We start from the raw sequence: 144,179 nt of genomic DNA on the forward strand, positions 1-144,179 counted from the left end.
ATTAAGCAAGTCACCAGGATCAGATGGGTATACGGCAGAGTGGTACAAAGAATTTAAAGATGAGTTAATTCCTGTTTTACTCCCCACACTGAACTGGGCTCTAAAAAAGGCACAAATGCCACCCAGTTGGAAGGAAGCAATAATCTCAGCTATACCGAAAGAAGGCAAGGATAAAATGGAATGCGGGTCATTTAGACCAATATCCGTTCTTAATGTAGATTATAGATTACTTACCTCCATCATGGCCAAACGATTAGAGGAGTTTCTACCCATACTGATACGTAACGATCAGACAGGTTTTATACGACAACGCCAGACAGAAGACAATATACGAAGGACACTTCACATTATGGATCATATACAAAAAAATAAAATCGAAGCAATAGTGATAAGCGTGGACGCTGAAAAAGCATTTGATTCAGTTAATTGGAATTTTCTTTACAGAGTTTTACATAGATTTGGTTTTCAAGACACAATTATTAAAACTATACAGACGCTATATGACAATCCTACTGCTAGGATTAAAATCAATGGATATTTATCAAATAGTCTTACCCTAGAAAGGGGCACAAGACAGGGTTGTGCATGGTCACCGCTAATCTTCGCATTATATCTGGAACCATTAGCTCAATACATCAGACAAAATGAAGATATCAGGGGAATTACTATTAAAGGGACAGAGCATAAATTGGCTTGTTATGCGGATGACATTTTGATCTATCTAGGACAACCAACATACTCTTTACCTAAATTGATGCAATTCTTTGAACAATATGGTCAATTATCAGGATACAAGATCAACATAGATAAAACCCAATTACTTTCATATTACTATAGCCCACCAAGAGAAATTGAAAGTAGATACCCCTGGGCATGGCACACAGAGTCTTTCAAATATTTGGGCATTATTATGCCAAAAGATTTGGCAAAATTATCAGAATGTAATTATCAACCTTTATATAAAAAATTTAAGGAAGATGTGGCAGGATGGAACCTGATCCCTTTTTTCAGTCTCAGTTCAAGGATTGAGTCTATTAAAATGAATATACTGCCCAGACTGTTATATCTCTTTCAGGCCCTACCAATAGAGATTAATCAAAGTCAATTCAATGAATGGAACAAGATGTTATCAAGGTACATTTGGCAGGGTAAAAGGCCTAGAGTTCATCTCAAAACTTTGCAATTAGCAAAGGAAATGGGGGTGTGTGGCCTACCTTCTCTTAGAGATTATTATTTTGCAGCACAGTTGAGAGCTGTGATATTTTGGTGCAACCCCTCATAAGACGCTCAATGGAAAAACATTGAGGAGCGGGTACTTTCCATCCCCATACAAGCAATTTTGGCTGATAACAACCTGCAAAGGTACATAAATACTATTGATAACCCATGGGTGAAATTGACTCTTAAAATATGGAAAACTACTATAAAGAATATAATCTAGAGGAAGATATTGCAATTCTTAAATGGTGTGCATATGACTCGGATTTTACACCAAATAAATTGGATGCTAGATTTAAGGACTGGACAGCTAAAGGAATAACAGTTCTTTGCAACATAATGAAAGAAGGAACACTGTTCAGTTTTGAAATGCTTAAAGAGAAACACTTATTAGAAAAACAAGATTTCTATCAGTATTTACAGATGCGACAATATGTTAATAAGATGCTTAAAAATGTAACCAAGGCAAGTACATGCTTGATAGAGCTATTTAGAAAGCATATAATTCAGATAATGGTAGTAGAATCATTTCAAGCATGTATAAGGGGTTGTCAAATCTTAAAAAACATTCAACTTCATACATTAAAACAAAATGGGAGAAGGAAGGAGGGATAATTATATCTGAGGAACAATGGACAATAATATGGAGGTATCAATGGAAGTGTACCAGTTCACAGAAATGGAGGGAGCTTGGATGGAAAAACTTGATAAGATATTTTATTACACCCTCTCAGAAATCCCATTATGATAGTAACCTCCCTGTTTGCTGGAGAAATTGTGGAAATCAAAATGCAAATCATTATTATATTTTTGGGACTGCCCTGTTATCAAAAACTATTGGAGGGGGATACACAATGCCCAACAAGACATCTTTAAATGTGAAATACCCTTAGAGTGTAAGACCATATATTTTGAATATATACCTCAAGAATGGTTGAAAGAGATAAACATTTAATGAATATACTGTTGGTGGCTGGTAAAAAGACTCTTACTAGGAAATGGTTATCACAGGAGAGCACAACTTTAAATACATGGATGGAAATTACAATGGACATTTACAAAATGGAGAAGATAACAGCATCTGTTAATCATAAGCTGGAACAATTTGATTCATACTGGGAAAAATGGTTTAACTACATAATGCTTCATAGGCCTGATTTTATTCTCACAAATCAATGAATATGTTGTAAAAAAAATCACTCCCTACTTGTACATAGTGTTTTCCTTTTGCTTGTTTTTTCTTTCCACTCTTTTCTATAAGTGTATAACTCAGATAAATACTATGTGGAGATTTGTGATATATATGATATATATGTACAATGTCTGAAATACATCTTATGGAAATGTTTGGTTTGATGATCAACTTCAATAAAAAATAAATTACAAAAAAAATAAATTGTACCTTTGAAACATGTGATATAGATTGGTTAAACACAATGTATAAAATTATTTTGACTGGACTGCCATTGTTAGATATATGACATAATTTATTTAAAAAAATCAGAAACAGAATCTGGTTTAATATGTTGAGAAATTTATTATCTTGCAACAGCAGTGCAATGAAATACTTGATAAATATAGAAAAAACTGAAATATAGTAAGTGTATTAAGTAGTTAAATTAAAATAAGTAGTGCAAAAACAGAAACCTAAAAAAATATAGTGAGGTAGTATTCACAGGTTCAATGTCCAATTAGAAATTGGTTGCTAGAGGGAAAGAAGCTGTTCCTGAATTGCTGAGTGTGTGCCTTCAGGCCTCTGTACCTCCTTACTGATGGTAACAGTGAGAAGAGGACATGCCCTGGCTGGTGGGAGTCTTTAATGATGACTGCCACCTTTCTGAGGCATTGCTCCTTGAAGATGTTTTGGATACTTCAGAGGCTGGTACACATGATGGAGCTGACTAATTTTACCACTCTCAGCAGCTTACTTTGACCCTGTGCAGTAGTACCCCCTCCCCCATACCAGACAGTGATGCAGTCAGAATGCTGCATGTGTATAAAAAATAGTATAGAACTTCTCTTGAAAGATTTAGTTCCAATTTTTATAAACAGTAAAGCCATTCTAATTGCCAATTGCACAAGGTTACTTTTTTAATACTCTTAGCTTTTCAGTTTCAAACATATTTTATTGAGTAACAATTTCAAAGAGCAGTGTACAGTATATACAAATAGTTCTCAATGAGAACAGTGTCTGCCAGGGTATCCCTCAAGTTCTGTGAATCCTGAAGTCTAAGAACATAAATAATTTTGACAATCCCTTATATTTCCAGATAATAAATATTCCTCAATGAACGATGGACTCAGATTTATTGGAGATTTCTCGTGGTAGAAATCAGAGATGACCAGCGTGATATTTACTGGTCAAGCAGAGGGTGCAGGAATGAAAATGACCATTATTATGTAACTACAGCGATCTGTTGGTCCTGATCAAAGATACCTTCCAAATATATGGAATATATTTATATGGTTATATGCTGTGAAAATGTTATTACTGCTACCTTGGATAGCAAAACACTGAGTAAGTGGGAGTTCTTTAGAAGGCTATATGAAAGAAATCAAACAATTAGAGACCCAAGAGACTGTAGATGTTGGAATTTGGAGCAAGGAAATACAAACTGCTGGAAGAAGTCGATGGGTTGAGCAGCTGTATGTGGGGGAGGGGGAAGGGATGGGCGATATTTCAGAATGAGACCCTGCATCAGGACTGAGAGTGGAGAGAGGAGATAGCCAGTATAAACAGGATAGGGGAAATGATAAGACAAGAGTGAGGAGATGGCTGAATAGTGAGGAGAAGAATAGACATGAAGAATAGTGGCCAGTTGAGGTCAGTAGGGGAAAGGTGGAATTGGGAGACATAGACAGATGGATGATGCATGGAGGTAGAAGTGAGGTGAGGGAGTTGGGGTGAAGGTGGAGAGTGATAAGCAGAAACACAAAAGTAATGAAGAAAATAATTGGAACCATTAAAGAAGTGAACAGCCAATGGGGAAGGAATGCAGTGGGTGAAGTGTGTGGATAGTAGCTGGATGCAACCAGAAGGGGGAAGGGAACAAATATAAGTACTGGAGTGCTGTGTAGGGTGGTGGGTATGGGAAAAGGAACACAAATATGAGTACTGGAGGTGGATTGGAAGGGAGGAGAGGGCAGAAAAACACAGGAGGTAAGGGTTACCTAAAATTGGAAAACTCAGTGTTCATACAATTGGGTTGTGGATTATGAGGAGTTGTTCTGGTTTGCTTTGAACCTTACCCTGAGAGTGGAGAAAGCTGAGGATGGATAGAAACTGTGAGAATGTGGAAGAAAATTGAAATGGCATAAAACTGGAAGCTCAAGACAGCCTTTACATTTCTATGTTTCTATTATGGACTGGGCACAGGCACTCAACAAACTGGCAGCTTCATCTGCACTTGGTCTTGCAGATATAGAAGAGGCAACGTCAAGAGCACTGATGCAGTAGACGAGGTTAGTGGAGGTGCGTGTGAATCTCTGCTTCATTTGGAAGGGGATGATCAGATCCTCAGATTGTGGTGAGCTAGGAGGTGCAGGACCAAATTTTAGAACATAAACATCAAACATTACAGCACAGTACAGGTCTTTTGGCCAATAGGGTGTACCGACATTTTAACCTACTCTAAGAACAATCTTACCCTTCTCTCCTATATAGCTCTCCATTTTTCTATAATCCATGCAGCTATCTAATGTGTCTGCCTCTACCACCACCACTGTCAGCGTCTTCCATGCACCCACCGATTTCTACGTGAAAAACATACCTCCCTCATCCCCTTGTACTTTTCTCCAACTACTTTAAAATCATGACCCTCCCCAGGAAAAAGTCACAGACTGTTCACTCGATCCATGTCTCTTATCATCTTATATCCCTCTATCAAGTCATCTCTCAACTTCCTTCTCTGCGAAGAGAAAATCCCTAACTCACTCAACCAGTCTTCATAAAACATGCTCTATGATCCAGGCAGAATCCTGGTAAATCCCCTCTGCAGCTTCTCTAAAGCTTCTTTTAATGAGGCTACCAGAACCAAACATAATATTCCAAGTTGGTCTAACCAGTTTTTTAGAGCTGCAACATTATTTCATGACTATTGAACACATTCCCCTCACTAATGAAGGTCAATAACCACATGTCTTCTTAACAACTCTTATCAATTTGTGTGGCAACTTTGGGGGATCCAGGGACATGGAGCCCAAGATTCATCTGTTCCTCCTCACTACTAACAATCCTGCCATTAACTCTGTACTCTGCCTTCAAATTCAAACTTCCAAAATGAATCACATCACACTTTTCCAGACTGAACTCCATCTGCCACTTCTCAGCCCTTCTGTGTCCTATCAACGCCTCATTGCAACCTACAACTTTCTACACTGTCCACAAACCTTTATGTCATCTGTGAACTTACCAACCCACCCTTCCACCTCCTTATCCAAGTCATTTATAAAAATCACAGAGATCTCAGAACAGATCCCTGCAGAACACCACCGGTCACCTCCAGGCAAAATACACTCCCTCTACAACCATTCTTTGCCTTCTAGGGCAAGCCATTTCCGAATCCACACAGCCAAGTTTCCCTGGATCCCATGCCTCCTGACTTTCTCAATGAGCCTACCATGGGAACCTCATCAAATGCCTTACTAAAAGTTGTGTGTGAAAAAGGCACAACAGTGCCTCTTTCACCTCAGACGGTTGAGGAAGTTTGGTATGGGCCGCCAAATTCTAAGAACTTTCTACAGAGGCACAATTGAGAGCATCCTGACTGGCTGCATCGCTGCCTGGTATGGGAAATGTACCGCCCTCAATCACAGGATTCTGCAGAGAGTGGTGCGGACGCATCTGCCCAACGCATCTGTAGTTGTGAACTTCTCATGATTCAGCACATTTACAAACACAGGTGTGTAAAAAGGGCCCAAAGGATCATTGGGGACCCGAGACACCCCAACCACAATCCATTCCAGCTGCTACCATCCAGAAAATGGTACCGCAGCATAATAGCCAGGACCAATAGGTACCAGGACAGCTCCTTCCACCAGGCCATCAGACTGATTAACTCACGCTGATTTGAGTGTATTCAGTGTTATATTGACTGTTCTATTTATTATAAATTACTATGATTGCACATTGCACATTTAGACGGAGATGAAACATAAAGAGTTCTGATATAAATCGGGGACTGTGGTCAGAGGAAGTATCGGATGGGGTGCTAAACTGAGCAACCCAGGTGCTGATAAATGCTTGAGCTATATCCGTGGCAGTCATCAATACAAAAGGAATGACCTCTGCTGAACTGGTTGTACGGTCCACCATGGTAAGGAGGTGCGTGAAACTGCAGGGGGGGGGCGGAAGAGGGTCAACAGGTTCACATTAACAAGGTCAAACCATCACTCAGGGACCTCAAAAGGTGTCAATGGCAGCTGTATATGACAGTTAACTTTTGCCTGCTGGCGCTCCACGCAGGCTGCAGTCCAATCACTCACCTCCTTCCTAAGGCCATGTCGCACAAACTTTGGTGCATCCATTTTCTGTGAGGCCTTCCAGCCCGAATCTGAGAGGCCATGTATGGAGTCAAGAACAGTCTGCCTCCAGTTTGCAGGCATGATGGGGTGAGAGCAATTGTTTGAGACATTGCATAAGAGAGAAATCCCAGTTTCCCTGAATTTGATGACAGCCTCTGCAGGCTCTTGACTGCTGTTCCACAAGCCTGGACCTCTGGGTCAGTAGCTTGGTCAGCCATCATGCCAGAATAGTCAATTCCTATGTGTATGGCGTCAATGGCTGGACATGAGAGGCAAACAGCCATGGCATTATTTTTCCCCTTGATATGTTATATATCAGTTGTAAACTGATATTTTGCCCATTGCATGCACAAGAGTGGAGTGGACTGAGTCGGAGTGGGACAGCTTTGGCTCAATCAGGCTTCAGCAAGAAATAGGCAGAGGCGAGGGTAAGTTCCGGTAAGTTCCTGTTTTCTTTTTTTTTTGTTCAGACTAGAGAATATGCCAGGCAGGATGTTGGAATGCTCCTCTTGCAGGATTTGGGAAGTCAGGGAGACCTACCTGCAAGAAGTGCATCCAGCTGCAGCTCCTAACAGACTGTGTTAGGGAACTTGAGCAGGAGCTGGATGACCTCCGGATCATTCAGGAGACTGAGCAGTTATAGATAGTAGCTTCCGGGAGGTAGTTACACCTAAGGAACAGGGCACAGGTAATTGGGTTACCGTCAGGTGAGAGAAGGGGAAAGGGCAGGTAGTGCAGGGTTCCCCTGTGGCTATTCCCCTCCAAAACAGGTATACTGATTTGGATACTGTTGGATTAGATGGCTTACCTGGGACAAGCTGTGGCAGCTGGATCTCTGGCACTGAATCTGGTTCTGCAGTGCAGAAGGGAGGGAGGAAGAAGAGGAGAGCAGTAGTGATAGGGGACTCCATAGTCAGGGGTACAGACAGGAGATTCTGTGGTCATGACAGAGACTCCCGGATGGTTTGTTGCCTCCCGGGTGCCAGGGTCAGGGATGTCTCTGATCGCGTGCACAGCATTCTGAAGTGGGAGGGTGATCAGCCAGATGTCGTGGTACACATCGGTACCAATGACATAGGTAGAAAGGGTCAGGAGGTCCTGAAGAGTGAGTACAGAGAGCTTGGTAGGAAGTTGAAAAACAGGACCTCGAGGGTAGTAATCTCCGGATTGCTGCCTGTGCCACGTGCCGGTGAGGGTAAGAGTAGGATGCTCTGGCAGATGAACACGTGGTTGAGAAACTGGTGTAGGGGGCAGGGTTTCAGATTTCTAGGTCATTGGGATCTCTTCTGGGGTAGGTGGGACCTGTACAAGAGAGACGGGTTGCACCTGAACTACAAGGGGACCAATATACTTGCAGGGAGGTTTGCTAGTGTTATTGGGGAGGGTTTAAAATAGATTTGCAGGGGGATGGGAACCAGACTGCTAGAGTAGATAGTAGAACGGGGGCAAAAATAAATGATGTTAGTTCATGCAAAGTCACAAATAATAAGGTTGTGTGTGGTGGTAATAATCTTCTGAGGTGTGTATATTTCAATGCAAGGAGTATTGTGGGAAAGGCAGAAGAGCTGAGAGCCTGGATTGACACGTGGAATTATGACATCATAGCCATTACTGAAACTTGACTACAGGAGGGGCAGGACTGGCAGCTTAATGTTCCAGAGTTCCGATGTTTCAGATGTGACAGAGACAGAGGGATGAAGGGTGGAGGGGGGGTGGCTTTGCTAGTCGGGGAAAATATTACAGCAGTGCTTCAGCAGGACAGATTAGAGGGCTTGTCTACTGAGGTCATATGGATGGAGCTGAGAAACAGGAAAGGTATGACCACATTTTGAGAAATTTTGAGAGTGCAGAGTTTGTATGTTCTGGTCAGGGTTAAAGGCAAAATGAATAAGAATAAGGAACCTTGGTTCTCAAGGGATGTTGGAACTCTGATAAAGAAGAAGAGAGAGATGTATAACATGTATAGGCAACAGGGAGGAAATAAGAAGCTTGAGGAGTATAAAAAGAGTAAGAAAATACTTAGGAAAGAAATCAAGAGGGCTAAAAGAAGACATGAGGTTGCTTTGGCAGTCAGGGTGAAGGATAATCCTAAGAGCTTCTACAGGTATGTTAAGAGCAAAAGGATAGTAAGGGATAAAATTGGTCCTCTTGAAGATCAGAGTGGTCGGCTATGTATGGAACCAAAAGAAATGGGAGAGATATTAAATGGATTTTTTGTATCTGTATTTACTAAGGAAACTGGAATGGAGTCTATGGATACAAGGCAAACAAGTAGGGAGGTCATGGAACTTATACAGATTAAAGAAGAGGAGGTGCTTGATGTTTTGAGGCAAATCAAAGTAGATAAATCCCCAGGACCTGACAGGGTATTCCCTCGGACCTTGAAGGAGACTAGTGTTGAAATTGCAGGGGACCTGGCAGAAATATTTAAAATGTCAATATCCACAGGTCAGGTGCCGGAGGATTGGAGGATAGCTCATGTAGTTCCGTTGTTTAAAAAAGGCTCAAAAAGTAAGCCGGGAAATTATAGGCTGGTAAATTTGACATCAGTAGTAGGTAAATTATCGGAAAGAATACCAAAAGATAGGATCTACAAGTATTTGGATAGACAGGGACTTATTAGAAAAAGTCAGCATGGCTTTGTGCATGGTAGGTCATGTTTAACCAATCTATTAGAGTTTTTCGAGGAAGTTACCAGGAAAGTGGGTGAAGGGAAGGCAGTGGATGTTGTATACATGGACTTCAGTAAGGCCTTTGACAAGGTCCCGCATAGGAGGCTAGTTAGGAAGATTCAGTCACTAGGTATACATGGAGAGGTAGTAAATTGGATTAGACATTGGCTCAATGGAAGAAGCCAGAGAGTGATAGTGGAGGATTGCTACTCTGAGTGGAGGCCTGTGACTAGTGGTGTGCCACAGGGATCAGTGCTGGGTCCATTGTTATTTGTCATCTATATCAGTGATCTGGATGATAATGTGGCAAATTGGATCAGCAAATTTGCTGATGATACAAAGATTGGAGGTGTAATGGACAGTGAGGAAGGTTTTCAAAGCTTGCAGAGGGATTTGGACCAGTTGGAGGAATGGGCTGAAAAATGGCAGATGGAGTTTAATGCAGACAAGTTTGAGGTATTGCACTTCAGAAGGTCAAACTAAGGTAGAACATACAAGGTAAATGGTAGGACACTGAGGAGTGCAGTAGAACAGAGGGATCTGGGAGTACAGATACAGAATTCCCTAAAAGTGGCTTCACAAGTAGATAGGGTTGTAAAGAAAGCTTTTGGTACATTGGCCTTTATAAATCAAAGTATTGAGTATAAGAGTTGGAATGTAATGGTGAGGTTGTATAAGACATTGGTGAGATCGAATTTGGAGTATTGTGTGCAGTTTTGGTCACCTAATTACAGGAAGGATATTAATAAGGTTGAAAGAGTGCAGAAAAGGTTTACAAGGATGTTGCCAGGACTTGAGAAACTGAGTTACAGAGAAAGGTTGAATAGGTTAGGACTTTATTCCCTGGAGCGTAGGAGAATGAGGGGTGATTTGATAGAGGTGTATAAAATTATGATGGGTATAGATAGAGTGAATGCAAGCAGGCTTTTTCCACTGAGGCCAGGGGAGAAAAAAACCAGAGGTCATGGGTTAAGGGTGAAGGGGGAAAAGTTTAAAGGAAACATTGGGGGGGCTTCTTCACGCACAGAGTGATGGGAGTATGGAATGAGCTGCCAGATGAAGTGGTGAATGCGGGCTCACTTTTGACATTTAAGAAAAACTTGGACAGGTATATGGATGAGAGTGGTTTGGAGGGATATGGCCCAGGTGCAGGTCAGTGGGACTAGACAGAAAAATAGTTTGGCACAGCCAAGAAGAGCCAAAAGGCCTGTTTCTGTGCTGTAATGTTCTATCGTTCTATGGTTAAGAGATTTGTGGTCAACGAATGCTGTGAAATGGCAACCCTCCAAAAGAAAATGAAAATGGCAGACAGCCAGATAGAGACCGAGAAGCTCATGGTCAAACGTGCTGTGCTTCCTTTCAGGAGGATAGAGGTGCCGGCTGAAGAAGGTGAGTGGCTGCCACACACCTCCCTCCAACCAATCAAATGGCCATGAAAGTCATTGGCTGACAATCCAAACTGGCATTTAACAGGATTATTAGTCAACTTGTGTGGGCTTAAGTGCTCAAAAAGTGTGTGAAGATGAGATACATGTAAAGATTTGGACACACTGGTAATAAATATGTCATCCAGGTGAACAAAAAGAAAACCTAAGTCTTTTAATACAGAGTCTATCAGGTGTTTGAAAGTCTGTGCTGCATTTCTTTAGCCCAAACAGCAGAAACTCAGAGGCCAAATGGGCTTATCAGAGCCATTTTGGGAAAGTCCTCCAAGCACACAGGCACCTAATGGTAGCCCCTAACTGTATAGACTTTGGAAAAAATTAACTTCCCAGCTAAACTTGCCGAAAAGTCTAGGATGTGTGGGACTGGGTAATCATCACATGGGAGGCAACCATCATTGAACTTAGAGACCAGATGGAAGCCCAAGGGCTATTCAGATGGCATAGAATGTCAAGTCTTTCCATGTTCCACTGAAAGGTATCTGGATTAAACTGTAGACGACCCTGGCAGCTGGAATCCATGGTGTTTACAGACCTCTGATATCCCGATGTGCTGGCACTGTCGAAGCAGCAAGGTGGTCGGCATTTCTTAGTGTTCATACCAAAGCGAGTGTGGAAAAAATACAAATCCAGTGTCATCTGCTGACCCAACTTCTTGAAATAGAGAAAGCAGCCAGAATGCTACACCATTGCCTGGCTGAGTATAGATCATCAGCCATTTTAGCAAGTTCCCTATAGTCCTTCACAGGTGCATTAGTGAGGGCTATGCAAACTTGATCAGGCATTTGCTGCAGGAAGAGTTCTTTAAAAATAAAACAAGGATGGAGTTTTCCCGGGAGATTCAGCTTGTTGTCCATTAGCTCCGATTGCTTAGCATTGCCGAGGCTGGAGAAGGGGAGCAACTGTTTGGTGTGCATAAATCCAATAGCCCAAAAGTCTGTAAAAGGTGATTTGTCAGCAATTGATATTAACGGTATTCAGGTGGATGTTCTAGTTGATGTGGTTTCCAGGCGATGATACCATAAAGTAGAATTTGGTGTTGTCAGCAATGATTTCTCTTAGCATGAACTGGGCCTTGATTTGTACAAACCAAATGATGGCACTTAGCTTCCAAAAACTCCAGCAGTTTCAAAGCAACTGCATTGGCTGAAATGTTCAATAACTCTTAGAGAAACGGGATGTTTTGCAAATAAAATGACATGAAGCTTTTTATGTTTAAGAAAAAAGCATACAACTCTTTTATTGAACTCCAAAAAACTGTACACAAAGCTCAGTAAAATCCCTTTCCGTAATTATGTCATCACGTCAAACCAGCCTCTTAGAGTGAAACCCCAAAACAATCTCGGTTGTTGTGAATTATGTACGTTTCTATCAACTACATTACCCTAGATGGCAGGTGAAGTTGAGTGAAGTTATCCCCTTTGATTTAAGAGCCTGATAGTTGAGGGGTAGTAACTGTTTCTGAATCTGGTGGTGTGAGTCCTGAGGCTCTTGTACTCTCTTCCTGATGGCAGCAGTGAGAAGACAGTAGTGGGGGGTCCCTGGTGATGGATGCTGCTTTCCTGCAACAGCATTTCATGTAGATGTGTTCAATGGTTAGGAGAGCTTTACCCGTGATGTACTGGGCTGTATCCACTACTTTTTGTAGGATTTTTCACTCAAGGGCATTGATGTTTCCTTACCAGGCTGTGATGCACCCAGTCAGTATACTCTCCACTACACATCTATGCAAGTTTGTCAAAGTTTTAGATCACATGCTGAATCTCTGCAAACTCCTAAGGAAGTAGAAGTGCTGCCATGCTTTCTTCATAATTGCACTTACGTGCTGGGCCCCGGACAGATTCTTTGAAAAAATAACACCTAGGAATATAAAGTTGTTAACCCTCTCCTCCTCTGACCTTGCAATGACAACTGGCTCATAGACCTCTGGTTTCCTTTTCCTGAAGTCTATAATCAGCTCCTTGGTCTTACTAACATTGAGTAAACATAGAAAATAGGTGCAGGGGCAGGCCATTCAGCCCTTCGAGCCTGCACCGACATTTAGTATGATCATGGCTGATCATCCAACTCAAAACCCTGTACCTGCTTTCTCTCTCCATACCCCCTGATCCCTTTAGTCACAAGGGCCAAATCTAACTTCCTCTTAAATATAGCCAATGAACTGGCATCAACTGTTTCCTGTGGCAGAGAATTCCACAGATTCACCACTCTCTGTGTGAAGAAGTTTTTCCTCATCTCGGTCCTAAAAGTCTTCCCCTTTATCCTTAAACTGTGACCCCTCGTTCTGGACTTCCCCAACATCGGAAACAATCTTCCTGCATCTAGCCTGTCCAATCCCTTTAGAATTTTATACGTTTCAATAAGATCCCCCCTCAATCTTCTAAATTCCAGTGAGTATAAGCCTAGTCGATCCAGTCTTTCTTCATATGAAAGTCCTGCCATCCCAGGAATCAATCTGGTGAACCTTCTCTGTACTCCCTCTATGGCAAGAATGTCTTTCCTCAGATTAGGGGACCAAAACTGCACACAATACTCTAGGTGCGGTCTCACCAAGGCCTTGTACAACTGCAATAGAACCTCCCTGCTCCTGTACTCAAATCATTTTGCTATGAATGCCAACATACCATTTGCCTTTTTCACCGCCTGCTGTACCTGCATGCCCACCTTCAATGACTGGTGTACAATGACACCCAGGTCTCGTTGCACCTCCCCTTTTCCTAATCGGCCACCATTCAGATAATAATCTGTCTTCTGGTTCTTGCAACCAAAGTGGATAACCTCACATTTATCCACATTAAATTGCATCTGCCATGAATTTGCCCACTCACCTAACCTATCCAAGTCACCCTGCATCCTCTTAGCATCCTCCTCACAGCTAACACTGCCGCCCAGCTTCATGTCATCTGCAAACCTGGAGATCCTGCATTTAATTCCATCATCTAAATCATTAATATATATTGTAAACAACTGGGGTCCCAGCACTGAGCCTTGCGGTACACCACTAGTCACTGCCTGCCATTCCAAAAAGGTCCCGTTTACTCCCACTCTTTGCTTCCTGTCTGCCAACCAATTCTCTATCCACATCAATACCATATCCCCAATACTGTGCGCTTTAAGTTTGCACACTAATCTCCTGTGTGGGACCTTGTCAAAAGCCTTTAGAAAATCTAAATATACCACATCCACTGGCTCTCCCCTATCCACTCTACTAGTTACATCTTCAAAAAATTCTATAAGATTCGTCAGACATGATTTTCCTTTCACAAATCCATGCTGACTTTGTCTGATGATTTCACCTCTTTCCAAATGTGCTGTTATCACATCTTTGATAACCGACTCCAGCATTTTCCCCACCACTGATGTCAGACTAACCGGTCTATAATTCCCCAGTTTCTCTCTCCCTCCTTTTTTAAAAAGTGGGGTTACATTAGCCACCCTCCAATCCTCAGGAACTAATCCAGAATCTAAGGAGTTTTGAAAAATTATCACTAATGCATCCACTATTTCTTGGGCTACTTCCTTAAGCACTCTGGGATGCAGACCATCTGGCCCTGGGGATTTATCTGCCTTTAATCCCTTCAATTTACCTAACACCACTTCCCTACTAACATGTATTTCCCTCAGTTCCTCCATCTCACTAAACCCTTGGTCCCTTACTATTTCCGGAAGATTATTTATGTCCTCCTTAGTGAAGACAGAATCAAAGTAGTTATTCAATTGGTCTGCCATGTCTTTGTTCCCTATGATCAATTCACCTGTTTCTGACTGTAAAGGACCTACATTTGTCTTGACCAAACATTTTCTTTACACGTATCTATAAAAGCTTTTACAGTCAGTTTTTATGTTCCCTGCCAGCTTTCTCTCATAATCTTTTTTCCCTTTCCTAATTAAGCCCTTTGTCTTCCTCTGCTGGTCTCTGAATTTCTCCCAGTCCTCAGGTGTGCCACTTTTTTTTGCTAATTTATATGTTTCTTTGGACTTGACACTATCCCTAATTTCCCTTGTCAGCCACGGGTGCACTACCTTCCCTGGTTTATTCTTTTGCCAAACTGGGATGAACAATTGTTGTAGTTCATCCATGCGATCTTTAAATGCTTGCCATTGCATATCTACCGTCAACCCTTTAAGTATCATTTGCCAGTCTATCTTAGCTAATTCACGTCTCATACCTTCAAAGTTACCCTTCTTTAAGTTCAGAACCTTTGTTTCTGAATTAACTATGTCACTCTCCATTTTAATGAAGAATTCCACCATATTATGGTCACCCTTACCCAAGGGGTCTCGCATGACAAGATTGCTAACTAACCCTTCCTCATTGCTCAATACCCAATCTAGAATGGCCTGCTCTCTAGTTGGTTCCTCGACATGTTGGTTCAGAAAACCATCCCGCATACATTCCAAGAAATCCTCTTCCTCAACACCCTTACCAATTTGGTTCACCCAATCTATATGTAAATTGAAGTCACCCATTATAACTACTGTTCCTTTTTTGCACGCATTTCTAATTTCCTGTTTAATGCCATCCCCAACCTCACTACTACTGTTAGGTGGCCTGTACACAACTCCCATCAGCATTTTCTGCCCCTTATGCAGTTCTACCCATATCGATTCCACATCCTCCAGGCTAATGTCCTTCCTTTCTATTGCGTTAATCTCCTCTCTAACCAGTAATGCTACCCCACCTCCTTTTCTTTCCTGTCTATCCCTCCTGAATATTGAATATCCCTGGATGTTGAGCTCCCATCCTTGGTCACCCTGGAGCCATGTCTCTGTGATCCCAACTCTATCATATTCATTAATAACTATCTGCACATTCAATTCATCCACCTTGTTACGAATGCTCCTCACATTGACACACAAAGCCTTCAGGCTTGTTTTTACAACACTCTTAGCCCTTATACAATTATTTTGAAAAGTGGCCCTTTTTGCTTTTTGCCCTGGATTTGCCTGCCTGCCACTTTTACTTTTCACCTTACTACTTTTTGCTTCTACCCTCATTTTACACCCCTCTGTCTCTCTGCACTTGTTCCCATCCCCCTGCCACATTAGTTTAAAGCCTCCTGAACAGCAGTAGCAAACGCTCCCCCTAGGACATTGGTTTCAGTCCAGCCCAGGTGCAGACCGTCCTGTTTATACCTGTCCCACCTCCCTCAGAACTGGTTCCAATGCCCCAGAAATTTGAATCCCTCCCCCTTGCACCATTTTTCAAGCCACGTATTCATCTGAAATATCCTCCTATTTCTACTCTGACTAGCATGTGGCACTGGTAATAATCCAGAGATTATTACCTTTGTGGTCCTACTTTTTAATTTATCTCCTAACTCCCTAAATTCACCTTGTAGGACCTCATCCCATTTTTTACCTATACCGTTGGTACCTATGTGCACCACGACCACTGGCTGTTCACCCTCCCATTCCAGAATGTCCTGCAGCCGCTCAGAGACATCCTTGACCCTTGCACCAGGGAGGCAACATACCATCCTGGAGTCTCTTTTGCGGCCGCAGAAACGCCTATCTATTCCCCTTACAATCAAATCCCCTATCGCTATAGCTCTCCCACTCCTTCTCCTTCCCTCCTGTGCTGCAGAGCCACCCATGGTGCAATGAACTCGGCTGCTGCTGCCTTCCCCTGATGAGACATCTCCCCCAACAGTATCCAAAACAGTATATCTGTTTAGGAGGGAGATGACCTTAGGGGACTCCTGCACTACCTGCCTACTGCTACGCTGTCTAGTGGCCACCCCTTCCCTTTCTGCCTGTGTAGCCTTTACCTGCGGTGTGGCCAACTCACTGAACGTGCTATTCACGACTTTCTCAGCATCGCGGATGCTCCAGTATGAATCCAATCGCAGCTCCAGATGCTCAATGCGGTCTGCCAGAAGCTGCAGTTGGACACACTTCCTGCACACATAGTCGTCAGGGACACTGGAAGTATCCCTGATTTCCCACATGCTGCAGGATGAACAAACCACAATCTCAGCTGCCATGACCTACCCAATACTTGCCTCAACTTTTGAAACTTTCTCCTTTGAAAGGAACTTACCCGGCCTTACCTCACTTGTAGTGAATCTCGTCCTCAGCTTCTTCTCGTCGAAGCCTCTCGAGTCAAAACCTCAAATCTCCACTCCTTCACTGGCCCACTCACTCACTGGCCACTTTCCACTAAGAGGTCGTTGTTATGACACAGGACAGCCAGATTTCAATTTCCTTCCTATCTGCTGATTCGTCACCACCTTTGAATCGGCCTCTGACAGTGGTGTCATCAGCAAACTTGAATATGGCATTGGAGCCACACAGTCATGTGTAAAGCAAGTAGAGTAGGGGACTAAGTACACTGCCTTGTGGTGAGCCTGTAATGGAGATCGTGGAGGAGATGTTGCCAAATATCATTGGAAAGGAAGAGGACGTAGTCAGAATAAAAAGATAGGAGAGGTGGAGGATCACAAGCTGGCAAGTAATGGGTGAGAGAAGGTGAGTCCAGGAGAGAGGGGATAGGGAGGTGAGGCCCAGTGAGAAGGGGTAGATAGGAGTGGCCAGGTGGGAAGGGGTAGGTAGATGAGACCAAGTGAGAGGGGGTAGGTAGGTGAGTGGGTTTTCTTCTGATTTCTTTTGAGTTTTCATCTGGTCACTCAGAATTCAGAAATGTGCAAGAGCAGACAGCGTTGTGGACAGCACAGGAGACAGTCGGTGAAGGATGGGATCTGGCCCTGTAACTCAATGAGCATATTCATTAATGAGTAACAGCAAGAGTTGTGCAATGTACTCACAGTCATTCCTTGAACAAAGTATAACTGCAGAGGGATTAGAGGAGCCCACTCAGCATCAGTAGCTTTTGCAATGATGCCTTCGTCCATGGTTGCTAGCTAAATGGAAGTACCAATGCAACAAAGGTGTGGATGCAGATATTGAACAAGGGCTTGCAAAATCTATGTGCCACATTAAGCTTGGGTCCACATCCCAATAGCCCAGGGGAGTTTCTGCATCTGCTTCTCACTCACTGCCTGCCATTCCTAGCCTCACACAAGTAGAAACCAGTCGGTGGAGGAAAGGGCAAACAGCTTTGAGTTCCTGGGCATCAACATTTCAGAGGATCTATCCTGGGTGCAACATATTGATGAAGTCAGGAAGGATACATGCTAGCGACTCCATTTCATGAACAGTTTGAGGAGATTTAATACTCTAGCAAATTTCCATAGATGACTATGGAGAGCATTCTAACTGGCTACATCACGGAGCTCCAATGCACAGGATCACAAGAGGCTACAGAGGGTTCATCTTCACCCTAGAGAACATCTTCAAGACACAATGGCTTAAGAAGGCAGCATCCATTATTAATGACCCTCACCATCCAGTACATGTCCTCTTGACCTCATTACCATCAGGAGTAGATACAGAAGCCTGAAAACCACACTTAATGTTTTAAGAAAATCTTCTTCCCCTCCACCATCAGATTTCTGAATAGTCCATGAACCCAGGAATATAACCTCGTTATTCATTTTTAGTACTATTTATTTATTTTAGCAAACTATGGTAATTTTAAGCCTTGCATTGTACTGCTGTCACAAAACAACAAATCTCACAACATTATGTCTGTGATAATAAACCCAATTCTGATGCTTGAACATTCTCCACACTGAAGCAGGTAGATCAGGCTGTAAAGTAGAGGGAATTACTGACCCCTTAATCCTTCAGGGACACTGACCAAAGCCATTTCACCCACTGCAGCTTGTCTCAACCTCAGCTGAAGCTACAAAAATTAAACATATAACAAAGAAAACACATACATGTTCCTGGCAGTCAGATCCAAACAGTCATAGAGACTTGCACTTTGTGAGATCAAATGTAAGGGAAAAGTATACATTTAATGGCAGGGTATTTTTCAGTATTAATACAGTATAAGACATTAATTCTCAATGCAAGTAGATGGAATGGTAAAGGTGGCATATGGAATGTGTGGCTTCATCACTGGGGCACAAACTATAAGAAACAGGAAGTTAAGTTGTAGTTACATAAAACCTTGGATGTGTGGACTTTTGGAAAAGGTTCTGAAGAAGATTACTGGACTGCTGCCTGGATAAGAGGGTATTAGTTATTAGGAGAGGTTGGACAAATTTGAATCATTTTCTCTGAAGTGCCAAAGGCTGAGGAGTAATTTTATAATAAAGTTTTTTAAATGATGAGATGTATAGATGGGGGTAGATTGAGTCATTTTCCCAGGGTACAAGTGTCAAATACTAAAGGACATAGATTTAAGGTGAGGATTAAAGGGAATATGCGGGGCAAGACTCTTCTTACACAGAGAGCGGTAGGTGCCTAGAATATGGTGCAGTGGTGGTAGCGGAGGCAGATATTATAGTGGCACTCAAGAGACTTTTAGATAGATACTATACATGCAGGGAATGGATTTATATGGAAAACACAAAGTGCACTGCAGATGCTGTGGTCAAATCAAGACGTACAGAAAAGCTGGATGAACTCAGTAGGTTGGGCAGCATCCGTTGAAAGGAGACCCGAAACGTTGACTGCTCCTTTCAACGGATTCTGCCCGACCTGCTGAGTTCATCCAGCTTTTTTGTACGTCTTGGATTTATATGGATCTTTGCAGGCAGAGAAATTAGTTTAATTTGACTTCATACTGACACAAACAAAGAGCATGTTGCTATGCTGTACTGTTCTATGGTCTCTGAAATACAGCACAGATACTTCAACCTACTGTCCATGCCAACCACCAACGACCCATTTATACTATTTTCATGTTAATCCCCTATTTTTGATTCTCTCATCACTTTCATCAGTTCTTCCCAGATTCTAGATCAAATTTAGTAAAGATTATTGACAAGAAACTGGTATTAATTTTATGAATCTTAAATGATGTATTTGAATTTGATTTTGAATTACAACATCAATTTCAGAGAGTGAGTCATAGAACAATAAATTCTCTTCAGTGAGTCCATGCCTACCATGGTGTCCACCAATCTAATCCCAATTCCCTGCATTCAGCACACATCATTCTAACCTCTGCCCTCAAAGTACCAATTTTGATGAATTGTATTAAAAGTGTCTGTCTTTTGGACCTATTTTTGTGCACAGCCCTTTGACTGTTTGTATGTTTGTGGAGTCAATATTGGAACAGGACACTGTACAATCCAACATGACTGCAAGATCTAAAACTGAACAGACACGGTCTTGTCAACATTCTCAGTCTCTGGGTCTGTGTCTTTATCTGCACCTTTCTGGCAGTCCATTTTAAGTATATATAATTAGGGTCTACTTCATAACAATGGAGTTATGTCACACCATGTGACTTCACAATGAAAACCATAACAACCCAGAGACAAGTGGAGTGGACAAAGCACAGCAAAGAGGTGCAAAATGCTTGTTTTTTTTTCTGAGCGAATCAAATTGTAAGTATTTGCACACAAGAGTGTTCATCAAACTTTCCAAATCTAGAAGATAACTGGAAAGAGAACTGGAAATCCATTGTAAAGGAACAGTGTTATTGAATGGAGGGAAAGAACAATCAGAGGGGAAAGAAACTGTCACCTGTCAGGAGGTTTCATTCTGATTGTGATAAAGTGAACAAGGTCAACTTTAACTGATGACCAGGCACTGAATGCTTCTGGTCAATAAGTGCCTTCAGATTGATCAGCAGTACATTTGAACCTAGGATGAAAATTATTGAAATATGTAAAACAGCTTGGGGTTAGAGTACTGAAAGGTAACATCAGTTAGCAAGAAGATACTAATGATTTATGCAATATCGAACTGAGCAACTTTGGTCTTCCGGTCTCAGGCTGTGAAAAGACATCTAAAATGTACAGTAGTGCAAAATCATTCTCAGTTGCCTTGTTGAAAATGGTTGAAGATGAAGATGAAAGTTGTCAGCAGAAAATATCAGACACTCTCCACACACTGGGGTGTCATCATCCAGAAACAGTATTAATCACCTGTCATGACTACCTATCATATGGGAGCATTCAGACAGCTCCACAGGGAGTTATAGTCTTGGAAACCATGACTAGGATTATCAAAGACACCCTTAACCAAATTAGCCAGACAGTAGCAGAGCAACTTATCTCTTTAGCTGTACAGTGGATGACAATGGCAGAAGCCAAAGCTGAGATCCAGGAAGTTGCAAGCGATCTCTTGTCTGCCATGAGCTTCAGGTTTATAAATGAAATTATCCAACTGATGATGGAGAATTTCAAACAGGGCTACCTTCCTCACATGTACAAGGTGAAGACACTGACCAAAATATCGACAGAAAATGTGTATGGGATAGTGCCCTTTCTCAAAGCTATCTTAACTACCATGATTCCAGTTCTTATTAAAATTAGAGAGGATGATCTGAAGTCTGTGTTTGCCTCAGCAATGGGTAGTTTCAGCAAGAGCATCCTAATCTACCTAGGAAATAGTGAAAAAGGTACAGACCCTATGATCACAAAAAAGTCTTTCTCTACCGAAATCAGCATCATCTACAGTTTGTTGTTCAATGTGTGGCTTGAGAAGGAGCCTTCCAGGTTCAACATCCCCACAGTCGAAGCCCTTGGCTATGTCAGCAATCTACTCCCCAAGGACAAAATACAGGAAGAGCTACCCAAGTTAATTCTAGGCATCTTGTCTCTCTATGAGAAACAGGTGGGGCATTTTTCCATCACAGTGTGCCTTTGTCAGCTATTGGAAATAGCGACAAAAATGAGGCATCCCAGGCTGAAACCACTGATGGACAATCTACTCAACAGTCTTCACCACCAGATCTGTCTATCAGGGTATCTTAATAACCAACTTGTCACAAAGAGCCACACTGCGGCCCTTGACTGTTTCACAATTCTAGCATCAATTTATACTGATTCAGTGGTTAACTTTCTCTTTGGGAAATTAGAAAACATTGATCAGCAAGTAAGAGCAGGAACACTTAACGTGTTGAGACACCTCATCTGCTCCCTTTCCTCAGAGCTGGAGGGACAGAAGACAAGGATCGTGGATGCAATTAAGCCAATCCTTCTGGAGAGGAGCACCAATATGGAGAAGAAGCAGGTTGTTCAAGTAATATCTGCCATGGCCCAACAAGCATACCTTGAGCCTGAGGGAGGTGAGATAATGGTGGAATTCCTTGTCAGGCAGTGCACTACACCCATTGATTCAAGGACCCCAATAGCCAGCCATCATACAGATCAGGCTACAGATGAAGATTTAGTTTCAATATGTGAAACAGTGATGTATATTATCACAGATATTGTGAAAATGGAACCTGTTCTCTGGCCATTCTTATTGGGATATGTCACCAAAACTCAGTATAGCAACTCTTTAACAACAATCTGCAATTGTATAACACAAATTGCAAAAAGGAAACTACAAACAAGCAGTGATAGGTTTGTACTAACTTATGAAGACAATGGCAATCTCCCGAAAGCACAGGCACTTTTGGCCCGACTCCTCCTTGCATCTTGTTGCCCGTATCAAGGAGGAGGCCGAGGAGCTGCTGCACTACGGCTGCTGCAAGTCCTGAGTTTCAGTATCCACCCAGCGATAATGCCAGAGTGGGAGGAGCAACTTCCATCATTAGCTGACTACTTACTGGAGCATTCAGAGGGATCTCTACCACAGCAGGAATGGGAAGAGAAACTGTTGTTATTTTTCTCTAGAACCCTGAATACCATTGACGATGAGGGATGGACGAGCATGCTGAGTGATGAAATGTGCAAACAAATTGACACTGAGCCCTGTTGCCCACAAGAGAAGGCTTTCTTCTATAAATCTCTTGGGACAGTACTTCATCAGGTGCCCAGTAAGAACATAAAGGAGGAGCTTCACCTAATGCTACAGAGTGTGCAGCACAGTGAGTGTATCGAAAGAGAGGGTGTGGCAATCGCCATTGGACTTTGTGCTATGACCCACTTTGATGATACCCTTGCTAGCCTGGAGGAGTTTGCACAATCCAGTAGATTGAAGAATGTGAGTAATTTCTTCAATATTCTTCGAGATAAGCCTGATGTGAATGGGGATAAAGTCAAGAGCACATTGGCTCTCTGCTATGGGAACATGGCACTCTACGCACCTCAGGAACTAGCTGTCTCCAGAATCGAGACCCACATTCTGCCAGCTGTGATAAGCCACTTCAATTCTTGTAGACAAGGTGTACAGCTTGAATCCAGAGATCTCACATTGAAGCTCAGCCTGATAAAAGCTGTGACTCTGATAGCTAGATCCCTACTTTCACATCACCAAATAACTCCCTTCAACTTCAGCAGGAAAGGGGAGCTCCTGAGACACATGCAGCAGCTCATTGAGGCTGAGCCACCAGACCTGCTACACACCCCTATTAGACAACTAGCAATGAAGGCCTGCGCATACCTTGTACAACTACACACTGAATCAAACCAAGCTGACACCTCACAGCTAATTCAAACCTGCTTGATGAGCACATTCAACTTGGTGCCTCCTGAGTTAAAGGGTAGTGATATGGATGATAGCATCAAGGAGCTTTCAATACTTTTTAACCAAACCATGACTGCTCTGCAAGAACTTCTTAAGCAAATTTTACTTCAGGACCTGACCTCTGAGGGTCTTCAGATGATATTCATACATCTGGAAGAGTGGATCATATCAAGGGAGAACTATAAAAGAGAGAGAGCAATGAGCACTGCATTAGAACTGCTGAAATATTACTTGCAAGCCTTCTATGTTAATAAGAGCACACCACTAAAAAACCTGGGGTCTCTGATTGGAGAACTGATGCCACGCTGTGCGGATCCATCGCTAGCCGTGGGGCAGATGGCCACAGACAGCTTGCACATCATCCTGACCATTCAGCTATTATATGAGAGCAGCAACCTAGATGAACATCATGAGGATCTTGAGCTTCTGAAAGCAGTCAAAAAACAATTAGTAAATCGCAACAATTCCATTTTGTTCCAAACATGTTGTCAGATCACAGAGGTCATCTCCAAGTGTTTGCCCCATGACCAGTTGGGCAACTTGCTCTTTACACTCTTTAAAAGATTGACTGACCAACACCTTAGTTGTTCCAGTGCAGCAGTCATCCTTATGAAAACCATTATGCAAAGACGTGGCAGTGAACTTTGGGACCAGATCTCAGAAATCATTGACTTCCTGAGGGCTTCACTACAGTGTGTTCTTTATGAGGCAGTGAAACTTTCAGTTCTACACAGCATTGCCATTCTTGCCTCACATAACCCAGCAAAAGTTGTGTCCTGTCTCCTCACCTACCTCACTCATATTACTTCAGACAAGTACATCAGAGATATTTGGAGCTCACTTGCCAAGGAGAGACAAAGTGCCATACTGACGATGACAGAACTATTGGAGACACTACACAAACAGCTGTGCTCTGGAGAAAAGAAGGCCTGTTCTACAAGAGAGAGCCCGACTCAACCATCTGTCCTTGAGTCCCTAGCACCCGTGTGTGCATTGTATGAGATGATAACCACACCAGAGTCTAAAGAAACTGTAATCAAGTTATTCCCCCAATTATTCAGTACCCTGCTTATCTACCACTGCTCCTTTGTCAATGTGCGCTTGCCCAAGATTTTTGTTCCCCATCACAATTCGAAGCAGAGAGAATTCACTGCTGAGCCTCAGACACCCAGTAGCCAAGATGTGTGTGTGAACTGTGTGAAGATGCTTATAAAGCTGCTGGATCAGTCGAACCACAAACAAGTGATCCATTTCATGGAGGAAGTTGGAGGCTGGGACCAGATGATGGACCTACGCAAGTTCCATAGGGGAGTTATGTTGCTGGCCAAAGCAATGATCCAATATGCTATCCCTAGCCTATCCGTGATTGTAGCACAGCTCTCAGTGTTCATCCTCACTGTTCAAGACTGTCAAAAAGTCACTGTGGCTGCCTTCTTTGGAGAACTTTTAAAGTCCCCACTAGCTTTACAAATGCAGTTCACGGACATCCTAATGAACAGATTACTTCGATGTTCGCTTCACACTTCTTCAGTTGTGCAATTTCTCTGTGTCCGAGGATTGGGCAACATTACATCCGGAGGTCCCAATGACATTGAGAAATATTCTCGCCCAGTGCTGTGTGCAATGACCACACTGATGATAAGTGGGGAAAATGATAATGAAGTCCTAATGTTTGAGGTGCTGTTTTGCCTGTCAAAGTACTTAGAGCAGTTGAGAGCAAGTACCATCAGACCCTTCATACTGAAAATCTTCACTGGGATCCAACCATTCTTTGAAGCTAAATGTGATAAAGTGCGAGCTGAAGCATTTTATGTGTTGGGGAAATTGGCCAAGTGTGCAAGTACAGATCCTAAATCCTACTTATGCCAGCAATTCAATTCAAACTTAGTTTGTTTGTTGTTACATCTGAATGTAAATAGCAAGGAGGTGCGCAGAGCTTGTAACTCTACCCTTCATCTGGTCATGCCTTTAATTGGTTCAGATGAGGCACTCTCAAAGATTGAGAAACTATTAGGCAAGCCTATCCTGGACTATACAGATTTCTTAAGGGACATTTCTAAGCAATTAATTAAGGATTTCCCTGATAGGATCCATTCATATGTGACAGACTGTACATCCTTCTTCAATAATTCAAAAGCACAGATCCGTGCAAATGCTGTGACTCTCTCAGCCTTCTTTTTCCAATCTTTGGAACCATGTTCCCGACCTGTCCAGAAAGCTAGTTGGTGGAAAAAGCACATACACAACAGCAGAGGTGGACCCTCTAACTGAGTCAACATAGATCTCCATCTCCCTTTGTTGCTTCTCTTGCTTCTGTCCTTTGCTTTTCACCTGATTATATCCTCAGCTTTTTGTCAGAGATTAATTGCTGCTTGCTTCAGAAAGATGTTTTGGAAATTCCTTTATTATAAATAAACTGAAATGTACTGTTCTAATTATTGTTTGATCTTCAAAATGTGCCTGTTAAGGTGTATTCTTGGGTTATGCAATATAGACATTAGACAATAGACAGTAGGTGCTGGAGTAGGCCATTCAGCCCTTCTAGCCAGCACCACCATTCACTGTGATCATGGCTGATCATACACAATCAGTACCCCGTTCCTGCCCTCTCCCCATATCCCTTGACCCCGCTATCTATGAGAGCTCTATCTAACTCTCTCTTGAATGCATCCAGAGACTTGGCCTCCACTGTCTTCTGGGGCAGAGCATTCCACATATCCACCACTCTCTGGGTGAAAAAGTTTTTCCGCATCTCTGTTCTAAATGGTCTACCCCTTATTCTTAAACTGCGGTCTCTAGTTCTGGACTCACCCATCAGCGGGAACATGCTTCCTGCCTCCAGTGTGTCCAATCCCTTAATAATCTTATATGTTTCAATCAGATCCCCTCTCATCCTTCTAAATTCCAGTGTATACAAGCCCAGTCGCTCCAATCTTTCAACATATGACAGTCCCGCCATTCCGGGAATTAACCTTGTGAACCTACGCTGCACTCCCTCAATAGCAAGAATGTCCTTCCTCAAATTTGGAGACCAAAACTGCACACAATACTCCAGGTGGGGTCTCACCAGGGCCCTGTACAGCTGCAGAAGGACCTCTTTACTCCTATACTCAATTCATCTTGTTATAAAAGCCAGCATGCCATTAGCTTTCTTCACTGCCTGCTGTACCTGCATGCTTGCTTTCATTGACTGATGTACAAGAACACCTAGATCTCGTTGTACTTCCCCTTTTCCTAACTTGACTCCATTTAGATAGTAATCTGCCTTCCTGTTCTTGCCACCAAAGTGGATAACCTCACATTTATCCACATTAAACTGCATCTGCCATACATTTGCCCACTCTCCAAGTCACCCTGCATTCTTATAACATCCTCCTGACATTTCACACTGCCACCCAGCTTTGTGTCATCAGCAAATTTGCTAATGTTACTTTTAATCCCTTCATCTAAATCATTAATGTATATTGTAAACAGCTGCAGTCCCAGCACCGAACCTTGCGGTACCCCACTGGTCACAGCCTGCCATTCCGAAAGGGACCCGTTAATCACTACTCTTTGTTTCCTGTCAGCCAGCCAATTTTCAATCCATGTCAGTACTCTTCCCCCAATACCATGTGCCCTAATTTTGCCCACTAATCTCCTATGTGGGATTTTATCAAAAGCTTTCTGGAAGTCCAGGTACACTACATCCACTGGCTCTCCCTTGTCATTTTCCATTAGCAAATATTAACTTCAATAGCAACCAATCTTTAGATCTGACTGTGGATTGTAGATAGAGTTTAACATGCAGCTCAGAACAATGGTCGTCCTGGGGCTGTAGACTGCAAACCAGGAAACACCCAATTGACCTGAGATGTCTGCATCTGCATGAATGCAGCTCTGATACACTTATTTTGGATGTATTGGTCGAGGTGTTTCAAATTTATATGTAACTCAAAAGAAGCATTATGAATGCATTGTAATTATATAGAAATTGTCCTGCTGTTACCTTTGAACTTTAGCATATAAACATGTGATGTAACATTGGGTCAGGGAGTCTCTGGAGTGACTCAAAATACCATCAGCTTTTGTGTGCTGAATAAAGACTTTTATACTACCAGCTGCATGTCTCTCCAGTGGCTTTCGTTGATAGTCACAACATTTGAGGGGCTCGTCCAGGATATGCTATTAATCCATCATGTGGCTGGTGTTCTCAACAGTCTAGTGGGTGAGTTTTTTTAAGATGAGGACCCATGCTTAGATCTGTTCAGGTCAACGATCACAGGATCAAGAGGTATTGCAAACATGGCAGCGAGCTGAACTGGTAGATGTACAAGTGGAGTGTGTGTGTGTGTGTGTGTGTGTGTGTGTGTGTATGAACTGTATAGTAGCAGACTCATTTGCAAGTTATTTGTGTGTTTTAAGAATACGTCTGTAACCTTGGTTTAACAGTTTTAAATGCAAAGGAATACAACAGGCATTATGAGTTCAGATGCACATTTAAGTGGAAGATTGCAGAGTACCTGCTCTGTAGTTTAAGTGTATACTGTACAATTATTCATCATTTACATTTTGCGTAGTGTGGGAATTAGTGAGGAAGAGGTTATACCCAGACACATCTGTTGAGATGGTGCCTATTGAGGTCAGGCAACATCAGGTCGAAAACCCTGAAGACCTGAGCCAGCCCTTGACCCTGATTTTGACCATCCATGAGCCCTTCATCCCCAGGGTGAAGTAGATTTAATTTGGCTTTTTCTGACACTGATCAGCAGAAAAAAACTCAAAGTGAAATCATATCTCTACAAAGTGCTGTAAATTCATTGCAAATATAAAACAAAAAATAATTGATTACATAAGTTTTCACCCCCCCCCCAATATGACATACCAAATCATCACTGTTGCTGCTAATTGGCTTTAGAAGTCACATAATTAGTTAAATGGATATCTGTTTTGGAGACCTGTGTATAGTCAAGGTGTTTCAATTGATCAAAGTAAAAATACACCTGTATCAGGAAGGTCTAACTACTGGTGAGTCAGTATCCTGGCAAAAACTACACTATGAAGACAAAAGAACACACTGCACAATTCTGCGAAAGGTTATTGAAAAGCACAAATCAGGAGATGGAAACAAGAAAATTTCCAAGTCACTGAATATCCCTTGAAGTAGTTAAGTTAATCATCAAGAAATGGAAAGAATATGGCATAGCTGTAAATTTGCCTAGAGCAGGCCATCATCAAAAACTGAGTAACTATGACCTATGACAACTCTGAAGGAGTTAAAAGCTTCAGTGGCTGAGATGGGAGAGACTGCGCACGCAACAACTGTTGCCTGAGCACTGCTTTATGAGAGAGTGGCAAAAAGAGAGCCACTATTGAATCTCACAGGAAATCTCAGCTAGAGTTTGCTAGAAGACATGTGGAAGACCCCTGAAGTCAGCTGGAAGAAGGGTCTATGGTCTGATTAAACCAAATTTGAGCTTTTTGGCCATCAAACTAAATGCTATGTTTGGCCACATCAAAAACACACCATCCCTACCATGAAGCATGGTGGTGGCTATATCATGCTGTGAGAAAGCCCTGGAAAGCTTAGGAAGGTAGAGGGTAAAATGAACACAGCAAAATACAGGAAATCCCTGGAGGAACCCCTGATGCAGTCTGCATGAAAATTGTGATTTGGGAGAGTTGGTTTCCAGCTGGACAATGACCCCAAGCATAAAGCCAACGCTACACAGGAATGGCTTAAAAACAACAAAGTTAATGCCCTGGAGTGGCCAAGTCAGAGTCCAGACCTCAATCCTATTGAGAATTTGTGGGTGGACTTGAAAACTGCTGTTCACTCACTTTCCCCATGCAATCTAACAGAGCTTGAGCAGTTTTGTAATGAAGAATGGGGAAAAGTTGTAGTGCCCAGATGTCCAGAGCTGATAGAGACCTATCCACACAGACTGAAGGCTGTGATTCCTGCCAAAAGTGCATCTACTAAATATTGACTTGAAGGAGGTGAATACTTATGCAATTTTGTGTTTTGTATTTGTAATTAATTTAGATCACTTTGTAGAGATCTGTTTTCACTTTAACATGGAAGAGTCTTTTTCTGTTGATCAGTATCAAGAAAAAACAAAACTGGGTCCTTTGGTTCCTCCCACAGTCCAAACACATACTGGTGGTTAATTGGTCATTGTAAATTGTTCTGTGATTAGCCTAGTGTTAAATCAGGTGTTGCTAGGTGGCATGGCTTGAAGGGCCAGAAGGCCCTACTCCACACTGTATCGCTAAATAAAATAAAATAAATAAATCCACTGTGATTAAATATTATAACATAATAAAACATGAAAATTTCCAAGGGGGTGAATACTTTTTATAGGGACTGTATGCATGTATGCAGCTGAAAGACAGTGGTGATTAACACTCATTTTGGGCATGTTGGTGTGAAGATCTAGGTGTTTGAAAATTATATACAACTCTACGGATGAACTATGAATGCACTGTAACCATCAAATTGTACTACTGTTATCTTTGAACTTTAGCATATAAAAATATGATGTAATGTTGGTCAGGGAGCCTCTCTCCAGAGTTACAAATGCTGTCAGCTTGTGTATACCGAATAAATACTACCACTAGCTGCGTGTCTCTCCGGTGGCTTTTGCTGACTGTCACAACAGTGCCTATCCCTTTGGCACAAGTGGAAATTAAACTTCCTGATTCTCAAGCATGATCCTAAATTAGAGATAAACTCTGCCACACAATCTTCCAAATGTTCCTCCATATTGGTGGTCAAGTTGAGTTTATTGTCATGTGCACAAGCACGCGAGGTACAATGAAGTTTGCTTCATTGCCTCCTCTATTGCCGTGATGAGGCCAAACTTCGGTTGGAGGAACAACATCTCACATACGGTCTGGGTAGTCTCCAGCCCCTTGGTATGAACATCGAATTCTCCAACTTCCGGTAATTTCCTCCCTCTCCCTTCCCCCATCCCACCTTCACTCTGTCTCCTCTTCTAGCCGCCTATCACCTCTCATGACTCTGCATTCTTCTACTACCCATAGTGCTTTCCCCTTAGATTCCTTCTTCACCTTTCCTGCCTATCCCCTCCTTGCTTCCCCTCCCCCACCCCTTGATCTTTCCTCTGATTGGTTTTCCACCCTCCCCCCACCTACTTTATAGGGCCCCTGCCCCCTCCTTCTTTAGTCCTGACAAAGGGTCTCGACCCGAAATGTTGACTGCTTCTTTCAACGGATGCTGCCCGACCTGCTGAGTTCATCTAGCTTTTTTGTACGTCTTGATTTGACCACAGCATCTGCAGTGTACTTTGTGATTATTATGAAGTTTGCTTGCAGCACAATCAGAAGCACCTAAGCACAGATAATATAATATAAACTATACATAAAATTCTACCATACAGTGATTGCTGCAGTAATTCCTGATGGTTTGACATCTTAGTAGCCTAGTAAGCTGGGGGTGTGAATTGAATTCCAAGTATACAACTAGAGTGGAATCTAAGTGATTTTTTTCTATGGCCAGAGACATGGTGTGCTATGTTTCAGCTTGTTCTGAGAAGCTGAAACTTAATAGCAAAAAAACCGAGTTCTATTTTCTACACTTTAAGCTCACTGGGTTCACTGAAAAATTGTACTGCTGTGTAACTTGTAAAATAAAATAAAATAAAAGTGTGCAGGAATGCTAACAGGAAAAAAAATGTCAAATAAATCTGCACATTTAGATCAGCAAAGTCCTGAGGATGCCAGATTATCGTATCTGTAAAAAATTGCTCCCATGCTTGAATGCACAAAGACCTGTGTATGCAAGGAAGAATCAAACCTATCTTGAAAACTTCTCTCGGTGTTTGGCTGCTTTTCCTGTATACACTCTATCACAAATGTTCAATTTGATTGGGTTAAACTGTGGCCATTGTGGGATTCTGGAATATTAAACTGACAGTGCAGTTCTGTTCAAAGACAAGGTCTTACTTCAAAAGGCAAGCCTGCTGCTCCAGACCTCCTCACACGCCTCACGGTCTCAGTGCTCCTGGTCCCCTCTGCCTCTGGACAGGATCTGGCTTTGTCAAATCCCTGCAGTAGGTAGATAACGTGTAATATCAAATCCATGTGGGTAACATGCATTCCGGCAATGTCCACTCTATAGCAAAAAGTTCAGAATATGGCACGATATATGCATGTGGGGACCCTCCAATATCCAGGCATTCCTCTTTTTTTTTTCTTTTTTTTTTCTTTCTTTTTTTTGGTAGGGATGTTGGGGTGGGGGGGTTGGGGGGAGGGGGGCTGGGTGACATTTTTTTTCATGCACGTTTGTTCTGTGACTATTTGAAAACAATAAAAAAAGTTTTAAAAAAAATAAAACGTTATGCACTGACAAAAAAAATATGGCACGTCGACACCCTCATAGGCAATCTTAACAATGAGAGACCTGAACTTTCCTCTGCCAGTGTAGTTCAAGAACTCAGATGCAACCAATTCCCTCAAATGGTCCATGAACCTTTTGATTTTTTTCCATTATCTCTGCAAGAGATTAATTACATTGACTAATGAACCCACCCACATGTCTTTGGGATGTGGGAGAAAACCACGTGGTCACAGAGAGAATGTGGTGTCTCTACACAGCATCCGAGATTAAGATTGAACCCAGGACACTAGAACTGTGAGGTGAGAGCACTGATTGGGTGCTACATCTGAGTGGACAGAAGTGGCACAGCCTCCCCTCTATAGACTCTATCTATGTTTTTTACTGCCTCAGCAAAGCAGAATCGGAATTGGGTTTATTATCACTGACATATTTTGTGAAATTTGTTGTTTTGTGGCAGCTGTACAGTGCAATTAATGAAAAATTACTGTAAGCTACAAGAAATATGAAAATGTAGTGCAAAAAGAGCAAAAAAAAGAGGTAGTGTTCATGTTTTCACCGTTCATTCAAAAATCTGATGGTAGAAGGGAAGAAACTGTTCCTAAAATGTTGAGTCAAGCTCCTGTACCTCCACCCTGATGGTATTAATGAGAAGAAGGCATGCTTTGGATTGTGAGGGTCCTTAGTGATGGCATCAACTTTTGAAGATGTCCTTGATGGTAGAGAGGTTAGTACCTATGATGGAGCTGGCTGAGTTTGAAACCTTCTGCAGGTTTTTCCAATTCCGTGTATTGGTGCCTCCATACCAGATAGTGATGCAACCAGTCAAAGTATTCTCCTCAAACTCCTAATGAAATACAGCCACTGGTGTGTTCATTCGTAGTTGCATTAATACAAATGCCTATATATAGAGATAGATTTTCCAAGTTGTTGACACCAGAAACTTAAAAGCTGTTTGCCCTTTCTGCTGCTGATCTCACAATGAGAACTAGTGTGTTCTCACAGCTTTTGAGATGTATTTAGTTAATCACTCAAGAGAGTAGAGCAGTGAGCTAAGTACACATCCTTGAAATGCACCTATGTTGATGGTCGGAGAGGAGGAAATATTATTTTCTGATCATACTAACTACCATCTCCTGATGAAGTCAAGGATCCAGTTGCAGAGGGGAGTACAGAGGCCCCAGTTTTGAGGGGATGATGCCATTGAATTCTGAGCTGTAATCATTAAACAACAGCTTGATGCAGGTATTGCTGTTGTCTAAGTGGTCCAAGGCTGAGTGAGATTGCAACTGCTGTAGAGCTATTGCAGCAGTAGGCAAATTGTAGCGGGTCTGGGTCCTTGCTTAGGCAGGAGTTAATTCTAGCCATGACCAACTTCTCAAAGCACTTCATCATAGTAGATGTGGGTGCTACTGGGCGATAGTCCTTCAGGCAGCTCACCCTGCTCTTCTTGGGCAACGGTATGATTGATGTTCTTTTGAAGCAGGTGCTCTGACAACAGCAATGAGAGTTTGAAGATGCCTTGAACACTTCAACTAGTTGGCTGGCAGATTTTCAGCAGCCTACCAGTAGTAGTTTTCTAGTATGACAAGTTAGATTCCTGACCTCACAATCTACCTCGTTTTGATCTTGTACCTTATTGCTTACCTGCACTACATTTTCTCTGTAGCTGTTACACTTTATTCTGCATTCTGTTGTTGTTTTCTCCTGTTCTACCTCAACCCACTGTGCATAATGATCTGATACATATGAACAGTGGGCAAGAAAAGCTTTTCACTATATCTTGGTACATGAGACAATAATAAACCAATTCCAATTTAAATCTGGAAAAGGAAGGCATGTCATCTACACAGAGTGAACTTCGCCATGAAGAATGAGTCAATTTAATGTCTCTGCTACTCCCTCTGAGTAATCACCCTGGTCTGCATACTTGAAGGAGGCAAACTGATCCTCCTGGCTGACTTTAAGGCTATATCCACACTAGACCAGATAATTTTGAAAATGCCGGTTTTGCGTAAAAACGATAGGCGTCCACACTATGCATTTTTGAAAATATCTCTATCCACATTGAAACGGAGATTTCGGCGAATCTCCTCCTACTGCACATGTGCAGGACACATCTACCGAAAACAAGCGACATGTTTGGTGTTGAATCTCGCCATAAAAGTGCGCGTTTGTGTAGTTACAGACTAGAAAAACTTAAAACAATGGACAGCTGTTGGCTCTCGCGCAGGAGAACTTAAAACTAAAAAAAAATATTGGAGCGTACGGAGGCAACCGACAGGGAGTTCATGGGCAGTATGGCCCGGCTGACGACGAACATTGAAAAACTGACTAACTCTGTTGCTTTAATAAAGCACCTTGTTAAATGTATAAAGCATGTCTGCATCAGTGTTATCTTGTATTTCCATACAATGTTACATTAGGCTGTTACACATCTATTGTCAGAGAAGTATTTGCATAAATATGTAAACCACCTTCATATGAGCAAGGACAGAAAACGGCAAAGTGAGTATACTTATTTATTCAGTAAGTTATGGGTCAAAGTATTTGGTGAGTACATTTCTAACTCTTCTGACTTCAGTCTCATTACCGTCTGTTCTGAAATTGTTAGGTTGCGTTCAAGAAAACAATGAAATAGCGCGCTGCCGTCTGACAGCGTTTTCAAAAGTCTCCGGTTACTCCATCCACACTGATCTGCCCGAGCAGCGTTTTCAAAAATACCCACCCTGGAAAGCGTTTCTGAAAAGCTCCAGTTTCGGGGGACGAAAACGCCGTTTTATTGTGGATGGAGGGTAAAAACAAAGAGAAAAAGCTTCGGTTACGGATTTATCCGGCGTAGTGTGGATGTAGCCTAAATCCAAAATGCAAAAACCTGAAGCACAGCCTCATTGTAATGCACATTTTGTTTTAACAGAGGAAAAAACACAAGACCTCATGTCAACATCTCCAATCTAAGCAGCAGTATCAGTTAAATTATATCAATGTTAGAGTAGTATACAATGATGTCACAACAGTTACCACTCACCCTCACCCCTCCCAATTATCTCCATCAACCTGGCCCCAAAACATTACCATCAATGAGCAGCTGCATCACTGCCTGGTTCAGAAATTGCACCATCTCAGTTCGCAAGACCCTGCAGCGGATAGTGAGGTCAACTGAGAAGATCATCGGGATCTCTCTTCACGCCATCATGGACATTTACTCTACATGCTGCATCCGCAAAGCAAACGGCATTATGAAGGACCCCACGCACCCCTCATACAAACTCTTCTCCCTCCTGCCGTCTGGGAAAAGGCACCGAAGCAAGACTATGTAACAGTTTCTTCCCCCAAGCTATCAGACTCCTCAATATCCAGAGCCTGGACTGACTCCTTACTGCCCTATTGTCCTGTTTATTATTTATTGTAATGCCTGCACTGTTTTGTGCACTTTATGCAGTCCTGGGTAGGTCTGTAGGCTAGTGTAGTTTTTTTTTTTCACTCTGTGTTGTTTTTTACATAGTTCAGTCTAGTTTTTGTACTGAGTCATGTAACACCATGGTCCTGAAAAACATTGTCTCATTTTTACTATGTACTATACATAGCAGTTATGGTCGAAATGACAATAAAAGTGACTTGACTTGACTTGATCAACTGAAGCATCATTGCAACAAGATCAATATCAAAACTCTGACAGAGCGTGAACAGTAGCTCCTCTTACACTGCAACTCACCTCTCAGACTCACAGAGTATCCACAGTGTCCAGCTTGTCCTCAAGTCTGCCATAATTGGCATGTTCATAGAAATTCTTGGCCTCTGTTGGATTAGGGTCCAGATTATTGTTGTTTTGTTTCCCCTAGTAATTTTAGCTTTCTTTACATTTGCTTTTATGTTTATAATTATAGGCCAGTTAACCTGACTTCAGTGGTTGAGATGTTGGATTTAGGATAAGGTTTTCGTTTGTTGGAAGCACATGATAAAGTAGGCTAAAGTTGGCATGATTTCCTTATGGGGAAATCTTCCTTTATCAATCCTTTTTATCAAGTTTAAAATAGATAAACATAACAATGATAGTGATACAAAGATATCCGGATTACAATAATAACAGTTAACGTAACGGTAACGGTTAAACAGAATCCGAGTAACATGTATAATCTAAACCTCCCAATCTCTTAGTAACTAAACATGAAAAAGATTCAAAGAAAAAAGATTTGTACAAGAAAAAATAATCCCCCTAAACTAACAAAAAAAAAACAGAATAAAAACAAAACAAAACAAAAGCTGGGCTGCCTTGTTTCATCGGTTAAAATTGTTATTTGTCATTAACTCGCTCCTCTATACATGAACAAAAAGTTATTGAGAAGGATTTGGAAAAGGTCAGCTTACATCATATGAAAATGTTGAATAAATGGTCTCCAAGTTTCTTCAAATTTAACTGAAGGATCGATAGTGCCACTCCTAATTTTTTCCAAGTTTAAGCATGTTATAGTTTGGTAATCCACTGAAATGTAGTAGGGGGATTAGAATCTTTCCATTTAAATAAAATGGATCTTCTGGCTATTAATGTAACAAATGCAATCGAACAGCAAGCTGAAGGGGATAATTGACTAGAGTCCATCACTGGTAATCCAAAAATAGCAGTAATAGGATGAGGTTGTAAATCAATACGCAAAACTGCTGAAATAGTATCAAAGATATCTTTCCAATATTTTTCCAAAAAAGGGCAAGACCAGAACATATGTGTCAAAGAAGCTACCTCAAACTTACATCTGTCACAGGCAGGATTTATATGGCAATAAAAACAAGCTAACTTATCCTTGGATATATGGGCCCTATGAGCCACCTTAAATTGTATCAAGGCGTATCTAGCACACATTGAAGAAATGTTAACTAGTTGGGGAATTTTCTCCCATTTCTCTATAGGTAAAGGTACCTGAAATTCTCTTTCCCATTCATTCTTAATTTTATCAGATGTACCTAGACGTATTTTCCTAATCAGATCATAAATAATTGCTATTAAACTCTTCTGATAGGGGTTTAAAACTAAAAAAAATTCTGTAATTTTAGTTTGATGTGATACTGGAAAAGTAGGTAACATAATATTCAAAAAGTTCCTAATCTGTAAATATCTGAAAAATAGTGATCTAGGCAAACTATATTTATTAGACAACTGTTCAAAAGACATGAGACAGTTATCCATGAATAAGTCACGAAAACATGTTATTCCCTTTGTTCTCCATAAAAGAAAAGCTTGATCAATTCTGGAAGGTTGGAAGAAAAAATTAGATATAATAGGACTTGATAGGATAAATTTATTCAATCTAAAAAAATTACGAAATTGAAACCATATTCATATTGTATGTTTAGTTATTGGATTAGTCATTTGTTTATTCAGTTTAGTAAGTGCAAAGGGAAGCGAGGCCCCTAAGATAGAAGCCAATGAAAACCCCTGTACAGACTCGCGCTCGAGGTTCACGCATCGTGGACAATGAATTTCATCCAGAGCTTGTGTCCAAAACATTAAATATTGAATATTCATTGTCCAATAATAGAATCCAAAATTCGGCATTGTCAAACCGCCCTTCTTTTTTGATTTCTGTAAAGATTTCTTACTTAATCTAGGATTTTTATTCTACCATATATATGAAGAAATTTTAGAGTCAATAATATCAAAAATGGATTTAGAAATGAAAATTGGAACCGCCTGAAATAGATACAGAAATTTAGGTAAAAAAGTCATCTTAATAGTATTAATTCTACCAATCAATGATAAGGACAATGGGGACCATTTAGTAAGCAGTTGTTTAACATGATCAATTAAGGGTAAAAAGTTAACTTTAAATAGATCCTTATGCTTCTTAGTAATTTTTTTTGTAATTTATTTTTTTATTGAAGTTCATCAAACAAACATTTCCATTAGTTGTATTTCAGACATTGTACATATATATCATATTAGCATATAATCATATATATCACAAATCTCCACAAAGTATTTATCTGGGGTATATACTTATAGAAAAGAGTGGAAAGAAAAAACAAGCAAAAGGAAAGAACTATGTACAAGTAGGGAGTGATCTTTTTTTTACACAACCGATTCATTGATTTGTGAGAATAAAATCAGGCCTATGAAGCATTATGTAGTTAAACCATTTTTCCCAATATGAATCAAATTGTTCCAGCTTATGATTTACAGATGCTGTTATCTTCTTCATTTTGTAAATGTCCATTGTAATTTCCATCCATGTATTTAAAGTTGGGCTCTCCTGTGATAACCATTTCCTAGTAAGAGTCTTTTTACCAGCCACCAACAGTATATTCATTAAATATTTATCTCTTTTCAACCATTCTTGAGGTATATATCCAAAATATATGGTCTTACTTTCCAAGGGTATTTCACATTTAAAGATGTCTTGTTGTGGAAATCAAAATGCCAATCATTATCATATTTTTTGGGACTGCCCTGTTATCAAAAACTATTGGAAGGGGATACACAATGCTTCTTAGTAATTTTAATGCCCAAATAAATCAAGTAATCAGTAACCACTCTGAATGGTGGCCAGGGACGGCTGGCTGGAGAGATTTTGGAGTGAGCGCATGCGTGAATGTGGTTTGGAACTTGTTGAGGGAAAGAGAGTGGGGAAGGAGCAGGAGTTGCTGGGAAGGGACCGCGCGGGTCCGGTAATGGCGGACAAGGTGAGAGGGGGTTGAGGGAAAGAGAGTGGAGAAGGAGCGGGATAGGGATTTGAGATCAGAGGTAGGCAGCTGGGGAGAAATGGATTATTGTGAAGGGAGAAAAAAAGGGAATGAGGAGATAGTGAGGGGGCGGATGAATGAAAACCAAGACAAAGGGAGTAAAAGAATAAGAAATGACAGTGGAGAGAACTCTGAAAGTGAAGAAGATGAACAAGTTCAGAGAGAAGGTGTTGTCATAACTAGGTTTAATGAGAAGACTCAAAGACACATGAAGAAAATTAACCCGTTTGTGCTAACAACAACTCTGGCAAATAAGATAGGGGAAATAGTACTTGCAAAAGTCCTTAATGATGGCAACCTATTGGTAAGATGTGCAAATGAGGAACAACTTGGGAAAGCACTCAAGCTAAAAGAGATAGGAAAATGCAAAGTGGAATACACAGGGAGGGTGGGAGCACGAAATGGTGGTTGTAAAGGAGTGATCACGGGTGTACCAATGAGTATAAATATGGAGGAGTTAAAGAGGAATATCAAAGGAGGAAAAGTATTGAATGTTCTGAGACTGAAAACAACAAAGGAGGGAATGAAAAAGGAAAGTGAAACAGTATTGATTGAATTTGAAGAAGAAAGAGTGCCAGGGTAATTGTTCCTGGGTTTCATGAGTTACCTAGTAAGGGTGTATGTGCTAGATGTTGGGGTGATCATGAATATGGAAAGTGCGGAACAGGAGTGCAACCAAAATGCTGCAATTGTGGAAGAGCTCATAATGTGGCGTATAGTGGGTGTGAGGTTATGAGACGGGAGAATAAAATTCAAGAAATAAGAGTGAAAAGAAGTACTTCTGCACTTATGCAGAAGCTGTAAGAATGTCATGAGAACAGAATAATGCTCCTAATGAACAGAGAGCAATAGAGATGCGAGAGATGCAACAAAGAACAAATGACAGGATTTATGTAGACAAAAAGGCTCCAGTATCATTCATTGCAGGAGTGATTAATAGTACAGCTGAGGTAAAGTCAAAAAGTGACAAAATTCAGCAAGTTCAGTCACTTGGCATTCAAGATGAAATAGTAAATTGGATTAGACATTGGCTTTGTGGGAGAAGCCAAGTGGTAGTAGATGGTTGCTCCTCTGACTGAAGGCCTGTGACTAGAGGCATTGGTGCTGGGTCCAATGTTGTTTATCATCTATATCAACAAAGCAAATGATAATGTGATTAACTAGATTAGCGAATTTGTGGATGACACCAAGATTGGGGGTGTAGTGGACAGTGAGGAAGGCTATAATGGTTTGCAAAGGGATCTGGTTCAGCTGGAAAAATGGGCTGAAAATGGCAGATAGAATTTAATGCAGACAAATGCAAAGTGTTACATTTCAGTAGGACCAACCAGGGTAGGTCTTAGACAGTATATTGTAGGGAACTGTGGAAGAACAAAGGAATATGGGAATAATTCATTGAAAGTGGTGTCACAGGTAGATAAAGTCACAAAGAAAGCTTTTGGTGCATTGGCCTTTATAAATCTAAGTATAGAGTACAGAAGATGGGATGTTATGTTGAAGTTGTATAAGACATTGATGAGGCCTAATTAGAAGTATTGTGTGCAGTTTTGGTCACCTACCTACAGGAAAGATTAAAATAAGGTTTAAAGAGTACAGAGAAAAATTATAAGGATATTATCGGGTCTGGAGGACCAAATTATAAGGTAAGATTGAATAGGTTAGGACTTTATTCCTTAGAATGTAGAAGATTGAGGGGAGATTTGATGGAGGTATACAAAATTGTGAGGGGTATAGATAGTAAATGCAAGCAGGCTTTTTCTACTGAGGTTGGGTGGGACTACAACCAGAGGTCATGTGTTAAGGTTGAAAGATGAAAAGTTTATGGGGAACATGAGGGGAAACTTCTTCAGTCTGAGGGTTGTGAGAGTGTGGAACAAACTGCCAGCACAAGTGGTGTATGCAAGCTCGATTTCAATGTTTATGCAAAGTTTGGATTGGTACATAGATGGGAGGGATATGGAGGGCTATGGTCCCGGTGCAGGTCGATGAGAGAAGGCAGTTTAACTGGTTTTGGTGTGGACTAGATGGGCCAAAGTGCCTGTTGTTTACTTGGAATTTCAGAAGATCTTTGACAAGGTGCTACATATGATAAGAGCCCATGGTATTACAGTAAAGCTACCAGTATGGGTAGAAGATTGGCTGACTGTCAGGGGGCAAAGTGTTGGATTAAAGCATGCCTATTCTGGTTGGCTGCCAGTGATAAGTGGCGTTCCACAGTGGTGTTCCATATTGGGACTGCTTCTTTTCACGTGATATGTCAATGATTTGGATGACTGAACTGATGGCTTTGTGGCCAAGTTTCCAGACATACAAAGATACATAGAGGGGCAGGTAGTGTTGAAGAAGCAGGAAGTCTGCAAAGGACATATAGACTGGAAGAATGGGCAAGGAATTGGCAGATGGAATATAGAAACATAGAAAATAGGTGCAGGAGTAGGCCATTCAGCCCTTCCAGCCTGCACCGCCATTCAGTATGATCATGGCTGATCATCCAACTCAGAACCCTGTACCTGCTTTCTCTCTCCATACCCCCGATCCCTTTAGCCACAAGGGCCATATCTAACTTATAGTGTATATCTAAAATATAGTGTAGGGAAGTGTATGGTCATGCACATTGGTAAAAGGAATAAAGGTTTAGACTACTTTCTAAATGTGGAGAAAATTCAAACATCAGAGGTACAAAAGGACTTGGGATTCCTTGTGCAGGATTCCCTAAAGGTTAACTTGCAGGTTGAGTCTGTGGTGAGGAAAGTAAATGTGTTTCGAGAACATAGGCAAAAATGTGATGTTAGGACTTGCCCTCTTCTTATTGTTACTGTTAGGAAGGAGGTACTGAAACCTGAAGGCATACTCTCAGCGATTCAAGAACAGCAACTTCCCCTCTGCCATCTGATTCCTAAGTGGACATTGAACCCGTAAACACTACCTAATTTTTTAATATATTATTTGTTTTGCACTTCACTGTAATTGATTTGCTTATTTTTTTATATTATCATGTATTGCACTGTACTGCTGCTGCAAAGTTAACAAATTACGTGACACATGCCCGTGATAATAAACCTGATTCTGATTCTGAGATCATACTTATAGTATTGTGAGCGGTTTGGGGCCCCTTTCTAAGAAAAGTTTGCTGCCATTGGAGAGGGTCCAGGGAGGTTCATGAGAATGATTCCTTGAACGAAGGTGTTAATGTATCAGGACCATTTGTTGACTTTGGGGCAGTACTTGCTAAGGTTTAGAGGAATGGGGGGGGGGGGGTTCATTGAACCCTACTGAATATTGAAAGGTCTGGATAAAGTGGACGTGGAGAGGATGTTTCCTATATTGAGTGAGTCTAGGGCCAGAGGGCACAGCCTCAAAATAGAGAGATGTTCATTTAGAACAGAGGTCAGAAGGAATTTCTTTAGCCAGAAGGTGGTGAATCTATGGAAATTATTGTCAGATGGTAATGGAGGCCAAGTCATTGAGTATATTTAAAGCAGAGGCTGATAGGTTCTTGGTAAGTCAAGATGTCAAAGGTTACAGGGAGATGGCAGAAGAATGACCTTGAGAGGGATAAAAGATTAGCTGTGATAGAACAGCAGAGCAAACTCGATAGGCCTAGTGGCGTAATTCTGCTTCTATGTCTTATGGTCTAATGGTCATTAAACCACCTGTCTGTCTGTCAACTTATCATAACTTGCAGTACATTTGGTTCTATATGTCTGTAGTTTCTTTGTTTGGGAAGCTGAAGTGTGATACAGTTGGTACCAGCTAATCTGGTTTCTTCTGTAAACTGATCCAGACTGGCTTGCAGTATAAAAGCAAATCATGTGCTCATGTTCCTTAGTTAGTTACAGCCAGATACAGCCAGTTACAGTTTCTTTTAAAGGGTGAGCAGTTCCAAATTCCTGGGCATCAAAATCTCATGGGATTTATCCTGGGTGTATCTCAAAATTCTGTCTCTCTCCATCTAGGACAAAGAGGAAACACAGATATCCACAGAGAGGCACTGATAGCCGTTCCTGAGGCATATGCTCGCCAGGTCATATAGGGGAGACATCAACACTCTACCCTGGGGCAGAGGGCAGATACAAATACTCCACCGTGCAGCAGACACTGCTTTTCTAGCAAAATAAACTTCTTTCATAATAAAAAATATATACCAGAATAAACCATAGAAGAGAATAAGGAGCGATAGATAGGAACTATAAGGAGGTAGCCACACATAAGTTGCAGGAGGCAGGTAGCTGGGTGACTGTCAGGAAAGGGAAGGGGATAGACAGACAGTGCAGAAAACCCCTGTGCATTTTTGCTCAATAACTGTTGGGGGGAATGACCATAGGGGAAAACCACAGTAACTAGGTCTCTAGCACTGAACCTGGCTCTGTGAATTAGAAGGGAAAGGGAGAGAAGAGGAAGAGAAGAGCGGTGATGATAGGGGATTCAACAGTTAAGGAAGTAAAACAGGAGATTCTGTGGATGTGAAAGAAACTCCAGGATGGTATGTTGCCTTCCAGGTGTCAGTGTCATGAACATCTAAGACTGGGTCAACAGCATTCTTAAAGGGGAGGGTGAGCAGCCTGCGGTTGTGGTACATGTTGATACCAATGACATTGGTGGAAAAGGGATGAGGCCTTGAAGAGAGAATATAGAATAGAAAGCTGAAAAGCTGGACCTGAAGGGTAGTACTGTAATCTCTGATTTGTTGCCTATGCCTTGGGCCAGTGAAGATGGGAATTGGAATAGGTTGATTTGGCAGTCAGTTCAGATTGGCAACAAAATCTCCTCCAAGATCTCCATCAGCACAGGTGCATGACAAGGTTGTGTGCTTGGTCCCCTGCTCTACTCACTTTATATTTATGACTGTGAGTCTAAGTACAGCTCCAATATTTTGCTTAAGTTTGCTGGTGACACCACTGTTAACTGAATCAGTGGTGGTGATGAATCAGCATATTGGAGGGAGATTGAAAATCTGACTGAATGATGCCACAACAACAACCTCAAACTCAGCATCAGCAAAACCAAACAGCTGTTTATTGATTACAGGAGGAGGGAACCAGAGGTCTATAAGCCAGTCCTCATCACTTCAAAGTATCTGTCCTTAGTGGAAGTGTCAATACAACAAAGGCAAGGCAGCGCCTCTACTTCCTTTGAAGTTTGCAAAGATTCAGCATGTCATCTAAAACTTCAACAAACTTCAATAGATGTGTGGTGGAGAGTATACTGACTGGTTGCATCATAGCCTGGTTTGGAAACACCAATATCCTTGAAAAGCCTACAAGAGGTAGTGGATACAGCCCAGTCCATCACAGGTGAAGCCCTCCCCACCAATGAGCGCATCTACAAGGAACTCTGTTGCAGGAGTTGCATCCACCATCCAGGTGATGCTCTCTTCTTGCTGCTACCATCAGGAAAGAAGTACAGGAGCTTGAACCAGAGTAGATAACTTCATTCACACCAACACTGAACTGATTCTACAATCTATGGACTCACTTTTAAGGACTCTATGACTCATGTCCTCAATATTATTTATCTACTATTATTATTTTGTTTTTTTGTTATACACACAATTTGTTGTCATTTGTGCATTGGTTGTTTGTATGTCTTTTTTGTGAGTAGTTCTTTATTGAAGCTATTGTGTTTCTTTGCATTTACTGCAAATGCCCGCAGAAAAATAAATCTCAAGGTAATACATAATGACATTTACATACTTCAATAATAAATTATTTTGAACTTTGAATGTGTGGCTAAGGAATTGGTGTAGGGAACAGAGTTTCAGATTTATGGATCATTGGGATCTCTTCTGAGGAAAATATAACCTGTACAAAGAGGAAGGGTTACACCTGAACTTGAGAGGGACCAATATCCTTGTGGATAGGTTTGCTAGAGCTGTTGGAGAGGGTTTAATCCAGTTTGGCACCCAAGTGATAGGTCAGAGGATGGGGCAATTGGTGTGTAGGTAAATGTTGGTGTACAAGAAGGGTGAGTTGAGGGAGCACACACCAGTCCTCATCGAGGGATCAGCAGTGAGCAGTTTCAAGTTCCTGGGTGTCAATATCTCTGAAGATTTATCCTGGGCCAACATATTGATGCAATTTCAAAGAAGGCACGACAGTGGCTATATCTCATTAAGAGTTTGAGAAGACGAAGTATCTCACCAAGGACTCTCTACCTAAGATTTTCTACAGATGTACCATGGAGAACATTCTAACTGGTTGCATCACTGTCTGGTCTAGAGCAACCACTGGACAGGATCAGAAGGAGCTGCAGAAAGTTGCAAACTCAGCCATCTCCATCACAGATACTAGCCTCCTCAGCATAACCAGATTTCTTAATGGACAATGAACCCGTGTGCACTACCTGACATTTTTTTTCTTTTTTTGCTTTCTTCTTGCACTACTTATTTAATTTTTTTATATACAGTAGATTATGGTTAATTGGGTCATCAATTAATCAGAACAACCACTTACCTGAGATAAGTCTTAAAGAACAAAAATCAATTGAGAAAATAGCCAGAATACCTTTCATTTATTTGTGACGATATGCCTCTTAATTGGCCCGAGATTATTGCCAGACAGTTTCTAACTAGCATCCATCGTGTACACTTGCATGCTGTTAGACACAACATCGTGCTTTGAACGATCAGATATAAATGGCGTCATTTGTATGTATTTGTGTTCAAAAACCAGCGATTTGTGTCACTGATATTTGGCAAGAAATAAGCAGTAAGACAATCCAGAAATGTTTTACTCACTGTAGTTTCAAGCATTCCAGCTTGGAGATGCCAGAAACAACTGGGAGCAAAAATGAAGTGATCTCACTACTTCATCAACTTAAAACTACAAATTTGAAGGTATTGACTATCATCTTCAATTACACAATGAAAATGAAAATTAGGAGGAAGCAATCATCAGCAGCATTGTATGAAGTCAGTCTATTATCTGCACTAGGAGTCTGCACTGATTTTGTTCATTTACAGTCAAAAAATGAAATTCAGATTAATTCCTCCATCGGTAAGTATTAGGACCTAATAAACAGTTTTATAATACTGTAATTGTACTGGTATTGTTCTAATTGATTCTGCATTTCATTTAAATACATAATTTGTTACTCAGTTTTGTCTTTTTTCTACCTTTTTAACTATTTCCATGAAACTTTGGCTAATTGGTGCAGCCACTTAATTGGGTCAAAATGTATTGGTCCAGTTGTGTACCGATTAACCAGAATCCACTGTATATATATATATCTATTTTCCTATTGTGATTTATATTTTTTTATTATTGTATTGCACTGCACTGCAGTTGCAAAACAATCGATATCATGACATATGCCAGTGATATTGAACCTGATTCTGATTCTAAGCTTGTAGAGAGACAGTGAGGAAGGAAGGGCAGTTGATAGGTATAATTAGTCAGTTTGATGGATATATGTGTGTCAATTATAATGCAAAATGTATCAGGAACAAGGATGATGAACTTAGAGCATGGATCAGTAGATGGAACTATGATGTTGTGACCATTACAAAGACTTGGCTATCACAAAGGTAGGAATAGCTGCTGGATTTTCCATGCTTTAGATATTTCAAAAGGGATAGATTCATAGCTGTGGAGCTTTCTATAGGACCCCACCCCAAAAGAAACAGAGACACTTTGAAACAAATCAGGAATTAGATTTTGGAAAGATGCAAAAATAACAGGATTCTTATCATGGGTGATTTCAACTTCACTCATATTGATTGGCACCTACTTAGTGTAAAATATTTAGATGGGTCAGATTTTGTTAGGTCTATCCAGGAATAATTGCTGACACAAAATGTAGACAAGCCAACTGGAGGAGAGGCCATAATAGATCTGGTACTAGGCAATGAAACTGATCCAGTACAGATCTTCTTCTGATGTTTTATGGTGGTTGGCATACAGCTTTAAGTTGCATTACCACCACCTTCTGAACTGGAGCGTGGGTCAGGATATCTAAATCCTATATATTTATATATGTATCAAATCCAATAAAAAGGCCTTTATTTTAACTATAACTATTATGTTATAACATTATAACTATGCTATATAATTTAAAACAAGAATTCTGTACTCTTTTCTACAAAATATTGTTACTGTTAACTTGTATTTATTCCATAACTTCAAAATCAACCATCCCCTCTCCTGATTATATCTTGAACACCTCACCAGTACATGTTCAACTATTTCTTGCTGATTACAATACTGTACTCACACCTCCGATTATTGTGTGTCTTTATTAAAAACCATGTATGCTGCATGCCCAAACCTCAAATCTCAATATTATCACCTCCTCCTGCCTGCTCTTTCCAGCATTCCTCAACCACCTCACTTCTCTTTGGATATTATAAAGATGTCTTCCTGTTCTCTCTTCATCCCATTGTTTTCTCCTCATTTTTAAATTTCACTTTTAATAATGGTTTTTGTTCCTCCTTTACAGGAATTTATTTGAATGTCCACTTCTGCTCATGTAGTTGCCTCCTTTGTTAATTTACCCACTTGCTCATTTGCTCTAATACCCACATGTGCTGGAATTCACATAAGACATATACAGTGTCCCATCATTTTAAGTCTAAATAAAGTTTGTATTATCTCACACATAACGTCTGGACTTGCCTCTGAATGTAAATCTTTAGACTCCTGATGGTTGTGCTTGAATCAGACAATATTACAACTTTATCGGTCTCACTTCCTCCACCAACTGCAAAATGACTAGTCCAGCTGTCATTTCACCCATACACACTGAGGAATCATTATTTACTCTCACCTGCTTTTTAGCGCTAAAATCAGACACTACCAATCCTTTACATAAGGTTCAACTATATCTTGATTTAAAGTCACTTCTCCATTTTTCTGTCCCCTTTTGAATAATAGAAGATCCACCTCTGGTAGTCCACACACCCATGGAGGCACCCCAGGAAAATGCACTGGAGCATTCACTGCCTTATCACTCATTCAAAGTTGAAAAAATTTCAAAAGTTCAAAGTAAATTTTATTATAAAAGTATATGTTTCACCAAATACACACTGAAATTCATTTTCCTGTAGGCATACTCAACAGATCTATAGAAAAGTTACTACAAAAGAATCATTGAAAGATCAACCAGTGTGGAAGACAGCAAACTGTGCAAATGCAAATATAAATAAGTAGCAATAAATAATGAGTACATGAAATGATAATATAAGGAGTCCTTAAAGTGAGATCATTGGTTGTAAGAAAAACTCAATGGATGGACAAGTGAATGTAATTATCCCTATTTGTTCAAGAGTCTTTTGGTTGAGGAGTAGTATGTTCTTCAATCTATCGTACAAATCCTGAGGCACTTGTATCTATTTAATAGCAATAGCGAGAAAATAGAATGGCCTGGGTGACAATGATCTCTGATGATGGATACTGGATACTGATTTCCTATGACAATGGTTCATATAGACGCGCACAATGGTTAGGATGGTTTTATCCGTGATATACTGGGCTAGATCCACTACCTTATGTAGAATTTTCCATTCAAAGACATTGGTGTTCCCATGATGCAACCAGTCAATACACATCCAGAAAAGTTTGTCAAAGTTTTAGATGTCATGTCAAATCTCCGCAGATTCTTAAGGAAGTAGAGGCATTGCTGTGCTTTGCTTGCAGTTGAACTTACTAGCTGGGTCCAAGACAGACCCTCTGAAATAGTAACACCCAGGAATTTAAAGTTGCTGACCTTCTCTACCTCAGAAGGTGGCTGTTCTGTCGAATTTGTGTTTTCCCGACTTGGAACACCTAACGATCTGAGGACTGACTCGCGGATTTCTGGTTTTCTGCCCTGTCCTTCCTGCTTTTCCTTCAATAGTCCATGCAAAACTTCTGATTTTCTTTTGTTCTGTTACAAGAATCACCCCTTGTAAAAATGATCAGTGAGGCACAGAGAATCTGTAATTATCGACAAGTAACTTTTATTGTTTCAACTAAAAGCCCATGGGTTCACAAACTGTCTCTGTGTGCACCATACTAGAATTCCCTGACAGTCCATGAACAGTCAATGAAGAGAAAAGGATATTACCCAGGAAAGGAGTCTATGCTGGCCAGGCGTTCCTCATGGTCCCGATCTCCACGTGTCCATGGGGTCCTCCTTATCTGCGATGGTTGGTCTCAGACTGCTGGCGAGTTATCATCCCTGTGTATTTGGAGCTCCTGAGTCTTACATGGTTCCTCAACAATTGAACCATTGGATCCCCACCCCATTGGCTCAAGGTCACCTGACCTACCTGGGTCACCTTCTTACTGGTCATTGTACAGGGCTACAGCCAACATCGTTTCATGGCTCTGCCCACCCCAGCCATGTGTATTTGTGTCTTTACACTCTGACTGGTCCAAACCAGTTAAATGAGATAACCCAGACAGAGTCTAACGAGATTATCGATTGCAGGTCTGGCATTTTACAAACAAGTAGCTACTCCTCTGAGGCTACATCCACACTAGCCCAAATAATTTTGAAAATGCCGGTTTCGCATAAAAACGATAGGCGTCCACACTAGGCGTTTTTAAAAATATCTCTGTCCACATTGAAACAGAGATTTTGTCGAATCTTCCCCTACTGCACATGCGCAGGACACTTCTACGGAAAACAAGCGACATGTTTGGTGTTGAATCTCGCCGTGAAATTGCACGTATGTGCAGTTACAGACTATAAAAACTTAAATGATGGGCAGCTGTTGGCTCTTGCACAGGAGGACTTAAAAGTAAAAAAAAACAAATACTGAAGCGTATGGAGGTAACCGACAGGGAGTTCACGGACTGTATGACCCAGCTGATGACGAACATTGAAAAACTGACTAACTCTGTTGCATTATTAATAAAGCACCTTATTAAATGTGTAAAACACGTCTGCATCAGTATTATCTTGTATTTCCATACAATGTTACATTAGGCTGTTACACATCTATTGTCAGAGAAGTACTTGCATAAATAGGTAAACCACCTTCATACAAACAAGGACAGAAAACAGGGCAAAGTGAGTATTCTTATTTATTCAGTAAGTTATGGGTCAAAGTATTTGGTGAGTACATTTCTAACTCTTCTGGCTTCAGTTTCGTTGCCATCTGTTCTGAAATTGTTAGATTGTGTGGGGGGTTGCGTTCAGGAAAACAATGAAATGACGCACACAAGATGCTGGTGGAACACAGCAGGCCAGGCAGCATCTATAGGAGAAACACTATTGACATTTCGGGCTGAGACCCTTCGTCAGGACTAACTGAAAGGAAAGATAGTAAGAGATTTGAAAGTAGTGGGGGGAGTGGGAAATGCGAAATGATAGGAGAAGACCAGAGGGGGTGGGATGAAGCTAAGAACTGGAAAGGTGATTGGCGAAAGTGATACCAAGCTGGAGAAGGGAAAGGATCATGGGACGGGAGGCCTCGGGAGAAAGAAAGCGGGGGGGGGGGGGGGGGGGGGGAAGCACCAGAGGGAGATGGAGAACAGGCAAACAACTAAATATGTCAGGGATGGGGTAAGAAGGGGAGGAGAGGCTTTAACAGAAGTTAGAGAAGTCAATGTTCATGCCATCAGGTTGGAGGCTACCCAGCCGGTATATAAGGTGTTGTTCCTCCAACCTGAGTTTGGATTCATTTTGACAGTAGAGGAGGCCATGGATAGACATATCAGAATGGGAATGGGACGTGGAATTAAAATGTGTGGCCACTGGGAGATCCTGCTTTTTCTGGCGGACCGAGCATAGGTGTTCAGCGAAACGGTCTCCCAGTCTGCGTCGGGTCTCACCAATATATAAAAGGCCACACCGGGAGCACCGGACGCAGTATGCCACACCAGCCGACTCACAGGTGAAGTGTCGCCTCACCTGGAAGGACTGTCCGGGGCCCTGAATGGTGGTGAGGGAGGAAGTGTAAGGACAGGTGTAGCACTTGTTCCATTTACAAGGATAAGTGCCAGGAGGGAGATCGGTGGGAAGGGATGGGGGGGTACAAGTGGACAAGGGAGTCGCGTAGGGAGCGATCCCTGCGGAAAGCAGAAAGGGTGGGGGAGGGAAAGATGTGCTTGGTAGTGGGATCCCGTTGGAGGTGGCGGAAGTTACGGAGAATATGTTGGACCTGGAGGCTGGTGGGGTGATAGGTGAGGACAAGGGGAACCCTATCCCGAGTGGGGTGGCGGGCGGATGGGGTGAGGGCAGATGTGAGGGAAATGGGAGAGATGTGTTTGAGAGCAGAGCTGATGGTGGAAGCCCCTTTGTTTAAAAAAGGAAGACATCTCCTTCGTCCTGGAATGAAAAGCCTCATCCTGAGAGCAGATGCGGCGGAGACGGAGGAATTGTGAGGAGGGATAGCATTTTTGCAAGAGACAGGGTGGGAAGAGGAATAGTCCAGGTAACTGTGAGAGTCTGTAGGCTTATAGTAGATATCAGTAGATAAGCCATCTCCAGAGATGGAGACAGAAAGATCAAGAAAGGGGAGGGAGGTGTCGGAAATGGACCAGGTAAATTTGAGGGCAGGGTGGAAGTTGGAGGCAAAGTTAATGAAGTCAACGAGCTCAGCATGCGTGCAGGAGGCAGCGCCAAATGTTAACTTCATTAACCTTGCCTCCAACCTTCACCCTGCCCTCAAATTTACCTGGTCCATTTCCAACACCTCCCTCCCCTTTCTTGATCTTTCTGTCTCCATCTCTGGTTTTCAAAATTACACACCCTGGAAAGCATTTCTGAAAAGCTCTGGTTTCGGGGAATGAAAATGCCACTTTAGTGTGGACAGATGGTAAAAATGAAGAGATTTATCCGGTGTAGTGTGGACGTAGCCTGAGAATGGTCTCAGGTATATTGCTCTGATTAGATTGTCCCAGAGCAAGGATCAGTCCATTCCCTTTACATAACAAACAGTTATTTGTTTGAGAATGGTCTCAGGTTTAGCAAATCATTACCTGAAGCTTCCTGTGTCCACATTCAGGCTACGTTCACATTACACCGGATAAATCCGTAATCGAAGCTTTTTCTCTTCGTTTTTACCCTTTGTCCACACTAAAATGGCGTTTTCGTCCCCCGAAACCGAAGCTTTTCAGAAACGCTTTCCAAGGTGGATATTTTTGAAAATGCTGCTCGGGCAGATCAGTGTGGATGGGGTAACTGGAGAAATCTGAAAACGCTGTCAGACGGCAGTGCGCCATTTCATTGTTTTCTTGAATGCAACCTAACAATTTCAGAACAGATGGCAACGAGACTGAAGCCAGAAGAGTTAGAAATGTACACACCAAATACTTTGACCCATAACTTACTGAATAAATAAGCATACTCACTTTGCCCTGTTTTCTGTCCTTGCTCATATGAAGGTGGTTTACCTATTTATGCAAATACTTCTCTGACAATAGATGTGTAACAGCCTAATGTAACATCGTATGGAAATACAAGATGACACTAATGCAAACATTAAAACATTTATACATTTAACAAGGTGCTTTATTAATGCAACAGAGTTAGTCAGTTTTTCAATGTTTGTCATCAGCCGGGTCGTACAGTCCGTGAACTCCCTGTCGGTTGCCTCCGTACACTCCAGTATTTATGTTTTTTTTACTTTTAAGTTCTCCTACGCGAGAGCCAACAGCTGTCTGTCGTTTCAAGATTTTCTAGTCTGTAATTACACAAACGCGCACTTTTACGGTGAGATTCGACACCAAACATGTCGCCTGCTTTCGGTAATGTGTCCTGCGCATGCCTAGCAGGAGGAGATTCACCGAAATCTCCGTTTCAATGTGAACAGAGATATTTTCAAAAATGCATAGTGTGGATGCCTATTGCTTTTACTCGAAATCGGCGCTTTCAAAATTATCTGGTCTAGTGCAGATGTAGCCTCAGTTGTTCTGATTAGATTATCCAAGAGCAAGAAACTGTTCAGAGTCCACAAAATGAGGGAAACAAAGACAACTGGTTTGTCTGTTTCCCCTGTCCTTGATCAGACTGCAGTAAATGCCCTTGTAGGTTTACCTGATAGGTTAACACAAGCTGTGTTTTTCTCAGTTCCAGAGGTGTTACTCCCAACTCCACCTACATCGACACCACTGGTTTGTCCTTATTGTCCCATTGATTAACCTTAATACTTTGAATTATATCCAGTTGCTTGACCATACAGTGTGCCATACTTCCATAGTCCAGTATTGATCTTATTAGTCCTAATTTATCTTGTTGAAAAGTGTCGGGAAGTGTATGGTCATGCACTTTGGTAGAAGAAATGAAAGGGTTGACTGTTTTACACATGGAGATAAAATATAAAAAATACACAAATCTGAGGTGCAAAGGGACTTGGGAGTGCTTGTGCAAGATTCCCTGAAGGTTAATTTGCAGGTTGAGTCTGTGGTGAAGAAGGCAAATGTGATGTTAGCATTCATTTCAAGAGGACTAGAATTAAAAGCAAGGATGTAATGTTGAGTCTTTATAAAGCACTGGTGAGGCCTCACTTGGACTATTGTGAGCTGCAACTGGAGAGGGTTCAAAGGGAGGTCCATGAAAATAATTGCAGAATTAAACGGCTTGTCATATTTAGAGCATTTGATGACTCTGGGCCTGTATTCACTGCAATTTAGAAGAAAGAGGAATGACCTCATTGGAACCTATCAAATGGTGAAAGGCCCTGACAAGAGTGGATCTGGAGAGGTTGTTTCCTATGATGGGAGAATCTAAGACCAGAGGTCACGGCTTCAAAATAGAGAGGGGTTCTTTTAGAATAGAGATAAGGAGGAATTTCTTTAGCCAAAGTATGGTGAACCTGTGGAACTGTGCAGCTGAGGAGGCCAAGTCTTTTTGTATAATTAACCATTTAACCATATAACAATTACAGCATGGAAACAGGCCATCTCGGCTATTCTAGTCCATGCCGAACGCTTACTCTCACCTAGTCCCACTGACCTGCACTCAGCTCATAAGCCTCCATTCCTTTCCTGTCCATATACCTATCCAATTTTACTTTAAATGACAATACAGAACCTGCCTCTACCAGTTCTACTGGAAGCTCGTTCCACACAGCTACCAGTAAAGAAATTCCCCCTTGTGTTACCCCTAAACCTTTGCCCCCTAACTCTCAACTCATGTCCTGTTTGAATCTCCCCTACTCTCAATGGAAAAAGCCTATCCACGTCAACTCTATCTAGCCCCCTCATAATTTTAAATACCTCTATCAAGTCCCCCCCCCCAATCTTCTACGCTCCAAAGAATAAAGGCCTAACTTGTTCAACCTTTCCCTGTAACTTAGGTGCTGAAACCCAGCTAACATTCTAGTAAATCTTCTCTGTATTCTCTCTATTTTATTGACATCCTTCCTATAATTCGGTGACCAGAACTGTACACAATACTCCAAATTCAGCCTTACCAATGCCTTGTACAATTTTAACATTACATCCCAACTCCTATACTCAATGCTCTGATTTATAAAGACCAGCATACCAAAAGCTTTCTTCACCACCCTATCCACATGAGATTCCACCTTCAGGGAACTATGCACCATTATTCCTCGATCACTCTGTTTTACCTGTGATGATTAAGGCAGAAGTTGATAGATTCTTGATTGGTCAGAGCATGTTGGTGTTACTGGGGGAAGGCAGGAGACTGGGTTTGAGAGGTAAAATGGATCAGTCGTGACAAAATGGCAGAGCAGACTCAATGGGTCAAATAGCCTAATTCTGCTCCATATCTTACGGTCTTTTATATATATCTATATATATATATACAGATTTTATGGATTTCCTATTAACTCCACATTCCTTTCCTATTAAACACCTCAGGTGTCAGATCTCTTGGTTGGTGAACAATTCAGAGGCAGTAACCACAACTCCCTGACCTTTATCATAGTCTTGGTGCGGCAGCGTGGAAAGGTGTTTAATTTGGAGTTATGATGCGACTAGGCAGGAATTTGGCAGCATAAATTGGGAACATATATTCTCAGGGAAATGCACAGTGGAGGTTGTTTAGGGAGTACTTGCACAGGGTTTTGGATAAGTTTGACCCATTGAGGCAAGGGAAGGATGTCAAGGTGAAGGAACCATGGTTGACAAGGAATATCTTGTCAACAGGAATAAAGAAGGATACTTAAGTTTTAGGAAGCAAGGATCAGACAGGGGTCTGGAGAGTTAGGAGGTAGCTAGGAAGGAACTTAAGAATGGACTTTGGAGAGTCAGAAAAAGGTATGAGAAGACCTTGGTGAGTAGGATTAAGGAAAATCCCAAGGCACTCTAAATGTATATAAAGGACACAAGGATGAGTAGGACCAATCAGGGATAGAAGAGGAAACATACGTCTGGAATCTGAGGAGGTAGGGGAAGTTCTTAATGAATTCTTTGCTTCAGTATTCACCAGTGAGAGAATCCCTGATATTTCAAAGGTTCAAAGGTGCAACTCTGAAATTCTTCTTTGAATAACCACAAAATCAAGAAAGAAAAATGGAACAGGCACATTGAGCCCCCCAAATCCCCCACCCTTACACACAAAAAAACAAAAAGATCTGGTGAAAAACACAGACTGAATAAAAATTCTATAGTCCAAGTCCACATCCAAAACACAGAAAACCTGGGTAACATTCTCCCATCTCAGGTCACAGAGTGATCTGCAGCAATCAAGAGGCAGGTAGCCGGCACTCATCTCGATGTTTCAATCTCCCTCGTCACTTGATCGGTGAACAAAGGAAGCTTTAATTGGCGAATCGGTGCCCCATCCCACAGCCTTTTTGCCATGAAGTTTGTACATGCTGAACTTCAGAATCCTCTTGGAGACTGCAGAGTGCTGGGAAAACCCAAATAACCTCCAAACTGCAAATCACAGGATCCAATAGTTCCAGAATCACATTCAAGATGAAAAAAACATAAAATACATAAAAGAAGTGAAATATATGGTTTCATGATCTATCCAGATGTTGACTGAAGAAGTGTTGTATGCAGGTGCCATCTTGACCAAAAAAAAGAGGAATAACAGGCTGATATACTAGAACATGTTGACGTTAAAAAAGAGGATTTGCTGGAACTTTTGAAAAATATTAGGATAGGTAAGTCCCCAGAGCTGGTGGGATATATCTCAGGCTATTACAGAAAGTGAGAGAAGAAATTGCTGTGCTATGACAATGATCATTGCATCCTCACTGGTCACAGGAGCAGTACTATATAATGGGTCGATGGCAAGTATTATTCCTTTGTTCAAGAAAGGGAGTAGGATAACCCTATGAACTATAGACCAGTGAGTCACAAAATTATAAGATTCTTAGAGACTGAGTTTACAAGCATCTGGAGAAGCATGGTCTGATTAGGGATAGTCAACATAGCTTCATGAGGGGTAGGTCATGCCTCACAAGCCTGTCTGAGTTCCTTGAGGATGTGACAAAGCACATTGATGAAGGTAGAACATTGAATGTGGTATACATGGATTTCAGTAGGTGATTGATAAGGCTCCCCAATGTAGGTTCATTCAGAAAGTCAGGAGGCATAGCATCTAAGGAAACATGACTGTGTAGATTAGAATTGGCTTAACCATAGAAGGCAGAAGGTGGTTGTAAATGGAGCGCATTCTGCCTGGAGGTCGTGAACAGTGTTGTTCCGCAGGGATCTGTTCTGGGACCCATGCCCTTTGTGATTTTTATAAATGACTTAGATGAGGAAGTGGAAGAGTGGGTTAGTAAGTTTGCAGATGGTGGAGTTGTAGACAGTGTAGAAGGTTGTTAAGGATTATAATATGAAAGTGTAGGGGAACAGAAAGATCATGAGGTTCATGTCTATGCATCCCTCACAGTCAGCATGCAAGCTGATAGGGTTGTTAAGAAGACAGATGGTGTGTTGGCCTTCATTAGTTGGGGAATTGATTTCAACAGCTGTGAAGTAATTATAAAATATAAAATCCTGGTTAGACCACACTTGGAATATTATGTTCAGAAACAAGAGAAAATCTGCAGATGCTGGAAATCGAAGCAACACACAAAATGCTGGAGGAACTCAGCAGGCCAGGCAGCATCTGTGGAAAAAAGTACAGTCGACATTTCAGGCCAAGGCCCTTCCGCAGGAATGGAGAAAAAAAAGCTGAGGAGTAGATTTAAAACGTGAGGGGAAGGTAGAGAGAAACACAAGGTGATAGGTGAAACCTGAAGGGGGAGGGATGAAGTAAAGAGATGGGAAGTTGATTGGTGAAAGAGATACAGGGCTGGAGAAGGGGGTGTCTAATAAGACAGAGGCCATGGAAGAAAGAAAAGGGGAAGTCGCACCAGAGGGTGGCGATGGATGGTGTGGAGATAAGTTGAGAGAGGGAAAATGGATGGAGAAAGGTGAAGGGTGCGGCATTACCGGAGTTTTGAGAAATTGATGTTCATGCCATCAGGTTGGAAGCTACCCAAACGGAATATAAGGTATTGTTCCTCCAACCTGAGAGTGGTCTCATCACAACAGTGGAGGAAGCCATGGATGGACATATCTGAATGGGAAGTGGAATTAAAATGGTTGGCCACTGGGAGATCCCACTTTTTCTCCAGCCCTGTATCTTTTCACCAATCAACTTCCTAGCTCTTTACTTCATTCCTCCCCATTCAGGTTTCACCTGTCACCTTATGTTTCTACCTCCCCTCCTCCCAGCTTTTAAGTCTACTCAGCTTTTTTATTCCTCCAGTCCTGCCAAAGGGTCTTGGCCTGAAACATCAACTAATCTTTCCCATTGGTACTGCCTGGCCTGCTGAGTTCCTCCAGCATTTTGTATATTATGTTCAGTACTGAGTTGCCTTATTACAGGATGGATATGGAAGCTTTGGATAGGGTCCAAAGGAGATTTACCACGATGCTGCCTGGAGTGGGGAGCATGTTTTAGGAAGACAGGTTGAGGGAAAAAGGGAGGGCTTTTCTCTTTGCAGTGGCGGATGAGAAGTGAGTTGATAGAGGTGTACAAGATGATGAAGCAGTGATAGAGTGGTCAGCTGGAGAATTTATCCCAGGATACAAATGTCTCATACAAGGGGGCATAATTTTAGGGTGATTGGAGGAGATTACAATAGGGAGGGGAGTTAAATGTGGGTTTTGAGAGTGTTGATAGAGGCAGATACATTAGGAGCATCTAAGAGAATCTTAGACACTTGAATGAAAGGAAAATGGAGGACGACTTCGGTACAACCTTAGACAAAGCGTTAACTTACATTTTTAAACCGACAGAACCGGTGCCACTAGAGGCCGATACTAATACATCAACCTCAGCTGTCAGCCGTCAACGGGTCTCGCGCGAACCTAACGTCATGACATCATCGCTTAAATGATTTACGTGGTGAAGTCACCGCAAGCGCGCCGGTACAAGCCGGAACGCGGAGAGCTGCAGAAGCAATAGGCCCGAACAGGAGCGTGGGGGTCGGCAGGAGTAGCAGAGGCCAGAATCCAAGTGCGGAGGTGGCCCGACCCGTAACCCTTAGAGTGACGGGTGGATCAAGCCCTAACCGACGCCCAGAAGGTGACGGTAGGAGCAGGCCCTGACCGGAACCCCGAAGGCGCGGGAGAAGTAGGCCGGAGCAGGGGTCCGAGAGCGGTTGGGGATTAGGCCCACCCGGGCTCTGCAGCGAGCCAGTGCCCAGAGATCATTTTGATGGGGAAGAAGACGCGAATCAACTTGCAGCAGAGCCGGCGGCGGCCGATCCTTCAGCTGGAATCCGGTCACAAGAAGGAGGATCGCGGCTCAGGCTCGGGCTCGGATGGTGAGCTGGGGAGGCCGGAGTCTAGCAGGAGGGAGGGCATTGGGCATATGAACTATCAATGGGCTCTTGGAGGCGGCAAGCTGATAGGGGTTATTCTGGTTCATCACGCGTGTCTATAGGGGACATGTGGGTCTTCATAATGTCCCTTATAATCACCGCGAACTCAAAGTTGCATTGAAGCCACTTGAGAATTGAGATTTTAAGTTACTCCAGAAAATGAGCAATGGGGAGCATTTATATGAATGTTTCATAATTATTTGTAAAATGTGTTCCACTGAACGATATTAGGCTTTATTTTAACTGGCCATATTGGGCTAAAAGGTTATTTGCAATGTGTTGTCAGTTTCATTGAGGAAAGAAGTACAGGTGCTAACAACCCCACCTGAAAGTTTATGTTCAGTATTCTGAATGAAATGGATAGAAAGATAGTTGGCATCTTATTTGTTACTGTTGAAAGCTCCTTGGATTCTGGAAGGATTCAGGAGGATTGGGAGCGGCAGATGTAACTTTTTCAAGAAAACAGTGCTACAAAGCAATTACTTTAGTCATGGAGCTGTCATCCAAATGTAAAGTGGCAATACAGTAATAGAATTCTTAGAAAAGTTCTGTAGTTATTGCAATGCTGAACAAGTTTAGATTAAGACTGTGGGCTGGCATACTCAATCCATTAATCTCTTGGTTTTGGCCAGAGTGTTGCACAATCCCCTGTGCATTTTGCTGTGCTCCCTGAGATTAACCCTCAAGTACTGTTGATGTAAGCAGTAAAGGCACACCACTTCCCCAACTGCTTGTTCAAATTAACCGAAGTGTCTCTACGGTTGTCATAAATTATAATCTGTGGTAAAACAAGCATTATTCAGCAGTTTGAATTAATTGTTTGCAGGAAAATGAATGTTTCAAAATAAATCCATTAAATAGTGGAATTTGAATAGAGTTCAGTAAATGACTTGTTTTTTTTCCTCATGCTAATTTCACATGTGCTCCAATTTAAAAAAAGGTTGTAATTTTGATTTTATTACTATCAGGGTGCTTTCCATACAAACTCAAAACCCAACACTGGAGTTCTGGCTGTGGGAATATATTCATTTGTTTTAAATTAAAGACTAAAGCCTTCTATTGTAGTACTGCCTTTATAGTAGTTTGCATGCTAGTCTATGATTACTTAGTGACATTTTTAACATAGAGAAAATTTTTCAGTCACAAATAAGAGAAAATCTATAAATGCTGGAAATCCAAGCAACACACACAAATTGCTGGAGGAACTCAGCAGGCCAGGCAGCATCTATTGGTGGGGGGGAAGAGTCTACATTTTGGGGAGAGGCCCATTGGCGGACTGGAGAGTAAAAAGGATGAGGGGTAGATTTTAAAGGTTGGGAGGAGGGGATAGAGAAACACAAGGTGTTAGGTGAAACTGGGAGGCGAAGGGAAACTGCTGGGAGGTTGACTGGTGAAAGAGATACAGAGCTGGAGAAGGGGGAATCTAGTTGTAGAAGATAGAAAGCCATAGAAGAAAGAAAGAAAGGGAGGAGGACCAGGGGGAGGCAATCAACAGGCAAGGAGATAAGGTGGGAGAGGAAAAAGGGAATGGTGAAGGAGGGGTTGCATTACTAGAAGTTTGAGAAATCGATGCTCATGCCATCAGGTTGGAGGCTAACCAGACAGAATATAAAGTGTTGTTCCTCCAACCTGAGTGTGGCCTCATCGTGACATTAGAAGATGCCATGGGTTGACATGTGGGAATGGGAAGTGGAATTAAAATGGATGGCCACTGGGAGATCTTACTACTTCTGGCAGGCTCGGTGAAGCGGTCTCCTAATCTGCTTTGGGTTTGACCAATATATAGGAGACCACACCAGGAGCACGAGACACAGTGTACGATCACTCACCCACCACCCCACCAACCTCCAGCACATAATTCTCTGGAACTTAGCTATCTGCAAAGGGATCCCATCGCCGAGCACATCTTCCCCCACTTTGTGCTTTCCACAGGGATCGCTCCCTAAGTGACTCCCTTGTCCATTCATCCATCTCCCTCTTGGCACTTATCCTTGCATGTGGAGCAGGTGCTACACCTCCCTCACTACCATTCGGGGCCCCAAACAGTCCTTCCAGGTGAAGTGACACTTCACCTGTGAGTCTGCTGGGGTCCTATAATGTGTCTGGGTTGTGTTACTGAGTTCCTCTAGTATTTTGTGTGTTGCTTGAAAAATTTTAAGTTCTTGGATTATTTCATAGTGCGAAAGTTGATTCTTTGTTGAATATAGTGGTATTTTAAGAATTTGTATAGCTGTTCAGTTTTGCATGAAAAACAAGCAAGATTTCCATATTATTCATTCCCACTACTGTTCCTTCATTATTACACAAGAAATGTGCAAAGTAGAGGTTAGACAATCTTTTTGTGAGAATAATCTTTTGTGGTCATATGGCAGGGTATGTGGGGATTTTTCAGTAGCTTCTGATTCTGCACAGGTCAGATGATGACAATTGACTTTGTACAAAATCTCAGTCCATATTGAGTGCAAACAGTCCCACCAAGACCAGCATTTACAGGCATGCATGAGATGGTAAAACAAGACTGAAAATAACCTTAGTAAAAGTACTCGGAAATAATAGGTTTACATTTCAATGCAAAGTATCATGTGATCATATGATATGATGTTTTGGAAACAGAACTAACCATTAATTTAAATAATATTTTATTGGATGGATGAATTTATTATGTGACTTTTCACACGAGTGCGTATCGGACAGATGTAAATTGTGCCCAACTCATCATTTTCAGTTTCACCATGTTAATAAATGGAAACAGTGTATGTTGTGTTTCTGTCACCTTCACTGGTATTCTTCATCAGCTGAGCACCATACCCAATATGTACTTTTACTAAGTTCAAATATAACCTGAAAATAACCTGTTCATGTCAAAATGTGCTAGCCAAATATTATTACAATTTTAACCAATTTGTTACTGCATAAAATACACATTGTTTAAAACTTTGTGCATATTGTTAGAAAAATGTTCTGCTGCTTTTAGTCTCATACTACAAGTTCAACACCCCTTATCCAAAATTCCAAAGTCCAAAAACCTCTGAAATCCGAATTTTTTTGAGAGCTGTGACATCACAAATGGAAAATTCCACAAGGTGCGAGGAAGATTCTCTGTGTACCACACAGTTCTGAGAAGTGATCTCACTTATGCAATGATCAGAAGTTGATGAAAGCTAGAAAAACACTGCATAAAGTGAAAAGTGAAGACCTTGTTATGTATTGAAAAAGTGGATTCATCAGTATCAGAGTGAACATATGCTGATCATGAAACAAGCAAAGATCTATCACAAGGAATTGAATATTAGAGGTAATTGTGAATATTTAGCAGGCTGGTTGCAGAAATTTAAGAAAAGGCATAGTAACTTTTTTAAGATTTGCGTTAATAAAATATCCGCTGATCACGAAGCAGCTGAGAAATTCATTGATGAATTTGCCAAGATTGTCACTGATGAAAATCTAATGAGCTGAGCGGCTACATCAATGCAGATGTGTGATGAGCAAGTGTAAATCAAAGATTTATTACCCAGAGCACACAAATTCAGGGTCAGAAATAATGGTGATCCAAAGCGCTCTCATTATATATTACAAAACACTTCCAGCCCCAAGCATTTTGGGTAAGTGGTACTCAACCTGTAGGTACATTAAGAATTGCATTGCTCTATAGCCATCAGAGAGTTGGTATGCTGTTATTTCATTATGATACAAAATGTGTTAAATATAAGATTCTGTTTTTTAGAATGTGGTTAATGTAGATAGAGACTGCGTTATTTGAACTGGCCGTATTCAATCTAAGTGTACGATGCAATGGTCAGAAATGGAAAAGAAACCCATTAGTGCATTTTAAGTGTAAATGGTGTTGCTGTGGTGAAGCTGAGTAGCAGCTAGTTACATTAGGCTTTTGATGACTGCAACAAGCACTGAGCTATCACTAGTTTAAAAGTTTTTAGTTCACTCTAGGAAAAGATATTCCATTTTTCCATTAATCTTGAAGTTTTTCCCTCGCAGCTGGATGAATACTAACATTATACTTATCATACTTTAAGATCTTCAAAGCTTGGACTAAAATTTGAGTTGATAATACATTTCCCTTGCACTTCCATCCAAGATCAAGTCTAAATGGGTTCCTTTCCTGTATAGAGGTCTCTTACCATTCAGTGGTCTAAGTGGTTCAGTGTCAACAGAATCTCTGGGTGGCTCACTCACTGCTGAAGTAGATGTTGTGAGATTCTTCATTCCGAGCAGTCTTGGGAGGGACCATCAAGTTGGTTGTAGAATGTCTTTTTTTTGTGTGTGGTTGCTGTTGATATTCCCTGATGCTGTCCTATCAAATGATCTCAGCATAGATTAACCATGGTGTATGATAGATAGATAGATACTTTATTCATCCCCATGGGGAAATTCAACTTTTTTTCCAATGTCCCATACACTTGTTGTAGCAAAACTAATTACATACAATACTTAACTCAGTAAAAAATATGATATGCATCTAAATCACTATCTCAAAAAGCATTAATAATAGCTTTTAAAAAGTTCTTAAGTCCTGGCGGTAGAATTGTAAAGCCTAATGGCATTGGGGAGTATTGACCTCTTCATCCTGTCTGAGGAGCATTGCATCGATAGTAACCTGTCGCTGAAACTGCTTCTCTGTCTCTGGATGGTGCTATGTAGAGGATGTTCAGAGTTATCCATAATTGACCGTAGCCTACTCAGCGCCCTTCGCTCAGCTACCGATGTTAAACTCTCCAGTACTTTGCCCACGACAGAGCCCAGAGTTAGATCCTTATCTCCACTTCCAGAACTCCAGATGATTAAGGCTATCTATCTTCACCTTGAATTCAGTAATGAGTAAACGTGCAACCATGTTCATCCTGTAAGTCCATCATCTTCAGTCAGTCCTTTCTCCTTGATATCATTCCCATAAAGGTGGCACTAACAAGACAAGGTGACGCTTTACAATTAATGGTTCCATTTACTATCAGAGAATGTATACAACCTGAAATTCTTCCTCCTAGCAGACATTTGCAAAACAGAAGAAACCCACAAAGGATGACAAAAGAAGGTTAGAACCCCAAAGCCCCTCATGCAGCAGCAAAGTACCCCAAAGAGACTATGATCTGGGTCCATCAAAAACTACAGTCCAGAACCCAGCACTTCTACTTGCCACAGGTCTCTAACAAGGGAAAGAGGCGTCACCCCTTCCACAATGACAGAGGAGACAAAAACCCGCTGATTAGATATGACAGACCGAGTTCAACAGACTTTATCTGTCTCTCTCTCTCTTGCCCACACACTGTTACAAATCCCTAGGTTTCGTTTGCTGTGGACTGTCACTTTAAGAGAGTGCCTGAATGAGGTGGAACTAACAATGATGTCAGCCGGCAGCTTTCTCAGCTCACTTCTGATTTTTACAAAGAAAGAGAGAGGGAAACAGTCAGTTGGAACAAGAGAGACAGAACAGCTACTCTTATAGTCTGAGTAAGACTTGAACTTTAGAACTTACGGGGCAAGGTTTGCTCCAGAATGTGTGTCTGTCACTTTGTACAGTCCAAAGGAGTGGATTTAGGAATGTCCTGTGGGACCACTTGAAGTTAACCCTTGCCTGGGTGTTATGTGGTAATCACTTGAAGACGACATTCCTGTGACAGGTCACTTGGGCGATATATCTAAGTGGACTTTGGATTGATTCAACGGACAAGATCTTTGACGGTTTTTGTTTACCTGTGGAATTCGACATAATAGTCATCTCTCTACATTTATCTTGGATTACAAATATCTCTCTCCCATCATTTATTTCTTGGATTACTGAACTTTCCTACTTTACCATCTCAAGACTCTTAAGCTTTGTTCCCCCAGGCTCAATAGTTTGGGAGTTATATTTACACACATTTATGCACAAAACACTTAACTTTTGCTTATCTTGTTTAAGTTACAATATTATAAGTAGGTACTAATAAAGATAGTGGTATTAAAATCAAAACCAGACTCCAGTGTGAACTGTTTTGCTGCTGGTTTGTTTCTAAAACGTCACACACATGGCCTCCAGCAGTTGTCTTGATGTTCCGATCTCCCACAGTGCTTCAGTTGACAAACAAAGCTGCTAGCTATTATACTTTTTCTGGACTTCCTCTTGGGTGGGGGGGGGGGGGGGGTGTGCTTTTGAACCATCTGCATGACCTGGCATTTTTGTGCTACACATTGCTGGAGCAGATCTGGGGTTAGATCCAAGTGGCGGGACCGGGCCCAAGAGTGAAAAATTGACTGATGTTTGGCTGATTTAAGTGCCAAGCAAGATTAAAAGATCAAAGCGTCAAGACCAAGGGTGAAGGACTCTGAGGTTTACTCGACTCAGCACTGAACTGACTCTGCAGCTGTGATCTGTAACCACTGGCACTCACCTCAGCACTGAACTGGCTGTGTGATTGTGGACTCTGCAGTTTATGTTCTGTGTTACTTGTTTACTTTTTTATTGTTTGCACGATTTGATCTGTTTTTTGCATATTGTTTGATCTTTGTTACGTAGGTTGTTTAATGAGTTTTGTTGTGCTTTTTGTTTTGTGGCTGCCTGCAAGAAGATGAATCTTAAAGAATCTTAAATGAATCTTAAATTTTACTCTTTGCTTTGCATGATTTTCTTATATCTTTGACCTGTGCTAATTTGCCATTGGAAATGGGTTCTCCTCCAAAAAAGCTATATATCTGTACTGGCTCTTCCTGTAATCTGCTCTGGTAAAATTGAATGAAAGACCTAGAGAGAGAGAGCATGTGAAGGGGATGTTTCTAGTAGTGGGAGAGTCTAAGACCAGAGGGCATATCCTCAAGATGGAAGGATCTCCCTTTAGAACAGGTAAGGAATTACTTCAGCCAGAGGATGGTGAATCTGTGGATTTATTGACGCAGAAGGCAGTGGAGGCCAACCCATTGGGTATATTTAAAGCAGAGGTCGATAGGTTCTTGATTAGTAAGGGCTAATGGTTACAGGGAGAAGGCAGAATAATGGGGTTGATAGGAAAAATAAATCTCAGGATCATTTGATAGAGCAGTCTTAAAGGGTTGAATTGCCTAATTCTGCTTGTATGTCTTGTGGTCTAAATATCTCCACCAGAAAGATTGGCTGACTTGTGATTAATTATGTGAGACTTAACACAAAGGTTGGAGTCCAGACAAATTTATAGAAGATTTGGAAATGTTTTGACTTACAGCCTCAGGATATTTTGATTCAGTGCGTTAAAGTCTGTTTTCAAGTATATTGCAAGTGTAGATTATCCTGGTGTCTTGCTGTGCATCAGTTAAGTAAAGAAAGAGTTTTTGCCACATGAACTTTATTGAGACTATGACAAGTTCCCACGGCAGACTGGTGCAAAAGGCTAAAGTCTGTGGTCAAGTTGGCAAATTGGTTTAGGGCATAGGTACAAAATTAAGGGAGGGAAGTTTAGGGGAGACATCAGGGGTAAGTTTTTTTACACAGAGGGTTGTGAGTGCCTAGAATGACTTGCTAGGGACGGTGGTGGAGGCTAAAACATTAGGGGTATTTAAGAGCCTCTTGGACAGGCACATGGATGAAAGAAAAATGGAGGGTTATGGGGTAGTGTGGGTTTAGTACTTTTTTTTAAGGATTATATGGGTCGGCACAACATGGAGGGCTGAAGGGCTTGTACTGTGCTGTAGTGTTCTATGGTAATAGAAGGCAAAGAGTGGTTGTGGAGGATTGTTCCTGTGATTAGATGTTGTGACCATTAGTGCTGGTTCCTTTATTGTTAGATGCATTAATGATTAGAATGTAAGTGTTTGAGGTATGATTGCTGGGTTCACAGATGACATTAAAAATAGGTCTTCATATTGAGGAGAATCATCTTGGGTTGCCTAGGTAAAATGGGTAGAACAGTAGCATATGGAGTTTAATTCTGTTTAGGTGGGGCTAATAAGACAAGGATATACACTGTGAATGTTGGAGCATACAGAATATTGTGGAACAGAAGTCCAAGCATGCCCAAAATTACCAAAGCCAAGAGTTAAAGTAGTTCAGTCATATGATATACACTCGGTGGCCACTTTATTAAGTAACCATTGGAAATATTTGTGGCAGCAACTCGATGCATAGAAACATGTAGACATGGTCAAGAGGTTCAGTTGTTGCTCAGACCAAACATCAGAATGGGGAAGAAACGTGATCTAAATAATCTTGACTGTAGAATAGTTGGTGCCAGAAGGGCGTGAATATCTCAGAAACTGCAGTCTCCTGGGATTTTCATGCACACCAGTCTCTAGAATTTTCAAAGATTGATGGGGGGAAAAGCAAAAACATTCGGTGAAAGGCAATTTTGTGAGGAAAAACACCTTGTTAATGAGGGAGGTCAGAGGAGAATGGCCACACTGGTTCAAGCTGACAGGAGGGGGACAGTAACTCAAATAACCATGTGTTACCACAGTAGTGTGCAGAAGAAGAGCATCTCCAAACTCTCAGCGTGTTGACTCTTGAAGTAGATGGGCTACACCAGCAGAAGACCACACTGGGTTCCACTCCTGTCCTAATAAAATTGTCATTGGGTGTACTTGCCTTTGTTACCTGGAATGCATAATATAGGAAAAGAGAAGTTATGGTACGTGAACTTTGGTACAGCCACAGCTTAGAAATGTGTGCAATTCTGGTCTTCACACAACAGAAGGGATGTAATTGCACTAGAGAGAGCATAGAAGAGGTTCACCAGGATAGTACTTGTGATGAAGCAGTTTAGTTATGGTGAGAGACTATGATTTAGATTTATTTCCTTGGAGGTGTGGTGGCTGCAGAGGATCCAATTGTAATGTACAAAATTATGAGGGGCGATTTTACAGCTGGTTTAGTGGGTCTCTCAGTTACATGCTACTTTGTCATTTTATGCCACCTTGGCATTGCACTGTTCAATGATATTTGAACAAGGATGCAAAGAGGTTTGAAGGCAAAATACAAATTGAGTATTGGCAAATTTATTTTTTAGTAAGACAAGTCAATGATTGAGGCAGCGGCAATTAGCTGGTTTGGGCATGCATCTGGGCAATTTTCCATCTTATCAAGTAGATGCTGGTATAAATACTCAATCTTTTACAGTCTTTTCAATGCTTCACATGAAAAGCATGTTTGAGTCCCTGGAGGGTGATAAGAGGTTTAAAAGTATTGCATTGGAGTAGCTGGACAATAAGAATGAACTTGTTATGGAATGATGCTTTCAGAATATTCAAGGAAAATATCTTGAAAATATCAGAAGTTACACTGAATATAGAAAAGTTAGAGTAGAAGCTAAGGTCAGTCTTTCCAGATGAAGCAGCATTCATTTGCACTTCCTATTATGTTTTGTAACTTCCAAAACGTTAAACTGATTCAAAAGAAAACGAGAGATACGAGTCTTAGTTTGTTTTTTCAGTGAGATGTGAACGTATTACATGGCAGTGCCATGACATGTAATTCATTTAGTTTTACAAATAACCCATAATAATATAAACCAGGGCTTTCCAACCTGGGGTCCACAGACCCCTTGCTTAAGCAATTGGTCCATGACATTAGAAAAAGGTTGGGAACCCCTGGTTTAAATGAATAAGAATGCTTAATCGAACACTATATTTACAATATTACTCAACAACTGAATTATTAAGTACACTTCACTCCCTCTTGCTTAGCTGTAAACTCCAACTCAACAGAGAATGCACCTCAATATATACATAGTATTTTATATTATAAAACTACAGGTAGTCCCCAAGTTATGAAAGTCCGACTTACGAACAACTCGTACTTATGAACCAAGGAAGGAGAACACCGTCCGCCATTTTAAGTCGGATTGCGACGCTGTCCACCATTTTAAGTCGTTGCCGTTGACACTGTTGAGTGTGTAACTTTGTATTTGGCTTTAAATTTTCTTAGCAAGATTCACCCTCCCCCCTCCCCTTTTCCATTGGGCTGGTGGTGCAATGAGATTAGCTTCAGGCTCAAGAACGGAGGTTCCAGAGTTCGATCCAGTGACAGACCACTCCCGAGCGCATTCTCCATTTGTGCTGGGTTGATGTCGAGCTCGCAACTCGACCTCGATAAAAAAGCACTGCCACCTCTGGTTTAAATTCCCACACGGAATATTGTGGAGGATCAAATACCCACTTGTCAACACAGCACAGCCCCCACTTGTCCCATTTAACCTATCTCGGTACGGTGGACTTTAGGATCCAGGGAATTCAGTGCCGTGGTCCTTAGGACCCAGCGGAGCTCGGGACCCGCTGCCCGCAGTGTTTTTGTTCTGTTGACAGGAAGCAATCACGGTTGAAAATAAAGTGGAAATAATAGTGTTTGGAAAGACGTGAAAAATCATCGGTCATTGGAAAAGCGTTAGGCTACAGTCGGTCAACGATCAGAACAATTTTAAAGGATAAAGTGAGAATAATGGAGCGTGTGAAAGGCCCTGCCCAGATGAAAGCTACAATTAATACTAAGCAACATAGTGGTTTAATTATTGGAATACATACGTTTCTTAAGTGTTTTATATGCATAGAAAAGTAAAATATATACTAAGACAAACGTTTGACTAACTGACGCTAAATAATACCGTATTGTTCCGACTTAAAGACAGACTCAGGAGTGGAACTCGTTCGTAACCTGGGGACTGCCTGTACTATACTGACATCCACAGCACAGTAAATTTTAAATGAACCCATTCAGGCCTAAAGACTTGATCAGTATGGAAGATTTCTTATTCTTGTGGGGTTCTGCCCTTCCTGACAAGGGGGATCACTTTGCTTGTCAGGTGAAAGTTATGACTGTGAAAACAGTCTCGGCTTCTGGGACCTCCTTCGTGGTAGTTGCAGGAGTTGACTCTGAAACTACAGGAAATGGTACTGACAGCTCTGGATAACCTTTCTTCCTTTTCCTTCTAATTTGTGCCTTTTGATGTTGGGAAGGTCCATTTAGTTCACTGGGGTATTTTCTTAATAATCCTATTGTTCCCCTTACAATCTGATCTCATCTTGGTTTCCTCATCCACTACATCACTGACAAATCCTCTGTTTCTGTTTTTGTTTTTCCATTGACTTTTTTTTAATCTTTGCTTTCCATTCATCCAGCTGGGCTTTGGTTTTTGCATCTACTTTTACAAGAAGCTTTTTGTCTCCCACTTGAAGTTCATGCAATAACCTTAAAGCACACAGAGTCGATTTCGGTTCTTTATACTCACAAAAGCCAAGTACTTGTAACTTCCCTGAAACTCCTTGAGCTCTCTTCCAGTTAAAATCAAGCCACATTTTGCACGGTATGTTGTGGTTGTTCCACTGCTTTTGTCACTTTCACGCTTCCTCTAAGCAGCATGAGTCCAATATGCTTTCCAGTTAGAGGTTTGCACCAACATCTCTCTGTCCTCTAGGCAACATTTCATTGTGTACAGCATGGAGACAGTTGTGATATCAATACCTTTATTAAATCACTTTCATTTGTGTCTATTGCATGCCAACGGTGGATGGATCTCCAATCAAGTTGTAGTTGTCTCAGCCAATCGTGTCCCCACAATGCTGGTTCTCCTGTTTTTACCACATACAAGCTCAGTCTGGCTTGCTTGTTTCATTGCTTGTATTTCACTGTTACAAATGTCACCATCACTCAGGAATTATCTTTGCTCCAGTGAAGTTCTGTGTTGGATATCAGCTCAGTATCTTTGACATGCTGTTCAAACCCATCTTGTGAAATGACTGGAACAGCCAAACCAGAATCCAATTCCATTTAAATTAATTTACTGTTCGCTTCAGGTGTAAGTCATATTGCTGTTCTATTGCTACTTTTCACATTGTAAATCTCAAGGGTACCCAGCTCTGTGTCACTCTCATCATTATCAGCTTTTTCATCAATAGCATGCAGATTAGTGCTCTATTTGAAATCTCTTCTCTGTGCAGTCCATTTATTTTTGCCTGCCTGGCATGCTCTGTGTATGTGTCCTACTTTGTTGCATTTTCTGCAAGTTTTGCCTTTAAATCTGCATTAGTTTTGTGTATGATCCCCTGCCACCATAGTAATACAATTTGTTCAGCCAGGCCAGTTTCTGTTCAATGCTGCAATTTTGTTCACGCTCATTTCCATCCATTGCGTCTCTGCTGTTTCCATTGATACTGCAATTTCAACTGCTCTTTTAAATGTAAGTTGTGCTTCAGTTAGGAGCCATTTTTGAATGCTTTCTTGTAAGGTTCCATAAACTAAATGATCTCCCAGTGCATCATTAAGCCCATTACCTAACTGGCAATGCTCAGTCAATCTCTTCAATTCAGCCACGTAGAGTGAAATAGATTCCCATTCCTTTTGATTTAGCTTATGAAACCTAAAGCATTCTGCAATCAACAATGGTTTTGTTTCTAAATGTTCCTGCATTGCATTCATGATAATCAGCAAAGTTCATTTCAGCTAGTTTGATTGCAGCAGTTAAATTTCAAAGCAAACTGTATGCCTTTAAACTCAATGCACTCAGCAAAATTGGTACTTGTTTCTCATTAGCTATTTTATTTGCTTGTAGATACTATTCAATTAACTCAATATGGATGAGCCTGTTGCCCATTGAGCGATTGTATGTGTCTATCTTTCTGATGTAGCCAGCCATTTTATGTACTTTTTTTAAAATGATCAACACCTGGTACTCACTGTTTATGAACCTGTGAATTCTTCTGTTTAATGCCTTTTTTTAAACTCTGCTGTCTCTACACGTAACGCTTTTTTTTACTCGCCAGTCTTCACTGCACTTTTTTAAAACTCTTAATGTCTCACTACGCTTCAACAAGTCAGTAACCATCTCAGGTTTGTTTTTAAAATACCTCGTCGCCACTGTTAGGTTTTGTAACTCCAAAGCATTAAACTAATTAAAAAGAAAACGAGCAGAGAAATGAGTCTTGGTTTGAACATATCACCTGGTAGCATCATGACAAATGTAATTCACTTAGTTTTACATATAACCTGTAATGTTATTTAAATGAACAAGAATTTACAATCTTACTCAAATTCTACTGAATGATTAAATGCACAACACTGTATTGAGTTTGGTGTTGATAGTGGGGTCTCCTCTACATTGCAGAAACCAAATGCTGATTAGCTGACTGCTTTGCAGAACGCCTCCATTAAATCCACAAAGGTGCCTTTGAACTTTAAGTTGCTTGGCACTTTAAATCTCCATCCCACTCATTTGGACATGTCCGTCTTTAGCTTCTCTCTGTTCCATTGAAGTCCACCTTGATTTCAGGATTTCATTTTTGAATACCACATTAACTTGGAATTCAAGAGTTTCAGATGGCCAGCCTTTCCAGTGCCCTTGCTGGTGGAAGCATGATGGGGCAGTGTAATTGTGTTGACGGAACAGCTTTGTTTTTGCCGTACAATGGTGCCATATCAGTACAATGCTACATTATTCAGACTGTTCTCCCTTCTTTGCAGATGAGCAGGAAGATGGGTCAGATCAGTTATTTGTTAATTCGACTTCAAACAGTGCAAATAATGGGCCAGCAAAAGATGCTGCGGTCCGGACTACAGGTAACTACATCCTGTTTTAATTACCAGAAGGTTCAGTTCAAAATTTTAAAATGTGCCTCCTGGGCTGTGAGCATTTTGTTGGAAGATCCTACAAAAAGTAGTGGAAACAGCCCAGTTCATCACAGGTAAAGCTCTCTGCACCATTGAGCACATCTATACAAAGTGTTGCAGGAAAGCTGCATCCATCATCAGGGGCCCCCACCACCCAGGTCATGCTCTCTTGTTGCTGCCATCAGAAAGAAGGTACAGGAGCCTTATGACTCACCACCAGGTTCAGGGACAGATAATACCCATCAACCATCAGGCTCTTGAACAAAGGGGATAACTTCAGTCAACTTCACTCACCCATCACTGAACTGTTCCCACAACCTATGGACTCACTTTCAAGGACACTTCATCTCATATTATCTATCTATCTATCTATTTATTTATTTATTATTGCCGGTGGGGGGGGGGGGGGGTTCTTTTTGGCTTTGCAGAGTTGTCATTTGCACAATGTTTGAATGTGCAAGTTGTTGGTGGTCTTGCATGAGTTCTATTATGGATTAATGATATGCCTGCAAGAAAATGAATCTCAGGGTTGTATGTGGTGCCATATATGCAGTTGGATAATAAATTTACTTTGAACTTTTGAGATCACTTACCATTGACTCTTCCATACTTTGTATTTACAAGCCCATTTTATTGTAATGCCCAAAATTCTAAACAACAGCATTATCGATCCAAAACTTTGATTATTGGCTTCAGAAAATGCCATCAGAACAGGAGATCAAAGAAGATTTAGGGAGAGAATTTGAAGAATGTAGTGCAGTTAAAAAGTGGTGTGAATAGAATTTGTAGAGTGCTACAGACTGGAATCAGACACAAACCAAGCCAGTGCACCTCTTATAATTTAACACTTTAAGACCAGTTCTGTTGCATCTGCATTGTGAATATGAGGCAAAATGTATCCTTTGGATGTTGTCTATAGAATTGAATGGAACATTCTTTGAGATGTGGTTCAATTGAAGCCTACTATTTCCCTTTCTATTCCAGTCTCTGAGTTACTGCCAACTTCCATTAGGTCAGCACTTAGCATAACACTTTACAGCTCAGGGTTCAGTTCCCACTGCTGTCTCTAAGGAGTTTGTACTTTTTCGCCATGACCATGTGCCTTTCCTCCAGGTTCTTTTGTTTCCTCTCACATTCTAAAGATGTAAAAAGTTAGAGTTATGGGCATGCTATGTTGGAGGTGGAAGCTTGGTGAATCTTGCACTGGGGTTAGTCATCGACATGAACAATGCAATTCAGTATATGTTTTGATGTACATGTGACAAATATTAATCTTTCATCTTTATTTTCATTCTGTAACTGTCCAGTAGGTTAGCTTATATGGTTCTTGTGTATGCATTTGCAGATCTCTCATTATTCTAAGACTTGTTTTTCTATTTAGAAAAACACTCCATTTTGTCTCTTAGATTAGATGGTGGGTCACCTCGTTCTTGCTTGTATTGTATTTTGTAGTTTTGGACAAGTTCATAATCTGTCAGTTTGCAACATTCTGATGCTATTTACATATTGCCAACAGCCCACACTAGAGGTGAACTATTAATGTGGCATTATAGTTTTTCATGCAGCACCTCGTGTTGCTGTTTTTGGCTGTGAATTCAGATAGGATGAACCGGCATGTAACTGTTTCAGTCATTTTCTTTAACTTGCTCTTTTTTCAGGTGGTTTGGGCTTGCTTGGAGCTTACACAGATAGTGATGATGAGGACAGTCCTGAGACTGAACCACAGGAGGTGGAGCCACGGTCCAGTAAACCTGCAGACATTGACAGCACTTTGGCAAATTTCATGGCGGTGAGGATTATACTAGCATTAATCTTTTTAGTGTTGTCTCGTTCCTCTTGCTCTTCTTTCTCCTCTTCCCCACCTCTCCCCAGCACTGTCCAATTGTACCTTTTCTCTTCATACTCACTACTCTTATAACTCTTGTTGCTGAGAGGGTACCAGTGAATCGTCACCTTGGCCTTTTCACTCCAACCTCACTTTGACCTTGTTCTGACTTCCCCAGGTGCTCCTCTGCTTCTCCATTTTCCAATCTCATCTTTTCCTTTCCTTTCAATGCTAATCGTGACTTTCCCTTCCTGTAAGTGGGACTGAAATATTTCTGAGGTTACACCATGAAGGATGCACTGGGTTGTGGATGTACTTTGACTGTAATGTTTGTCTTCTGCCCACAGGAAATTGATGCAATTACAGCACCTCTGCCCGTTTCTGAATCAGCTCCTTCCACTGAGGCAAAAGCTCCAGCACCAACACCTCCACGTCCAGAACCCAAACCTTTATTAAATGCTCAAAAAGCTACAAACAACCATGTTGATAATGAAGTGAATGCAATGGTAGTGAGCAGTAACATGGCGGCTGATTGGCACTATGATACACAGTATTCACTGGCTGGAGGTATGTGCTGCATTAATTTTATGCTTGGTTAAAACCTGCTCTATATGGTTCTTTAATACAGTCAGGGAGCAATATAGGACCAAACCTATATCCCTCTAAACCTCACACCTTCATGTGCCTCTCCACGTGCTTGTTATATTATACCTGCCTCTGCCCTTTCCATATACAGGATTCACTGGATAACCAATAACACTGCTTAGGATATAGGCTGTAGCTACAGAACCTAGGACTCCCTCTGCAACTGGATCCTCGACTTCCTAACCAGAAGACCTCAATGCGTGCTCTACCCTCTCTACACCCATGTGGCTAGGCACAGCTCGAATGTCAACTATAAATTTGCTGATGATACAACCATTATTGGCAGAATTTCAGGTGGTGACAAAAGGGCATACAGGAGTGAGATATACAAATCAAGTTTAATTATCATTACAGCTGAACAAGACAATGTTCCTCTGGGGCCAAGATGCGAAACACTCAAAATAGCAAGCAAAGAAGCATATTCACTCAGAGGAGGCGGGGGGGTGGGGGGTTGAGGAACATATGGGCCAAGACCCTGAGCGACAGTGTCCAGCAATCGATGGTACAGTTTCCTGACAGAGCATAGACTTATGTCATCCAGCCTGTCATTCCACCGCTCTAAGACGGGAGGACAGCTTCAATGGGATAGGCCAGGCCCCAGCCGAGCACAGACATCACACTGCTGCATTTCTGCATCTCTCACCTGGTCTGCAGGAGCAGGCAAGTCTGAGGTTGTAGCGAGGATGAGGCCTCAAGCCAAGGCTACGCAGCTTCCATGTCAACTGCCCCTCCACCATACAAGGGTTACGGGCCTGCAGCAACTTACATTGTCGCTGTCCAACAGAGTCTTGCATTTGCAAGTGAAATGTCAGAGACAATGTCCCACTGTTTACGGTCAGCTCCTCCAATATCTCGGGCTCAACTGACACCTGTCCAGTCACTCACTCAATGAGCAGTTCACTGATAGAGTAGCCCTGTAGTACCCTAAGATCTTGGAATAGAGTTGTCTTGCAATCATAAAAAAACAAACTTTATAAAGAGAAAAGCACTTTTGGTAGATCCCTGCATACATCGCCATCTTGCTGGTAATGGGAAAATGTGAAAACAGTTGCAAGAAAATGTTTATGAACCTTTGCAGTTACCTAGTTTTCTGAATCAGTTACTCTGAAAATTTGTTTTTGTCAATTAAAACACTCAAAACTTCTACAAATGTACCATGGAGAGCATTCTGACTGGCTGCATCACCATCTGATAATTAGGGGGTGAAGGGCTACTGCAGAAGATTGAAATAAGTTGCAGAAACCTGTAAAATTAGTCAACTCTCTCATGGGTACTAGCCTCTGTAGGAACAGTGCCTTAGGAAAGCGGTGTCCATCATTAGAATCATCGCCTCACAGGACATGCCCTCTTCGCACTGTTAACATCGGGAAGGAGGTACAGAAGCCTGAAGAAGCACTCTTCAGGAACAGCTTCTCCCCTGTGCGATCCAATTTCTAAATGGACATTAAACCCAAGAACACTATCTCACAACTTGTATTTAAACATGACTATTTAACAGACATACAGTCGGCCCTCCTTATCGGCGAGGGATTGGTTCCAGGACCCCCTGCAGATACCAAAAAACGCGGATGCTCAAGTCCCTTATTCAACCTGTCTCAATGCGGTGGACCTTAGAAGCTGGCAGCACAGCTCTGAATCCACAGTGTTTCTGTTCATGAAAATAATCACTATCACAATTGAAAACAAAGTGGAAATAATAAAGCGATCAGAAAGAGGTGAAACGCCATCGGTCATTGGAAAAGCATTAGGCTACTTCGGTCAACGATCGGAACAATTTTAAAGGATAAAGTGAGAAAGGCCCTGTCCTGATGAAATCTACAATTATTACTAAACAACACAGTGGTTTAATTATTGGGTTTTCGATCCTCCCGGCGCTGAAACATATGTTCTTAAGCGTTTTATATGCATAGAAAGGTAAAATATATACTAATGTAGCGGTGTGCTACACGCAGCGCTAAAATAACGACACGGAGTCGGTAAACTGCAATTAAAGATGATTTTATTCGAACTTCACAGCCTTGCTTTAAAGCCTCCCTCATCCCGCCCTCCCCGGGCGCGGATGCTGTAAGGGACACGTACTCACAAACCCCCGCAGGCTCTTTCCCTTTGTTGCGGACCTGGCCTTTGTGCCTGCGCGCTGGCTATTTGTGAGCCGGTTCGAGTGCGCTAGGAAGTGGGTCGCCACACTATAACCATATAACAATTACAGCACGGAAACAGGCCATCTCAGCCCTTCTAGTCCGTGCCGAACACTTACTCTCACCTAGTCCCACTGACCCGCACTCAGCCCATAAACCCTCAATTCCTTTCCTGTCCATATACCTATTCAATTTTAATTTAAATGACAATACCGAACCTGCCTCTACAACTTCTACTGGAAGCTTGTTCCACACAGAATTTCTCTGAGTAAAGAAATTCCCCCTCACGTTACCTTTAAACTTTTGCCCCCAACTATCAACTCATGTCCTCTTGTTTGAATCCCCCCTACTCTCAATGGAAAAAGCCTATCCACGTCAACTCTATTTATCCCCCTCATAATTTTAAATACCTCTATCAAGTCCCCCTTCAACCCTCTACGCTCCAAAGAATAAAGACCTAACTTGTTCAACCTTTCCCTGTAACTTAGGTGCTGAAACTCAGGTAACATTCTAGTAATCTTCTCTGTACTCTCTATTTTGTTGACATTTTTCCTATAATTCGGTGACCAGAACTGTACACAATACTCCAAATTCGGCCTTACCAATGCCATGTACAATTTTAACATTACATCCCAACTCCTATACTCAATGTTCTGATTTATAAAGGCCAGCATACCAAAAGCTTTCTTCACCACCTTATCCACATGAGATTCCACCTTCAGGGAACTATGCACCATTATTCCTAGATCACTCTGTTCTTCTGCATTCTTCAATGCCCTACCATTTACCATGTATGTCCTGTTTGGATTATTCCTACCAAAATGTAGCACCTCACACAGCATTAAACTCCATCTACCATCGTTCAGCCCACTCTTCTAACTTGCCTAAATTTCTCTCCAAACTTTGAAAACCTACTTCATTATCCACAACGCCACCTACCTTAGTATCATCTGCATACTTACTAATCCAATTTACCATCCCATCATCCAGATCATTAATGTATATGACAAACAATATTGGACCCAGTACAGATCCCTGAGGCACACCACTAGTCACCGGCCTCCAACCTGACAAACAGTTATCCACCACTGCTCTCTGGCATCTCCCATCCAGCCACTGTTGAATCCATTTTACTACTTCAATATTAATACCTAACTATTGAATCTTCCTAACTAACCTTCCATGCGGAACCTTGTCAAAGGCCTTACTGAAGTCCATATAGACAACATCCACTGCTTTACCCTTGTCAACTTTCCTCGTAACCTCTTCAAAAAAATTCAATAAGATTTGTCAAACATGACCTTCCACGCACAAATCCATGCTGACTGTTCCTAATCAGACCCTGTCTATCCAGATAATTATATATACCATCTCTAAGAATACTTTCCATTAATTTACCCACCACTGACGTCAAACTGACAGGCCTATAATTGCTAGGTCTACTCTTAGAACCCTTTTTAAACAATGGAACCACATGAGCAATGCGCCAATCCACCAGCACCATCCCTGTTTCTAATGACATTTGAAATATTTCTATTAGAGCCCCTGCTATTTCTACACTAACCTCCCTCAAGGTCCTAGGGAAAACCCTGTCAGGACCTGGAGATTTATCCACCTTTATATTCCTTAAAAACACCAGTACTTCCTCCTCTTTAATCGTCATAGTTTCCATAACTTCCCTACTTGTTTCCCTTACTTTACACAATTCAATATCCTTCTCCTTAGTGAATACTAAGACAAACGTTTGACTAATTGATGCTAAATAATACCGGATGTACCTATTACGACTTACTTAGTAAGAGAACTTCCGATTTTTTTTCCGATCCCGATCCACAATAACCCTTGCACATCCTCCCGTATACTTTAAATCATCTCTAGATTACTTATAATACCTAATACAATGTAAATGCTATGTAAAATAGTTGTTATACTGCATTGCTTAGACAATGCAGACAATGACAAGAAAAAAAAGTCTGTACATGCTCGAACAACAAGTGCTTGAAGAGCACTTCCGGGTTTTCTTGATTCGCGGTTGGTTGAATTCATGCATGAGGAACTCGCGGATAAGGAGGGCCGACTGTATATGTATTTAATATAACTCAATTTTTTCTGTTTATCATGTATTTCATTATACTTCTGCCGTAAAGTTAACAAGTTTCATGACTTGTCCTGGTGATATTAAATCTGGTTGTGATATGTTATATGTCTTGCTTAAACTTTACATAGGAATTAATAGAAGTGAGACTCTTAGCCCATTGTCTGTCAGCTTTTTGAAACAGCTAACAAACCAGTTATATCCAGTATTCTCCACCCCTCCCTCCATGGTCCCTATTTTCCCCTGGCTGTCTAAAATGCTTTCCAATATACTGAGAAGCACCAACATTTTCAACATGCAACTTTATCTTTTTTATCCTATCCAGTGTCACTGTTCCCTTCACCTTAATGATTTTACTATATTCGGTGATACAACATGTTCCTTCAGCACTCCATGCATTCTCTCTGAATGCATGCGTATTTTTGTTCTTGATGAGTTTTTCTTTACTTTTTACTTTTAGCTTCATTTTAAATGACTTGCAAATCATTTTTCAAACGTTCTTTGCTCTTGTATTTTTTCCAATTCCCTCCATATACTTTGTGTATTCTATCTGGTCTTCAACATACGCCTGTGTCAAATATTTTCTATACTACTGGGCAGTTCATGCCTTTTCCTTTTATCTTGTAATGGTTGGTTCCTATTCCTGTCTATTTTAAAGCTGGAATCTATCATAAACACAACATCATAGCTGCTTATGGCTGCTTTGCCAAATTTCATGTTTTTGCTGAATTCCAAACGGCCCATCCTCAGGCTTGTTAGTTTTTAATCATATCTTTATATCACTCCTCAATTTAAAAAAAAACAATTGTTAACTTTTGTTAGTCATAGTTGAGTCAATTTTCATTTTGGATTTGGCACCAAATAGTTTTGGCAACAACACCTAGTATTTAAAATGAATGAATAGTTGTCATCTTCTGAATTTTCCCAATAGCTATTCACAAAATAGCCGGCTGGTGGTTGCCACAGTACTTTGTGTCAAGTAGTCCCTTTTCATCCGTTCTGGGTTGAGTGTCGAGCTAGCAACTGGGCCTTGTAAAATAAAAAAAATGCTAAAGAAGTGGCACAGTTGCCACCCGATGAGCCACAAAGCGTGGAAGGGCATCAACAATTTGCAAAATGTGAGGAGGGCTTGATTTGGTATGGTTTACGATCACATAAAAGTGATGGTCATTGTTGGGTGTTATCCTAATCATTGGAGAATTGTGCTGAACAAGGGTACGCTTTGGATGATGTAAATTCCCTGGTAACAAAGTATTCTGTTCTCTTATTGCTACAGTTAACGTGGAGATGGGTGACTGGCAAGAGGTGTGGGATGAGAACACAGGCTGTTACTACTACTGGAACATTCAAACTAATGAAGTGACATGGGAATTACCCCAGTACCTGGCCACTCAGCTTCAAGGACTCCATTACCAGGCCAGGTGGGTACTTTGCCACAACATATACTTTCTTACAGCAGACTTCCAATGCACAGTCCACTGAAAAAAATGATATGCTATAAATTGCCCTAAACTCACCCATCCTGATCCATCAAGGGAGATTGAACCTTATTGCACACCAGAATTTAAATCATTTGAATCAACTCTGGCTCTGGCTTGCCCCCAGTGGGCAAGGCAGATTAGAAAAATTGAGTGCAAGTTAACTAAAAGTTATGAAATTTTGTTTTCTGCTCAGTTCTCTTCCCCAGACCTTGTAATCCTAAGATATTAGATTCTACCCAATAATTGAGTGCTTGCCTTGATTTTAACATATGTGCCCTCTGTCAGACTATGGAGTGTTTTGGCTTTGTGGAATACTTGGAAATGCACACTTGACGGTTGTTCACATTCGTTTCTATCTTCCATGAGAGAAAGTGGCAAACCCCGAGTCTCATTTTGAGGGCGTTGAAACTAATGGACGGAGAGACTTGAAGTGTGCAAGAGGATCGAGGGTTCGGGGCCAGACAGGGCCCACATCTCCTGGGGTCAGCAATTGATGCCAGCAATCAGTGGAAAAAATGTTAATTTTACAGTGTTTCTAACCAAAGAATGGTCTGCAATTCTCCACTCCTAGCATAGTGTGAAAAGTGAAGGGCTGTCTCGCCAGGGGGTCCGACACCTCGATATACACGAGCAGGGGTGATACGACCAGTGGCTCGACGCTGGCTAGTGCAAGTGGTGATCTTAGACCTACCTGTGTCTGTTCCTGTATTCGTTTACTGTTGAGGGCGTGCAAAAGGTAATGGATTGGCATTCTGATATGCCACACAAAGGTTTTAGGCTAAGTATGATGGTACAATGTAATTTTGGGGCAGCTTGTAATTTTGCAACAATGCAATCGCCAAGGCAGAGTTGGATTAATTCTTTTCAGTTCATAAGTGGGACATCTCAAAAATAGTTACAAGGATGTCTACCTATAACTTAACAGGGCAGAGGTGAGACCGCACCTGGAGTACTGTATACAGCTTTGAAATTAGCTAAGGGTATCATCTTTGGGAGGTATTTCAGTAGAATGGGGCCTAAATTTTCAGTGTCTTAGGCAAAGTGATTGCCATGAAACACATATCTCCCCTGGTTGCAGAATGTAGAAATTGTCTTCAGGTATAAGGGGGTCATCATTTAGGTATGCTGAGTGCTCTTCACAGCGGGGTGCGGGGGTGATATGAACATGTTTGAGTATATTCAAGCCTGGGTGCAGAGGGTTACTGGTATATGGTGGGTATATCATGGAACTGATGCAGAGCAGATTTGCAGACCTTTGTGTTGCCGTTTTTCTAGATTAAGGTGAATGTGGCTTTAAGTATCAGCAAGGCAAGTTAAGCTCAGCTGTAAATTCTTCTCAGCACGTGATGATTCATTTTATTGTGGCTCTCAATACCTTATTCATTAATGTCCTCCTGTTTAATGAAAGTGTCCCTCAGTTTTAATATTTTCAAAGTGTCAGCTTCAGTAACCCCTGTTAGAGTACTTGCAGGAAGAGAGCTGCAGCTTGAGCTAGCTTTATGCGAGTGATTTCTTAGTCACCATGATGGATGTTTTGGAGCCCCTCAGTGGCCTATCTGCCCTAAGGAAAGTTTTACCCCATCTGTTTGCACCTTAGTCTAAGTCATGCTCTGGTATCATTCTTCTGAATCTGCGCTGTCTCCAGTTACTTCCTTTGTGAAGTATGGCACTCCAGTTGCGGTCTAAGAAGGGCTTTATGTAACTTCTAAGATAAAGCTCTGAGCCCTGTATGTTTTGAAATCAATGGTGCCATTCAAAATGTCACTTAGCAATCCATGGGGTGGGGAGAGGGATGGTGGTGGCAGGATTGGATATAATTGCCTATAACAATTGATGGAAAAGCCATTGATTTGTTTAAGTGCATGTTTCCAAGGAAGCATTGAGCAGCACAGGGAGAGACGCATGTTTTTGTGTATTGTCTTTCAGCTCCGTGGTTCTGTCTGCTGGTGAAGTGGAGAGCAGTTACCAACATGTGGGTGTCTATCACCATGACCAAACTCTGGCAAAGCCTGATGGCAGAAACCTTAAGAAGAAGGTAGGGGTGAATTAAGGTGATATCTGTTGCTTTCCCACAGGGCACGGGGCAAGAGAAATAAAATTCTTGTGTGGAAGCCTACATTTGTTTCAGTGGGGCCATTGATGTGCAGGTAACTTCTGATTTATGCCCATGCTGGCGCCCTTAGGTGTTATGTTTCTCAAATGTGCTTTTTCCTGCTTCCAAAGGAAGTTAACGAAAGTGTGTTTGCACTGACTGGTGAGAAGGAGGAACAGTTGGGTGTTGCTGCATCTTTGCTGGCTCCACTTATCCCAGAGGAGGTGAAGAAATCGGAGGAAAAGTGGCGGAAGAAATTGATTTGCCAGGAAGAACCTCAGGAAGAGGAGGAGGAGGAGAATGCTAGTGGGGACACTGGACACACGGAAGAAGCCCCTCAGGAGGAGCGGCAGAGCTTGAATCAGGAGAGTGTGGAGGATGAAGAGGAGGGGGTGGAGAAAGAGGAAGAGGAGTATACGCGGCAGTTGGAGCTGGTGCTAGAGAGGAAAAAGGTGAGATTACAGCACGGGAGGATTGTCCCTTTAAAGGCCTGACTAAACCAAAATGAATGCCAAGCTATCTGGTGTGTTTGAATTTCTAAACTGTATTTTCTTTATTGAACAATTGTATTCTGTAGAGATAAAGCTAAATTAATACTTTTTGAGGATGTTACCAGGATAGCTGATAAAGGAAAGACGATGTAGTCTCCGTGGGCCTTAGTAAGTCCTTTAACTAGGTCCTACATCTGCCAGTGGAAGTGGTGGATGTGGCTTTTATTTCACTATTTAGGACAAGTTTGGGTAAGTACGTGGATAAGGAGGGGTATGGAGGGCTATGATCCAGTTGCAGATTGTTGAGACTAGGGGAGTAATAGTTTGGCATAGACTAGATGGGCCAAAGTACCTATTCCTGGGTTGTGCTCTAGCTCTATGTTATGACAACAAGTTACTTTCTGTAATCCTATAAAGCAATGCTAATGTTGACAATAACTTGAAAAGTTTCAGAAAAATGTGTGGTTTGAATAAAGCCACAAATGCAGTAAGCTATTTATATTCAACTACGTTAGTTTTTATCATGTGCACGAGGATACAATGAAATCTATTCGCATAACCTTACAAAGTAAATAGTATACCATCCTGTGCAAATGTCTTGGGCACAAGAAGCAAGATCTGTAAAGTGAAGATCCTTTCAAAAATGAAATGTAAAGCTTCTAAATATCAAAATTACTATAAAGAGCAGTAAATACTTTTTTAAAAAAAGCTAAATCAAATCAATATTTGGTGTGACTTTGCTTTTAAACTGCATCAATTCTCTTAGATACTGTCATGCAGTTTCATAAGAGAATCGGCTTGTAGGTTGTTCCAAGCCTCTTGAAGAACTTTGCCTGTCTTACTACTGTTTCTCTAGGTAACCACAGGCAGCCCCGATGTTAAGATTGGGGCTCTGTGAAGGCCATACCATCTGTTGAAGAATTGTTTTTTTCACTGAAGATAATTCTTTATGACCTTAGCTGTGCATTTGGGGTCAGTGTCCTGCTGTAGAATGAAGTTGGGACCAATGAGACGCCTCCCTAATGGTATTGCGTAATGGATGAGAATCTGCTTGTACTTCTCAACATTGAGGATTTCATTAATTCTGACCAGAACACAAACTCCAATACGCAGAATGCAGCCCCAGTACTACAGGGAACCACCGCCATGCTTCACTGTTGGCTGCAGACAAACTGCTTCTGTTTAAGCCAAATTTTAACTCTTCAGCCCAGAGCACTTTCTGTCATTGTTCAGCAGCCCCGTCCTTGTGTTTTTGGGCATAGATGAGTCTCATGGCTTTGTTTCCACTTCGGAGGAATGGCTTTTTGGCAGTAATTCTTTCATGAAAACACTTCTAACAAGACTTCTCCGGGCTGAAGAGGGGTGTACTTGGGTTCCAGTGGTGTCTGTGAGTTCAGAGCTGATAGCCGTGCTGGACTTCTGATTTAGTAGGAATGTTAGTTTGATGTATCTCGTATCTGCTGCAGTCAGTTTCCATGGCTGACCACCGTGATTCTGGTCCTCAACCTTGCCCATTTTTTGTACTTCTTCAGAACAGCAATAAGTAAAACCACTGTCTGCCACAAAATTTCTGCTTGGGAGAGACCTTGCTAATGTATGATGATCAGCACAAGGTCTTGTTGCTATGCTCACTCTTGCCATGGTGTAAGAATTGATGATTTGAAGATTAAACTGGCACATCTGCCACATCCTTGCCTTTTAGTTTGGTTGTACTTCACCCAGTTTGATTCATTCTACACCTGTTTCTGTTTCAGTTAATCAGTTTAGTTCATTTAACTCAGTGTCATTGATCATTAGCACCTGTTTGTTATCTTTGTTTAATCATGCACTGGGCTATATTCTATACCTACAAAATAATCAAGGTTTTATTTGAAAAGTGGTCTATTACTTAATGTTACTTTCTTTAACAAAATTTTAAAAATTCTGTAACATTTAAGTCTTTGGAAATGAATACTTGGAAATCTAAAATTTTCTCTTTTCAACTGGACAGAAATGCAGAAAACAAAAATAAACATTTAAAGCAAAATTTATATAAAGAATCTAGGGTGACTAAGACTTTTGCACAATGCTGTATTATGGTAATAAATTCAGTGGTGCAAAGATTGCACAATCTGAAGTAGTGTGAAAAGAAATGATAAAGTGACAGTAACGAAATAACCAAGAGAGAGATTGTCAAGAATCTTCCATGCTGAAGAGCTACACAGACCTTGTGCTCCCTCTGAAATGATCAGCGTGTGATCCCCAGGTGTCTAGAGTGGAAAATGACTAAAAAGATCCATGAATACAACATCAATACCCACAAAGAGCAGAAAGGTAGCCGTATAGCACTTTTTAATATACCATTTATGTCAATAATACTGTGCTGGTGCTAACTGGGCTATGTTTTCACAGGCAGAGCTGCGTGCACTAGAGGAGGGTGACGCCTGTGGGTCGAGCCCACGATCTGATTGCAGCCAGGTTATGCAACAGGATGTTCAGGTGTCTGAGAGTAGTAAACATGTCCACAGGAAAGGGAAGTGGCAGGCACTTGCTCGCACATTCAGTCCTGACTCTGCTGGCCGTGCTTTGAATAACCAAGAACAGGATACTGCCCCAGATGGCGTGCAGCCTGCAGAACCTGGTGAGTTATAGAAACAAAGAAAACCTACTGCACAATACAGGCCTTTCAGCCCACAATGCAGTGCCAAGCATGTACTTACTTTAGAAATTACCTAGGCCTTACCCATAGCCCTCTATTTTTCTAAGCTCCATGTAGCTGTCCAGGAGTCTCTTGAAAGACCCTATCGTATCCGACTCTGCCACTGCAGCCGGTAGCCCATTCCACACACTCACCACTCTCTACACAAAAGAAAACTTACCCCTGACATCTCCCCTGTACCTACTTCCAAGCAGCTTAAAATTGTGCCCTCTCATGTTAGCCATTTCAGCTCTGGGAAAAAGCCTCTAACTATCCACATGATCAAGGCCTCTCATCTTATACACCTCTATCAGGTCACCTCTTGTCCTCCGTCACTCCAAGGAGAAAAGATCAAGTTCACTCAAGCTATTCCCATAGGGTATGCTCCCTAATCCAGGCATCATCCTTATAAATCTCCTCTGCACCCTTTCGATAGCTTCCACATCCTTCCTGTAGTAAGGTAACCAGAACTGAGCACAATACTCCAAGTGGGGTCTGACCAGGGTCCTATATAGCTGTAACATTATCTCTCAGCTCTTAAACTCAATCCCACAGTTGATGAAGGCCAGTGCACTGTATGCCGCTTTAACCACACAGTCTGAGCAGCAGGTTTGAGTGTCCGATGAACTTGGACCCCAAGATCCCTCTGGTTTTCCACACTGTCAAGAGTCTTGCCATTAATGCTATATTCTGCCATCATATTTGACCTACCAATATGAACCACCTCACACTTAACTGGGTTGAATTCCATCTGCCTCTTCTCAGCCCAGTTTTGCATCCTGTCATCGTCCCCCTATAACCTCTGACAGCCCTCCATACTATCCACAACACCCCCAACCTTTGTCATCAGCAGATTTACTAACCTATCCCTTCACTTCCTCACCAAGGTCATTTATAAAAATGACGAAGAGAAGGAGTCCCAGAACAGATCCCTGAGGCACACCACTGGTCACTGACCTCCATGCAGAATATGACCCATCTACAACCATTCTTTACCTTCCGTGAGCAAGCCAGTTCATGATCCACAAAGCAAGATTCCCTTGGATCCCATGCCTCCGTACTTTCTCAATAAGCTTTGCATGGGGTACCTTATCAAATGCCTTACTGACATCTATATACATTAGATCTACTGCTCTTTTTTCATCAATGTGTTTAGTCACATCCTCAAACAATTCAGTCAGGCTCGTAAGGCACAACCTACCTTTGGCCATGCTGACTATTCCTAATCACTTCGTGCCTCTCCAAATGTTCATAAGTCATGCCTCTTGGGATCTTTTCCATCAACTTACTAACCACTGAAGTAAGACTCACTGGTCTATAATTTCTTGGGCTATCTCTAGGGAACAACATCTGCAACCCTCCAATCTTCCGGAACCTCTCCCGTCCCCATTGATCCATTGATGATGTGAAGATCATTGCCAGAGGCTCTGCAGTCTCCTCCCTCACCTCCCACGGTAGCCTGAGGTATATCTCATCCAGTCCTGGTGATTTAACCAACTTGATGCTTTTCAGTCCACTGTAAGTCATTCCTACAATTGCCAAGGTCCTTTTCCATAGTGAATACTGAAGCAAAGTATTCATTAAGTACCTCTGCTATCCCCTCTAGTTCCATACACACTTTTCTACTGTCACACTTGATTGGTCTTGTTCTCTCACGTCTTATCCTCTTGCTTTTCACATACTTGTAGAATGCCTTGGGGTTTTCCTTAATCCTGCTAGCCTTAAAATTTTCTAGACCTCAATCATTACTTAGTTTTTTTGAAACTTTTGTAAGCTTTTCTTTTTGACTAGGTTTCCAACAACCTTTGTACACCATGGTTCCTGTACCCTACCATCCTTTCCCTGTCTCATTGGAATGTACCTATGCAGAACGCCACACAAATACTGTATCTTCTGAACATTTGCCACATTTCTGCCATACATTTCCCTGAGAAAATCTGTTCCCAATTTATACTTCCAAGTGCCTGCCTGATTGCTTCATATTTTCCCTTATTCCAATTAAATGCTTTCTGAACTTGCCTGTTCCTATCCCTCTCCAATGCTACAGTAAAAGAGATAGAATTGTGATCACTATCTCCAAAATGCTCTCCCACTGAGAGACCTGACAGCTGACCAGGTTCATTTCCCAATAACAGATCAAGTACAGCCTCGCCTCTTGTAGGGTCATCTACATATTGTGTTAAGAAACCTTCCTGAACTCACCTACAAACTCCACCCCATCTATACCCCTCGGTCTAGGAGATGGCAATCAGTATTTGGGAAATTAAAATCTCCCACCACAACAACACAACAACCCTGTTATTATTACTCCTTTCCAGAATCTGACTCCAATCTGCTCCTTGATGTCCCTGTACCATTGGGTGCTCTATGAAAAACACCCAATAGAGTTATTGACCCCTTCCTGTTCCTAACTTCCACCCACAGAGACTCAGTGGACAATCCCTCCATGACTTGCGCCTTTTCTGCAGCTGTGACACTATCTCTCATCAGCAGTGCCACGTCCCCACTTTTTTTTGCCTCCTTCCCCATCCTTTCTGAAACATCTAAAGCCTGGCACTTAAGTAACCATTCCTGCCCCTGAGCCATCCAAGTCTCTGTAATGGCCACGACGTCAGAACTTCAAGTATCGACCCACGCTCTAAGCTCAACCACTTTGTTCATGATGCTTCTTCCATCAAAATAGACACATCTCAAACCATCGGTCTGAGCACATCCCTCCTCTATCACCCGCCTATTCTCCCTCTCACACTGCCTATAAGTTTTCTCTGTTTCAGAGCCAACTGCCCCTTCCCCAGTCTCTTCAGTTCAATTCCCACCCCCCAGCAATTCTAGTTTAAACTCTTCCCAATAGCCTTAGCAAACCCCCCTGCCAAGATATTGGACCCCTGGGATTCAAGTGCAACCCATCCTTTTTGTACAGGTCACGACTGCCCCAAAAGAGGTCCCAATGATCCAGAAATCTGAATCCCTGGTCCAAACTATCAGCCACACATTCATCCTCCACCTCACTCTATTCCTGTACTCACTGTCATGTGGCACAGGCAGTAATCCTGAGATTACTATCTTTGAGGTCCTGCTTCTCAGCTTCTTTCCTAACTCCCTGTAGTCTCTATTCAGGACCTACTCCCTTTTCCTACCTATGTCTTTGGTACCAATATGTACCATGACCTCTGTCTGTTCGCCTTCCCATTTCAGGATATCATGGACGCGATAAGAAACATCCCAGACCCTGGCACCTGGGAGGCAAACAACCATCTGTGTTTCCTTCCTGCATCCACAGAATCGCCTGTCTGACCCCCTAACTATAGAGTCATCTGTCACTGCTGCTATTCTCTTCCTTTCCCTACCCTTCTGAGCCACAGGGCCAGACACTGCGCCAGAGGCATGGCCACTGTTTCTTCCCCCAGGTAGGTCGTCCTCCCCAACAGTACCCAAACAGGAGTACTTCATGTTAAGGGGGACAGCCACAGCGGTACTCTCTAATATCTGCCTCTTGCCCTTCCCTCTCCTACCTGTTACCCACATCTGTCTCCCGAGGCCCCAGTTTGACCTGACCTGGCAAAGGTCATGGAGCTGCATCTCCAGGTCCCTAAGGAGCTGCAGCTTGACGCACCTGGTGCAGATGTGGCCGCCCGGGAGGCTGGGAGTCTCCTGGACTTCCCACATCTGACTCCTAGTACAGAATGCTGGCCTCATAGACATACTTCCAGTTCCTCACAAGTAGCTTACCTTGCCTTGACCCATTGAGCCAAAGCCCTCCTACTCTGTCTCCCTCTGCTCTATGAAACTTTCTTCTTTTAAATACTTTCCACCGGTCTAGCTCGCTGATGTCCACGAGCTTGTGCAGTCATGCCTCGTAGAAATCCTATCTCTAGCCTTTGACCCTGACCTGGCTCCCCTTTGAAGATGCTGAGCCTGTATTTACACAAGTGTCAGCTCTCTGAAGAATGAAAATTACACTATCCAACTGTAGCAATTACAGTCAGCCTTCAAGGTTAATTTCCAATCTAGCCCTGGTACTAGAGAGCACCCTAGAATGCATCACCACCTTCAGGATCAATGCTTGGTTTCTGTACCATCACTGCATGGTATAGAAGCTACACTGGGGTGGGCAGGAAGGCTCTACAATGAGAGGCTCCCAACGTCTCACTGGCTCCAGCCTACTCACCATCAAGGACATATACAGAAGGGTGCTGTAAAAGGGCCAATAACATGAAGGACCTTACCCCCACCCTGCTCATGGGCCATTTGCCCTGCTCCCATTGTGAGGAGGCTATGTAACATGCATGCCAGGACAAGACACTCAAACAGATACTTTCCCCAAGCAATATGGCTGATCAACACATCCACCCATTATCCCACCACTACTTTATCATTTCCTGTCAGCCACCTAGTATACAGACACTCCTGTGCCTAATGTCACTTTACGGACATACAATCATTCTATGTATATAAGCTATTTAACGTATTTATATTTATTGTGTTTCTTTTAATTGTGTTCTTTATCTTACTGTTTTTCTTTTATGCTGCGTCAGATCCAGAGTAACAATTATTTCATTCTTTTTCACACTTGTGTACTGGAAATGACATTAAGAAATCTTGAATCTTGGATTCCAGTGTCTCTCCATAATAACCAAGCCTAATTCTATTACACCTTCAATGGTTGTAATACAGATTTCATTTGTAATACAGGTGTGTCCCCTCCCCTTACAAAGGTAGAGCGTTCCAATGAAACCTTTCTTAAGCCGAAATGGCGTAAAGCAAAGAGCCATTAATTTATATGGGGAAAATTTTCATAAAAGCGAAAATCCTCTTTGTAATGCGAAAACAGGTTACTAATGTTGGTCTTTTGTAAAAGCGAAGTGGCGTAAAGTGAACATTGGTAAAGCAAGGGGCAACTGTATGTGCAGTTGTCTTTGAACACTGATAGGCAGGATCAATATGAGCACATCCTCCAATCCATTGTTTTGTTTTGCACACCAGTGCCTTGGGTACCAAGTCAAAATGAGTTTGAGATATTCCATTGTCAGGTTCATTTTTTTTTTGCACCAGTTTTAATATTTACTCAGTGAGGCCACTATAACAAGTAAATATAATTTCCACTCTCCCAGTGGAATTCAGCGGAGACACCTTGCCATGCTTCATGTTGTCCTGTGAATTACATAGAATCTGCTAATGTGGTAAATTCACTCATAGATTGCAGCAGTTCCATTTGTATTGCTTGGACATTTCAGGGTTATAAATTATTTTCTGCACAATTATTTTCTCTTTAGCTCCTGAAAAACCAAGCATTGATCCTGAAGGTGGTGATGTGGACCTTGAAGAACCTACAGAAAAGGCAGTAGCTGCACCAAAACCACCGTCTGAAGAAAAAGACGATGAATTTGAACTCAAGGTGGGGGGGGTGGGGGTGGACTGCTGTGCAGACTATGCTGACATTGCCCCAATTTTCCAATGTTTAAGGTGGTGCAGCAATCTGTTGATATTTTTGTGGAAAATTGAGGTGTAATTTCGTATCTGGGGCAAGACCAGTCATGAGTTGTGATGAACTAATGTTGAAGGGTCTGGGAAGAGAACTGGTGTGATTGGGGTGGGAGTTGTGCTGGGAGCAATGTTGTATATGTGAAACCGCTTTCTACCAGGCGTCTCTAGAGATGTGGCTCATTAGCCACTGGACTCAACAGTGAGAAAACCACTTTTCTCAAACTCTGTACGTCTAGAGCCAGATCCCACCAAAATGAGGAAGTTGGGATGTCTCGCCCATTTGAACCCCGAATTGTGTAAATACAGCTGCCGGCAAGAAATAACGGATTGTACACTGTATACATTTATAAAGAAAGTGTATTTACAAATATACCACCTCCAACATGATCCCACTACCAAGCACATTTCTCCCCCCCCCCCCCACCTTCTGCTTTCCACAGGGATTGCTACCGACATGACTCCCTTGTCCACTCGTTTCCCCCCCCCCCCCCCCCCCCAATCCCTTCCCACCGATCTCCCTCCTGGCACTTATCCTTGTAAGCGGAACAAGTGCTACACCTACCCTTACACTTCCTCCCTCACCACCATTCAGGGCCCCAGACAGTCCTTCCAGGTGAGGCGACACTTCACCTGTGAGTCGGCTGGTGTGGTATACTGCGTCCGGTGCTCCCGGTGTGGCCTTTTATATATTGGTGAGACCCGACGCAGACTGGGAGACCGTTTCGCTGAACACCTATGCTCAGTCTGCCAGAGAAAGCATGATCTCCCAGTGGCCACACATTTTAATTCCACGTCCCATTCCCACTCTGATATGTCTATGCATGGCCTCCTCTACTGTCAAAATGAATCCAAACTCAGGTTGGAGGAACAACACCTTGTATACCGGCTGAGTAGCCTCCAACCTGATGGCATGAACATTGACTTCTCTAACTTCCGTTAATGCCCATCCTCCCCTTCTTACCCCATTCCTGACATATTTAGTTGTTTGCCTGTTCTCCATCTCCCTCTGGTGTTCCCCTTTCTCCCGAGGCCTCCCGTCCCATGATCCTTACCCTTCTCCAGCTCTGTATCACTTTCGCCAATCACCTTTCCAGCTCTTGGCTTCATCCCACCCCCTCCGGTCTTCTATCATCCTGCATTTCCCCCTCCCCCCACTACTTTTAAATCTCTATCTTTCCTTTCAGTTAGTCCTGACGAAGGATCTCGGCTCGAAACGTCGACAGTGCTTCTTATAAATGCTGCCTGGCCTGCTGTGTTCCACCAGCATTTTGTGTGTGTTGTTTGAATTTCCAGCATCTGCAGATTTCCTCGTGTTTGTTTTATATTTACAAATGTCAGTTTTATCAAATAGTAGGGGGGAAAAAGGAAAAACATTTAAAGAAGCCAATTATAGTTAACAGTCTAAATGTGCATGCAAGCTGAAGCTCATCTTGAAGTTGTCTTTAACGCGCACTGGAGCCATGGTCTGCGTGAAAGCACACAACACCATCCAAATATCGCTTGAAATCCAGCTCAAATAAATGGGGCTTGCCCACTAGAGTATTGGTTCTTGCTCCTTGAAGCCATTCATCTACACAAAGCAGCTTGTGCAGCAGGGATGGCATCCTCAGCCATCTTGCCTCCTGTTTTCTCCCAGCTCCTGCCAAAAAAGACCTCGACCCACACCAGTGTCCGTCACAAAAACATCTCCACCCAGCTCTCTCTTAAACCTTCTCCCAATTTCACCATCCTGATTGGCTGACACAGCATTCCTAAGTTGAACAACAAAGCCCATATCTCAGTTCAAACCCAAACATGCTGAAAGCAGAACTGACTGCTCTTACAGAACTGCTAAAATGAAATACCTACAGCATAGCAGTAAAAATCTGAACCAGAGCGTGACATATGTTTTAAGTGGTATTCTCTGGAAGAAATGGTGGGGACTTCGGCAGTGGCATTTTGGGTAGCTTATGGGCAATTATTCCTGAAGCTGGTGGTCTGATTAGGTCGGGCAAATTATTTCAGGATGTCAAAACATCCTGAGGTGTGGTTGTGGTCACGTGGATGTTAACTCCAGATTTTTTAAATCAGTTTCAGATTGCTGAACTGGCAAACACACTCTCCAGTAAACTGGAATTCCTGGGAATTAGCAGACAGTCTATCTCCAACTTCCATTTCCTGCTGCTCCAGATTGAGGTTTGTGACTGGCTCCTATATTCCATGTAGTGTTCCTTGTGTTTGAGGATTAGTTGCTTTCAAAGAGGGGTTTAATTTTGAAAATGCTGTTTATAGTTCAGTTTTCAAATAGCTTCCTCCTCTCCCCACAGTAGCACCCCAGCCACTGTCACACTGCACAGCTCTAACAGCCTGGTTTTATTCCTGGCTCTGTGCAATTTGCCCATGGACCATACGAACTTTGCTGGGTGCTCCAGTTTCCTCCCACGTATCAACAACTTGTGGGGTTGGTACATTTATTGGCCACTGTAAATTGTCCGTAGCATGTAAGTGAAGGAGAAGTTGTTGATGGATACGTGAAAGAATACTTTGTGGGGGATGAGATGGCACTGACTCTGGATGGAATGGCAGGAAGAAAAAATGTGCAAGAACAAAAGTGAAACAGTATACAGTCATCCCTCCTTATCCGTGAGGGATTGTTTCCAGGATCCCTCGTGAGTACCAAAATACACAGATGCTGAAGTCCCTTATTCAACCTGTCTCAATGTGGTGGACCTTTGGACCTAGTGGAACCCCAGACCTTATTTAACCTGTCTCAGTGCGGTGGATATTAGGACCCAGCAGTTGAACTCTGAATCCACAGTGTTTCTATTCACGAAAATAATCACGATCATGATTGAAAATAAAGTGGAAATAATAAAGCGATCGGAAAGAGGTGAAACTCCATTGGTCATTGGAAAAGCGTTGGGCTACGTCGGTCAATGATCAGAACAATCTTAAAGGATAAAGTGAGAAAGGCCCTGCCCCGATGAAAGCTACAATTATTACTAAACAACGCAGTGGTTTAATTATTGGGTTTTGGGTTTTTGATCCTCCATATCAACCAGGCACGGATGGAGAGCACATTCGGGAGCAGTCTGTCACTGGATCGAACTCGGGAACTTCCGTTCCCAAGCCTGGCGCTGAAATATATGTTCTTAAGCGTTCTATATGCACAGAAAGGTAAAATATATACTAAGACAAACGTTTGATTAACTGACGCTAAATAATACTGGATGTACCTGTTCCGACTTACTTAGTAAGAGAACTTCTGATTTTTTTCGATCCTGATCCACGGTAACCTACGCACATCCTCCTGTAAACTTTAAATCATCTCTTAGATTACTTATAGTACCTAATACAATGTAAATGCTATGTAAAATAGCTGTTATACTGCATTGTTTAGGGAATAATGACAAGCAAAACAAGTCTGTACGTGCTCAAACAACAAGTGCTGGAAGAGCATTTCCGGGTTTTCGCGATTCGCAGTTGGTTGAATTCACGCATGCGGAATTCGCGGATAAGGAGGACCGACTGTGCACGCAGCCTCTGCAGTCGCTGGCCACTTTATTAGGTACACCTGTACACTCGCTTATTAATGGAAATCTCTAATCAGCCAATCGTGGCAGCAACTCAATGCATAAAAACATGCAGAAATAGTCCAGGGGTTCAGTTGTTCAGATCAAACCAAACATCAGAACAAGGAAGAAATGTAATCTAATTGACTTTGTCCGTGGAATGATTGCTGGGGCCAAATGAGATGGTGTGAGTATCTCAGAAACTGCTAATCTCCTGTGATTTTCACACTCAACAGTCTGCACTTTACAGAGAATGATGCAAAGAACATTTTTAAAAAAACATGCAGTGAGCAGCAGTTCTGTGGGGAAATAAAATACCTTGTTAAAAAGAGAGACCAGTGAAGATTGGCAAAACTGATTCAAGCTGACAGAAAAACAGTAGTAACTCAAATAATCATGTGTTACAACAATAATGTGCAGAAGAGTATCTCTGAATCCACAATACCTAGAACCTTCAAGTGGATAGGCTATAGCAGCAGAAGATCACGAACATATTCAGTGACCATTAAGTGTATATCCTTGTGTCTGCTGGCACCCATTTTGTCCACCATCTGTGACAGATGACATCTTGTCCTTGTCTCAACATTAATGGGACACAAGATAATGATCCTGTACACCCGCTCCGGGATCCTCCTCTAATGTCGGTCCATGTCCCCACTGCAGGTTAAAGAATGGAGCTTCTTGCCTCATCACTTTGCTTGTGGACAGGATAAATAGAGTGAATCCAATGTGTGCTGGGGGATCTAACGGACTACTCCCCAGTAGCTACTGCTGATTGCTGATAGAGCACCTGTCCTGGGCTGTACTGAAACACGGGAGATTAAGTTATGATCTTTCTTCCGTACTTAAGCCTCTACCTTAATGGCTCAGTGTTCTTTTCTAATTACCCTTCATTATCCTGTGTTTCAGACTCGTATATCAGACTGGCGAGAAGGAGCACTGAATGGCCAATATCTCAAACGTAAACTGCAGGAAGCTGATTTACAGATTAAACACTATGAATCAAATGCATCCCCAAAAGGCTGGTCCTGCCATTGGGACAGGTACGCACTCTTCTACTTTTTCACCTTTCACCTTTGACACGTGGCAACTGAACTGTGACCCCACCCTCCCCATCTCCACTTGACGACGTGACAACAATAGTTGCAGACTGCCAGCTTTTCTAAACTACTAATTTGGCAGCACTCCCGCATGCGTGCAAAAAAAAATCCCAAAAGCAAAACAATCATTGGACCAGCCTAAAATGTAACCCACAAATTTTGGCAATATCTCTTGCTGAGGGTTGAGTATTGGAGTTGAACAGATAGACTGCTCGTATAATTTTGAGGAAGGGATAAAGGGGAAGGGGCGGGAGAGTGCGCATGCAAGGAATGTCTGCGCTTTGCTGAAAATTTCTGGGATGGAATTCCTGAGCGGACCACGCGACAGAAAGAGGGAAGGTGCCTCCTGCAGCAGCTGCAAGAGAAGACCAAGATTATTGCCGGAACCACAGGTCAGAATTATTTTCTTTTCTCTTTTTTACTGTTTACTGCATCTGTAAAACATGTAAATGTGTTTTTATAAATACACATAAAAATTGCTGTTTCATTTTTCAGCTTGAAGAATATTTTTGCACTAATTCCTTCCTTATTTGCTTCCAGAACAAAAGGGTTGTCTAAATTACCTAGACACCCTCAATGCCGTCATTATCAGGCAGCCATTTTCTCTCTTCAAAAGATAAAATAATTGGACTGAATTAATAACTTTATTTTTAAATGGCTGATATTTATTTATTTTTTTTAAATAAATCAAATCCAAAACAAAATTGAATCATGAGGTTTCCCCTCTGATCTCTGCCGTCCTAGGTCTCTAGGAACAGGAGGTGCCAAACTTCCTGTTGGCAAAACAAAACTCATAATTTTATTTTTCGCCTTTGGCAGGGACTGCCTGCTGCTACCCCTATACTAAGTGTGCCCTTTCTGTCACGCCGTAGGGAGCACCGGCGCTATTTCTATCTCAATGAACAGACGGGCCAATCTCAGTGGGAGTTTCCAGATGTGGACGAGGAGGAGGAGACAGCCGAGAGCACTTCAAGGCTAACTGTTGGTAAAAGTATGCTCAGCACTCCAGTGAGAGAAGCTGCAGGTGCAACAGGTGATCCTGCAGGTAAGGGGCTTAGCAACTCTGTGGGTTCTGTTGAATTTTCCAGTCTTTGACACTTGTCCCCCGTCACATTTTGGAGTAGTAAAAGCACAGAAAGAGTCCCTTTAGTGCAACCAAAATGCCTAAAATTTGGCCAATTACCTTTCTAAACCCTTCTATCCATGTTTCTGTCCAAACGTCTCTTAAATGTTTTACCTGCCTGAATTGCCTCCTTTAGTAGCTCGCTCCCTGCACTCACCACTTTCTGTGTGAAGAAGTTGCTATTTGAGTCCTTTTTAAATCAATCCCCCCCCCCCCCCCATCTTCAAGTTATGCCACCCTTAGTTTTTCATTATATTTTCCTGTGGGAAAGACTGTGTGCGTTCTTTCTAACTATGCCTCGTGATTTTATACACCTCTATAAGGTCACCTGTAAGTCCCCTACACTCCAAGGAATAAAGTCCTAGCCTGTCCAACTCTTCCTGTTACTCAGATCCTGGAATCCTGGCAGCATTCTCATAAACCTCTGCATTTTTTTTACCAGCTTACTGGCATCTTTCCAATAAGTGTGACCAAAACTACACTCTATTCTAGCTTACCAACATCTAGTACAAATGCAACATACTGCCCCAACTCTTGCACTCAGTGCCCTGAGTGCTGAAGGCCACCTTGTCTACCCAGAGCTTGGCTGAGTTGCTGAAGGTTTCCTCCTCCTGGGTTAGGGATGCTGGAGCAAAGACTGTGGTGGTTATTTTTGTGCGTTGACCTCAGTAAGTCAGCCAGAACAACACCCACAAAATGCTGGAAGGAACTCAGCAAGTCAGGCAGCATCTATGGACGTGAATAATTAGTTGACGTTTCAGGCGAGGCTTTTCTTCAGGATTGAGAAGGGGTGAGGGAGATGCCAGAATAAAAAGGTGGGGGGAGGGGAAGGAGGCTAGTTGAAAAGTGATAGGTGAAGTCAGGTGAGTGGCAAAGGTAGAGCTGGAGAAGAAGGAATCTGTTAGAGGAGAGTTGTATATTGAAAGGGAAGGAGGATGCAACCCTGGAGGAAGTAATAGACAGGTGAGAAGAGATAAAAGGTTAGAGTGGGGAATAGAGGAAGGTGGAGGAAGAAATTTACCATAAGGAGAAATTGATAGTCATACCATCAGGTTGGAGTCTACCCAGATGGAATATAAGGTGTTGCCACTTCACCCTGAAGGGGGCCTCATCTTGGACATGGACCAGCCCATTAGAATTAAATTGAATGAAAAGAGGTGGTGTTATCTGCAAGACTGTTGAGGTTTCCAGGGTGACTGCTGCGCAAAAGCAGTGCTTTAGCAGAAGAATTCCTCTAGGAGGAAAACAGGGTTCTGAATGCAACACTGTGGGTGTTGAAAGACTGAAAATCACTAGGATAAGAAGTTGTCTTGAATGGACTTGGACAGAGTGATCTTTTCTGTTGCTTAGTAGGGGTTCCTCCAAGTGCTTGTTAAGTGGAAAAGAATGCTGAGAGATTGCTGTCAGCATCATCCTTTTAAACTACCTGTGCAGCAGATTGGGTTGTTCATTTCTCTCGTGTCCAATCTGATGATGTCATTTTCCCTGTTCTATTTAAAAACCCTCAGCACCAGAGCCCCTCAGACTGTGTCCTAATCCACCTCCTTGACTCTCTGTATACCCATGACTGTGTAGCCACTCCCAGCTCCAATCTCCGAATTAAATTTGCTGACGTTACTACATTGATTGGCCTAATCTCAAATAATAACAAAGCAGCCTAGAGAGAAGAGGCTAGAAAGACAGTGGTGTCAAGAAAACAACCTCTCCCTCAATGTCACAAAAACAAAGGAGCTGGTTGTGGATTACAGGAGGAATGGAGACAGGCTCATCCCTGTTGACATTTGGGGTTGACAGGGTGAACAGCTTTAAGTTCCTCGACATTCACATCACCAAAGATCTCAGGTGGTCTGTACGTATCAGCTGTGTGGTGGGAAAAAAAGCACAACAGTGCCTCTTGCACCTCAGACAGTTGAAAAAGGTTGGCCTGAGTCCCCACATCCTAAGAACTATGTACTGGGGCACAACTGAGAGGATCCTGACTGGCTGCATCACTGCCTGGTATGGGAACTGTACATCCCTCAATCACAGAACTCTGCAGAGAGTAGCGTGGACAGCCCAGCGCATCTGTAGATGTGAACTTCCCACTATTCAGGACATTTACAATGACAGGTACGTAAAGAGGACCCGAAAGATCATTGAGGAGGGGACCCGAGTCACCCCCAATCACAAACTGTTCCAGCTTGTGTATCACAGCAGAAAAGCCAGGACCAACCGGTTGCAGGACAGCTTCTTCCACCAGGCCATCAGACTGATTAATTCATGCTGATACAATTGTATTTCTATGCTACATTGACTGTCCTGTTGTACATACTATTTGGTACAAATTACTATAAATTTCACATTCAGGCAGAGACATAATGTAAAGTTATTTACTCACGTATGTGAAGGATGTGAGGAAAAAGTCAATTCAATTCTATTTAAATTTTAGATCTGGTGCATGTGGAGCTGTCTGCTGGCCAAGCTTCTGCAGAAGTCACCCCCCAGCCTCCTCCCCCACCTCTTCCCCCTCAACCCCCCCTCCCCTTGGATCTCCCTCCCTTGCCCCCACCCCCTCCCTCCTCCCCTCCACCCCCACCCCCTCCTCCTCCCCCTCCGAGTGACGATGGCGGCGACATACAAGAAGTGGAGATGGAAGTGGACAGCAAGGAACCACCAGCGCCGGGAACTGAAGAAGATTGTTTGGAAAGGTCCCTTCTCCCCATCGTTCCAGTTACAACAGTCCAGCTTCCAATAGTAAAAGTGGTGAGAATGTTTTCATGGTTTTAAGCCACTCTCCATCCCATCTCAGCCAAGCTCAGCTGGTTATTGGTGTCAAGAGTTTATCCCATTCTCTGGTCCCTCTGAGATAAGAACATAAGAAATGCTTAAGATAAACATGAGATAGGCCATCTGGCCTGTCGCCTGCCTTTTCCCCATAACCCTTAATTCCCCTACTATGCAAAAATCTATCCAACCTTGTTTGAAATATATTTACTGAGGTAGCCTCCACTGCTTCTTTGCAGAGAATTCCAGACTCATCACTCCTTGGGAAAAGCAGTTCTTCCTCATCTCCATCTTAAATTTACTCTCCCGAATCTTGAGGCTATGTCCCCTAGTGCAAACCTAACAGTGCAAACAACTTTCCTGCCTCTATCTAATCTATCCCTTTCCTACTTTTGTATGTTTCTAAGATCTCCTCTTATCCTTCTGTATTCCAGCGACTACAGTGCCAGGCGACTCAATCTCTCCTCATAGTCTAACCCCCTCATTTCTGGAATCAACCTGGTGAACTTCCTCTGCACTGCCTCTAAAGCCAGTATATCCTTCCTCAAGTAAGGAGACCAGAACTGCACGCAGTACTCCAAATATGGCCTCACCAGTACCCTGTACAGTTGCAGCATAACCTCCTTGCTCTTAAATTTCATTATCTTTAGCAATGAAGGCCAACGTTCCATTTCCCGCCTTCTTATTAGCCTGCTGCATCTGCAAACCAACCTTCTGTGATTCATGCACAAGCACTTCCAGGTCCCTCTGCACAGCAGCATGCTGTAATTTTTTTTACCATTTAAATAATGATGTGATCTTTCATTTTTCCTTCCAAAGTGGATGACCTCCCATTTACCAATATTGTACGCCATATGCCAGACCCTTGCCCGCTCACTTAACCTATCTATATCTCTCTGCTTTTCCACTCAATTTAGTGACATCAGCAAACTTAGATACACTCGGTCCCCTCTTCCAGATTGTTAATGTATATCATTAACAGTTGTGGGCCCAGTACTGACCCCTGCGGTACACCACTGACCAGGGATTGCCAACTAGAGAAACACACATGTATCACAACTCTCCACTTCCTACTGGTTAACCAATTCTCTATTCATGCTAATACGTCACCCCTTATGATAAGTCTTTCATGTGGTACAGTATCGAACGCCTTCTGGAAATCCAAGTAAATAACATCCATCTGTTCCCCTCTATCTACTTCGCTTGTTATACCCTCAAAGAACTCCAGTATGTTTGTCAAACAGCCTGCTTTTGCTGAATCCATGCTCCATCTGTCTGATGGATCCATTTCTTTCTAGATGCCCAGCTACTACTTTAATGATAGCTTCAAGCATTTTCTCCACTACAGATGTTAAACTAATAGACCTATAGTTACCTGCCTTTTGCCTACGTCATTTTTTGAACAGTGGCATAACATTTGCCACCTTCCAATCTGCTGGGACCTGCCCAGAGTCCAGAGAATTTTAGTAAATTATCAGCAAGGCTTCAGCTATAACTTCTGCCATTTCTTTCAGTACCCTGGGATGCATTCGATCTTTAGGCCCACAAATTTGCTCAGCACTACCTCTTTGGTGATAGTTAATTGTATCAAGGTCTTCACCTCCCATTGCATTTAAATTTGGTGCTAGCTAATTTTCATAATCTATGTTAGCTTTCTTTATTGATCACTTAGTGGTTCTTCGGTGCTTTTTAAAGTTTTCCCTATCTTCCAGTTTCCCGCTACTCTCAGCAACTTTGTTTGCAGAGCTTTTAGTTTGATGCCTTCCTTTATTTCCTTAGTTATCCAAGACTGGCTCTCCCCACCCTTGCTTTTAACTGGAAAATACTTTTATTGAGCACTGTGAAAAAACTCTGAGGGTCTGTTCCTCAACTGTCCCACCATATAGCCTGTGCTCCCAGACTACCCTATCAAACTCCTTCCTCATCCCACTGTAGTCTCCCTTGTTTAAGCATAATACACTGGTTTTAGATCAAACTATTACACCCTCAACCATGCTGTAACCACTCTTTCCAAGAGGATCTCTAACTACAAGATTGCTAATTTTACCTGTCTGATTGCACAGGACCAGATCCAAGATAGCATGCTCCCTTGTAGGTTCAGTGACATGCTGTTATAAGAAAGCTATGACGTACGCATTCTGTGAAGTCCCCAAGCTTGCCTCGACCAACTGGATTCACCCAATCTATGTACAAGTTAGTCCCCCACGATAACTGCTGTTCCATTCTTACATGCCTCAGATATTTCTCGGTTTATTACCTGTGCTATTGTAATGTTATTATTCAGTAGCCTAGAGACGACTCCCACCTGCAATTTTTTTCCCATTTACTATTCCTAATCTCTGCCCAGATGGATTCAACATTCTGCTCCTTAGATCTTAGATTGTCTCTCGCTATTGCCCTGATCCCATTCTTAATTACGAGCTCTACCAAACCTCCCCTACCTTCCTATCCTTCTGTATTACATGATGTCGTTGGATATTTAATTCCCAGTCCTCTCCACCCTGCAACCACGTTTCTGTAATGGCCACTAAATCACAGCCCTTTATACTGATTTATGCCACAAGTTCATTGACCTTGTAATAAATACTATGGGCATTCAGATAAAGTGCCCTTACACTCATTGTGCCTTTAAAATCTAGTGATCTTTGTCACTTATGCACTTGGTCTTTTCTACGCTCCACCATAGAACATTACAGCACAGAAACAGGACTTTTGGCCCTTCTTGGCTGTGCTGAACCATTTTTCTGTCTAGTCCCACTGACCTGCACCTGGACCATATCCCTCCATACACCTCTCATCCATGTACCTGTCCAAGTTTTTCTTAAATGTTAAAAGTGAGGCCGCATTTACCACTTCATCTGGAAGCTCATTCCCCACTCCCTGTGTGAAGAAGCCCTCTCTCCCCCCCCCCCCCCCCATGTTCCCTTTAAACTTTCCCCCTTCACCCTTAACCCATGTCCTCTGGTTTTTTTGCTCCCCTACCCTCAGTGGAAAAAGCCTGCTTGCATTCGCTCTATCTATACCCATCATAATTTTATATACCTCTATCAAATTTCCCCTCATTCTTCTACACTCCAGGGAATAAAGTCCTAACCTATTCAACCTTTCTCTGTAACTGTTTCTCAAGTCCCGGCAACATCCTTATAAACCTTCTCTGCACTCTTTCAACCTTATTAATCTCCTTCCTGAAATTCGGTGACCAAAACTGCACACAATACTCCAAATATTGACCTCACCAGTGCCTTATACAACCTCACCATAACATTCCAACTCTTATACTCAATAACTCAATTTAAAAAAAAAGCTTTCTATACTACCCTATCTACCTGTGACACCACTTTTAGGGAATTTTGTATCTGTATTCCCAGATCCCTTTGTTCTACTCAGTGCCCTACCATTTACCTTGTATGTTCTACCTTGGTTTTTCCTTCCAAAGTGCAACACCTCACATTTGTCTGTATTAAACTCCATCTGCCATTTTTCCAGCTGGTCCAAATCCCTCTGCAAGCTTTGAAAACCTTCCTCTGTCCACTACACCTCCAGTCTTTGTATCATCAGCAAATTTGCTGATCCAATTTGCCACATTATCATCCAGATCATTGATATAGATGACAAATAACAATGGACCCAGCACTGATCCCTGTAGCACCCCACTAGTCACAGGCCTCCACTCAGAGAAGCAATCCTCCACTACCACTCTGATTTCTCCCATTGAACCAATGTCTAATCGAATTTATTACCTCACCATGTATACCTAGCGACTGAATCTTCCTAACTAACCTCCCACTGAACTAACCTCCTTACTGAAGTCCATGTAGACAACATCCACTGCCTTCCCTTCATCCACTTCCCTGGTAACCTCCTCGAAAAACTCTAAAAGATTTCTTAAACATGACCTACTATGCACAGAGCCGTGTTGACTCTCCCTAATAAGTCCCTGTCTATCTAAATACTTGCGGATCCTATCTCTTAGTACTCCTTCCAATAATTTACCTACTACCTACGTCAAACCTACCGGCATATAATTTCTCGGATTACTTTTAGATCCTTTTTTAAACAACGGAACAACATGAGCTATCCTCCAATCCTCCAGCACCTCACCTGTAGATACTGACATTTTAAATATATCTACCAGGGCCCCTGCAATTTCAACACTAGTCTCCTTCAAGGTCCGAGGGAATACCCTGTCAGGTCCCTGCGGATTTATCTACTCTGATTTGCCTCAAGATAGCAAGCACCACCTCCTCTTCAATCTGTATAGGTTCCATGACCTCACTACTTGTTTGCCTTATTTCCATTGATTCCATGTCAGTTTCCTTAGTAAATACAGACGCAAAAAGCCCATTTAAGATCTCCCCCAGTTCTTTTGATTTCATACATAACTGACCACTCTGATCTTCAAGAGGACCAATTTTAATCTCTTACTATCCTTTTGCTCTTAATATACCTGTAGAAGCTCTTTGGATTATCCTTCACCTTGACTGCCAAAGCTACCTCATGTCTTCTTTTAGTCCTCCTGATTTCTTTCTTAAGTATTTTTTTGCACTTTTTATACTCCTCAAGTACCTTATTTGCTCTCTGTTTCCTATACATGTCATACATCTCTCTCTTCTTTATCAGAGTTCCAATATCCCTAGAGAACCAAGGTTCCTTATTCTTATTTATTTTGCCTTTAACCCTGACATTCAAACTCTGCACTCTCAAAATTTCTCCTTTGAAGGCCTCCCACTTACCAATCACACCCTTGTCAGACAACAACCTGTCCCAATCCATGCTTTTTAGATCCTTTCTCATTTCTGCAAATTTGGTCTTTTTCCAGGTTGGAACCTCAACCCGAGGACCAGATCTATCTTTATCCATGACCAAGTTGAAACTAATGGTATTATGATCACTGCAACCAGAGTGTTCCCCTACACACACTTCCATCACCAGTCCTAACTCGTTTCCTAAAAGGAGATCTAATATTGCATCCTCTCTAGTTGGTACCTCTATGTATTGATTTAGAAAACTTTCCTGAACACATTTTACAAACTCTAACCTGTCTAGACTTTTACCTTTAACAGTATGGGAGTCCCAATCAATACGTGGAAAATTAAAATCTCCTACTATCACAACTTTATGTTTCCTGCAGTTGTCTGCTATCTCTCTGCAGATTTGCTCCTCTAATTCTGGCTGACTATTGGGTGGTCTATAATACAACCCCATTTAATATAGTCATACCTTTCCTGTTTCTCAGCTCCACCCATATGGCCTCGGTAGACAAGCCCTCTAATCTGTCCTGCCTGAGCACTGCTGTAACATTTTCCCTGACTAGCAATGCCAAACACCCCCCCCCCCCCCCCACCCTTTATCCCTCTGCCTCTATGACGTCTGAAACATCGGAACCCTGGAACATTAAGCAGTCAGTCCTGCCTCTCCTGTAGCCAAGTTTCACTAATAGCTACAATGTCATAATTCCACGTGTCAATCCACGCCCTCAGCTCGTCAGCCTTCCCCAAAATACTCCTCGCATAGAAATAGACACACCTCAGAAGATTATTACCACCACACACAACCCTTCTATTTGTGACTTTGCATGAACCTTTAACATCATTTAATTTCACCCCCTGCTCCACTATCTACTGTGGCACTCTGGTGCCCATCCCCCTGCATATCTAGTTTAAACCCCCCCCCCCCCATCAATAGCACTAACAAATCTCCCTGCAAGGATATTGGTCCCCCTGTAGTTCAGGTGTAACCGTCTCTCTCGTACAGGTCCCACCTGCCCTAGAAGAGGTCCCAATGATCCTGAAATCGGAAACCCTACACCAGTTCCTCAGCCACGTGTGCATCTGCCAGAGCATCCTACTCTTACCCTCACTGGTACTTGGCACAGGGAGCAATCCTGGGATTACCACCCTCGAGGTCCTGCTTTTTAACTTCCTACCAAGCTCTCTCTGCTCACTCTTCAGGACCTCCTCACTCTTTCTTCCTACGTCATTGGTACCGATGTGTGCCATGACATCTGGCTGCTCACCCTTCCACTTCAGAATGCTGTCACGCGATCAGAGACATCCCTGACCCTGGCACCCGGGAGGCAACAAACCATCTGGGAGTCTCTGTCACGACCACAGAACCTCCTGTCTGTACCTCTAGCTATTGAGTCCCCTATCACTACTGCTTTCCTCCTCTTCCCCCCCCCCCCCCCCCCTTTTGCTCTGCAGAAGCAGACTCAGTGCCAAAGATTCGGCTGCCACAGCTTGTCCCAGTTGTCATCCCCCCAACAGTATCCAAATTAGTATACTTGTTGTTGAGGGGAATGGCCACAGGGGAGCCCTGCTCTGCCTGCCCTTTCCCCTTCCCTTGCCTGACAGTAACCCAATTACCTGTGCGCTGCTCCTTTGGCGTAACTACCTCCCTGAAACTACTATGTATAAACTTCTCATTCTCCCAAATGATCCGGAGTTCATCCAGCTCCTGCTCCAGTTCCCTAACACAGTCTGTTAGGAGCTGCAGCTGGATGCACTTCTTGCCAGTGTCATCAGAGACACCGGAGGTCTCCCTGACTTCCCACATCCTGCAAGAGGAGCATTCCAACATCCTGCCTGGCATTCTCTCTACTCCAAAGAAACAAAACAAAACAAAACTTACCAAAACCTACCCTCGCCTCTGCCTGTTCACGCTGAAGCCTGTTATGCCAAAGCCATCCCACTCTGACTCAGTCCACACTGAAGATGGCCACTGTATATGGCGGTCTTTTTTTTTAAACCTTTGGCGCGCTATGTCACACGCCTGTGTAATCTAGCCTCTTTTCCCTAAGCAGTAAAAAAAAGGCTTCTCTCCAAGATGTCTTCAGTCCTTCACTCTCAGCCTCTTTATCTTTTATCTTTTTTAACTTTTGCTTTTACTTCATCTTTATCCACGCTTTTCTCTTTTACTTTATCATACTGCTCCAATCTATATAGTTTAAAGCCCTATACACACACAGCCTTAGTTAGATAGATAGATAGATAGATACTTTATTCATCCCCATGGGGATATTCAACATTTTTTCCAATGTCCCATACACTTGTTGTAGCAAAACTAATTACATACAATACTTAACTCAGTAAAAATATGATATGCATCGAAATCACTCTCTCAAAAAGCATTAATAATAGCTTTTAAAAAGTTCTTAAGTAGTTTACTTAAATACATTAAATACAATCAACCCCGGCACTTTAACATATCTTACTCCTGGCGGTTGAATTGTAAAGCCTAATGGCATTGGGGAGTATTGACCTCTTCATCCTGTCTGAGGAGCATTACATCGATAGCAACCTGTCGCTGAAACTGCTTCTCTGTCTCTGGATGGTGCTATGTAGAGGATGTTCAGGGTTTTCCATAATTGACCGTAGCCTACTCAGCGCCCTTCGCTCAGCTACTGATGTTATACTCTCCAGTACTTTGCCCGCGACAGAGCCCGCCTTCCTTACCAGCTTATTAAGACGTGAGGCGTCCCTCTTCTTAATGCTGCCTCCCCAACACGCCACCACAAAGAAGAGGGCGCTCTCCACAACTGACCTATAGAACATCTTCAGCATCTAAGGAAGTACAGTGGACTCTGTGCCTTCCTGCACAAGGCATCTGTGTTGGCAGTCCAGTCTAGCTTCTTGTCTAACTGTACTCCCAGATACTTGTAGGTCTTAACCTGCTCCACACATTCTCCATTAATGATCACTGGCTCCATATGAAGTCTGGCGATTCGCCAAACTCCAGGACCTATCACAGTTCAGGTGGAGCCCGTCATGATGGAACAGCTCCCTCCTTCCCCAATACTGGTGCCACTTCTCCATGAACTCAAACTCATTTCTCCCACAACAGTCCTTGGGCCACTCTCTAATCTTCTTAACTCTGTGCCAATTTGCATGTGGCTCAGGTTGTAAATTAAGATAACCACCTTTTTCATTCTGCTTCTTAATTTAGTCCCTAACTACTCAAATTCCTTCAACAGAACCTCTTTCCTCATTCTACCTATGTTGTTGATACCCACATGGACCACAACAATTGGATCTTTTCCCTCGCACTGTAAATTCCTCTGCAGGTCAGATAAGATGTCACAAACCTGAGCAACAGGCAGGCACCAGGGAGATAAATTGGCTAAACTTGGAAATATGGTGAGCTGGGTTATGGTTACCATTGTCTCTGTGCTATTCTTCTGCTGTCTGTACCTTCTGCAGAATTGAGCAAAGCCAACACTGCTTATCCTTCATGTAGGCTACAAGAGAGAATGAGTGTATGTGCTTTTTTGTATGGGACCAAAGAATGTGGTATGGGTCACACATTGTCCCCTTACCTGGGTGAAAGGTTTGTCTTAATACAGAATATTAGAACTCAGATTGCAGTTTATGTTTGACTCTGACCTTCTCCACATAATCCTCTCAGTTCCTTGAGCACCATGAGTGCAGATAGGTTCTGTGGAGCAGCTCCCATTCATGACTGATTGCATAAACTAGAAGCTGTCTGGGATGTTCACAAACATAAGAGTTGGTTATCTTTCAGAGTAACTCTGCTTCAAGCATGCCCTCAAATCCTCCAGCTCTGGGTCCAGCAGCCAAGCCCATCAAGAGGAAAGCAGCAGTGCTAACTTCTACAGCGATGCCACGTACCATCACCATTGGAAGCAATCCTGTCCTCTACAGTCAGTCAGCCATGGTCGCAGGTAAAAGTGGTCTACGTTGACACTTGATGCTCTTGGGTTGTATAGTAATCATGAGGCTGAAGATGGGGAGCTGTTGGTTGGGATACATTCCAATGGTATTAAATATCTGATTTTAGTAATTGTACTTCTAACATACACCAGCATTAGGAAACTGAAAGAAAGCAAAAGCGGGTGTTATTATTTCCCTAGTTAAGCCATATGTATAGTTGTGAGTGGGTTAGCTGAGAAATGACTCTAGTTGTGTGGTTCAAATCCATCTCTATCACTAGCAGTGAATATTGAGACTGGGCTGTCTCTTCCTCGTGAAGCTGTCCGTCAGCTGGAGACCCTGGGGGTATCTGAGCGCTATGGTTCATATTATGAGGTTGTGTCTCCATTTAATGGTAGCATATGTTGAAACTATGACTTGCATACATAGTGTTTCACTCAGGTTGTAATTGATTGTGATGTATTCCTTGTTTTACAGATTGGGGTTGTAGTTTAAATGGGTCTTTTTCTCCTTTGAAGGTGATTTGAATAGAGTACTGAAACAGTTTTTTTATGCTCATTATGTTTTCTTTTGGTTGAGCTGCAGGCCCACAGATGCTGGCCACGATGATGTCTGTTCCTCCCATGCCTGCCCCGAGACCCCTTTTATTACCCAGACCAACGCACTTGGTACAGATACCACACCCAATACCACAACAGCAAATACCAGTGGCACAAGCTATTCCACAGCCCCCACACATGCCAGAGGCTCCTCTGGCTGTTGCAGCCCCTCATGTAACAGAAAAAAGCAAGAAGGTGAAGAAAGACAAGGTAGGGTGCAACTTATTTTTCTGTGTCTGATGGTGCAATGCCTTGTGTCTTGAGAAATACTAAACAGCAAATATTCTCCAAGTATTTGCCCCACCCCCAAGTCAAACAGCACAGAGAGAGGCTCTTCAGCCCACCATGTTCATGTCAATTGATCTTACTAACCCCATTTGCCAGCACTTGGTGCATGTCTTGGCTATTACATTGCTTGTTCATTTGCCTTTTAAATATGAGTTTGTGCTTCTGATAATAATTCTGTTTGCTAAAGCCAGAGTCTAGATTGGTAATACTCAGCAATCAGATATAAGCTACCACCAAATCTCTCATTTCCAGTCTCTCCATGAACTCAGAGTTCCACTTGCTTAGGTGTGTTCTGGCTGCAGTGAGATGCCAGTTAATGTTGCTTGATAATTACAGGGGATTACTTCCCTAGGGTTGTTTCCTGATGCTTGGGGTTGTTTGTGTTCCAAATATTGCAAAACTTGGTCCTGTACTAAGAGCACAGCTCCAGCATCTTTTTCTCTACGTCCATAATTAATGCTAAAAGTTAGAAGCCTGAAATATAAGCAGATTTAAGGCCATCTGGTGTCCTTCCAGCCTTTTATCTGGCTGCTGTCAGCTTTTGTTCCAAGTTGAGGTGGGAATCAGTAGATTTGGGTAATGCAAGAAAATCGCACTGGGGCGGAAGGTCGGCTGTGCTCAGGAATAACAGAGGAGGCTTGATTAGCTATTCAATTTATTGAACAACATACAAAATTCTGGAGGAACTTAGGTCATGTGGCATCTGTGGAGGGAAATAGTTGATTTTTGAGGCCAAGACCCTTCTTCAGAACCTGACTTACTGAGTTCCTCCAACATTTCTGTGTGTTACTCAAGATTTACAGCATCAACAGAATTACTTGTGTATGCAGGAACTCCTGACCTGTCCACAAACCTTGCTGACTTTTTCCATGGTTGTGCATGTCTATGAAGATTCTCAGTCATCCAGGTCATTGTATATCAAGCAGTAGTAAATCAAGGCAACTGAACTTGTCGTGCTGCCTAGAAGACGTTTTGCCACTCATCCAAGAGGCTTCTTCAGTTCTGATAGATGGTGGGTAGCTTTCTGGATTATAAACTGAGTTGTTTAAAAGTATAGTAATCACATGGGGGTCATAGAGGTAATGAGAGGGTCATTAGTCTTATCTTTGCATAAATGGAGGTGTGAACTATACGCTGGGGTAGAGATATTAGGACTTTGATAACAATGTGCACATTTTGGGCACAGAGGGCAGGTGGTTTGAAAGAAGGGTTAAAGAAGCCATCTTTGTCAAACTGGAAAACCCATCCCTGAACAGAGGCAGTGGGGTACAACACCACCTATCAGCTACTTACAATGCAGTCCTAACATCTCTACCCCGGCATCTCCATAACAGTTCACACCTCATAAGAACATAAGAAATAGAAGCAGGAGTAGGCCATCCGGCCCATCGAGCCTGCCACGCCATTCAATAAGATCATGGCTGATCTGTCCGTAAGCTCAGCTCCATCTACCTGCCTTTTCCCCATAACCCTTAATTCACCTACTATGTAAAAATCTATCTTAACTGTATCTTAATTATATTTAATGAAGAAGCCTCAACTGCTTCCTTGGGCAGAGAATTCCACAGATTCACTACTCTCTGGGGGAAAAAGTTTTTTTTCTCATCTGCATCCTAAATCTTCTCCCCTAAGACCTTTGACAAGGTTCCGCACGTAAGGTTAGTTAGGAAGGTTTATTGAAGTAGTAAAATGGATTCAACAGTGGCTGGATGGGAGATGCCAGAGAGTAGTGGTGGATAACTGTTTGTCAGGTTGGAGGCCGGTGACTAGTGGTGTGCTTCAGGGATCTGTACTGGGTCCAATGTTGTTTGTCATATACGTTAATGATCTGGATGATGGGGTGGTAAATTGGATTAGTAAGTATGCAGATGATACTAAGATAGGTGGCATTGTGGATAATGAAGTAGGTTTTCAAAGTTTGCAGAGAGATTTAGGCCAGTTAGAAGAGTGGGCTGAAAGATGGCAGATGGAATTTAATGCTGATAAGTGTTGAGGTGCTACATTTTGGTAGGAATAATCCAAATAGGACATACATGGTAAATGGTAGGGCATTGAAGAATGCAGTAGAACAGAGTGATCTAGGAATAATGGTGCATAGTTCCCTGAAGGTGGAATCTCATGTGGATAGGGTGGTGAAGAAGGCTTTTGGTATGTTGGCCTTTATAAATCAGAGCATTGAGTATAGGAGTTGGGATGTAATGTTAAATTTGTAAAAGGCATTGGTAAGGCCGAATTTGGAGTATTGTGTACAGTTCTGGTCACCGAATTATAGGAAAGATGTCAACAAAATAGAGAGAGTATAGAGAAGATTTACTCGAATGTTACCTGGGTTTCAGCACCTAAGTTATAGGGAAAGGTTGAACAAGTTAGGCTTTTACTCTTTGGAGCGTAGAAGGTTGAGGGGGGACTTGATAGAGGTATTTAAAATTATGAGGGAGATAGATAGAGTTGACGTGGATAGGCTTTTTCCATTGAGAGTAGGGGAGATTCAAACAAGAGGACATGAGTTGAGAGTTAGGGGGCAAAAGCTTAAGGGTAACACGAGGGGGAATTTCTTTACTCAGAGTGGTAGCTGTGTGGAACGAGCTTCCAGTAGAAGTGGTAGAGGCAGGTTCTGTATTGTCATTTAAAGTAAAATTGGACAGGAAAGGAATGGAAGGTTATGGGCTGAGTGTGGGTCAGTGGGACTAGGTGAGAGTAAGCGTGCGGCACAGACTAGAAGGGCCGAGATGGCCTGTTTCTGTGCTGTAATTGTTATATGGTTATATGGAATCTTGAGGCAATGTCCCTTAGTTCTAGTCTCACCTACCAATGGAAACAACTTTCCTACTTCTATCTTACCTATCCCTTTCAAAATTTTGTATGTTTCTATAAGATCCCCTCACACTCTTCTGAATTCCAGAGAGTATAGTCCCAGGCGACTCAATCTCCCCTCATAGGTTACCCCCTTCATCTCTGGAATCATCCTGGTGAAACTCCTCTCCAAAGCCAGTATATCCTTCAAGTATGGAGACCAGACCTGCACACAGTACTCCAGGTGCGGTCTCACCAGTACCTTGTATAGTTGCAGCATGACCTCCCTGCTCTTGAATTCAATCCCTCTAGCAATGAAAGCCAACATATTGTTTGCTGCCTTAATAACCTATTGCACCTGCAAGCCAACTTTTTGCAATTCATGCACAAGCACTCCCAAGTCCCTCTGCACAACAGCATGCTGCAATCTTTCACCATTTAAATAATAATCTCCTCTTCTATTATTCCTTCCAAAGTGGATGATCTCGCATTTACCAACGTTGTATTCCATCTGCCAGACCTTGGCCCACTCACTTAACCTATCTATATACCTCTGCAGACTCTCCACATCCTCTGTACAAATCCTCTTTTCCACTTGTGAAGATAAAACTAATGACCCTCTCATTACCTCTCGATTCTTAACATGCCTTATATGATTGCTGGACCTTTAATCAACTCAGAGTTTATAAGCCAGAAAACTACCCACCATGGATCAGAACTGAAGAAGCCTCTCGGATGAATGGTGGAACAACTTCTAGACAACACAGCAAGTTCAGTTGCCTTTATTTACTACTGCTCGATATACATGCTTCTGATTTATTAAATCCCTGTTAATTGTTACTTAATTGGGTAGAGATGTGGCACTAATTGTCCTTCTGCTCCACCAGTCTTCTGTTGGCTGTTTTTCAGCTCTGTGGATTGATGGGAGCAAGGTTACATTACACTCTTCCCATCACGCATATTTTACAGACTAGTCCCATTTAAAAAGCAAACCTCCAATAGTGAATGGCATTTTCAATATGTGATTGGCAGTGTAGGATGCTAGTTGTGTGAACTTATGTAGTCTTCTGTCATGACTGTGATTGGAAATGGCTCAAATGAGTGACCATTTTTAGGGATGTGATTAAATTTTTAAACTCTTTCAGAATAAGAAGAGTAAAATGAAGATGCCATCATTGGTGAAAAAGTGGCAGAGCATTCAACGGGAGCTAGACGAGGATGAACACTCAAGCTCCAGTGAAGATGAGCAAAGAACGATTCTGGCGCAAAAGCGGATAGAAGAGTGGAAGCAGCAGCAGCTGATCAGGTGAGCACAGTGGTCATGAGTAGCACAAGGGATGCTGTAGTGAATAGTGTAGTGATTGCAGGGCAAATCAAATCAAAATCCTCTTGAAAAACCTGGTGGTTTCATAATGGAGTTGTTCATTAACAGTAATCAATTAATCTGATGCAGGCCCCGGGCACAGGTATGATGAATCACAATGACAGAACCATTTTTTTTCCAACACCATTCATATGATTTGCAAACTGAGTAAAGTAATTCTAGTTTGTACATCTTACCTTTTCCCCCCTGGATGAGATATCTTTGCTTTTTACATCCCTCCCAAAAATGTTTTTCAGTATTAAATGGGAATAGTGTCCAATATTCCAGAAAATCTACTACCAAAATACAGTAATAGTTGGTCACCCTATCTGTTCCCCTACTTTCACTTTTACTATTATGTTCTGGTTTGTGTCCTTGGGTTGGCAGATTATGACTAGTGAATGCCACCAGGATCCTAACTGGGATGACGAGGTTGTGAGAAGACCACAGAGTCCGCCAAGCGATCTTTAAATGTTAGGCAAATGACTAAGATCTGGAAGTAGGAGTATAGCAAAAGAAAATGACATCCAGTTCAAGAATGGTACTTAACAGCAGAACATTGAGGTTTCTATTATTCTTGTCTGTGAAGCACGAAGGATGCAGGTAAAGGAAGTAGGGTGGCAAATGGAAATGCTGGCTTTGATTGAAAATGGGGTGGAGGGTAAATGGCACACGTAACACCACACAGTGCTATGTACAGTTTTGGCTTATTTATTTAAGAATGTATTTGCATTGGAAATAGTTTCAAGAAAGTTGATCAGAATGATTCATAAGATGGTGTGAGAAAAGGTTGGGCTTGAGACTAGAACTAGGGAACAAAGCCTCAGATTTGGGGGGAAAGATTTGGGATGGAGATGAGAAACTGCTTTTCCTGGAGAGTAGTAAATCTGTGGAATTCTCTGCCTAGGGAAGCAGATGAGGCTACCTCATTAAATATATTTAAGGCACAATTAGATAGATTTCTGTATGGCAGGGGAGTCAAGGGTTAAAGGGGGAAAGGTTAAGCTGAGTCCATGGCCAGATCAGCAATGATATTAAATGGCAGAGCAGACTCGACAGGCTAGTAACCCTACTACTGCTACCTATTTCTTACATTACCAAAGGTATCCACCTTCAGCTGTGTCAGGTTGGTAAGCGCAAAACGATGCATACACTACAATTCTGAAATTTTAAAACTAACGTGTAAGCACCCAACTTTTCTTGGAAGCCAAACAGTTAACACTTCAACTTCATGACCTTTCATCCAGACCTTAATATTCAGTGTCTTGCCACACAGGTGAAGCTACAATCCCTATCTCAAGTAAATATTCAGATGTTTGATGGGAAGTATATGTAAGGATATTGGGAAAGCATATGCAAAATAGAGGGTAGCGTTAGGATTTTCATCCATTTCTATGTACTTGTCTGGTCACCTGCCTGTGTCTGTTTAAATATGCAGTGGTCAAGCTGAGAAAAACGCCAACTTTGAAGCGCTACCAGAAGACTGGCGGGAGAGACTGAAGCGGAGGAAAATGGCTTCAAACTCCTAACATTCTGAGTTTTATACTATGTGTAAATTATTTTTCTACCTTTATACAGAACGGTTTATATTTGTGTAAATCACTGAGTAGATAGTGGGTCTGTGAGCAGTTTGGTGCATGAGCATATTTGGTGGATAGTAGAGTATACTGCTTTCAATTTTCTAGTATTGAGCTATGAAAATTTTCCATGTAATAAAATGACGTGCATCCAGGTTGTGAACTAATGGTGCCCATTTGCAATTTCATATGTGCTGTACATTTGTATATAACAATAAACCTTTTTTACAATATCTTGGAATCTCTTGTCTGAATCTATAATGTATTTTGTCACTTGCCTACCACATATTCCATCCTCTTCCTGATATGTGCTTGATAAAAAATGTTTATTTATAAACAGAAATTGTATAAATTGGCATGTTTATTTAGAGATACAGCATGGTAGCAGGCTATACCAGCCCAATGTGCTCACAGCACCCAGTTATACCCACAGAATGGCCTGTATAACTCTGGCTCGCAGTCCAAGGAACTATGTATCATTAGCTTAATGACATTAAGGAAAGTAATAGTATTCCACTTAACTAAGGTATTGATCTGTTTCTGTGCTGTCTAATCTAACCCTATTATAAGTCCCTTTTGCTGCCATTTGGTAATTGTCTCCCTGTATTCGTTGTAAGTAAAAATGGTAGTGCAATCACTCCTCCAAAATACATAATCCTCAGGGGACTATAGATGCCAATTTGGGATCCACATATTGGAATGTTGGTGCATTCCCTTCATGAAGTATGGCTTTGCATGAGCTGATGCACAGGCATCCACCTTACAGGCTCTCACAGATTGAGGTCAGGGTCCAGTGGCATGGAGTGCAAGATGGCTGCTGCAGCCTTGCTTTATATTTACTGCCATTGTGTTATGTCATCATCTGCCATTGAGGTCTTGTTGAATCATTCTTTGTCTGGAATCTCCTCCTTAACCTTACTGCCATAAGTGACCTTATGGATGGCTAAGCACCAGACAGCATCACTCTCAGGAACTCAGGAACTCACAAGATGATAACGATCCTCATGCAAGTAAGGAAAATAACTTGTTCACATTCCATTAGAACAAGAGGAGGAAGAGGCTCCAAGAGTATCCTTGGTGATGGCAGGGTCCAGAATATGAGTGTGAGCTGAAACATTTACATCCTTTTTCAGCAGGTGGATGATTTCCTTTCCTTGTTTCTGAGATCTCCACTAATTCAATTCCAGATGAGGGCACTAGATGCAAAAAGTTCACAGGATCAGACAATGTCCCAGCTGTGGATGTGCTCCAGATCTAGCTCCTTCAATCCCTGTCTGCCATTCAATGTTCTGGCTGTAATCTCAACTCTGCATTTCTTCCTCCCTTACCAAAACCCCCTTCCCCACCACACTGAATTGTGTCTACATTTGTCTTAAAGTATCCAGACCCCTTAAGGAAAAGTCCAAAACTCACGACACTGACAATTTCTTTTCCCTCCTCTCTCGTATGTATGACCAGTTACTTTAAAACAAAATAGAACATTGCAGAATGTCAATCTGGCAGGAAAATATAAATTTTATCAAATAAATTGAGAGATCACAGCACGTGAGATGAAGAGGGATCTGGATGTCCTAGTGCATGAATTACAAACAGCAAATAATTAGGTAGTCATTGTTTTTTTTAAATCCTGGTGGAGGTCTTTCACCTTCAATGTTTCACTTTCCAGAAATGTTGCCTAACCTGATCAGTGCTTCAGGCATCCACAGTATTTTAGTTTTCAAAATGGTCTTTATTGTTAGGAAAACGGATCAGAAAAGCAGAGTGTGCTTTAGTGGTACAAGTGAGTTTATATTTGAAGTAAGGTGGACAGTATTAGTCTCCTGGTCCATGGAAGGATGTCACTATTGGATGAAGTTCCGGTTTACTAGTCATCAGAATGAGCAGATTATTTTATAAGGTTAAGTAGGCTGGGCTTGTGTCTGCTGAAGTTTAGAAGAGTGAAAGATAAAAGAAAGTAACATCCTGAGGGATCTTGATAGGGTGGATGTTGAGATGTTTTCACAAGTTGGAAAGTAAAGGGTCATTGTTTAAACAGGGGCTCCTACTTAAGGCAGATAAGGTCATGAGTCTTTAGAACTCTTTCTGAAAAGGCAGCAGATGTAGTCTTCCAATATTTTTGATTGATAAATTCTTGGTAAGCTTGAGGGTTACTGAGGTTGGTGAGAGCATGTCAAGGGAACAGTCAGACTAGTCTGATCTTACTGAGCGATAGCAGGCACAGCTACTGCTCCTGCACCTGATTTTGTATGTATCCTTGTACATAAATATTCTAGTTCCCAAGAGCAGGTTAGAGGCTGGTTGATGAGGGAATTACCTCCTGATACCCCGAGGCCTTTTCCCATATCCACAGCACATTAGCAGTGTGTTGGAATTTTCCACACATGCCTGAATGGACAACTCCATCTATTTAAAAGTTGATATCATTCAGGACAAAGTAGTCTGCTTGACGGCAGAATTTCCCAATGATTATTTCTAACTACTCAGCAGGATTAGGGTCATAAGACTGCAGATGCTGAAATCGGAAGCAACAAGCAATATTCTTTGGTATTTAAACTTGTGAAGACATGTACATCAACAAGATGTGCTAGGCTTCTCATCAAAACTAGTTTCCCAATTATTTACAAATCAGCAAGCTTATGTTGTCTTTTTGCACCTCTACATCTTTATCTTAAATGTGTTTCTGGACTTGTAGCAGTAATCAGCACTTTTAAGCTTTTTGGTCCATTTATGTTGTAAATAGAATGTTGATTGGGCTTGCAAGGCAGGCTAGAAGTACGGAATATAATGATACTTTCTCAGGAAGTAGGATGAGAAGAACTAGGTCAGCATTAACTAAAAACAGCAAATTTAAAATGTTGGAAAAAGTGAGGTGATCAGGAAGCATCAGCAGAAGGAGAAAGTGTTTGATAATGAGGACCCATCATTAAAACTGAGAGAAAAGTTAGTGTAAGTAGTCCTGTAGTTATGATTTTTGTTTATTCTTAAAGGGTTGTTGACCCAAAATGTTGGTTTTTCTTTCCATAAATGCTTTCTGGTGTAGTGTGGTGGACAATGAAGAAGGTTATCTAAACTACAACAGGATTTAAATCAACTGGGAACATTGGCAGGCTGAATTTTGCTCTAACTTCAAGATATACATTTCTATAAGTTAAGACAGAACAGGACTTGAGCAGTGAACAGCAGTACCCTGGGGAGAATTGTCGACCAGAGAGACCAAGGGGTACACATACATAGTTCACAGAAAGTGGTGACATAGGTAGGTGTTTGTGAGGAAGGCACGTGACATGTTGCCTTCAGATAAAGCACTGACTACAAGAGCTTTTAACGAGCTGGAGTCACATCTGGAGCATTGTGAACATCCACAGCAGATGCCATCTCATTGGCTCTTCACACAACACTGGAACATCTAGACAGCAAAGATGCATAAATCAGAATGTTGTTTATTGATTATAACTCGGCATTCAATATGATTAGCCCTTCAGAACCAATTATTAAGCTTCAAGGCCACCACAATTGTATCCTCAATTTCCTCACTCACAGACTCTAGTCTGTTCATGATCTCCATCAGCACAGGTGCACCAAAGGCTGTGTGCTCTTATCACTTTACAGTTGTGACTGTGGCTAAGTACAGTTCCAATGACATATTCAAGTCTGCTGATACTCTGCTATCATGGGCCAAATTAAAGGTGATGATGAATCAGCATATAGGAGGGAGATTGAAAATCTGGCTGAGTGGTATAATAACAACAACCAATGTCAACAAGACCAAGGAACTGATTATTGACTTCAGAAGGAGGAAACCAAAGGTCATGAGCCAGTCCTCATCAGGGAATCAGAGGTGGAGATGAACAGCAACTTTAAATTCCTTGGTGTTATCGTTTCAGAGGACCGGACCTGACCTGGGCCCAGCACACAAGTGCAATTATGAAGAAAGCACAGCAGCGTCTCTACTTTCTCAGGACTTTGAAGAGATTTGGCATAGCATCTATAATTTTGACAAGCTTCTTTCGATGTGTAGTGGAGAGTATATTTACTGCATCACAGCCTGATATGGAAACACCAATGCCCTTGAATGAAAAATCCTACAAAATGTAGTGGATATAGCCCAGTCCATCACAGGTAAAGCCCTCCTAATCATTGAGCACATCTACGTGAATTGTCGTCACAGGAAAGCAGCACCCAAGACATGTTTCCTTCTTGCAGCTGCCATCAGGAAGAAGGCACAAGAGCCTTCGGGCACACACCACCAGGTTTAGGAAAAGTTACTACCCCTCAACCATCAGGCTCTTCAACTTATCTTAGTTGAAGATAAGTTAGTTCCCACAACCTATGGACTCACTTTCAAGGACTCTTCGTCTAATGTTCTCAATATTTATTGCACATTAATTTATATTAATGTTTCTTTTTGCATTTGCAGTTTGCTGTCTCTGCACTCTGGTTGAAAGCTGTAGTTTGGAGGTTGTTCATTGATTCTGTTATAGTTATTATTTTATAGATCTGTTGAGTACCCCCCCCCCCAAGAAAATATATATGGTGATATATATGTGAAGAAGAAGAAAGTCCTCAACTCCAAGTGGAGTCATCGGGACACCATCGTGACAGCATTTTTTAGCAGGCTTTCTTATTTTTATGAGGCCAAGTTGCTAGCTGGATGCTCAACCCAGCACAGATTGAAAGCATGCAAGGGAGCCGGCTGGATTCGAACTTGGGAGTCGTTGCTCCAAAGTCCGGCACTGATGCCACTATGCACCAGCCAGCCTGACGTATATGTACTTTGATAATAAAATCTACTTTAAACTTTTTGTATTTGCACAGTTTTATGTCTTTTGCACACGGGTTTCACAGCCAGCTGGTGCAGTCTTTCATTGATTCTATTATGGTTATTGGATTTGAGTATGCCCACAAGAAAATGACTCAGGGTTGTATATGGATAATAAATTACTTTGAACGCCATGTGTAATACTGGTTGTCATATTATAGGAAGGATGAAATTTGCAAAGATGTTGCCACCAACTGGAGGGCTTCAGATGTGAGACATGAGAGGCAGGGACTTGTTTTCCCCAAAGTATAGAAGGCTAAGGGGTGAACTTGTAGAGGTTTATAAAATGTCATATTGACTCCATCATTCTTTTTTTCCAGAGTTGGGGAGTCTAAAACCAGAGGACATAGGTTTAAAGTGAGAGGGCATAGACTCAAATGGGACCTGAGGGACCATTTTTCAACACAAGGTGTTAGGTATATGGAAAGGGTTGCTAGTGGAAGTGGTTGAATCAGGTACAATTACAATGTTTAAAAGAGCACATGGTTTACAGACAGATATGGACCAAAGCCATGTAAATGAGACTAGATCAGGAAGGCACATTGGTTGGCATGGATGGGTTAGGCTGTAGGGCCTGATTCAAAGCTTTATAACTAAGAGCATTTTCAATATTTGTTTCGGATTTTGAACATCTGGAGCTTTTTAATAGCCTCTGACTGGCTTCAGAAATGGGTGCACTCCATTCCAACTCTTTTATTTTCTACAGTACTCTTATATTTCTGATACTAGTACAGAAAAATCAGTAACGATTAAGATGTATAATTTTTGCATTTGAAGGCCCTTATAGCTTGTTTCCATTATTTCTTTGAGTCAAGTGGCAACTTTCTTGACGATAAACTGACATTATGCAAAATAGCCAGTGGTTCTGTGGATTTCCATGTCCTGCTTTAAACACAGTAGCTAGTAAGTTGTCAAGGAATATTCTGGCACTGCTCATTTACCTAATATATTGATATATGTACTTAATAGTGTCTCTGACGTCACTATATCAGCACTGCTTGAATGCAATCCACACTAACCACGGGTTTTTCCCCTGTCTGTCTAGGAAGGTTATCAACTTCTTCCCCAGTCTCATCAAACTAATCATATTAGTTCCCCTTGGAAACATGAAGTAAGTATTCAAATGTTTGTTTTCTTTTGCAGCTAAATACCCCGTGGGCGTTTAAATTTGCCAAATGTACCGTCGTCGACATTAGGTCCAATCTGGAATTTCCAGTTGGCAGACGATTTCCCTCCACGCCGCTCTGACATGTTGGGAAATCATGTACTCGGCAGGTTACAGCAGTGGTTTGCCTTTGCCTTCAGCCGGGTGAGTTTGAAGAGATCACCACCTCTTGCAGTGGATGACCAGGACGTCTAAGTGCCTTGTCGTGCTCTTAGCACTCCACAACGCCTGCTGGCCTGCCTTCTCGACCGTTGGACCATTAATCGGTCTCCTCCACTCAATCTGCCAGGGTCAGACTTCACACGCTGGGATAGGCAGATCCCCTACCTCACCGAGGGTCGAAGACCCGTCGTCTGCCCTCACCTGGTTTGGCCAGTCTGCCGAGACGGATTACCGGGGAGTGGCCGCTGCGCGTGTTATGGCTACTTGGAGCAACAGTTGAGAGCTGAGCGCCAGGCGAGGACCAAAGGAGAATGAGCTGCCCTGAAAAAGGACACGGCAGCCCCCCATCAGAGGTGCTACCCCTCCCTAGACACCCCGCCATTTGTATAATCTTCATTAAGCTGGCTCTGCGTTCACACTGTCCCACTCTGTATTCAATCTGGACCTGATTTCGCGGTCACTGTTCTGGCTTCACTCCGTTCCTCACTGTACCTGCTCCAGATGCTCGACACCAGACTGTCTGCCCTGTAATCCGGCACCGGGTCCGGCCGCTTCCTGAATTCCCGAGAGCACTCGCCGAGTGTTGTTGGCGTTGCCAGGCGACGGCCGGGTTCCAGGGAGCTGAGGGGAGAACGCCGGTGAAAGTTTGGAAGAAGGGTGAATGGGAGAGGGAGTGAACAAGGAAAGGGTGGGGGAAGAGAAGGGAGTGAGAAGAGTAGGAGAGGAAGAGAAGGGAGAGTGTGTGTGCGGAGTGGGGGAGGCAGCAACGTCTGAGATTGCAGTCGGTGAGCAGGTTAGGACGAGGAGAAAGGGAGTGGGAAGAGCCGGGGTCGACCAGTGTTGGGGGTGAATCAAGCCACGGGAGCCGAGAGATCCAGCCACCGCGGTTCGAGGCAGCGACTCCCTGCGGACACGGAGGTGAAACGGGGAGAATCACTGGAGTCAGAGCCCTGGACAGGTACCGGAGCCACTCATTCGTTGGATGAACGAATGCGAAAGGTGTTCGGTGTGAGAGTGAGGTGGACCGGGAGTGTGTGTGCGTGCACGCTCAGGGACTGGTTGTTCAAGGATGCAGAGGGTCCTCAGACCGCACTGGTGTGAGATGGAGTGTGTAGAATGTTCACAGTAGGAACTAAGAACTGGACATTTACCGTGGAATACACCGTGTGAATATAAAGGGTGGTGTAGAATGTGTAGCGTGAATACACAGAGGGGTGTGCAATATGCCAGGTGAATAAACTGAATGGGGTGTAATGTACCGGGTGAATATACAGAGGGGTGTGGAATGTGCCGGGTGAATATACACAGTGGTGTGGAAAGTGCTGGGTGAATATACAGAGTGGGGTGGAATGAGCCGGGTGAATATACAGAGTGGTGTGGAATGTACCGGGTGAATAGACAGAGTGGGGTGAAATGTGCCGGGTGAATATACAGAGTGGTGTGGAATGTACCGGGTGAATATACAGAGTGGGGTGAAATGTACCGGGTGAATATACAGATTAGTGTGGAATGTACCGGGTGAATATACAGAGTGGTGTGGAATGTACCGGGTGAATATGCAGATTAGTGTGGAATGTACCGGATGAATATACAGAGTGGGGTGGAATGTGGCGGGTGAATATACAGAGTGGGGTGGAATGTACCGGGTGAATATACAGTGTGTTGTGGAATGTACCGGGTGAATATACAGAGTGGGGTGGAATGTGCCGGGTGAATATACAGAGTGTTGTGGAATGTGCCGGGTGAATATACAGAGTGGTGTGGAATGTACCAGGTGAATATACAGAGTGGGGTGGAATGTACTGGGTGAATATACAGAGTGGGGTGGAATGTGCTGGGTGAATATACAGAGTGTTGTGGAATATGCCGGGTGAATATACAGAGTGGGGTGGAATGTGCCGGGTGAATATACAGAGTGGTGTGGAATGTACCAGGTGAATATACAGAGTGGGGTGGAATGTACCAGGTGAATATACAGAGTGGGGTGGAATGTACCGGGTGAATATACAGAGTGCGGTGGAATGTGCCGGGTGAATATACAGAGTGGTGTGGAATATGCCGGGTGAATATACAGAGTGGGGTGGAATGTGCCGGGTGAATATACAGAGTGGTGTGGAATGTACCGGGTGAATATACAGAGTGGGGTGGAATGTGCCGGGTGAATATACAGAGTGGTGTGGAATGTACTGGGTGAATATACAGAGTGGGGTGGAATGTGCCGGGTGAATATACAGAGTGTTGTGGAATGTACCGGGTGAATATACAGAGTGTTGTGGAATGTACCGGGTGAATATACAGAGTGGGGTGGAATGTGCCGGGTGAATATACAGAGTGTTGTGGAATGTGCCGGGTGAATATACAGAGTGGGGTGGAATGTGCCGGGTGAATATACAGAGTGGGGTGGAATGTGCCGGGTGAATATACAGAGTGTTGTGGAATGTACCGGGTGAATATACAGAGTGGGGTCGAATGTGCCGGGTGAATATACAGAGTGTTGTGGAATGTACCGGGTGAATATACAGAGTAGGGTCGAATGTGCCGGGTGAATATACAGAGTGGTGTGGAATGTACTGGGTGAATATACAGAGTGGGGTGGAATGTGCCGGGTGAATATACAGAGTGTTGTGGAATGTACCGGGTGAATATACAGAGTGGGGTGGAATGTGCCGGGTGAATATACAGAGTGTTGTGGAATGTACCGGGTGAATATACAGAGTGGGGTCGAATGTGCCGGGTGAATATACAGAGTGTTGTGGAATGTACCGGGTGAATATACAGAGTGTTGTGGAATGTACCGGGTGAATATACAGAGTAGGGTCGAATGTGCCGGGTGAATATACAGAGTGGGGTGGAATGTGCCGGGTGAATATACAGAGTGGTGTGGAATGTACTGGGTGAATATACAGAGTGGGGTGGAATGTGCCGGGTGAATATACAGAGTGGGGTGGAATGTGCCGGGTGAATATACAGAATGGGGTGGAATGTAACGGGTGAATATACAGAATGGGGTGGGATGTGCCGGGTGAATATACAGAGTGGGGTGGAATGTACCGGGTGAATATACAGAGTGGTGTGGAATGTTCCGGATGAATATACGCGGTAGTGTGGAATGTGCCGGATGAATATACAGAATTGGGTGGGATGTGTCGGGTGAATATACACAGTTGGGTGGAATGTGTCGTGTGAATATACAGCGGCGTGTGTAATGTGTCGTGTGAATATACACAGTTGGGTGGAATGTGCCGTGTGAATATACAGCGGGGTGTGTAATGTGTCCTGTGAAAATACACTGTTTAGTGGAATGTGTCGTGTGAATATACAGCGGGGTGTGTAATGTGTCGTGAGAATATACACTGTTTAGTGGAATGTGCCGGGTAAATATACAGCGGGGTGTGAAATGTGTCGTGTGAATATACACTGTTTTGTGGAATGTGCCGGGTGAATATGTAGTGGGGTGTGTAATGTGTCGTGTGAATATACACGGTTTAGTGGAATGTGTTGTGTGAATATACACTGTTTAGTGGAATGTGTCGTGTGAATATACAGCGGGGTGTGTAATGTGTCGTGTGAATATACACTGTTTAGTGGAATGTGCCGGGTGAATATGTAGTGGGGTGTGTAATGTGTCGTGTGAATATACACAGTTGGGTGGAATGTGCCGGGTGAATATGTAGTGGGGTGTGTAATGTGTCGTGTGAATATACACGGTTTAGTGTAATGTGTCGTGAGAATATACACTGTTTAGTGGAATGTGCCGGGTGAATATACAGAGTGTTGTGGAATGTGCCGGGTGAATATACAGAGTGGTGTGGAATGTACCGGTGAATATACAGAGTGGGGTGGAATGTACTGGGTGAATATACAGAGTGGGGTGGAATGTGCCGGGTGAATATACAGAGTGTTGTGGAATATGCCGGGTGAATATACAGAGTGGGGTGGAATGTGCCGGGTGAATATACAGAGTGTTGTGGAATGTACCGGGTGAATATACAGAGTGTTGTGGAATGTACCGGGTGAATATACAGAGTGGGGTGGAATGTTCCGGGTGAATATACAGAGTGTTGTGGAATGTGCCGGGTGAATATACAGAGTGTTGTGGAATATGCCGGGTGAATATACAGAGTGGGGTGGAATGTGCTGGGTGAATATACAGAGTGTTGTGGAATGTACCGGGTGAATATACAGAGTGTTGTGGAATGTACCGGGTGAATATACAGAGTGGGGTGGAATGTGCCGGGTGAATATACAGAGTGTTGTGGAATGTACCGGGTGAATATACAGAGTGGGGTGGAATGTGCCGGGTGAATATACAGAGTGGTGTGGAATGTACCAGGTGAATATACAGAGTGGGGTGGAATGTACCAGGTGAATATACAGAGTGGGGTGGAATGTACTGGGTGAATATACAGAGTGCGGTGGAATGTGCCAGGTGAATATACAGAGTGGTGTGGAATATGCCGGGTGAATATACAGAGTGGGGTGGAATGTGCCGGGTGAATATACAGAGTGGTGTGGAATGTACCGGGTGAATATACAGAGTGGTGTGGAATGTACTGGGTGAATATACAGAGTGTTGTGGAATGTACCGGGTGAATATACAGAGTGGGGTGCAATGTGCCGGGTGAATATACAGAGTGTTGTGGAATGTGCCGGGTGAATATACAGAGTGGGGTGGAATGTGCCGGGTGAATATACAGAGTGTTGTGGAATGTACCGGGTGAATATACAGAGTGGGGTGGAAGGTGCCGGGTGAATATACAGAGTGTTGTGGAATGTACCGGGTGAATATACAGAGTGGGGTCGAATGTGCCGGGTGAATATACAGAGTGTTGTGGAATGTACCGGGTGAATATACAGAGTGTTGTGGAATGTACCGGGTGAATATACAGAGTAGGGTCGAATGTGCCGGGTGAATATACAGAGTGGTGTGGAATGTACTGGGTGAATATACAGAGTGGGGTGGAATGTGCCGGGTGAATATACAGAGTGTTGTGGAATGTACCGGGTGAATATACAGAGTGGGGTGGAATGTGCCGGGTGAATATACAGAGTGTTGTGGAATGTACCGGGTGAATATACAGAGTGGGGTGGAATGTGCCGGGTGAATATACAGAGTGTTGTGGAATGTACCGGGTGAATATACAGAGTGTTGTGGAATGTACCGGGTGAATATACAGAGTAGGGTCGAATGTGCCGGGTGAATATACAGAGTGGGGTGGAATGTGCCGGGTGAATATACAGAGTGGTGTGGAATGTACTGGGTGAATATACAGAGTGGGGTGGAATGTGCCGGGTGAATATACAGAATGGGGTGGAATGTAACGGGTGAATATACAGAATGGGGTGGGATGTGCCGGGTGAATATACAGAGTGGGGTGGAATGTACCGGGTGAATATACAGAGTGGTGTGGAATGTTCCGGATGAATATACGCGGTAGTGTGGAATGTGCCGGATGAATATACAGAATTGGGTGGGATGTGTCGGGTGAATATACACAGTTGGGTGGAATGTGTCGTGTGAATATACAGCGGCGTGTGTAATGTGTCGTGTGAATATACACAGTTGGGTGGAATGTGTCGTGTGAATATACAGCGGGGTGTGTAATGTGTCCTGTGAAAATACACTGTTTAGTGGAATGTGTCGTGTGAATATACAGCGGGGTGTGTAATGTGTCGTGAGAATATACACTGTTTAGTGGAATGTGCCGGGTAAATATACAGCGGGGTGTGTAATGTGTCGTGTGAATATACACTGTTTAGTGGAATGTGCCGGGTGAATATGTAGTAGGGTGTGTAATGTGTCGTGTGAATATACACAGTTGGGTGGAATGAGCCGGGTGAATATGTAGTGGGGTGTGTAATGTGTCGTGTGAATATACACGGTTTAGTGTAATGTGTCGTGAGAATATACACTGTTTAGTGGAATGTGCCGGGTGAATATACAGAGTGTTGTGGAATGTGCCGGGTGAATATACAGAGTGGTGTGGAATGTACCAGGTGAATATACAGAGTGGGGTGGAATGTACTGGGTGAATATACAGAGTGGGGTGGAATGTGCCGGGTGAATATACAGAGTGTTGTGGAATATGCCGGGTGAATATACAGAGTGGGGTGGAATGTGCCGGGTGAATATACAGAGTGTTGTGGAATGTACCGGGTGAATATACAGAGTGTTGTGGAATGTACCGGGTGAATATACAGAGTGGGGTGGAATGTTCCGGGTGAATATACAGAGTGTTGTGGAATGTGCCGGGTGAATATACAGAGTGTTGTGGAATATGCCGGGTGAATATACAGACTGGGGTGGAATGTGCCGGGTGAATATACAGAGTGTTGTGGAATGTACCGGGTGAATATACAGAGTGTTGTGGAATGTACCGGGTGAATATACAGAGTGGGGTGGAATGTGCCGGGTGAATATACAGAGTGTTGTGGAATGTGCCTGGTGAATATACAGAGTGGTGTGGAATGTACCAGGTGAATATACAGAGTGGGGTGGAATGTACCGGGTGAATATACAGAGTGGGGTGGAATGTGCCAGGTGAATATACAGAGTGGTGTGGATTATGCCGGGTGAATATACAGAGTGGGGTCGATTGTGCCGGGTGAATATACAGAGTGGGGTGGAATGTACCGGGTGAATATGCAGATTAGTGTGGAATGTACCGGATGAATATACAGAGTGGGGTGGAATGTGCCGGGTGAATATACAGAGTGGGGTGGAATGTACCGGGTGAATATACAGAGTGTTGTGGAATGTACCGGGTGAATATACAGAGTGGGGTGGAATGTGCCGGGTGAATATACAGAGTGTTGTGGAATGTGCCGGGTGAATATACAGAGTGGGGTGGAATGTGCCGGGTGAATATACAGAGTGGGGTGGAATGTGCCGGGTGAATATACAGAGTGGTGTGGAATGTACTGGGTGAATATACAGAGTGGGGTGGAATGTGCCTGGTGAATATACAGAGTGTTGTGGAATGTACCAGGTGAATATACAGAGTGGGGTGGAATGTGCCGGGTGAATATACAGAGTGTTGTGGAATGTAGCGGGTGAATATACAGAGTGTTGTGGAATGTACCGGGTGAATATACAGAGTGTTGTGGAATGTACCGGGTGAATATACAGAGTGGGGTGGAATGTGCCGGGTGAATATACAGAGTGTTGTGGAATGTACCGGGTGAATATACAGAGTGGGGTCGAATGTGCCGGGTGAATATACAGAGTGTTGTGGAATGTACCGGGTGAATATACAGAGTGTTGTGGAATGTACCGGGTGAATATACAGAGTAGGGTCGAATGTGCCGGGTGAATATACAGAGTGTTGTGGAATGTGCCGGGTGAATATACAGAGTGGGGTGGAATGTGCCGGGTGAATATACAGAATGGGGTGGAATGTGCCTGGTGAATATACAGAGTGGTGTGGAATGTACCAGGTGAATATACAGAGTGGGGTGGAATGTACCGGGTGAATATACAGAGTGGGGTGGAATGTGCCAGGTGAATATACAGAGTGGTGTGGATTATGCCGGGTGAATATACAGAGTGGGGTCGATTGTGCCGGGTGAATATACAGAGTGGGGTGGAATGTACCGGGTGAATATGCAGATTAGTGTGGAATGTACCGGATGAATATACAGAGTGGGGTGGAATGTGCCGGGTGAATATACAGAGTGGGGTGGAATGTACCGGGTGAATATACAGAGTGTTGTGGAATGTACCGGGTGAATATACAGAGTGGGGTGGAATGTGCCGGGTGAATATACAGAGTGTTGTGGAATGTACCAGGTGAATATACAGAGTGGGGTGGAATGTGCCGGGTGAATATACAGAGTGTTGTGGAATGTAGCGGGTGAATATACAGAGTGTTGTGGAATGTACCGGGTGAATATACAGAGTGTTGTGGAATGTACCGGGTGAATATACAGAGTGGGGTGGAATGTGCCGGGTGAATATACAGAGTGGGGTGGAATGTGCCGGGTGAATATACAGAGTGGTGTGGAATGTACTGGGTGAATATACAGAGTGGGGTGGAATGTGCCTGGTGAATATACAGAGTGTTGTGGAATGTACCAGGTGAATATACAGAGTGGGGTGGAATGTGCCGGGTGAATATACAGAGTGTTGTGGAATGTAGCGGGTGAATATACAGAGTGTTGTGGAATGTACCGGGTGAATATACAGAGTGTTGTGGAATGTACCGGGTGAATATACAGAGTGGGGTGGAATGTGCCGGGTGAATATACAGAGTGTTGTGGAATGTACCGGGTGAATATACAGAGTGGGGTCGAATGTGCCGGGTGAATATACAGAGTGTTGTGGAATGTACCGGGTGAATATACAGAGTGTTGTGGAATGTACCGGGTGAATATACAGAGTAGGGTCGAATGTGCCGGGTGAATATACAGAGTGTTGTGGAATGTGCCGGGTGAATATACAGAGTGGGGTGGAATGTGCCGGGTGAATATACAGAATGGGGTGGAATGTACCGGGTGAATATACAGAATGGGGTGGGATGTGCCGGGTGAATATACAGAGTGGGATGGAATGTACCGGGTGAATATACAGAGTGGTGTGGAATGTTCCGGATGAATATACGCGGTAGTGAGGAATGTGCCGGATGAATATACAGAATTGTGTGGGATGTGTCGGGTGAATATACACAGTTGGGTGGAATGTGTCGTGTGAATATACAGCGGCGTGTGTAATGTGTCGTGTGAATATACACAGTTGGGTGGAATGTGCCGGGTGAATATGTAGTGGGGTGTGTAATGTGTCGTGTGAATATACACAGTTGGGTGGAATGTGCCGGGTGAATATGTAGTGGGGTGTGTAATGTGTCGTGTGAATATACACAGTTTAGTGTAATGTGTCGTGAGAATATACACTGTTTAGTGGAATGTGCCGGGTGAATATACAGAGTGTTGTGGAATGTGCCGGGTGAATATACAGAGTGGTGTGGAATGTACCAGGTGAATATACAGAGTGGGGTGGAATGTACTGGGTGAATATACAGAGTGGGGTGGAATGTGCCGGGTGAATATACAGAGTGTTGTGGAATATGCCGGGTGAATAAACAGAGTGGGGTGGAATGTGCCGGGTGAATATACAGAGTGTTGTGGAATGTACCGGGTGAATATACAGAGTGTTGTGGAATGTACCGGGTGAATATACAGAGTGGGGTGGAATGTGCCGGGTGAATATACAGAGTGTTGTGGAATGTGCCAGGTGAATATACAGAGTGTTGTGGAATATGCCGGGTGAATATACAGAGTGGGGTGGAATGTGCCGGGTGAATATACAGAGTGTTGTGGAATGTACCGGGTGAATATACAGAGTGTTGTGGAATGTACCGGGTGAATATACAGAGTGGGGTGGAATGTGCCGGGTGAATATACAGAGTGGGGTGGAATGTGCCGGGTGAATATACAGAGTGTTGTGGAATGTACCGGGTGAATATACAGAGTGGGGTGGAATGTGCCGGGTGAATATACAGAGTGTTGTGGAATGTGCCGGGTGAATATACAGAGTGGTGTGGAATGTACCAGGTGAATATACAGAGTGGGGTGGAATGTACCGGGTGAATATACAGAGTGGGGTGGAATGTGCCAGGTGAATATACAGAGTGGTGTGGATTATGCCGGGTGAATATACAGAGTGGGGTCGATTGTGCCGGGTGAATATACAGAGTGGGGTGGAATGTACCGGGTGAATATGCAGATTAGTGTGGAATGTACCGGATGAATATACAGAGTAGGGTCGAATGTGCCGGGTGAATATACAGAGTGGTGTGGAATGTACTGGGTGAATATACAGAGTGGGGTGGAATGTGCCGGGTGAATATACAGAGTGTTGTGGAATGTACCGGGTGAATATACAGAGTGGGGTGGAATGTGTCGGGTGAATATACAGAGTGTTGTGGAATGTACCGGGTGAATATACAGAGTGGGGTCGAATGTGCCGGGTGAATATACAGAGTGTTGTGGAATGTACCGGGTGAATATACAGAGTGTTGTGGAATGTACCGGGTGAATATACAGAGTAGGGTCGAATGTGCCGGGTGAATATACAGAGTGGGGTGGAATGTGCCGGGTGAATATACAGAGTGGTGTGGAATGTACTGGGTGAATATACAGAGTGGGGTGGAATGTGCCGGGTGAATATACAGAATGGGGTGGAATGTAACGGGTGAATATACAGAATGGGGTGGGATGTGCCGGGTGAATATACAGAGTGGGGTGGAATGTACCGGGTGAATATACAGAGTGGTGTGGAATGTTCCGGATGAATATACGCGGTAGTGTGGAATGTGCCGGATGAATATACAGAATTGGGTGGGATGTGTCGGGTGAATATACACAGTTGGGTGGAATGTGTCGTGTGAATATACAGCGGCGTGTGTAATGTGTCGTGTGAATATACACAGTTGGGTGGAATGTGCCGTGTGAATATACAGCGGGGTGTGTAATGTGTCCTGTGAAAATACACTGTTTAGTGGAATGTGTCGTGTGAATATACAGCGGGGTGTGTAATGTGTCGTGAGAATATACACTGTTTAGTGGAATGTGCCGGGTAAATATACAGCGGGGTGTGTAATGTGTCGTGTGAATATACACTGTTTAGTGGAATGTGCCGGGTGAATATGTAGTAGGGTGTGTAATGTGTCGTGTGAATATACACAGTTGGGTGGAATGAGCCGGGTGAATATGTAGTGGGGTGTGTAATGTGTCGTGTGAATATACACGGTTTAGTGTAATGTGTCGTGAGAATATACACTGTTTAGTGGAATGTGCCGGGTGAATATACAGAGTGTTGTGGAATGTGCCGGGTGAATATACAGAGTGGTGTGGAATGTACCAGGTGAATATACAGAGTGGGGTGGAATGTACTGGGTGAATATACAGAGTGGGGTGGAATGTGCCGGGTGAATATACAGAGTGTTGTGGAATATGCCGGGTGAATATACAGAGTGGGGTGGAATGTGCCGGGTGAATATACAGAGTGTTGTGGAATGTACCGGGTGAATATACAGAGTGTTGTGGAATGTACCGGGTGAATATACAGAGTGGGGTGGAATGTTCCGGGTGAATATACAGAGTGTTGTGGAATGTGCCGGGTGAATATACAGAGTGTTGTGGAATATGCCGGGTGAATATACAGAGTGGGGTGGAATGTGCCGGGTGAATATACAGAGTGTTGTGGAATGTACCGGGTGAATATACAGAGTGTTGTGGAATGTACCGGGTGAATATACAGAGTGGGGTGGAATGTGCCGGGTGAATATACAGAGTGTTGTGGAATGTGCCTGGTGAATATACAGAGTGGTGTGGAATGTACCAGGTGAATATACAGAGTGGGGTGGAATGTACCGGGTGAATATACAGAGTGGGGTGGAATGTGCCAGGTGAATATACAGAGTGGTGTGGATTATGCCGGGTGAATATACAGAGTGGGGTCGATTGTGCCGGGTGAATATACAGAGTGGGGTGGAATGTACCGGGTGAATATGCAGATTAGTGTGGAATGTACCGGATGAATATACAGAGTGGGGTGGAATGTGCCGGGTGAATATACAGAGTGGGGTGGAATGTACCGGGTGAATATACAGAGTGTTGTGGAATGTACCGGGTGAATATACAGAGTGGGGTGGAATGTGCCGGGTGAATATACAGAGTGTTGTGGAATGTGCCGGGTGAATATACAGAGTGGGGTGGAATGTGCCGGGTGAATATACAGAGTGGGGTGGAATGTGCCGGGTGAATATACAGAGTGGTGTGGAATGTACTGGGTGAATATACAGAGTGGGGTGGAATGTGCCTGGTGAATATACAGAGTGTTGTGGAATGTACCAGGTGAATATACAGAGTGGGGTGGAATGTGCCGGGTGAATATACAGAGTGTTGTGGAATGTAGCAGGTGAATATACAGAGTGTTGTGGAATGTACCGGGTGAATATACAGAGTGTTGTGGAATGTACCGGGTGAATATACAGAGTGGGGTGGAATGTGCCGGGTGAATATACAGAGTGTTGTGGAATGTACCGGGTGAAAATACAGAGTGGGGTCGAATGTGCCGGGTGAATATACAGAGTGTTGTGGAATGTACCGGGTGAATATACAGAGTGTTGTGGAATGTACCGGGTGAATATACAGAGTAGGGTCGAATGTGCCGGGTGAATATACAGAGTGTTGTGGAATGTGCCGGGTGAATATACAGAGTGGGGTGGAATGTGCCGGGTGAATATACAGAATGGGGTGGAATGTACCGGGTGAATATACAGAATGGGGTGGGATGTGCCGGGTGAATATACAGAGTGGGGTGGAATGTACCGGGTGAATATACAGAGTGGTGTGGAATGTTCCGGATGAATATACGCGGTAGTGTGGAATGTGCCGGATGAATATACAGAATTGGGTGGGATGTGTCGGGTGAATATACACAGTTGGGTGGAATGTGTCGTGTGAATATACAGCGGCGTGTGTAATGTGTCGTGTGAATATACACAGTTGGGTGGAATGTGTCGTGTGAATATACAGCGGGGTGTGTAATGTGTCGTGTGAATATACACAGTTGGGAGGAATGTGCCGTGTGAATATACAGCGGGGTGTGTAATGTGTCCTGTGAATATACACTGTTTAGTGGAATGTGTCGTGTGAATATACAGCGGGGTGTGTAATGTGTCGTGTGAATATACACTGTTTAGTGGAATGTGCCGGGTGAATATGTAGTAGGGTGTGTAATGTGTCGTGTGAATATACACAGTTGGGTGGAATGAGCCGGGTGAATATGTAGTGGGGTGTGTAATGTGTCGTGTGAATATACACAGTTTAGTGTAATGTGTCGTGAGAATATACACTGTTTAGTGGAATGTGCCGGGTGAATATACAGAGTGTTGTGGAATGTGCCGGGTGAATATACAGAGTGGTGTGGAATGTACCAGGTGAATATACAGAGTGGGGTGGAATGTACTGGGTGAATATACAGAGTGGGGTGGAATGTGCCGGGTGAATATACAGAGTGTTGTGGAATATGCCGGGTGAATAAACAGAGTGGGGTGGAATGTGCCGGGTGAATATACAGAGTGTTGTGGAATGTACCGGGTGAATATACAGAGTGTTGTGGAATGTACCGGGTGAATATACAGAGTGGGGTGGAATGTGCCGGGTGAATATACAGAGTGTTGTGGAATGTGCCAGGTGAATATACAGAGTGTTGTGGAATATGCCGGGTGAATATACAGAGTGGGGTGGAATGTGCCGGGTGAATATACAGAGTGTTGTGGAATGTACCAGGTGAATATACAGAGTGTTGTGGAATGTACCGGGTGAATATACAGAGTGGGGTGGAATGTGCCGGGTGAATATACAGAGTGTTGTGGAATGTGCCGGGTGAATATACAGAGTGGTGTGGAATGTACCAGGTGAATATACAGAGTGGGGTGGAATGTACCGGGTGAATATACAGAGTGGGGTGGAATGTGCCAGGTGAATATACAGAGTGGTGTGGATTATGCCGGGTGAATATACAGAGTGGGGTCGATTGTGCCGGGTGAATATACAGAGTGGGGTGGAATGTACCGGGTGAATATGCAGATTAGTGTGGAATGTACTGGATGAATATACAGAGTGGGGTGGAATGTGCCGGGTGAATATACAGAGTGGGGTGGAATGTACCGGGTGAATATACAGAGTCTTGTGGAATGTACCGGGTGAATATACAGAGTGGGGTGGAATGTGCCGGGTGAATATACAGAGTGTTGTGGAATGTGCCGGGTGAATATACAGAGTGGGGTGGAAAGTGCCGGGTGAATATACAGAGTGGTGTGGAATGTGTCCTGTGAATATACAGCGGGGTGTGTAATGTGTCGTGTGAATATACACTGTTTAGTGGAATGTGCCGGGTGAATATACAGCGGGGTGTGTAATGTGTCCTGTGAATATACACTGTTTAGTGGAATGTGTCGTGTGAATATACGGCGGGGTGTGTAATGTGTCGTGAGAATATACACTGTTTAGTGGAATGTGTCGTGTGAATATACAATGTTAGTGGAATGTGCCGGGTAAATATACACTGTTTAGTGGAATGTGTTGTGTGAATATACACTGTTTAGTGGAATGTGCCGGGTGAATATGTAGTGGGATGTGTAATGTGTCGTGTGAATATACACAGTTGGGTGGAATGTGCCGGGTGAATATGTAGTGGGTTGTGTAATGTGTCGTGTGAATATACACTGTTTAGTGGAATGTGTTGTGTGAATATACACTGTTTACTGGAATGTGCCGGGTGAATATACAGCGGGGTGTGTAATGTGTCGTGGGAATATACACTGTTTAGTGGAATGTGCCGGGTGAATATGTAGTGGGGTGTGTAATGTGTCGTGTGCATATACACAGTTGGGTGGAATGTGCCGGGTGAATATACAGAGTGGTGTGGAATGTACCGGGTGAATAGACAGAGTGGGGTGGAATGTGCCGGGTGAATATACAGAGTGTTGTGGAATGTGCCGGGTGAATATACAGAGTGGGGTGGAATGTGCCGGGTGAATATACAGAGTGGGGTGGAATGTGCCGGGTGAATATACAGAGTGGTGTGGAATGTACTGGGTGAATATACAGAGTGGGGTGGAATGTGCCGGGTGAATATACAGAGTGTTGTGGAATGTACCGGGTGAATATACAGAGTGGGGTGGAATGTGCCGGGTGAATATACAGAGTGGTGTGGAATGTACCGGGTGAATATACAGAGTGGGGTGGAATGTGCCGGGTGAATATACAGAGTGGTGTGGAATGTACCAGGTGAATATACAGAGTGGGGTGGAATGTGCCGGGTGAATATACAGAGTGGTGTGGAATGTACCGGGTGAATATACAGAGTGGGGTGGAATGTGCTGGGTGAATATACAGAGTGTTGTGGAATATGCCGGGTGAATATACAGAGTGGGGTGGAATGTGCCGGGTGAATATACAGAGTGGTGTGGAATGTACCAGGTGAATATACAGAGTGGGGTGGAATGTACCAGGTGAATATACAGAGTGGGGTGGAATGTACTGGGTGAATATACAGAGTGCGGTGGAATGTGCCGGGTGAATATACAGAGTGGTGTGGAATATGCCGGGTGAATATACAGAGTGGTGTGGAATGTACCGGGTGAATATACAGAGTGGGGTGGAATGTGCCGGGTGAATATACAGAGTGGTGTGGAATGTACTGGGTGAATATACAGAGTGGGGTGGAATGTGCCGGGTGAATATACAGAGTGTTGTGGAATGTACCGGGTGAATATACAGAGTGTTGTGGAATGTACCGGGTGAATATACAGAGTGGGGTGGAATGTGCCGGGTGAATATACAGAGTGTTGTGGAATGTGCCGGGTGAATATACAGAGTGGGGTGGAATGTGCCGGGTGAATATACAGAGTGCGGTGGAATGTGCCGGGTGAATATACAGAGTGTTGTGGAATGTACCGGGTGAATATACAGAGTGGGGTCGAATGTGCCGGGTGAATATACAGAGTGTTGTGGAATGTACCGGGTGAATATACAGAGTAGGGTCGAATGTGCCGGGTGAATATACAGAGTGGTGTGGAATGTACTGGGTGAATATACAGAGTGGGGTGGAATGTGCCGGGTGAATATACAGAGTGGGGTCGAATGTGCCGGGTGAATATACAGAGTGTTGTGGAATGTACCGGGTGAATATACAGAGTGTTGTGGAATGTACCGGGTGAATATACAGAGTGGGGTCGAATGTGCCGGGTGAATATACAGAGTGTTGTGGAATGTACCGGGTGAATATACAGAGTGTTGTGGAATGTACCGGGTGAATATACAGAGTAGGGTCGAATGTGCCGGGTGAATATACAGAGTGGGGTGGAATGTGCCGGGTGAATATACAGAGTGGTGTGGAATGTACTGGGTGAATATACAGAGTGGGGTGGAATGTGCCGGGTGAATATACAGAGTGGGGTGGAATGTGCCGGGTGAATATACAGAATGGGGTGGAATGTAACGGGTGAATATACAGAATGGGGTGGGATGTGCCGGGTGAATATACAGAGTGGGGTGGAATGTACCGGGTGAATATACAGAGTGGTGTGGAATGTTCCGGATGAATATACGCGGTAGTGTGGAATGTGCCGGATGAATATACAGAATTGGGTGGGATGTGTCGGGTGAATATACACAGTTGGGTGGAATGTGTCGTGTGAATATACAGCGGCGTGTGTAATGTGTCGTGTGAATATACACAGTTGGGTGGAATGTGCCGTGTGAATATACAGCGGGGTGTGTAATGTGTCGTGTGAATATACACAGTTGAGAGGAATGTGCCGTGTGAATATACAGCGGGGTGTGTAATGTGTCGTGTGAATATACACAGTTTAGTGGAATGTGTCGTGTGAATATACAGCGGGGTGTGTAATGTGTCCTGTGAAAATACACTGTTTAGTGGAATGTGTCGTGTGAATATACAGCGGGGTGTGTAATGTGTCGTGAGAATATACACTGTTTAGTGGAATGTGCCGGGTAAATATACAGCGGGGTGTGAAATGTGTCGTGTGAATATACACTGTTTTGTGGAATGTGCCGGGTGAATATGTAGTAGGGTGTGTAATGTGTCGTGTGAATATACACAGTTTAGTGGAATGTGCCGGGTGAATATGTAGTAGGGTGTGTAATGTGTCGTGTGAATATACACAGTTGGGTGGAATGTGCCGGGTGAATATGTAGTGGGGTGTGTAATGTGTCGTGTGAATATACACGGTTTAGTGTAATGTGTCGTGAGAATATACACTGTTTAGTGGAATGTGCCGGGTGAATATACAGAGTGTTGTGGAATGTGCCGGGTGAATATACAGAGTGGTGTGGAATGTACCGGTGAATATACAGAGTGGGGTGGAATGTACTGGGTGAATATACAGAGTGGGGTGGAATGTGCCGGGTGAATATACAGAGTGTTGTGGAATATGCCGGGTGAATATACAGAGTGGGGTGGAATGTGCCGGGTGAATATACAGAGTGTTGTGGAATGTACCGGGTGAATATACAGAGTGTTGTGGAATGTACCGGGTGAATATACAGAGTGGGGTGGAATGTTCCGGGTGAATATACAGAGTGTTGTGGAATGTGCCGGGTGAATATACAGAGTGTTGTGGAATATGCCGGGTGAATATACAGAGTGGGGTGGAATGTGCCGGGTGAATATACAGAGTGTTGTGCAATGTACCGGGTGAATATACAGAGTGTTGTGGAATGTACCGGGTGAATATACAGAGTGGGGTGGAATGTGCCGGGTGAATATACAGAGTGTTGTGGAATGTACCGGGTGAATATACAGAGTGGGGTGGAATGTGCCGGGTGAATATACAGAGTGGTGTGGAATGTACCAGGTGAATATACAGAGTGGGGTGGAATGTACCAGGTGAATATACAGAGTGGGGTGGAATGTACTGGGTGAATATACAGAGTGCGGTGGAATGTGCCAGGTGAATATACAGAGTGGTGTGGAATATGCCGGGTGAATATACAGAGTGGGGTGGAATGTGCCGGGTGAATATACAGAGTGGTGTGGAATGTACCGGGTGAATATACAGAGTGGTGTGGAATGTACTGGGTGAATATACAGAGTGTTGTGGAATGTACCGGGTGAATATACAGAGTGGGGTGCAATGTGCCGGGTGAATATACAGAGTGTTGTGGAATGTGCCGGGTGAATATACAGAGTGGGGTGGAATGTGCCGGGTGAATATACAGAGTGTTGTGGAATGTACCGGGTGAATATACAGAGTGGGGTGGAAGGTGCCGGGTGAATATACAGAGTGTTGTGGAATGTACCGGGTGAATATACAGAGTGGGGTCGAATGTGCCGGGTGAATATACAGAGTGTTGTGGAATGTACCGGGTGAATATACAGAGTGTTGTGGAATGTACCGGGTGAATATACAGAGTAGGGTCGAATGTGCCGGGTGAATATACAGAGTGGTGTGGAATGTACTGGGTGAATATACAGAGTGGGGTGGAATGTGCCGGGTGAATATACAGAGTGTTGTGGAATGTACCGGGTGAATATACAGAGTGGGGTGGAATGTGCCGGGTGAATATACAGAGTGTTGTGGAATGTACCGGGTGAATATACAGAGTGGGGTCGAATGTGCCGGGTGAATATACAGAGTGTTGTGGAATGTACCGGGTGAATATACAGAGTGTTGTGGAATGTACCGGGTGAATATACAGAGTAGGGTCGAATGTGCCGGGTGAATATACAGAGTGGGGTGGAATGTGCCGGGTGAATATACAGAGTGGTGTGGAATGTACTGGGTGAATATACAGAGTGGGGTGGAATGTGCCGGGTGAATATACAGAATGGGGTGGAATGTAACGGGTGAATATACAGAATGGGGTGGGATGTGCCGGGTGAATATACAGAGTGGGGTGGAATGTACCGGGTGAATATACAGAGTGGTGTGGAATGTTCCGGATGAATATACGCGGTAGTGTGGAATGTGCCGGATGAATATACAGAATTGGGTGGGATGTGTCGGGTGAATATACACAGTTGGGTTGAATGTGTCGTGTGAATATACAGCGGCGTGTGTAATGTGTCGTGTGAATATACACAGTTGGGTGGAATGTGCCGTGTGAATATACAGCGGGGTGTGTAATGTGTCCTGTGAAAATACACTGTTTAGTGGAATGTGTCGTGTGAATATACAGCGGGGTGTGTAATGTGTCGTGAGAATATACACTGTTTAGTGGAATGTGCCGGGTAAATATACAGCGGGGTGTGTAATGTGTCGTGTGAATATACACTGTTTAGTGGAATGTGCCGGGTGAATATGTAGTAGGGTGTGTAATGTGTCGTGTGAATATACACAGTTGGGTGGAATGAGCCGGGTGAATATGTAGTGGGGTGTGTAATGTGTCGTGTGAATATACACGGTTTAGTGTAATGTGTCGTGAGAATATACACTGTTTAGTGGAATGTGCCGGGTGAATATACAGAGTGTTGTGGAATGTGCCGGGTGAATATACAGAGTGGTGTGGAATGTACCAGGTGAATATACAGAGTGGGGTGGAATGTACTGGGTGAATATACAGAGTGGGGTGGAATGTGCCGGGTGAATATACAGAGTGTTGTGGAATATGCCGGGTGAATATACAGAGTGGGGTGGAATGTGCCGGGTGAATATACAGAGTGTTGTGGAATGTACCGGGTGAATATACAGAGTGTTGTGGAATGTACCGGGTGAATATACAGAGTGGGGTGGAATGTTCCGGGTGAATATACAGAGTGTTGTGGAATGTGCCGGGTGAATATACAGAGTGTTGTGGAATATGCCGGGTGAATATACAGAGTGGGGTGGAATGTGCCGGGTGAATATACAGAGTGTTGTGGAATGTACCGGGTGAATATACAGAGTGTTGTGGAATGTACCGGGTGAATATACAGAGTGGGGTGGAATGTGCCGGGTGAATATACAGAGTGTTGTGGAATGTGCCTGGTGAATATACAGAGTGGTGTGGAATGTACCAGGTGAATATACAGAGTGGGGTGGAATGTACCGGGTGAATATACAGAGTGGGGTGGAATGTGCCAGGTGAATATACAGAGTGGTGTGGATTATGCCGGGTGAATATACAGAGTGGGGTCGATTGTGCCGGGTGAATATACAGAGTGGGGTGGAATGTACCGGGTGAATATGCAGATTAGTGTGGAATGTACCGGATGAATATACAGAGTGGGGTGGAATGTGCCGGGTGAATATACAGAGTGGGGTGGAATGTACCGGGTGAATATACAGAGTGTTGTGGAATGTACCGGGTGAATATACAGAGTGGGGTGGAATGTGCCGGGTGAATATACAGAGTGTTGTGGAATGTGCCGGGTGAATATACAGAGTGGGGTGGAATGTGCCGGGTGAATATACAGAGTGGGGTGGAATGTGCCGGGTGAATATACAGAGTGGTGTGGAATGTACTGGGTGAATATACAGAGTGGGGTGGAATGTGCCTGGTGAATATACAGAGTGTTGTGGAATGTACCAGGTGAATATACAGAGTGGGGTGGAATGTGCCGGGTGAATATACAGAGTGTTGTGGAATGTAGCGGGTGAATATACAGAGTGTTGTGGAATGTACCGGGTGAATATACAGAGTGTTGTGGAATGTACCGGGTGAATATACAGAGTGGGGTGGAATGTGCCGGGTGAATATACAGAGTGTTGTGGAATGTACCGGGTGAATATACAGAGTGGGGTCGAATGTGCCGGGTGAATATACAGAGTGTTGTGGAATGTACCGGGTGAATATACAGAGTGTTGTGGAATGTACCGGGTGAATATACAGAGTAGGGTCGAATGTGCCGGGTGAATATACAGAGTGTTGTGGAATGTGCCGGGTGAATATACAGAGTGGGGTGGAATGTGCCGGGTGAATATACAGAATGGGGTGGAATGTACCGGGTGAATATACAGAATGGGGTGGGATGTGCCGGGTGAATATACAGAGTGGGATGGAATGTACCGGGTGAATATACAGAGTGGTGTGGAATGTTCCGAATGAATATACGCGGTAGTGTGGAATGTGCCGGATGAATATACAGAATTGTGTGGGATGTGTCGGGTGAATATACACAGTTGGGTGGAATGTGTCGTGTGAATATACAGCGGCGTGTGTAATGTGTCGTGTGAATATACACAGTTGGGTGGAATGTGCCGTGTGAATATACAGCGGGGTGTGTAATGTGTCCTGTGAATATACACTGTTTAGTGGAATGTGTCGTGTGAATATACAGCGGGGTGTGTAATGTGTCGTGTGAATATACACTGTTTAGTGGAATGTGCCGGGTGAATATGTAGTGGGGTGTGTAATGTGTCGTGTGAATATACACAGTTGGGTGGAATGTGCCGGGTGAATATGTAGTGGGGTGTGTAATGTGTCGTGTGAATATACACAGTTTAGTGTAATGTGTCGTGAGAATATACACTGTTTAGTGGAATGTGCCGGGTGAATATACAGAGTGTTGTGGAATGTGCCGGGTGAATATACAGAGTGGTGTGGAATGTACCAGGTGAATATACAGAGTGGGGTGGAATGTACTGGGTGAATATACAGAGTGGGGTGGAATGTGCCGGGTGAATATACAGAGTGTTGTGGAATATGCCGGGTGAATAAACAGAGTGGGGTGGAATGTGCCGGGTGAATATACAGAGTGTTGTGGAATGTACCGGGTGAATATACAGAGTGTTGTGGAATGTACCGGGTGAATATACAGAGTTGGGTGGAATGTGCCGGGTGAATATACAGAGTGTTGTGGAATGTGCCAGGTGAATATACAGAGTGTTGTGGAATATGCCGGGTGAATATACAGAGTGGGGTGAATGTGCCGGGTGAATATACAGAGTGTTGTGGAATGTACCGGGTGAATATACAGAGTGTTGTGGAATGTACCGGGTGAATATACAGAGTGGGGTGGAATGTGCCGGGTGAATATACAGAGTGGGGTGGAATGTGCCGGGTGAATATACAGAGTGTTGTGGAATGTACCGGGTGAATATACAGAGTGGGGTGGAATGTGCCGGGTGAATATACAGAGTGTTGTGGAATGTGCCGGGTGAATATACAGAGTGGTGCGGAATGTACCAGGTGAATATACAGAGTGGGGTGGAATGTACCGGGTGAATATACAGAGTGGGGTGGAATGTGCCAGGTGAATATACAGAGTGGTGTGGATTATGCCGGGTGAATATACAGAGTGGGGTCGATTGTGCCGGGTGAATATACAGAGTGGGGTGGAATGTACCGGGTGAATATGCAGATTAGTGTGGAATGTACCGGATGAATATACAGAGTGGGGTGGAATGTGCCGGGTGAATATACAGAGTGGGGTGGAATGTACCGGGTGAATATACAGAGTGTTGTGGAATGTACCGGGTGAATATACAGAGTGGGGTGGAATGTGCCGGGTGAATATACAGAGTGTTGTGGAATGTGCCGGGTGAATATACAGAGTGGGGTGGAATGTGCCGGGTGAATATACAGAGTGGTGTGGAATGTGTCCTGTGAATATACAGCGGGGTGTGTAATGTGTCGTGTGAATATACACTGTTTAGTGGAATGTGCCGGGTGAATATACAGCGGGGTGTGTAATGTGTCCTGTGAATATACACTGTTTAGTGGAATGTGTCGTGTGAATATACGGCGGGGTGTGTAATGTGTCGTGAGAATATACACTGTTTAGTGGAATGTGTCGTGTGAATATACAATGTTAGTGGAATGTGCCGGGTAAATATACACTGTTTAGTGGAATGTGTTGTGTGAATATACACTGTTTAGTGGAATGTGCCGGGTGAATATGTAGTGGGGTGTGTAATGTGTCGTGTGAATATACACAGTTTAGTGTAATGTGTCGTGAGAATATACACTGTTTAGTGGAATGTGCCGGGTGAATATACAGAGTGTTGTGGAATGTGCCGGGTGAATATACAGAGTGGTGTGGAATGTACCAGGTGAATATACAGAGTGGGGTGGAATGTACTGGGTGAATATACAGAGTGGGGTGGAATGTGCCGGGTGAATATACAGAGTGTTGTGGAATATGCCGGGTGAATAAACAGAGTGGGGTGGAATGTGCCGGGTGAATATACAGAGTGTTGTGGAATGTACCGGGTGAATATACAGAGTGTTGTGGAATGTACCGGGTGAATATACAGAGTGGGGTGGAATGTGCCGGGTGAATATACAGAGTGTTGTGGAATGTGCCAGGTGAATATACAGAGTGTTGTGGAATATGCCGGGTGAATATACAGAGTGGGGTGGAATGTGCCGGGTGAATATACAGAGTGTTGTGGAATGTACCGGGTGAATATACAGAGTGTTGTGGAATGTACCGGGTGAATATACAGAGTGGGGTGGAATGTGCCGGGTGAATATACAGAGTGGGGTGGAATGTGCCGGGTGAATATACAGAGTGTTGTGGAATGTACCGGGTGAATATACAGAGTGGGGTGGAATGTGCCGGGTGAATATACAGAGTGTTGTGGAATGTGCCGGGTGAATATACAGAGTGGTGTGGAATGTACCAGGTGAATATACAGAGTGGGGTGGAATGTACCGGGTGAATATACAGAGTGGGGTGGAATGTGCCGGGTGAATATACAGAGTGGGGTGGAATGTACCGGGTGAATATACAGAGTGGTGTGGAATGTTCCGGATGAATATACGCGGTAGTGTGGAATGTGCCGGATGAATATACAGAATTGTGTGGGATGTGTCGGGTGAATATACACAGTTGGGTGGAATGTGTCGTGTGAATATACAGCGGCGTGTGTAATGTGTCGTGTGAATATACACAGTTGGGTGGAATGTGCCGTGTGAATATACAGCGGGGTGTGTAATGTGTCCTGTGAATATACACTGTTTAGTGGAATGTGTCGTGTGAATATACAGCGGGGTGTGTAATGTGTCGTGTGAATATACACTGTTTAGTGGAATGTGCCGGGTGAATATGTAGTGGGGTGTGTAATGTGTCGTGTGAATATACACAGTTGGGTGGAATGTGCCGGGTGAATATGTAGTGGGGTGTGTAATGTGTCGTGTGAATATACACAGTTTAGTGTAATGTGTCATGAGAATATAC

General features: G+C 42.9%; 3 protein-coding genes across 4 annotated transcripts in view; all 3 read left to right on the forward strand.

The window, feature by feature from the left end:
• Window positions 1–20,956: 20,956 nt before the first annotated feature.
• Window positions 20,957–28,010, forward strand: LOC140729833 (maestro heat-like repeat-containing protein family member 1). The gene is made up of 2 exons (XM_073050045.1): window positions 20,957–25,133; window positions 27,853–28,010. Exons 1-2 carry the CDS (start codon window positions 20,957–20,959, stop codon window positions 28,008–28,010), a joined length of 4,335 nt encoding a protein of 1,444 aa, XP_072906146.1.
• Window positions 28,011–57,619: 29,609 nt separating this feature from the next.
• Window positions 57,620–114,631, forward strand: fnbp4 (formin binding protein 4). Of its 2 annotated transcripts, XM_073049063.1 has the most exons (17): window positions 57,620–58,035; window positions 71,498–71,593; window positions 73,303–73,433; window positions 73,817–74,036; window positions 79,624–79,768; window positions 81,755–81,863; window positions 82,052–82,372; window positions 84,803–85,031; window positions 90,362–90,483; window positions 92,643–92,747; window positions 95,033–95,166; window positions 96,096–96,268; window positions 98,775–99,088; window positions 107,630–107,789; window positions 108,364–108,587; window positions 112,604–112,764; window positions 114,260–114,631. In XM_073049063.1, the coding sequence occupies exons 1-17, from the start codon at window positions 57,927–57,929 to the stop codon at window positions 114,348–114,350; spliced, it is 2,844 nt and encodes a 947-aa protein (XP_072905164.1). In that variant the 5' UTR covers window positions 57,620–57,926; the 3' UTR covers window positions 114,351–114,631. The 2 variants fall into 2 exon arrangements, with proteins under 2 accessions (XP_072905164.1, XP_072905165.1); XM_073049064.1 differs by lacking the exon at window positions 71,498–71,593.
• Window positions 114,632–120,628: 5,997 nt separating this feature from the next.
• Window positions 120,629–144,179, forward strand: part of agbl2 (AGBL carboxypeptidase 2) — an 83,825-nt gene continuing 60,274 nt past the window's right edge. The window contains exon 1 of the mRNA XM_073050047.1: window positions 120,629–120,897. Coding sequence (XP_072906148.1) covers window positions 120,856–120,897 — 42 coding nt within the window. The 5' untranslated portion in view covers window positions 120,629–120,855. The remainder of the gene's footprint in view (window positions 120,898–144,179) is intronic.

Source organism: Hemitrygon akajei, chromosome 6 (genome assembly GCF_048418815.1).
Source record: "Hemitrygon akajei chromosome 6, sHemAka1.3, whole genome shotgun sequence".
Taxonomy (NCBI): domain Eukaryota; kingdom Metazoa; phylum Chordata; class Chondrichthyes; order Myliobatiformes; family Dasyatidae; genus Hemitrygon; species Hemitrygon akajei.

Excerpts from the sequence above, each read along its gene's own strand:
- LOC140729833 (XM_073050045.1), top strand. The coding sequence starts at position 20,957 with ATGGCAGAAGCCAAAGCTGAGATCCAGGAAGTTGCAAGCGATCTCTTG. Across the intron at positions 25,134-27,852 it reads GAAATTGGCCAAGTGTGCAA|TGTGGGAATTAGTGAGGAAG; the intron begins GTACAGATCCTA and ends CATTTTGCGTAG.
- fnbp4 (XM_073049063.1), top strand. The coding sequence starts at position 57,927 with ATGGGGAAGAAGACGCGAATCAACTTGCAGCAGAGCCGGCGGCGGCCG. Across the intron at positions 90,484-92,642 it reads ACGATGAATTTGAACTCAAG|TTTCAGATTGCTGAACTGGC; the intron begins GTGGGGGGGGTG and ends TTTTTAAATCAG. Across the intron at positions 108,588-112,603 it reads AGAAGGTGAAGAAAGACAAG|AATAAGAAGAGTAAAATGAA; the intron begins GTAGGGTGCAAC and ends AAACTCTTTCAG.